The sequence below is a fragment of the Anopheles nili genome, chromosome 3 (assembly GCF_943737925.1).
Source record: "Anopheles nili chromosome 3, idAnoNiliSN_F5_01, whole genome shotgun sequence".
Classification (NCBI taxonomy): domain Eukaryota; kingdom Metazoa; phylum Arthropoda; class Insecta; order Diptera; family Culicidae; genus Anopheles; species Anopheles nili.
In genome coordinates this window covers 14,046,372-14,181,902 of record NC_071292.1, presented here as the reverse complement: position 1 = coordinate 14,181,902, position 135,531 = coordinate 14,046,372, and the positions used below count along the sequence as shown (strand labels likewise).

The 135,531-nt window shown below is 46.2% G+C and overlaps 21 protein-coding genes across 22 annotated transcripts; 11 read left to right on the top strand and 10 right to left on the bottom strand.

Moving 5' to 3' along the window:
* The first annotated feature begins 5,398 nt into the window (after positions 1–5,398).
* LOC128722666 (epidermal retinol dehydrogenase 2) lies at positions 5,399–15,766 on the top strand. Its single transcript, XM_053816342.1, has 5 exons — positions 5,399–5,598; positions 10,830–10,947; positions 14,713–14,948; positions 15,019–15,180; positions 15,246–15,766. Exons 1-5 carry the CDS (start codon positions 5,443–5,445, stop codon positions 15,546–15,548), a joined length of 975 nt encoding a protein of 324 aa, XP_053672317.1. The 5' UTR covers positions 5,399–5,442; the 3' UTR covers positions 15,549–15,766.
* LOC128722664 (chitinase domain-containing protein 1) lies at positions 15,675–17,329 on the bottom strand. The gene is made up of 4 exons (XM_053816341.1): positions 17,060–17,329; positions 16,776–16,956; positions 16,100–16,703; positions 15,675–16,015 (listed from the first exon to the last, which is right to left on the bottom strand). The coding sequence occupies exons 1-4, from the start codon at positions 17,327–17,329 to the stop codon at positions 15,874–15,876; spliced, it is 1,197 nt and encodes a 398-aa protein (XP_053672316.1). The 3' UTR covers positions 15,675–15,873.
* Positions 17,330–19,825: 2,496 nt separating this feature from the next.
* Positions 19,826–25,537, top strand: LOC128725115 (chitin deacetylase 1). Its single transcript, XM_053818835.1, has 5 exons — positions 19,826–19,886; positions 23,547–23,619; positions 23,857–24,029; positions 24,194–25,188; positions 25,259–25,537. The coding sequence occupies exons 1-5, from the start codon at positions 19,826–19,828 to the stop codon at positions 25,535–25,537; spliced, it is 1,581 nt and encodes a 526-aa protein (XP_053674810.1).
* Positions 25,538–25,583: 46 nt separating this feature from the next.
* On the bottom strand, positions 25,584–26,818 carry LOC128723348 (U6 snRNA-associated Sm-like protein LSm7). Of its 2 annotated transcripts, none has more exons than XM_053817078.1 (2): positions 26,802–26,818; positions 25,584–26,674 (listed from the first exon to the last, which is right to left on the bottom strand). In XM_053817078.1, exons 1-2 carry the CDS (start codon positions 26,816–26,818, stop codon positions 26,359–26,361), a joined length of 333 nt encoding a protein of 110 aa, XP_053673053.1. In that variant the 3' UTR covers positions 25,584–26,358. The 2 variants fall into 2 exon arrangements, with proteins under 2 accessions (XP_053673053.1, XP_053673052.1); XM_053817077.1 differs by having other exon boundaries at positions 25,584–26,733; positions 26,804–26,818.
* Positions 26,819–37,715: 10,897 nt separating this feature from the next.
* LOC128722565 (serine/threonine-protein kinase grp) lies at positions 37,716–45,299 on the top strand. Its single transcript, XM_053816237.1, has 6 exons — positions 37,716–37,831; positions 37,916–38,139; positions 38,238–38,415; positions 38,626–38,768; positions 41,131–41,337; positions 43,381–45,299. Exons 1-6 carry the CDS (start codon positions 37,716–37,718, stop codon positions 44,055–44,057), a joined length of 1,545 nt encoding a protein of 514 aa, XP_053672212.1. The 3' UTR covers positions 44,058–45,299.
* A 924-nt stretch (positions 45,300–46,223) lies between these two features.
* On the bottom strand, positions 46,224–54,320 carry LOC128722834 (uncharacterized). The gene is given in 11 exon segments (XM_053816516.1): positions 46,224–47,416; positions 47,522–48,505; positions 48,566–49,294; positions 49,379–49,627; positions 49,690–51,201; positions 51,258–51,800; positions 51,878–52,795; positions 52,869–53,010; positions 53,012–53,370; positions 53,849–54,049; positions 54,122–54,320. Coding segments are annotated over 11 exon segments (7,029 nt in total).
* Positions 54,321–55,499: 1,179 nt separating this feature from the next.
* Positions 55,500–56,500, top strand: LOC128722831 (uncharacterized). Its single transcript, XM_053816512.1, has 3 exons — positions 55,500–55,539; positions 55,772–56,287; positions 56,349–56,500. Exons 1-3 carry the CDS (start codon positions 55,500–55,502, stop codon positions 56,498–56,500), a joined length of 708 nt encoding a protein of 235 aa, XP_053672487.1.
* Positions 56,501–58,100: 1,600 nt separating this feature from the next.
* Positions 58,101–59,058, bottom strand: LOC128726826 (uncharacterized). The gene is made up of 3 exons (XM_053820655.1): positions 58,998–59,058; positions 58,436–58,733; positions 58,101–58,290 (listed from the first exon to the last, which is right to left on the bottom strand). The coding sequence occupies exons 1-3, from the start codon at positions 59,056–59,058 to the stop codon at positions 58,101–58,103; spliced, it is 549 nt and encodes a 182-aa protein (XP_053676630.1).
* Positions 59,059–60,350: 1,292 nt separating this feature from the next.
* Positions 60,351–66,682, bottom strand: LOC128723017 (uncharacterized). The gene is made up of 4 exons (XM_053816719.1): positions 66,371–66,682; positions 62,960–63,045; positions 62,379–62,505; positions 60,351–62,313 (listed from the first exon to the last, which is right to left on the bottom strand). Exons 1-4 carry the CDS (start codon positions 66,429–66,431, stop codon positions 62,075–62,077), a joined length of 513 nt encoding a protein of 170 aa, XP_053672694.1. The 5' UTR covers positions 66,432–66,682; the 3' UTR covers positions 60,351–62,074.
* Positions 66,683–79,103: 12,421 nt separating this feature from the next.
* LOC128722830 (odorant receptor 45b-like) lies at positions 79,104–80,583 on the top strand. Its single transcript, XM_053816511.1, has 5 exons — positions 79,104–79,504; positions 79,565–79,858; positions 79,920–79,988; positions 80,055–80,403; positions 80,530–80,583. The coding sequence occupies exons 1-5, from the start codon at positions 79,104–79,106 to the stop codon at positions 80,581–80,583; spliced, it is 1,167 nt and encodes a 388-aa protein (XP_053672486.1).
* Positions 80,584–82,283: 1,700 nt separating this feature from the next.
* LOC128722827 (uncharacterized) lies at positions 82,284–86,472 on the bottom strand. Its single transcript, XM_053816509.1, has 3 exons — positions 86,421–86,472; positions 82,607–82,786; positions 82,284–82,507 (listed from the first exon to the last, which is right to left on the bottom strand). Exons 1-3 carry the CDS (start codon positions 86,470–86,472, stop codon positions 82,284–82,286), a joined length of 456 nt encoding a protein of 151 aa, XP_053672484.1.
* Positions 86,473–86,545: 73 nt separating this feature from the next.
* Positions 86,546–92,209, bottom strand: LOC128727088 (uncharacterized). The gene is made up of 5 exons (XM_053820957.1): positions 92,132–92,209; positions 91,239–91,400; positions 88,879–89,043; positions 88,735–88,790; positions 86,546–88,647 (listed from the first exon to the last, which is right to left on the bottom strand). The coding sequence occupies exons 2-5, from the start codon at positions 91,306–91,308 to the stop codon at positions 88,504–88,506; spliced, it is 435 nt and encodes a 144-aa protein (XP_053676932.1). The 5' UTR covers positions 91,309–91,400; positions 92,132–92,209; the 3' UTR covers positions 86,546–88,503.
* A 1,216-nt stretch (positions 92,210–93,425) lies between these two features.
* Positions 93,426–95,364, bottom strand: LOC128722825 (uncharacterized). Its single transcript, XM_053816507.1, has 3 exons — positions 95,336–95,364; positions 94,100–95,054; positions 93,426–93,779 (listed from the first exon to the last, which is right to left on the bottom strand). Exons 1-3 carry the CDS (start codon positions 95,362–95,364, stop codon positions 93,426–93,428), a joined length of 1,338 nt encoding a protein of 445 aa, XP_053672482.1.
* A 1,145-nt stretch (positions 95,365–96,509) lies between these two features.
* On the top strand, positions 96,510–97,918 carry LOC128725673 (N6-adenosine-methyltransferase non-catalytic subunit). The gene is made up of 3 exons (XM_053819434.1): positions 96,510–96,575; positions 96,682–96,843; positions 96,956–97,918. Exons 1-3 carry the CDS (start codon positions 96,510–96,512, stop codon positions 97,904–97,906), a joined length of 1,179 nt encoding a protein of 392 aa, XP_053675409.1. The 3' UTR covers positions 97,907–97,918.
* A 161-nt stretch (positions 97,919–98,079) lies between these two features.
* Positions 98,080–99,198, bottom strand: LOC128722824 (coiled-coil domain-containing protein 97). Its single transcript, XM_053816506.1, has one exon. The coding sequence runs from the start codon at positions 99,196–99,198 to the stop codon at positions 98,080–98,082; it is 1,119 nt and encodes a 372-aa protein (XP_053672481.1).
* A 2,161-nt stretch (positions 99,199–101,359) lies between these two features.
* LOC128725651 (antigen 5 like allergen Cul n 1-like) lies at positions 101,360–102,668 on the top strand. The gene is made up of 5 exons (XM_053819411.1): positions 101,360–101,389; positions 101,471–101,551; positions 101,683–101,873; positions 101,945–102,192; positions 102,271–102,668. The coding sequence occupies exons 1-5, from the start codon at positions 101,368–101,370 to the stop codon at positions 102,530–102,532; spliced, it is 804 nt and encodes a 267-aa protein (XP_053675386.1). The 5' UTR covers positions 101,360–101,367; the 3' UTR covers positions 102,533–102,668.
* Positions 102,669–103,943: 1,275 nt separating this feature from the next.
* Positions 103,944–105,428, top strand: LOC128726291 (transforming growth factor beta regulator 1). The gene is made up of 2 exons (XM_053820090.1): positions 103,944–104,048; positions 104,121–105,428. Exons 1-2 carry the CDS (start codon positions 103,944–103,946, stop codon positions 105,282–105,284), a joined length of 1,269 nt encoding a protein of 422 aa, XP_053676065.1. The 3' UTR covers positions 105,285–105,428.
* Positions 105,429–105,616: 188 nt separating this feature from the next.
* Positions 105,617–108,002, bottom strand: LOC128725573 (etoposide-induced protein 2.4 homolog). The gene is made up of 4 exons (XM_053819327.1): positions 107,988–108,002; positions 107,695–107,903; positions 106,948–107,625; positions 105,617–106,869 (listed from the first exon to the last, which is right to left on the bottom strand). The coding sequence occupies exons 1-4, from the start codon at positions 108,000–108,002 to the stop codon at positions 106,503–106,505; spliced, it is 1,269 nt and encodes a 422-aa protein (XP_053675302.1). The 3' UTR covers positions 105,617–106,502.
* An 866-nt stretch (positions 108,003–108,868) lies between these two features.
* Positions 108,869–109,734, top strand: LOC128725741 (trafficking protein particle complex subunit 4). The gene is made up of 2 exons (XM_053819506.1): positions 108,869–109,045; positions 109,128–109,734. Exons 1-2 carry the CDS (start codon positions 108,871–108,873, stop codon positions 109,604–109,606), a joined length of 654 nt encoding a protein of 217 aa, XP_053675481.1. The 5' UTR covers positions 108,869–108,870; the 3' UTR covers positions 109,607–109,734.
* A 2,982-nt stretch (positions 109,735–112,716) lies between these two features.
* On the top strand, positions 112,717–120,044 carry LOC128726254 (cullin-3). The gene is made up of 10 exons (XM_053820052.1): positions 112,717–112,773; positions 114,333–114,716; positions 114,790–115,548; positions 115,614–115,784; positions 115,864–116,034; positions 116,116–116,230; positions 116,323–116,492; positions 116,565–116,785; positions 116,882–117,020; positions 117,117–120,044. The coding sequence occupies exons 1-10, from the start codon at positions 112,717–112,719 to the stop codon at positions 117,267–117,269; spliced, it is 2,340 nt and encodes a 779-aa protein (XP_053676027.1). The 3' UTR covers positions 117,270–120,044.
* A 769-nt stretch (positions 120,045–120,813) lies between these two features.
* On the top strand, positions 120,814–133,841 carry LOC128722822 (cingulin-like). The gene is made up of 18 exons (XM_053816504.1): positions 120,814–121,050; positions 121,408–121,703; positions 121,780–121,969; positions 122,114–122,299; positions 122,826–123,431; positions 125,837–126,097; positions 126,165–126,269; positions 126,367–126,429; positions 126,835–126,909; positions 127,926–128,009; positions 128,098–128,229; positions 131,291–131,557; positions 131,624–131,950; positions 132,012–132,533; positions 132,598–132,729; positions 132,796–133,199; positions 133,420–133,510; positions 133,580–133,841. Exons 1-18 carry the CDS (start codon positions 120,814–120,816, stop codon positions 133,682–133,684), a joined length of 4,083 nt encoding a protein of 1,360 aa, XP_053672479.1. The 3' UTR covers positions 133,685–133,841.
* The last annotated feature ends 1,690 nt before the right edge of the window (positions 133,842–135,531 follow it).

The window sequence follows — 135,531 nt, the reverse complement described above, 5'->3', positions numbered from 1 at the left end:
GAGCAGAGACAAGACACAGAGAGAGAGAGAGAAAGGAAAGAACAAAAGCAGTAAAAACATCATCCTTTCCTTTACGTACCGCCACATTACAAACGGGCTCGCTGGAGGCAGCATAACCACACACGACCAGATTAGGACGAGCGACGGATGTGAGTAAAAAAATAAGAAGAACGTACATTAAGCGACAGCAAACTCATACAACTTAATTGGCAAGATGGCGCTAGTGATTTGTTTACACCTTTACACAACAGAACGGCAAAATGGAGCATGGCGAAAAGGATCACGAACAACTGGGAGAAGAAAAAAGAAAACAAAGCAAGAAGGAATAAAACAAATAAAAAAATCGAATTAATCAGAGACTGAGGAAACTTAACAAAACCGAAACAATTACCCTAAAAGGCAGGGAGCAACTTTCTCGAGAATTTATTTTCACCGATCCTGTTGAAGCACTAAGCGAACGTCGCTTACCTTAGTAAGAAAGATTGACTAATAAACCGGATTATGTTTCATACAACTTCTACACCAAAGTCACGTTTTACTTACCTGTTTGTGTTTGAGACTTAGGCCTTTTACATTGGAACACTTTTCTACGAACTGCAACTAGTTGGTTTGTAACACGAATTTGGTTTGAGGGTAAAATAGCTACTTTTCATAGCAAAATGAACTTCAAATAAAGAGCAACAAAAAAAAAACAACATGTAAATCTTATCGAATATCGGAATCTAACGGAACCCGACTAACGCACTGCGAAGAAAACGGCCAACGACGAAAGGATAAACGAGAGCTACCCACACAAAATAAATCTGTAATGGATATGGTACTTTTTGAGCTATTTCACATAAATTATATAGATATATATATACATATACATATACATCAAAAGGGCAGATAGAAAAAGAGATTAGTTAAAAGACTACATGCCAAGGCATCTTTTAATGGGATCGTGAACATGAACTATGAAACAGCCGTACTCCTGCAAATGGAACCGCGAGCGAACGAAATTAATTAAACCAGAGTGCGGCAAGTGTCCCGCTCTTTATATAGATATACATGCATTATACACCTTATATATATACAAAGCAACATCCACATTACACAGCTCAACGACATTCTTCGGGCGGGTAGGTCCAAACAACCTCAACGCGCCGCATTAACCACACACTGTCTTGTAATCTATCAGAACAAACATTGCGAACTACGGAGGCTTGCATTGGCAACTACTGCACTTAGCAAACTGCGGGGAAGGCGCATACTGACGAAATACAGTGGATAATCTCATAGTTGTGTTTTGTTATTTTGTATACTCGTCTATCACCCGACGGCAGCAACCGATACCGGGTATGCACGTGTCCGTGCGCCTTGCGCAGCGCTTTGGCCAGATGCGTTTGTACAGCGGTACGTGTGACGTGATCTCGGATGTACAGCGGTCGGTCGATCATGCGTACGATCTTCGCGAGCAGCCATCGTAACCAAGGCAACGCGTTTAAAGGTGCTCGGCGTAAGTGTGGCAAGGGTTATTGTGCGAATAAAAAATCAGTAAAATTATGAAGATGTCTTGCACCTAAAGTTACGCTAATTCTATCGCAACAAATGAGTGAAGACAGGTACAGGCTAAAACGAAACCAAAGCTAATCGTATGACGACATCCTTTCCCGTCTGGGCCTTGGAAGGGCCTACTGGGCTGGGTCTGAGTAAAAGAGGTGACCTGCGCTGGCAGCTAGGAACAGGAGCATAAATTGCTATATAATTAGAATTGAATTTATTGTTATATACATATATTTGTGGCAGTCTGCAATCATGTTTAGAAAGGAATGGGCGCTCGACGGCTAGATAGAGTAGCTTCTTACCGTATCTTTGCGCAGAACGAAAGGCAGCTCTAGGGTGAAAGAGATTGATAGCAAAACAGATGCGTATTCATATTTTGTCTTTATGAAACTGAATGTCCAACTAAAAGATAAACAATCCGTGAAAGGCCATTCAAATGGCAGGTAGCATTTGTGCAAAAAAAACCTCACTCAAACCCTTTCCAAAGGAACATACAAACGCAAACACACATCAAACATACTGAAGTATAAATATACATAAACATATGTTTATCCAAAGTAAACCCAAAGCAGAACTTGCACACTATTTACTCTTGTCTCTTGTCTTGTTTTCTGTCACGTAAAGAAGGAATGGAGGAATCGAGAAATTAAAACATAGGCGAGAAACGCCATAACAGGTCGGGGCAACCGGGAGCCTGAATAGGCGACATAGCAAGCATCGGCAAAATTAAACAAATGTCACCATATCTGGATGTAGTTTTCGATGTGCGCTAATTTGTGTACGGCAGGGTGGGAAGGACGCGTGTACAGGAAGCGAGTTACATTTTAATCGCATACACTTAAGCCGCACGTAGTGCGCCTCTTTACACCGTTACCACTTTCAACGACAGGCAGTTGGAGCCCGCAAGTGTCAAGAGATCTTTCAGATGTAACATTGAAACCTTATGATAATGATATGATGATGATGATAAAGATGATGATGAAGCATTCTAGTAGTTACCGTGAGGCGGACGAAACGAGCAAAGCTACCAAAGGTAATGCACTCTTATGGATCGCACCGATCAGCTGATTCGGGGACGCTTAACTTAAGCAACGTAATAAAACAAAACCATGGCTAAACAACTGCTACTCGTGCCGTTACTGCTATACAGTCTCTAGTGAAGCATTGATTCGCCATCTATATTAATGTGTTTGTGTATGTAGTATATGGTTTTCATAAGGGCAATGCATTTAGATGCAACCATGGTGAAGCTGCGTTGTTGTGAATGAATCAACCCATTGACGATATTGTAGTTGACATCCTAAAGAATCGTTGATCTACCAATCCACCGTTCAGCGATGGAGTTAGCATGTCTCTATTCAGAATCCAAAAGCCTTTAAGGTGAGCATTTTTGTAAGCCTTCCTCTGCGAGACGGAAGTGCACTTACTATACTTAATTATTTTACTTTAAATGATCAAGAGCAGAAAAAAAAAACAACCCAAACTGTGTGAATTTTTTATCCTAAGGGTGCAACATACAATCAGAACGTTTGTAACCGTTTCGTGACTAAGCAAAAGACTGTTGCAGTAAATGATTTGTGTCCCTCTCATTGAATTTTGTACCTATTTCGTAACTGTTGTCTTTTTGCATTCGATTCTTACTTTGCTCCAAAAATGGTCCTAAATATAATGATCTGTTTGTATTTATGTTTTACTTAGCTATAGAATGCAGAATAGTGTTTTATTAATGCCCAAGATGTTGTTAATTATCCAAAAGGTTCTGAAAGAAAGAATCTGTTAGTTGCTACACCGATTGCATACCAACAGGCGTTCGAAGCTGTTTCAATATCGCATAAATTTTAATTTATTCAAAAATCATCTTTTACGGCACAAGCTTCAACTCAATTATGTTGGTCGAGTGATAGTTTATCTTTTTTTTTTCCTTTGCAGTCTATCCTATAAGGCTCTCGTTCCTCTGTCAAGTAATTGTAAACTGTGTAAGATTAATGTAACAAATCATTCTTCGAATCTGCTTTGTTGATCATTCATAATCTCTGACGATCACTTTCCAATTCAGGTATACGTTAAGGGCTCAAATGCTTTTGTGCTGTGAGCACTGCATGTATATCAACCGTGGATCGTCACCGTTCATCGTATGCAAGGCTGAATGTGAAGGATTTTCACACCAAGCCAACGTTTCCAGGCATAACCTTTGCGCTTGAGCCGTAGTGAAACATTACGAAACGCAAACATATCCACACGTGTACGTGAGCTGCATTGGCGCCAGAGTGATAGGACACGGTTTGGAGATTTGTTTTCTATCATTCATAGAAGAACATATTACTTAAACATTCCACATTTCATATCATAATGCACTTGGTCAAGCTCTTCGCCATAGTGTTCCTACCTGATAAAGATTATCACACGTCGAAAGAAACCGGTCTACTTTTTAGACCCATCTCGGAATGGGGCAAGATGGCTGTTTCGGCTGGATGCACCACAATGCGATGGTCGTAGGGCACCATCCGGTCCGGTATCTGTTATGCAACGCGAGCCCTAAGCCTCACCGCAGACGAAAAACACCCTCGTGGATTAGAAATGTGATGCGCAAATGTGGATGGTTACCACCTTCGACGCATAATTATGATCGTCATCCAGGGTAGGAAGGGTGAACTAAGCCAACGCGCTTCATCTGTTTCAAATGAATTGGAATTTTAAGCTTGAGTTTGTGTGTCTGATTTCAGTGAATTGTGAAGAAATATAATTCTTTTTTTAGCGAACACATGGTGAATAGCAATTTCGGTGTGGGGAAGTAATCACAAATTAAACCCGAAAGATCGAAATATAGCCAATGGCCTTCAGCATGTGTGTGGAGGGTTTGAATCATTCACTTATATGGCTCTGCAATTATGATCATGAAGTTTCTTTCGATCATAGCGAATGAAATACAATCGAAAGAAGCTATGTATGCGAAATTCAAACAGGTAGATACATCGAATTGTGCGCGTTAAAAAAACAACGTTGTTTTGAAGCAAGATATGTTATTTATTCATAATACCATAATTTTAAGATTAAAACAACTACCTTCTTTCGGCATTTTATTTTATGTGGTAATTTTTTCAACGGTACAATCCTTAGCAAGTGTGCAACACTGCCGTTAACCGAAAAGAAAAACAATTGTTCTTCATTTGTACACCTTGTAGAGACTTCTCTTCTGGGACGCCTATGCTGGATGATCGCGATAAGCAATCCAGAGAAATAGGGAGACTGAGTGAGTAAGAGAGAGAGAGAGAGAGAGAGAGAGAGAGAGAGATAAAAAGAGCGAGAGAAATCATAAGCGATCGCATCAGGCCTTACCGATCCTCACGATATGGCTCTTGAAAATAGCTCCCCACCAAAGCATCACGTCGAAGCTGGAAGAGTTCGAACCACACGTGGTGAGAGTGCGCCACCATTCACGTTCGGTGCTCGCGTGTGAACGGACTCCACGTTCCGTACCACTCCCAGGTAAACAGGCCGAGCTAGGGTGGCTGCAAAAAGAAAGCTCGCTGGTTGTGCTGCAGCGTGCTTTCTAACCACGAGCATTAAGAGCCCCGGTCGAGGCTTTGGGTTCAACCGGTTGACCCAAATATCTCGTTCGTCTCGTTTTGGGGGGAGTTGTGAAAAAGACGGCACGGAAACATTTTCACAGTTCCGTGCGAGATCGCAGTTACTAACATCGCCACAATTGTCGTCCTCTTGTTTTGTTTTTCTAGTGAAAAGTGAAGCGACCACGTGCCCTCGCAAGTGCATTGAAGTGAAGGAATCGAGTCGGCTTTTTTTTCAGGCCTAATTAAGCGCAAAGCGTACTTATCGAGTGCAGTTAAGGGTTGCATCTTTCCAGTGTGGTTCTACGAATCGCTCAGCAAACAACGCACAATGGTGCTCCGAATGCGCGACATGCTGTACGAGAATCCGCTCGATCACTTTCTGTCGCTGTTCATCGATCTCTTCGTTTGGATCGTGAAGACCATCTACTATATGGGGGAGACGATCGTGAACACCCTCACGCCGTACCGGTTTCGGAAGCTGAAGGTGAGTTAAATGGGTACCGCTAATGATAGCAAAGAAAGCAGATCATTCGGTGGGATGATGCACAGCGCAGGTGAGATTCATCATTATCAGGTGCCTATTTTGCGTGTGGTGCTTTGAGCGGATGGCCGCGATCGAATCATTAAGAATGCGAATGATCGAGCAAAGACAAAATGGCTCGCTTCGATGGTTTTTGAGCAGAAAAAGCTTTCTGATGTATCAGTGGAAGGTGAACCTATTATTACGCATCAGCATAACATCGTTTGGTGCTCGCAACTTGAACAATGTATGAGCAGTTAGAAGAGTTATGCTTATTGAAGGGAGCCAATATTTTACTTTTCATTAACGATGCACCCCTTATACTCTCCTTGACACGTCAGGCTAGATGCAATTGCTACGTCTGAGAGCCGTTAAGATATGCACCACCAGTAGCTCGACAATGAAATTAATATTCACAATTGCCAAGCTACACACAGAATGATTAGCAGCTCTTCTGATTGCTGCAACGTGACGGTGGTGGATCTAAAATAATTTTATAATTTAACCTACCCACAGTTTGAAACCAACCACACATACCTGTTCAATTTTAATTGACTCACATTTCTTTCAAAAAAGCCACGAAAGTTGATTACCACAGTGAAGGTAAAATGTAAATTATTCGCCTGTGGCCACATTGCAGAAACCGCTCCTAAAACGGTCTCGTTCAATCGTACGCAGGTCGGTGCCGTTCGTGCTTTTTTCTGCTCTTTTTGCTTTTCGTTTTGCTGATTCAATGAGCCCCATTGTTAGGGGTTGTGTTACTTTCTCCAACTCTGAGCTGCACACTGTCAGACAAATGCGATTCGTTGCACCGTCAACGACCGGAGTGGAAGTCGAGCCAAATCGAAGTCGCGACTAGCCGCTGCTTGTGGGCTGGGGAATGTCTTTCGATAACTCTGTTCGTAAAGTGATATCAAAAGCCCCATACTGGCATCAAAAGCACGATACGATATAAAATTGGGTTAACGAAAAAGAAAGCCCGAAAATTGCATCGCCACCGATAAACTGATACTTACCGGAGATACTTTCAGTTGTCGAAAGAACCAGTTTTTACCAGTACAATTTGGCGTAGCCGTTGTGCCAGTTCTTGCTTCTCTTTATGTAGCTTCATCGCAGAATGCACTTTACAGTTAACTTCTTCAGCCCGTTTTATTGCATCCTGTTTTCGACAGGACATTTATGGCGAAAGCTGATAAATAATCGAATAAAGAAAGCTAAATTGAAGAAAAACGGATCATTAAGAAAATACGAAGAAGCAAATGCAAAAGACACCTATAATTTAAACGCTTTGCACTCATGCTCCCCGACGAAAGTGGGTCATCATCGGCTCCAGAAAGAACGCATGCATCTGAGCCATCGCATGTCCAGGAGGCATTTAGTCCCGACATTGCATGTCCAGAAGATTTCAGTAACCGACGGGACAGTCTTATAACTATATACACACACGACAGGACAGTCTTATAACTGATGGCAGCGAAATTTATCATTTGATAGTAGAGCCTGTGTTGTCAAAACACCACGATTTAAGAAAACTTCTATGAGTCTCTTGCACTACTGTTCAGTGCTCGACAAAATAAGAGTTAAACTCTACGGTTTAAGAGGTCAAACCATAAAAAATTGGGTCACGCTTGGCTGTCGAAAAAGGGGAGTCAATAAGTGAATAAAAAATTAGCACATTCGCCACACATTTGCGTAGCTCATCAGCACTTGATTGAAACGGTTCTTAAAAAGAGATATCTAACCTGGTTGGTGAATAAATAGTATGAACATGAATAAAAAATATGAATATGTAAAATGAACGAAAGACTTCAACGAGCGTATGGGGGATTTCAAGCGACGAACTCGTCTAATTGCACCTAAATTGACAGCCATTGCTTCTGACCGGGAAAAAAACTCACGGCATTCAAAAAAGGCTTAGTTTTCGTTTCAATTTACTCGCAAAACCGATTGATTCTTCACGCCTAATTAACGAGCGTGAATAAAATGTATACCAAAAATCATTAACGAGAAATGTCGGTAAAAATGAATGTTAAAAAAGTTCCCCTGAAGAAAACCGCAACGTAAGAGCTTCATGCTTCGGGCACGCCGTACGCGATGTTGCATAAAGCCTCGAAATAGTTCATCGACCCCGTTTGGTGGCTACCGGCGCCTGGAGAAAACTGTCACCTCGGTGAACGTTCGAATGGTTGGAGGGGAAATGCAAAACCAAACCTTACCACTCCGCTTTTGTCCTCCATACATTATCCTTTCCCTTAAGTGTCACTGCTGGTGCGACACTAAACGGTGAGCAATTATTAAGTGATCGCTGATTTGCGATGATTAGATCAATCCAAGCGATTCAAGTGACACACCGGAAGGCAATTATGGGCGAGCGCCGTCTGGCATGTGGAGGCTGTGCGGCTCCCTCAAGAGAGACGAGAGAGAAAGCGAGTGCTAGACGGGGAAAATTGCTCGAAAAGTTACTTAACCAAAGCACGATAAACTCAGCAGGTTGACAGCGGTAACAAAAGGCACCTTAATGCAACGCTGAGTGTTCGACTCCCATTAAAAGACAGTGAGGTAGGCCAAATTTCTAAGCCATAGTGCCCTTTCTTCGAATGTACACAAAGTTCCTTTCCCGCGGATTCAAAACACACGATCGTTAAATTTCTTATGCTCTCCCATCGCTGACAAAAGTACAAGCGAAGAGTTGAGAAAAAGTTTGAAGCTGAGCTCCCGTGCGGACGTTACATAACTGCCGGTACATTTGCCCGGCAGTTCACCAGGACTCTGCCATGGGATGCAAGCAATGGGAAATAACCATACAAATACTATTTCAATGGTTGAACCGCACCTAGCATTTAAAGTGAAGGTACTTTTTTGCATATGCTAAGTACTGTTTAACTTCGAAGCCGGGTTTACGATGCAACGGTCACTGCGCGGATGAAGCGAACTGCAAGGACAATTTCTGTGTTGCCACGGATGTTACTCGAAATTACCACTCACAGTAAGCACAAAGAAATCCGTTCAAGTGTTTCATCAAGCACATAAAACAAAACTATGAAAAAGGAACCGGTTCTTTGTACTCTCAAAACGTACGGAAAGAGGTGAAAGTTGTAATACCTAAAAAAAGGTTTTGCCATAAATGCAGCCTGTATTGCTTTGTGCGCATAAAAAGCCTCAGAAAGTGAATTACTTTCACAATGTACACTATATTTAAGCTGTGAGGACTAAAATCGCACCTAAAAAATGATAATAAACCCCGAAAACAATCATGAATATTCAAAATGAACGAAAGACTTCAACGAGCGTATGGGTGATTTTAAGCGACGAACCCTCTAAAATGGTACATGTGGTGCGCGTCTCAACGTACGGTCACAGCTTCCAAAATATCTCTAGGTTTCTCTAGCGATTCAAGCGTTTCATGCCCGCTTTCTCAACCGAGTCTTACGAACCGGCGCCGTTAATACGCAATTACCCGACACAGCGTCAAAATGCGGTGGCGCTGACAGATGGCCGCCTGTTCTAATGCCGGTTTGGTCACAGCGATCATTAATATCAAATTATCTATTACTAGAGCTTCTACGCCACTGCTTTGTTTGCTTCAAATTTCAACGATTAGTGGAAGAAGACTAATAAAACAAGCTCACCAAAATTATGTTCCACCTCGATGAAACAACAACGAAAATCATTCACAAACACGCGCTGCAGTTGACCCGATTTTTTACTGCTCGCGAAAGCCACACATCAGTGCATCCAGCAACCACACCAAACAACACCGATGTACCACCCAAGGCACATCACGTCATCGCGCGGCTTCACCGGGTTGATGAATTTGCACACACATCCCGAACGTGTTCCCGCAACCGGCATAAACGGTGCCGGTGTGTTTGCTCGAATGGCCTCGAACGTGCCGCAAGAAGACACCCACTTCTGTGACACGGCCATTGTCGGGCCGAAGGGTTTGTTTGGCAGGCCATTAAGGACAGGGTGGAGCCCGCGGTGTGTGTGTGTGTGTTGCTTTTTTAAAGTATTCTTATTGCTGTTGCTCATCTTCGGAAATGTCGTGAAACACACAAAAAACATCCCGCCAGACAAAACCCTTCATTGTTGGTCTGGTAATGAGCGAGCATTGTGTACAGGAGGTGGAAACAACGCAGCAATCGTACATTTTAGTTTAAAAAAAAACGGACAAGGTACATTAAAACTAAAACGTTGAGTTCTTTAAACCTGCTCTTTTTCCTTGCCGGCGTTTACTACCCATCATGAGCTTCTTCATCGATTAATTAATGTAGGTAATTCTACTGATGCTAAGCCATTCCATCAATTCCAATTGCATGAGGCAATGATGCGAACGAACGGTTCAATTAATATTTCATAACACCTGCCAACAAGCAGTTCTTTTCTGAACACATGTTAAAGCAAACACGAGCCAACCGCCTAGCTCACGATGGGACGGAGTTTCTCCTCCAATGATTTTAGTTTTCTTGCAAATCGATCACATTTGACAATTTAAAAGCAAAGCGGCCCCACCCCAGTGGCATGCAATCTGAGGCTGTCAAATATTCGCTGCTTTTAATTAAATCCTCCCCTTGTCCGGGTTTCGTCGTTGTCTTGGGCACGATAAAATCACGAGGAAAGCTTCTACAAGCTTCGCAAGTCACCGTCCCCGGCCCAGGGCGATTTGGAAACGTGGCGAAATAAATGAGTTTCTGTATCGATCGCGACATTGCGTTGTCCTCAACATTACTCTTTACAAAAAGGGTGTTTTGCACTTAAAGCCACTCCACGTGTAGCGCCCGTCTGCTCCGGGTGTAAAACTCATATACCTTGCTGAAACCGAACACGAAAGGTCACACCGGGCCATCGTTTGTGTGTTAATGGCATTCTCAACTCAGCTAGCCCCATAGTGTCGTCCATGGCACATCCCTGTTTGCTTTGTGAGCCCACCCAAGCCAAGCCCACCGCTGTGTGAGCGATACCAAAGATCCGATCCGTTGGTTTTTCGACTCGTCGAATGCGTGTGGCAACAGTTTCACCACACCCTAGGCCGGCCCCAAGGGACCCCCGTGGACTGTGAAGCCTTCTTCCTTCTCTCCTGGCACGCACACTCATCGATTTCACCGCCCCGAACGATTGATTGATTTGTTCGGGCCTCACCCCACTGTCGCAAGTTGAACCGTTTCAAACCATTTCGTTTCTCCATCTATCCACAGGACGTGTCCGGTCAGGTGGTGCTGATTACCGGTGGAGGTGGTGGCGTCGGACGGCAGCTGGCACTGAACTTTGCGCGTCTTCGAGCCCGCGTCGTCATCTGGGACATCAACAACGATGGTAAGGCTCAACGTGCGTGCGGGCGCGTTTCAATTGGTTGATGGAGGTTTGCTGAGGGGCGAGCACAACCGGGAACCGGACAGTCCAGCGCGGGTGGACACTATCGGTGCCTAATGCGGCAGTCTGACAAGTGACAAATGCGACAACATGCGTGAAGGTGCCAAACGAGACCTGCGGAAGTGGAGCCCAGGCTAAACATAAGCATCGTTTATGGCGCTGTGAAGCGCGCCCCCTGACGGGTCGTGGCTTTATGGTGGGTATAATTTGTCGCCGTCTTAGATCGCAGCCGCACGATTGTGGCTGGGTTGCTTGATTGCGGGAAAAAAACGCTGCCTGCTTTGTGGAAGATGCTAAAACTATCGAGCATGAAATAGGGAGATCAACTTCCCGGTGCGCGCTCCCAACAACTCAAGGTGGAGCTTTTTACAGCTTTGATTAGATAGTGGCCTTTTTTTGGCATTTCAGTTTTTCACTTCTATCGTACCGTTCGTAGGACGAACAAACGCAGTTTGGTTGAACCTGGAGCTGAAATTTGGCTTATGATTCGATGGGACAAAAGGCTCCAAGGAGATTCCTATTTTAATAGATCCAGCTTCGAGTCGTGCTGATAGTTATTTGTGTTTCATGACAAACCTAGGCGACCAAATTTAAACGATCGTTTGTTCCACCAAAATCCTCGACAATCAATTTCTCTACTTAATTGCATGGTAAACATTGGCAAGGATTCGCGTGCCGCCGTCCAAAACGAACGCCTGTAGTGAAATGTCAATTTCGACACGAGTTTGCGGCACCTGAGCACGTCCTCAGGCCAAATGCCACGCTTTACGCAACACTCCATCTGGCCGCTCCTGTCGATCTCGGTGGTCGCAATGGCAGTCGTCAAAATTTGCCCCCAACAGCTACGCATCAGCAGGCGCGGTGCGTGTGCTGACATCTCGTACGCACTGGCCACTCGGAGGCACAGCTTTCTAATTTATTGAGCCGTTTTTTTTTCTTCTGCGAAGCACGCAAATTCGCACCATTTACGGAAGCGGAAGAATCCGCCCATCCAGCGTGGCCGGATAATTCAATCTTCGACACCCCGCTAAACGGTGGAAGCGAGTATTGCATTCGCTAAACGATCAAGCTGCCATTTCTCATCGATCGTGTGCGTCGTTCAAGGCTGCAAGGTTGTTCCGAAATTACAATCAGCCCGGTTGTAAAATGGTGGTTTATCACTGCCCGCTCAGAAGCGTGGAGCTGTGAAAAAAGCAATCCAAAAACAAACCATTTCCTGGCGTGGCTAGAGGGTTCGCTTTTTTATCGTTTTGCAACCCGCCTAGACCGATTCGGCATGTTCGCCTTTGAAATACGAAGCAGTACCACGCGGGAACAGATGTGTGATTTAAATATTTTACATCCCCGTTAGGGTGCTTGGGCGCATCGCATTGCCAACCCGTTCCGACAGCCTTGCGCATTTATGGGTCGCCCGTGATTAATTCCGCAAGCCAGCATACGTCAGCTGCAGCAGTTCAGAGCGGGTGTTTTTCATCCATTTGCGTGAGCCCGTGTAACATGTAGAAGAACTATGTTTCGTATCGGCAAGCAAAAAAAACTCTGCACCGCAGCTGGTGCTGGTGGGAATTCGCGATCGCTTTTCAAAATGCGCGGTTTTATTGTCTTCCGATCTGAACCGGTCAAGGGGGTTTTATAGGCGGCCCCCACGATCGGCAAGGTGAAGAAAGCTATGGGAGATAAATTCGACTAAACCGAGCGATGGTGGAGATGAAGCAACCAACAAAAAGGCGAAAAAAGCAACAAACAAAACCTTTAACAACAGCACAACTCGTGCTTCATCCAGGCGGGCATCGCTGCAGCGCTATTTTTCGATGAGTTCTTTATCTGAGTTGCTATTTTTTTTTTTTTGCGTGGCACACATTCACGGACCATCTCGTATCGCATCGAATGTGATTTCGCGGGTGATAATGCGTTTTTAACGATTGTTTTGCCGCAACTGCCACGGAAAATGGTCGGATGCTTCGAAAGGATATCAAAAGTCGAGCGGTAAGGTCAGGTTATCTGGATTTGATTAGGGAACATAAATAACCAACAATATCAGCGGTTTGTCATGGTGAGTGGATGATGGAAAAGGATAAAGAGTGGGTGGAAAAATACGAATAGACGAGTCGATGGTAAATCGTTTGAGTTGTATTTTTCTAGTAGATTTATATCTTTTAATAAAAAAACACCGCACTTCAAGCTCACGGCTACACAAGCGACTTAATCCCACGTTCTTGGAAAATCATTCGCCATATTAGCGAAAGCTCTAATGAGAAGAGCACACGAGTGCGCCTGGAAACGAGCGATCTGTGGGGTGGTTTTAAGCTTGCGTTGGTTTAATCTCACTAGAGCACTCACAACACGCTCGCGAAACAAGATCCCGCCCGGAAGATAGACTTTTAAGGCCCGTGGCCGCTCGGGGCAAAATCGCACCATGTGTATTGCCTCGTGCAGATATAAGCCCTAGTGAGGTCATTAAAATTATGTAGATTCCGCGCACGAGATGTCTGAATTCATAAATTCACCGCCACACACACTCACACGAAACGAATGCAAATCATTCGTGTCCTCTCGAATATTACCAAAAAAAACGAAACCTTCACCAGAAATCTGCCAAGATACCTGTGGATGGATGATAAAACTGCCGTGTTTATATGCGTAAATAATGCGGTTCGTCCGCTCTAATCCAAGGAAAAAGCCGCCACCGGTGTTCCGAAAATAGTCGACCGGAGTTGCGAAAATCGTAACCGGATGCAGCGGTCGACGTCAAGCAGCCCGCCCAAGGGTTTTCGAGGGTCGAAGCTGCCCTGTTTATGCGCGCAAACGGGTCACCCGCGACGCAGGATGCATAAAGTCTAGACCCCGTCGCGATCGTGGGCAAATAATGAGGGAAAACTGGGCGCTTTACCTGGGCGACTGGAAGCCGGCCGGGGCGACGATTTTGTTTGTCTAGCGGCTTGGCATAAGCGGCACATAAAATTTGCATAGCGGCCCCGGCACCACCGAGAAGGACGAAATCGAACGCCACAAGCCCGCTGTGGACGGCGATGAAGAGATCAACTCGATGGGTTAATGGGTATTGCCTATGACGTTGGGGTGGCAAATAATTACGCCCAACAATGCGCCATTAGGCCGCGGGGAAGTGGCGCGTTATCGGAGCGGACGAAATGGGTGCTGTAACTGTTGGCTTGAGCGTATATTTTTTTTTTTCACCCCAAGACCCAGCCTCCTTCGAAGGCTTCGGTTGTTTGCTGTTAGTCTGTGAGGTAAACGAAAAGAAAAACACACTGTGCAAACGACACCGTGTTTGCTTTTTGTCCACAGATGGCGATAAAGTACCATTTTGTGCGGTTTCTCCTGGCATGGATTGGCGTTTTTGTCGCCATTCACGACCTTCGGTGAAACGCATAGTATTTACACAGCCCGGATACGGCCTAGTCTGCCTGTGTGTGGCAGAGAAACAGGAAAATGATAAGTCGTCGGTTAAACGGATCGACTAATCCGCAAGCAACTTAATTTTTCATATCGCACCACCGAGGCGTCCATCGATTAATGATGTCCATCGGCTACCCTTATGCTGCTTGATTAATGGCTACTGACATCATCCCAAGGCCCTCAGCTGTTAACTCATCGCATGATTGTCCAGCATAGGAAAAACTGGTTTCAAACTTCTTCTTTTTCTTTGAATCCTTATAACGATGATTGTTTATTTTTTACCCTAACTAGCACTGCAAGGTACGGTCGATGCGCTGCAAGCGGAAGGCTACCGCTGCCACACCTATTTGGTGGACATTTCCGAGCGTGAGCGGGTGTACGAGACCGCTAAGAAAGTCCAGCAAGAGGTAGGCCACGTGCAAGTGTTGATCAACAACGCCGGCATCGTCGCATGCCGGACGCTGTGGGATCTGACCGACAAAGCGATCGAGAGCACGTATGCCGTCAACATCCTGTCGCACTACTGGGTAAGCCTTTCGAAGATTCCCGTCATCAAAGTGGGCTAATTTTCTTGCTTTCATGCTCTACGCATGCCAGACCACACGCGCGTTTCTGCCGGAAATGATGAACATCAACAGTGGGCATATCGTGACGGTAGGCTCGGTAGCAGGACTGCTCGGCACGTATGGCTGTACTGACTATAGCGCAACGAAATTCGCCTGCGTTGGGTTCCACGAGGCGCTGTTCACTGAGCTCAAGGTAAGGGAGTATCACTCAGACAGCTAGCCACTCAAAGCTAACGCGTTTTGCTGTTCGATTTACAGACGCATGGATACGATGACATCCACGTGACGCTTGTCTGCCCGTACTACATCAACACCGGCATGTTTGCTGGATGCAAACCGCGCCTGTTGCCGATGCTTGAGCCGAAACACGTCGCCGACGCTATGGTGCGCTCGATACTGAAGAACGAGGTCCAGTGCATGCTGCCGGAGCACGTGCGCATGTTTCTGCCACTCAAGTGCCTGCTACCGGCGAAAGCTTGCTGGGATCTGATGTACCGCGTCATAAAAGGACCGGAGTCGATGATGGGCTTCCGTGGACGGGGCAAGGCGACGGCTGGTTAAAGCGACCCGTTTTAAAAGCTCATTATAATGGTCATCTGTTTTAACTATTATTTTACACGCGGAGTTTTGCGCGACGATGGATGGAAACATACCGTTCGTCGCGAAAACTTACATTCATTGTTATGTTTAAGGCAGGATAAAATGTATTATCAAGATAATCAACCGAACAGTGCTGTAGGCATTACGCTAACGCTAAGATAAGAACGAAGCTAGTTCGTCTCACTAACGAGCCTTCTAGTTGATTTCGGTGTAACTTAATATCCGAAATGCGTATTCGCAGCGACAGCGTTTTTGAGCATTTGCGCCAGCTTCCCGAGGCGGCCATTCAGAATAAATCATAGAAGTAGTCTAGGCCTTGTCCGAGCTCCCAGATGGAGATGCCGGTTCCGAGCTCCCGAGCCAATTTGAGCCGTTCATCGATGGAGAAAAGAGTCGGATAGAACACCATGTGTCGTCCGTTGGATGTTCTGGAGCACAAAGGCGAAAAAAGGTTTAGTGACTTTTCCAATGCATATAAGCACAGGATCGTTATTTTTCGTTCTGCAACTTACTTCACCTCGAAGAAATTCTCCACATCGTGTTCGTCGTACGTGAGGTGACCCTTCAGATGTTTCAGCAGAGCTAGATACTCGTGAGCTACGATCGGCTGACCTCCGTTGGGTGTGAAATCGCTTCCGTACATGTTAAGACCGACCAAAATCTTCGCCCGCTTCTCTCGCAGGCCGTCCGCACTGTCGGGGCAGATGTGCAGAACGGCATTTCGTACCCAGTAAAGCGGTGCGTTCGCTCCCGGCCGCTGGACACTCGAAAAGTCGTAGGTCATGAGCGAGAACGCCGTCACCGATGGCACGAGAGCTTCGAAGTGTTTGCGAGAAAAGAGATCATATGTTTCCTTGCGAGCTGGTGGAATTACAAGAATGCAATCGTACGAAGCGCCCGTGAGAGTGTTGCATATTTCCTCCACCAAACCGACCAGAAAGTTGTCTTCGACACGGGCCGCCAGTTGTGACCAAACTTCCAGCACGATTCCGTCGAACCGATGCTTGCGAACTGTGGCAAGCAGCAGCTTAGCGACGATGGTTCGCTCCTCTGGGTACGTCAGGAGCTGCGAGAAATCTCGATCGGTGAATTTATCGAAAAGAACACGAGGCACAACTATGTAAAATGAGGGAAAGGAAATAACATTAAACAAAAGAATATTCGAAAAAACGTTTTCTGACAACATACCTCGATTGTTGATCGTTGAGCCTGCTTTCTTCACATCCTTCGCCCAACCATCGTCGATGTCGTGGACACCGGCTATTTCGTACTTCTTGGGGCCTTTTCTTAGAACTTGTAACCATACCGGGGACACGTAATCAAATTTCGGACCCCACATTTTGGCTACGTCGTAGCCGTGGTTATTCCACTGCAAAGAGAAGAACCGGATGAGACCGTGGAAGCATTTTAGATAAGAACCCTTTAAGCAGCGTGCTGATAGCGACTGCAGACGGCGTGTCGCTTCTGCTTACCGGTGTAACAAAACCCAGTACGGTTCCCTCGAACAGCTTGAGCGAAGTATCCTGAAAATAGGCAGCATTCTCCACAATGATGTCCTTGGCTGAGGGCTCTCCTTGTACCAGACCACGATCGTACACGTTCGTCGGTTGTGGGTCCGTTTTCACCTTCAGCTCTTTAACTTTTTTGTTTTTACTTTTATCAGACGGCGAAAGCGTTGCAAACACGCCGGTACTTAACAGTATGGCAAAGGTTGTTAATAACACTGCTTTGTTAATCAACATTTTGGAAATTCGCCTTTGACTAGAGTTCGTGACCCCGATATCGATATCGAATCGAGCGACGCGTGTCGTGCCGGGGAGCTGTTATCTTTTACTAGCGAGAGGGCTGTCAAATCGAAGGGTCTAAAAACCTGCGGTCTGGAGCAAATTACTCTGCCTTCAAAAGGGTCTATTCTGACCTATGGCTTATGCATTTCAATAGCGTACTATCAATATTTTTGGGAAAAAATATAATACTATCTGCTTGTAAACAAGGAACTTGATTTTTTAATGTTTGTAAATAAACATTCAAACAAAATCAAGAAGAAGATTGACAGCTGATCAACGAGCCATAGTGGTGGGCATTTGTTTTTGCAAAACCAGCTATACTGTGACAGCGTGTTAGTCTGTGTCAAGAAGCAGAGCCGAAAGGTTATGGCGGTAAAATCCTGATTTTAGTATTGCTAGTGTTTAACAAAAGCGTGTTTGTAAACTATTGGTTTTTGCGTCATTGATTGGCCTTCGAGCAGTACTGAGCTCTAACTCAGTACATAGTTAAAGTGTTAACTATCGATTACTAGATAATAGTTGAATTGTGATGTAGTGTACCTCGTGCTCCAGCATCATTGGCGGCCATATTCTTTTAATCTAAAAGAAGAAGAAGAAGACAACGTGACAAGGCAAGTGTACTTAAAGCTAGTTACTACATAATAAAACCTTTAGCATACACTTATCAAATTTAGTTATCAATTAATGCTCCATATGTATAAATAAGTTTTATGATTCAATAATATTGTCGTGCCGTACTTACCATACAATAATACTCATTGTACGTGCCGAGGTTTTGAAAGCTTTGAAAGACTTTGAAAGAGTGTTGAGCATATGATTTATTATAAAATATAGCAATTTTTGAAATAGTAACTTTTAATTATGTTATATTATGATCAAATAGAGTTACATGTCCGTTTTTAATGGTATGTATCTTGCTGGAAAAGACATTCCATTGGGGTTTCCTTCATTTTTACAGAATAGTTTATATCATTATAGTCAATCAGTACTCCCGATATGAAAAACGATTAGTAATTTCATTCCGTTCGCGTTAATTATTCCCGAACTTGATGCTTACAAATATTAAGGCAACCAAGAAACATGAATCAAAACACTCGTGACATGAAAAGCGAAAGGATGAATGGCAACACGCCCCCGGCAGCAGGCTCGATCTACGCAACCGATATCGTTTACCTGACCTACGCCAACATACATAACATTAATTGCCAGTGCGTCCTCTGCTAGAGTCAAATTTGTCGAAAAAAAGAAATCGGAAGCGATGTAGATTGGATAGAAAAAAAACACGTATGTGCTTCAGAAGGCATCGTAGAACTTAGGATTTTATCGATACAAACAAACAATAAACAGTGGCTAAACTGAAGCCCTCCCAAGTCAACGAGCATAAGCAAAATAGAGAGGAAGAGAGAGAGAGAGAGAGAGAGAGAAAAGCGTCGAACCCACCGTGCGGAACGATCACCGGAACGGATGGGCTCCGGTGGAAAGGAAAGTAACGCTTCAACTCTGCGCCAGCCTCGCGCAGCCTCACGGGGACTTTCTTTCGGGCTTTGCACGTCCCGCATCACCGTGACTGCCGCACCGGACCACCCCACGCAAGGCGCGCCATAAAACTAACGGTCCGATTGAAACGCTTCCCCATTTTCCGTCGAGAGATCGCAGCGTGCGCACGTGTTCCGTGGTTCGTGCGCGTGCCTAATGTTTCGCGCTCCCAGCAGCAGCCTGCTCGCGATCGCGTTCCTAGCCCCCAAGGTAGCGTTAGTGTCGGTGGTTTGCAACCGCGGATGAACCGCAAGATCCGGCTTAGTTCGCCCGCTGGACATCCCGTTTCGGTTCCGGTCAAGTGGTTCGGCTTGAATTTGGCGAACCCGGCCCCATCCCCCATCATCCGGTAAACCAGTTCCGCGCGAATCCGGGCGCGGGTGAAAGGAGCAACCCGGCTGGATTAGTGACGACACAGAAACCTGGCGTCGCCCGGCCAAGGGTGAAAGTAAAAGTGGAAAAGCCGCGCCCGCGCGTTCACGCGCGAAACCGATTCGACGCGAGTGATACGCGCTTTCGCGCGGGTTGAAACTGCACGCCACCAACGCGTGTGGAAGCCAGCCGGTTCTGTGTCCCCCCGATCTGTGACTCCTGCTCTCCTGCTCTTGCCACCCGTACCCCTCTCTACGGGTTCGGATTTTCCCGAACACGCAGCAGAAGGTGCAAGTGAAATTCGAAAGCTTTCCAGAACGGTTTCGGGCGTCACCGGTGACGGAACGAAAGCTCCCAGTTTGCTAGTGTTTCAGTAGTTTCGGTAGCAATCACAGTGGCACTCGCAAACTAGCGATGGTTTGAGGGTGAATTTAGCAAACGCTCAAACGAATCGAACAAAATATTTGCTCAAAAAAAAAGCAAACCCCACAGTGGTACGAACGGACGGTGACATCGCAACGCGGCGGCACTAAATCAACCGCAATGGGTCTATTTTTACGCTGCACGCTGACTCTGACGCTGGTGGTCACTTTCACTGGAAACGGTACGTGTGTGTGTGTGTGTGTGTATGTATGTGGGGTTGAGGATCAACACGGTGGGTCAGCTTCTTGGCACGGGTGCACCGCATTCGGATTCGGTGGAAAATCCATAAGGGGGTGGGCATATGTTAGCATGAAAAAAAAACAAAGAGAGAAGCGCCAGAAGAAGAAGAAAAAATCCCACCCCGTTACGCCCGGGGGAAAGCGAGCGGGATCTTAATGTGTGCCAATTTTCTGCGAGCACGAGATCACAAACGCATGCAACAGGCGAACGGGGGCTGGAAAAACGAAAGATACACCCTGACGGGGAGTGCATGCACCAGTTGCTTTGGAACCCTTTCGGAAGCCCAGGTGGATGAGATGGTAAGGGAAACCTAACCCCGGTGGGCTGCAATTGCAGTGAATGCACCAGGCTGCAGTTGAACGCGGGAACGCGCGTGTGTTTTCGATTTCGAACCCCCACCGGGGAGTTCGAATGGGTGGGAAATCTTCCTGCTTCCGTGTGCTGGCTGGTGAAGAGAAACCACCATTTCTCTAAGCACCGGAAACGCAGAGTGGAAAACCGTCGCCCTCCAAAGGCAGCATGAATAAAATAGACAAACTCTTTTTTGTTTGAAGCACGGTGGACATAATATGCTGACTCATTGAGCACGTACTTAGTTGCTAAACAACATAAGAACCTTTGAAGCAAGTAGGCCTTGGGCGTGGGTCGCTGGGAGCAAACTCAGCACAAAGCGCACCGGAAAAGTAGGCCACCGATTCTGGACCAAACTGCGGCGGAGAAGATCTTCCCTTCTAGCTGCCCTGCACCGCTTGGGGTGTCAAAAATAAAACCCTACCCATAGCTCAACCGGGTGCGGTGGCATGGCGGGATAATTGAAAAATCACCGTTCTTCTTCACGGCTTCATAGAACGCACGTACGGGAGCCACCGCCATGGGGGGGGGGTGAAAAAATAAAAGGCAGGGACAGCAAAACTCGGCTGCTGTTTACACCGCTAAAGTGTTGAAGTAAACGAGAAAAACAAACTGGAAAATCACGAGCAGCGCCGAAACCGGCTCTCTTGCTACCCCACTCCGCGACCATAATTAATTAATGAATCGTTAAAGTAAATGATCGCACGCCGCCTCCTGCCTCCTGGGCGTGCGGTCTGGAAAGCGCACGAATGGAAGCAATAGAAGAAAAACCGTCGACGATGACGCTGTGCGCGAAGATGGAAAATGACACTCGCCGTGGAACCCGTTGGAGGGGGTTGTTGGGTGAACGAAAAAGGGGATATAAATGTAAATCAGACTGGAACAGCTCCTCGCGATCCCGATCAACGGTATTTGTCGGGCAACGGACCGACACGAACCTGCCACGTGGACTGGCGGAGGGGCGAGCACCGGGAAAAATGAACCACTGAAAATGGTGACATGGAAAATTGAATTACAAATGCATTTCCCCCAGCCCGTGAGGTTCCACCTTTCAGTTCACATTGCTGCACGAAACCCACTGAAGCGATTTGAAAAAGGAAGGAAAAACAAATGCAGATAGCGAAATGTCTTTGAACGGGGCTCTAAGGCGGACACTTTATCTTCTTCGAGCTACTAGCTGTTGGAGACGGTCGTGGAGTGGAAGCGGTTGAGTCGATTAAGTTTTCCGACCAGGTGGAAACGAGGGAACCGAACCTGCCCGCTGCCTGCCTGCCGGTTGGTTGTCCATTTCCGGCGAAACCAGGCACGGAAACCGGACGCATTCACTGTCACCATCGAGCGACTGAAGTCAGTCGAGCTCTCGGTTCACGTTTGATCTGCGAGATTTTCCTGTACGATTGCTGGCAGGCTCGAACACAAGGTACAGTGAAGGTACCGCGCCCGGTAGGGGGTTGTGTGGGCACACGCTGTTTTCCCACGTTTGAGCTTACATGGACTTCGCGAACGCCTGTTTTTGAGGAGTCGATCCCTTGAAGCCTCAAGAGGCATCTCCCCAAGTGGAGTTACGTGAACCGGTGAACATTTGTACCACATTGTACGGTGTTGTTGGTACATTTGAATAGCACCCGTGTTGTGCCGTAACAGCACGCCGTTTGACTGATGGTGGTGTATAATTTTTTGTTTTAGTCTACTCGAACGGTGCGTTATATGTCGCAGGAGGTTTGAAAATTGATCTTCAACATCTTCCTCGCCGGTACTACCTTCACCTTTCCCGCCAGAGCATGGGTTTTGTTTTCCCCCTTTTTCGAAACCAACGGGGGTTGCGGTGAAGGGTGAAAGTAGTCGTGGCGTGTGTGGGGACACCTTGCTGACCTGCCGTAATTACACGGTGTACTTAGACGTCACGCTGGTGAAGACCCTTTGGCCATCTCTGGGTGAGGTTATCTAATCACAGCAGCATCCATCCCGCGCCTAATGGCACAAACGTGTGCTAGGGAAGTGAAGGGAATGGAAAGAAAGGGCGTGGAGAGTTGGGAAAACAGCACACAACTCCTAATCGCTAATGGCGGATCTCTGCCCCACGTGTCAGTATGCCATGAAGCTAAGTAATCGTTTTTGACACATGACAGATTACTCGAAGTACATGCGGTATATGATCATTCCATAAATCTCGTTTGTCGTTGTTTTTCCGACGTCATACTAGCAAATGTGTTCCGATACTAGGGAGGTAATAAAATCATGCGCCCCGTGTTGTTACACTTTCGAATGCATTCACGTTTCGGGTGTGTTTGCATAATTCGTTAGCCGTTACTTTTTGAAAAGATAATCGCCAAACAAAGCGCGCTAAAAACATGCGCAAAGCAGGCCACGCCACGCCGGTTAGGAAATTGGAGGCTGTGTCTACCACCGGATATGACACAAAACGGCAACCAGCTAGTGCATCACGAATCGGTTCTGCTTTCTGCTGGTTAGCTATAGCCGGCACTGGCCAGTTCTGGTTGGCAGAGCTTGTGCAATCGCCGCAACAATCTTTGCTGCCTCATAATGCGCCCACACGCGCGCGCACGCGAAACATGCTGACTGTTGAAATGATCGAATAAATACGCGGTTGCTAAAACAAACAAAAACCATGTAGCCCTCTTCCGGTTAGGTAATTAGAGATGCAATAGAAACGGTGGTATACAGCCAAATAAAATGAAAGTTTGCACCACTCACTCTGCAATGTTCTTTCCTGTGGAGCTTCAATTAAATTTCCCAATCCCTTGTTTCACATTTTATTTAGTTTAAATCATCTCAATACACGGTAAATGGCTTTCCGCCGCGAAATAGGTACCGTAACGTTCCCTCAAGGCGAACTCGAACATTTCATACTCACACATGTGCCATACAAAAGCTCATAAAAAAACTTTTCCTTCCAATTCCTTCATTACAATTCATTGCGAATTTTCAAAGGAGGAAAAAAGGCGTTTTCTTTATCCGCATGTTAACCTCAATTCGATGATTTTTCAACTAAAAGCGTGTGAAGCAAAAGCACACGAAACCACTTGCCGTGGAGAGCATTTCTTTCATTTCATGAATGGGTTGAACTTCAACCGCAGATTTTATTCATCAACGAAGCGAAACGATAGTTCAATCAGTACTTCGATTCGTTCTTCAAGGGCTTCGAGGGAGGCTTCCTCATTTTCGCTTCAATGTTGCTGTTGATGCTAGCTAGCTCATATTACATATTATTTTCCTTTCTTCCTTTCAGCACGCGGAGGCAACCTCGTAAAAAGAAGTCTCAAAAATACGGTTCCCTGCTTCGAGGATGGGCGGTTTTATAGGTCAGTATGGAGTGTATTTATTTTTGCAGCCCTTCTCTTTGATGATCTGCGCAATTGTTTCACAATTGAAGCCATGTTCGGTATGCTTTCGTTCGGCTGTGGGTGGTTTAATGAGCATTAGTTTGATAAGCATCGCACGTGCAGTAGATAGCGTTTTTATAGCACCATTTAAAAACAGTTTCACAATCCTGCATTGCTCATTATGGAGTTATTTTGTCCCAACTCCTCGTTCGATAGAAATCCCGATCGACCTGAGCACAAGATGTGGACCAACAACGAGTGTGCCAAGTACTACCTCTGCCTTGACGGGGAAGTGTTTGAGTTCAAATGCTCCGTAGGGCTTCTCTTCGACGTATCCCGCCAGATTTGTGATTTCAAGCAGAACGTGGAAAACTGTGACGTCACCGCAGGTAAGCTGGATGGAATGCAATTTGTCTGATAGCAAAGCCTGTATCTGTTGCAATTGATCCTATTGCTTTCTTTCGATTAGGAAATTATGATTATTTCCAAAAATCGTTCCATACATTACATTCTGATTCCAATTTGATTTGACATTTTTTTCTCAAAACCCCAGAGGCACGTGTACCGAAGCCGTTACTAGAAAACGCCAAGTGCGAGGAACGATCGCAGCTGGGTTGCGGTGATGGAACCTGTCTGCCGAACGAGTACTTCTGCGATGGATCGGTGGACTGTGAGGATGGTTCCGATGAAGGCTGGTGCGATGTGGAGAACGATCCAAACGCGGCCGATCCGTGCGATCTGTCCGTTTGTGAATTACCCGAATGCTTTTGTTCGAAGGACGGCACCATCATTCCCGGTCGGCTGGAACGCTACCACACACCGCAGATGATCCTGCTTACGTTCGACGATGCGATCAATTTCGAGAACTGGGAGTTATATACGGAGAAAATCTTCACGCCAGCTCGCAAGAATCCGAATGGTTGTCCGATTCGCGGGACGTTCTTCATTTCGCATCAGTACACAAATTACGCGCAAGTGCAACGAATGTGGAACGATGGGCACGAGATCGCGGTCCATTCGATCACGCACCGAGGTCCGGAAGAGTGGTGGTCTCGTAACGCCACCATTGAGGATTGGTTTGACGAAATGGTCGGTCAGGCGAACATCATCAATCGCTTCTCGAACGTGCGGATGGAGGAGCTACGGGGCATGCGGGTACCGTTCCTTCGCGTCGGTTGGAACCGCCAGTTCCTGATGATGAAGGAGTTCGGTTTCGTGTACGACTCGTCCATGGTGGCTCCGTTCTCGAACCCACCGCTGTGGCCGTACACGCTGGATTACAAGATGCCGCATGCGTGTAATGGCAACAATCAATACTGTCCATCGCGCAGCTATCCGGGCATTTGGGAGTTGGTGATGAACCAGCTGGAGGCTGGCGAGTACACGTGTGGCATGGTGGATACCTGCCCACCGCACATGAACGGAGAAGACATCTACCGGATGTTCGTGCATAATTTCAAGCGTCATTACCATACCAATCGGGCACCGCTGGGGCTCTATTTCCATTCCACTTGGTTCCGCAAGCAAGAGTATCTCGATGCCTTCCTGGTGGGTATCTCGGAAAGACAGGCGAACGGTGGTGTCCTTATAAACTGTGTTTTGTTTGAAACTTTTTCAGAGATTCCTTGACGACATGGCCAAGCATCCCGACGTGTACTTTGTCACCAACTACCAGGCGATCGAGTGGATGCGCAACCCAACCACCTCGAACCAGCTCGGACACTTCGAACCTTGGCAGTGCCGGCCGAAGCAGCTCGACCCACAAGAGCAAGCCTGTAATTTGCCACGTACCTGCAAGCTACACAGCCGTGTCCTGCAACAGGATCGATACTTGTCCACTTGCAACGAATGCCCGGCACAGTACCCTTGGATAAGGAACGAGTTCGGACTCGACTGAGAGAACCCGAAAGAGCCATCGAAGTTGCGTGTTTTTTTAGGTAGGTTGGAATTTATTTACATGAAGAATAACTCAACACCGATTAGAATATAAGTAGACGAACGGTTGTTACGACTCTGTTAATGACGTGCTCGTTTTGTTTTACCTGTGTATGTTGAAATTCTTCCTTGCTTTTGTGTTATCCCAGTTAATTTGTTCTATAATTTTAACGACTATTTGCTTGCTCAGTCTAAAAAACAGTAGAACTTGCACGGACAGTGTGACGCAAACGCAAGCAACAGCAGCCTGTCTGCGCCCGATATGGAAAATCGCGAAAAAAACAGCATTAGATTATGCAGAACAACTTAGATGTACTTTACATAAGTTAAGCAAATAAATCGATCGATTTACCGATCTTCCTCAAACGCAGGCTGGGGTGTTGCTACGTATTTGCCTCATTCAACACGCGCATGTTACTTTTAGTCTGAGCGATTCGATTACAATGTCATAGTGTGGCTATGGAACGATGGAAAATTAAATCAACGGAATGGTGATGACAAAAATAATAAAACGCAAAAGTGAAATGCAATGGAAGTAGATCCGATTGATAGATCTGCTGTAACGATCTATTCGGCTAATAACCGCAAACAGAAAATCAAACAATATTAGAAAAAGCATAAAGCCTTCCTGGCAGCAGGAAGGGTGGAAAAGGGCCACAGATGTTATCCTTGCTGCCGGGAGATATCGCTGGCGAGTTGTGCAACTTTTGCTTGACCATGGCTTGAATTTGCGCAACGGATGATGCAAGCATGCACTGTACCGGCTGCAATGGCATCTCCCCGCTAGCCTTCCTGTGCGATGAAGGGATTCTGTATCGATTCCATACCGTCCTGTGGACAGATCAGCACCACGGACGTGCCACGACACACTACTAGACCCAGGTGTCGAGTATCATCAGATAGCTTATAGTCGTCCGAGTCACGCAAAAATTCTATCGTGTTGTCCAGCACCAAATTTAACAGCGGATCGTAGCCCTTAAGGACTCCGGCAGCCTCACGCCCACCGGCAAACTTAACACGGATTGTTTTCTCGAGGTATTTGCTCAGATCAAGGATGGATTCTTTTCGTCGCTTTTCCTTATTGTCCCCGCCACCGCCACCACCACCGCCATCACGGCCACCGCCACCACCACCGGCAGAGTTACCGGAAGCCGCTGGCTGAAAAATATCATAACATATGAATTACTACTAAGTTCTAGAGCATTGACTACAGTGCACGGCAACTAACCTTCTTTTCAGACATGGCTCTAATAGGGAAATTCCACTTTAGCACGAGTCGGAAAAAAAAACGCACGATTTATCGTTTTTGTTTACAATCGCTTAGCGGTTCTTTTTGTTTTAACGCTTGAGGTTAAAGATGTTGCCGTCAAATTGCTGTCAACCGAGCGAGAACATATTTATTGGGTTGGGACATCAAACATAATAAGACATCACTTCAGACGTGTAAGGGTCACACGTGTTTCAGTAAAGGTAATAAGAATTAAATTTGTTGCTATGTTGCAATCATTTTTCTGTAAAATGCGTGCGGATTATGCATGTATCGACGAATCAACTCCTTACAGAAATTGTCAAGTGATAAAAAATGTGTCCCGAAATATATTTAGATTAAACGTGGTATGCAAATAAACGAAATAAGGTCAGTACAATGTAAAAACTATTTTTGCATATATTAAGCTGCATATTTTCTCTAAAATCCTACAAAATATATAATATAATACGTTTTGAATTTATTTCGCAAGCCTTTTGGAGGTCTGTTCCGAATATGACACTGGATGTCAACATAGACAGTTGGCATGACGACGGGGTATCGTTGACAGTAAATGTCATGCGCCTTGCAGTACCGCTCATAAAAGAAGAAGAACATTGATTTTTCACCGGTGTGCGCGGAACTCTGCGGAATATCCGGGCTTTTCGTCCTTAGCAACCGAAAAAAATCGGTACCGGCACGCTTTTAGCCTGTTTGATGTGTTGTGTGTGAACGTGTAGAACTAGCATTTCCGCTGCTTTCGGCGATTCGCATTGAATCGTCATTCCTTGAGTGCATTGTTATTATTGTTACCCCTGAACAAAGCGAAAGAAGATGACGTCGAAAGCGACGACGGTGTAGCGCGGTTGAAAGATAAGCTGGCGAGAAGTCATGCGTCCGGTCCTGGGCAGCAACTGCGAAAGTAAGGTAAGCAAACATCACTTTTTGCTGATCATATATTCGTTTGCGCTATGTATCATTGTGGGGTAACTGTAACATATCAGTACTGCAAGTCTCATCAAATGGGTTGCAGTTTGGGGAAACAGTAAGCATTATAACAGCAGGGACCTCCGAAGAAGCATTGTTGCTGAGCAGGAAAACGAGCGCGCGCACGCATTTTTGTGTGCGTGTGTTCTTCACTTGGAAATGAAGCGGGAAGCAAGCCGTGGACTCTCCTTAGGAGGAATGTTCTCCAGTTCTGCGCGTACGCAATGTGAAAACACCCTCACGTGCTAGACAGGGTCCAAATCTCTTCCACAAGTCGTGGTGATTTTCAGCGTTAAATCGACTAATTTTCATCGAGGCGTTGTGAGTTTCCGGAAACAGCCCGTTGCTTCGCTTAAAACAAAAACCTTTAGGTTTATTATCGAGCTTACAGGACAATCTTCGCCGGGTGCTGTTCTTCTCATTTTCTCTTTCTCCAGCAGCCATTGCTCGCAGGAACGAATTCAGAGGCCGACGCGCGCGTTTGCGAGTTGGCGCTGGTGTGGGATTGCAATTGTGTCTCTTTCTGGCTGAAGACTTTCAAGGTCCCGCTCGCTTTTCATCTCGCTCACGCGAATGCGCTCCTTGCATTCCAGTTTTCCTTTGACGACGCAAAATCAAAATCCAAAATTTTAACCGGCAGCAACCCGGCAAGTCACTTGAAGCTAGAAAGAGAAAGCGACAGACACCGAGAGAAGAACCCAACCGAGTGCGATGTTCGCTATTTTTCTTCTTCTTGATCTTGCGACGAGCAGAGAGTTTTCATACTCTCATTTTGCTCTCTCGTTTGAATCGAAGCTGCGTAGGGATTGTTGCATCTCTTTTCCATACGCTCTTCATTTCGCTCTCCATCTCGCTTGCGCTCCATTGGTTGATTTCTCTTCGCGCGCGCGCGTGTGAACGCTCTCGCGCTCTCTTCGGTACAACCATTTGTCAAAAAACGCCCGTTTGGCCTCGGTGCGGCTGCTTTGCTTTTCATTCTTTTCTCGTGCGTGTGATCTCGAAGACTGGTTGCTGCGCCGTGCCAAACCTTTGGAAGTGCAAGCAACAGTAGGCATAGGAAGAACAGCATCAGCAGTTTTTTAACCTCAAACCGAACTACAACCTCCAGAGGCGCGATGGAAGCGAATGGAAACCGCGTGCGGCAAATTAAGCTCACCAGTTGTTGGGATGCTGAGTCGACAGGCCATGGCATTTTCCACGCGGACACACCAAAGCGACCTGAGTCCAATCGTCGACGACGACGCCACTCCGAGACGGTGGAACCAGCGGCTACGGAACCGCGTCCCGGTTGGGGCGTATCAATTAATCACCGAACCCGCATGGTGGCCGTGAACGACGACGAGCCAGTCCTGGAACGCGCAAAGCCCAGCAAAAACATGGTGGCGCGTGGTGTGTGCTTTTTCTTCCCAACAAACCACGCGCAAGCTAACAAAAAGAAAAAAGGGGGCAGGCGTCATTGATGTGTCCGTGCGTGAAGAATGTAACATTTTGTGTGCTGATAATCGAAGCAGCGAGGCTTCGCGTTCGCGCAATGCAAGTGGCGAAATCTGTTGCCCAATTGGATGCCCCTGGTGCTGGCAGAAAATTCCTCCAACCAATCGCCGCGTTTGTGCAATTTCGGGCCCTGGGTGACATTTTCGGATGAAGCCTCCGAAGAAACCGGTGCGTGAATGTGAACGTGAAAGCGAGCCATAAAGCGTGTGGAGTAGAACACTTTTTGAGGGGCCACGGAGCAAAAAAAAGGCTACAAGAGCTGACAATTGCAATGGCTGCTGCTGGCAATGGCGCTGCTGCTGTGCGCCTCCTCATCGGTTTTTGTTGGCGAATCTCATCATCGTGCGAGCACATGAGCGTGTGTGTGTGTGTGCCCACTCTCAGGTGAGTGTTGAGTTCAATCTTTGGGGCCCTGTCTTGTGTCAAAGGTTATTGCAGGCTATCGTGTGGGGAGGTATCTGGGCTTAGTTTCACCGATCTGAGCCAATGCTGAACGGGTGCTAGGATGGTTTTCTAAAGTCCTTGTTTTCCCATCCCAAAAAATCCACCTCGTTGCAGCGCGCACTATCGCGAACACACGAATCAGCTGCTGTGATGAGCGTCGTGAACAAATCGCACAATCGCAGTAGTCCTTGCGAGCGAATTCTCCATTTTGTAAGTGAACGCCTGTGCGTTGGAGGCGCAAAAAAAAGAAAAGCGCATGGTGTGCGCGCGCGACAACACGGTCGCGATTTTAATTATCCTTTTCATGGATAACCCGAGCCACAGCTCGCGTGTGTGTGTGTGCATTCATCATCGCCGCAGCCGCCGACGCCGCCATCATCAGCAACGGTCGCGGAGGCGGCCATAGTGCGTGCGACATCCCACCCCACCACCTTGCCGCGTGCGTTGCGGCGCCCACCCTTCAGTGCTTTCGACACCTTTCGCTCTTTCTCGCTCTCGTTCTGGCTCTCCCCTTTCTCCCATATTTCGCGCCGCTCACTGCGATTGCGAAGAATGGGCGATGTTTTCTTCTTCTTCTGCTTCTTCGCCATCCAACCATTCAGCGAATCCATTTTTTGAACTGTTCTGTTCGCGCGTGGTGTGTTGCCAGGCAAAGCAACAGCCCGTCAGCCAGCCAGCCAGCCAGCCAGCCAGGGCCAATCACCGGCAAACCAGTGGCCTGGATGGTAGGGGTGTGAGCAAGGAAGATCCGGGGAGGGGGAGGGGGCTGGACAAACCCCCCATCAACCCTTGTTCTTTGTATCTTAAAACTTAGCAGGCCTTTCTTTCAACTTCCAGCAGAAAGCCGTTTTTTTGTAGCTCTCTTTTTTTGGGTCAGGCGTCATTACTTTCACACTCCCAGTACCAACAACGCGTTACATAATGTAAGCACATTTCGCGACAAGCGTGCACCTATACCCCGGAGAACCTACGGTTTCAGGTTTCTCAGCTTCCGTTGGTGGGGTTTCTTATCGTCACATAACGCGCCTCTGATGATGCTGATGTTGAAGCTGCTGCGACAGGAAAGTCGTTGAAGGCTTCCGGTACGAGAGAACCACCGGGAGTCCTGCTCAGCATCCATCTTCCTTTTCCGGTGGCTCTGAACGGCTTGCTGCTAATAGGGTGGTCCCCGAGGTTGGAGAATCTCCCAACAGTAATCGCGTGGCCCTGCTCCATGTGGTAAGGAGATAGGAGGGAAGGATGTTCTTCCTGGCGCGGTGGAGTGCTCTTTCGCTCTTCCCTCTTTATGTGTCTGCTACCCACCCACCTACCCTCTCCCCCCCCCCCCCCACACGCTGGTTCGACCCGGCAAGATTGGCGAGTTGTTGCAATGTTGTTGCTTTTCGCGGGTTCCCCATTTTCAGCCACAAAAAAAGCCGCCCCGGACTCGCGAGACCGGGCCGTTTGGCTCCTCCAAATGGCTCTCAAAGCAAGTGAGAAAGAGAGTAACGCAGGGGGAGGGAATTTGCAACATGAGCACAAACCGCCTCCCATTTTGCAGTTCATCTCGCGAAACAACGCGAAGGAGCGTTAAGCTAGTGGAGGGGTGGCAGGCGAAATGGAGCGACGGTGGTGGTCCTTGGAAATCGCTGGATGGTCAGAGAAGAAAGAGGGAGGATTTCATCCCCCAGTACGAGACGCTTTTAGCTCCTTCAGCCTGTGTAACACTTAAAAGGTATGTTGTAAACGAATAACAATTTGCTGAGGAAGAGAAAAACCCAAACGAAATCTCCAATTGTTGTCCCCCCACCCCACCCCCGCGAAAAGTGTGTGTGAGAGAGAGAGAGTGAATGAGAGAGGCGGAGAGAAAGAGAGTGGGTCAGATATTTTGCATTCGCGAGTCACGAAACAATTGCGCCCGTGAAAGATGATATTGGTTTGGGCGATTAACCCTTTTTTTGTGTGGGGTGCGGAGGGTGATTTTGCAAGTTAACGGATGTGAAAAGGGTTTCTTTTTTTCTTCATGATGCTGTTTACAACAAAGAAGAAAGCACAACCTCCTACCTCGGTTCGTTTGGTGTGCCTTTAAACGGTCGGGTGGTGCCTTCAAGCTAGAGAGAATCACACGCCGGGTGTGCGAAGATTCAAATTCTAGGCACAAGAGAGAACATACACACACACACACGCGCGCACAAACACCCGCCCGAGATGAGGGAGAGCCCATAGAAGGTTCTCTTCCTTGGCGCTGGTTTTCGTTCACTCGCACAACCGAAAGGTGTGTACAATCAGGAACAACGAACGCGAAACGCAATTTTGGAGCTCCCATTTGGAAACGAGTTCTAATCATCGCTCCCCCCCCCCTCTCCCTCCTCCCACAGCAGCACAGCACCCCCACCCTCTTCCGATTGGTGGGTGGATAGAAGTGCGCACGGGGATACGGCGAAGAAAATGGAAATGAATCAATGCTCTCGAGGCAAAGGGGGATATGGGGTGTGAAGGAGGATATGGGGGGAGGCACGAACGGTTGGTTCTAATTTTTGGCGTAGGACATTCGCGGATTGATAAAGCGCAATGCCGCCGCCGCCACCCTGGGGGTTGTTCAGGGTTGAAACAGGTTTAGTATGCACCCCCGGGGAGGGATTTCAATTTCTTTTCAATCCGATGGCGGAGAGAGCATTGTGTAGCCCTTCTCGTCCGGGGAATGGACAGAGCAGAGCTCTCTGTGATTTCTGGAGGGAGAAGAAGTCCACTACACACACACGGTCAGCAGCGAAAAGGTGATGGGTTATCACGAGAGGCGAGGTGTGTGTGTGTGTGTGTGTGTGTGTGTGTGTGTGCACGGCTGGTGGAGCATGAAGGAGGGAACAACGAGCATTTTGTGTGTGACCCTTTTTGTTGTACGTATGCTAAAACGCATAAAGATTAATTGAAGAGCGCTGGAAGAAAGTGAAGGAATGAAAAGCCTGAAACAGGTTTTCCCCTCCACGTGCGAAAGGGTGCAGGCAGGGGTTGTGGAATGTGTATGTGTGTGTATCACACAGAAAGAGTAGGCTAGAAGAGAGAAGCGAGAGAGAGAGAGAGAGAGAGAGATAAAGCACGGAGAAAATGAGGACTCCAAAAGCTTAGCTAGTCGGGCGTCGGGGAAGGGGATGCCGTGGCGGATGCTGAGAGGGGGTTATGCTCATGATGTGTTTTTCTCCCTACAGAACATAGCTCATAGAACATAGTCTAGCATTTTAGCTTCCAAGAAATGGCTTCATTTTAACGGATGTGCGACTTGAGCGCCTTCTCCTACGGTGGGTGGAAAAGATGAGTTTTATTTCTTTCTATCTTTCACCCAGACAGACCTCTCTAAAAAGAGCGAAAGAGAGAGAGAGAGAGAGAGAGAGAGAGAGTAAAGTGTCATCTGATATAACGGTGAAGGATTCGTTGTAGGCTAGAGCATATATCATCCGGGTGGGCTTTAACCTTGAATTCTCTGCACCCGTAAATGCTAAAATCGGTTTGCCTGGATAAAAATATGCTCATTATTCCTGGTACCACCGCCGTTTCATCATTATTCGTTACGCGGGCGGATCGAATCGAATGGTTTGGTCGATGCTGGGAAAGCAATTAAGAGAGAAATGGTAGGCCCAGCTTCCCAGGATCAAAAAACCACGTTCAACTCTCTCCCAGTTCGCGTCGAACAAATTTGTTCCCCGTGTGGCCTTTGTGCGCAGAATAAAATATGAAGGACTCTCCACCTCCACCGTATCGCCCCACCAGCAAGCACCCATTCCACCACCCACAAATGGTCACCCTATCGGGAAGAGAAGAACAGAGAGCGGTGTATGTCACGAATACCGACACACCCAGACGTATCCCACCCGATGGTGGGTGGGGGTGGCAAAGAGATGCACGAGAGTAGAAAGGACGGATGGATGGGTTTTTAGTCCGTGATAAGTACGCGCATGCGGAAGAAAATCCTCACCCCGTCGTCACCACCAGCACGGAACCGATCGTGTGCCCGTGTTGCGGGACATCCTGATTCCGTTTTTCCCATTCCGGGGGGCAATCCCTTGCGCGAGAGACGGCAAACTTTCATTGCACATCATCTGGAAGGCAAGGATGGTTGGGTGTGTGTATGTGCGAGCAAGTGTGTGCGAAGCGAATCGGCGGCACAAACTGAGCAGTGAGACGCGCGCGACAGTTGGGCGATTTTAATTGCAAGGTTCCTTCCGCTGGAAAAATTCACCAAGGAGCACCGTTGAAAGGGGTTTTTTTCTCCCTCATCGTGTATGTGTGGTGAGGTAGAGTGCAAGGATAAAATACTTCGCCTGTGAAGTTTCATTCCACAGATAATGATCGAAAGGCTAGCACAATCACCGGGTTGGATGTCTTTAGCAATCGGTTTGCGAGAAGTGCATAAATGATATCACTCCTCGAAATCTGTTGAATCGTAACGCGTTTTACTTTCGTAATGATTGGCGTGTTTTGTGTGTTTGTGTACTTTATTTTTTTAATTCTTATTTATCGGCCTTCAAATTGTACATCGAAGAATCCCGATGAGAGTACGCTTGTGTGTCGTTTGTAAGTGAAAATGCATCACAAAAATCATTTTACGTTTAGTTAAGCTTCTTGTCGCCGCAAGCAGTTATCTTTCGCTGTGTGGTAATTTTCTGCGATAAGCACCGCCGATAGGACTTCGGCGCATTGTGCATCGCGAAAGCTATAGATAGCTTGCTTGTGAAGGCCAACCCTCTGTTGCTGCTGCTGACTGGTACAGTTTTCGATTCCTGCCAGAGCCTGCTGGTGGTAGCAATTGGTTCGTGATGAAAATTTTTATTCTATTTGTGTATTTTCTCCACATTTTTTGTTTGTTCGGATGTGATTTCAACGTTGAATTAGTAGCATATCGTAACTTTCCGATCCACGCCAACTCTAGTGTTAGATGACGACCTTATGTTGCGAAGGATGTCTGAAATTCGCAGACAGCTTAAATATGGTCCCCCCTCCAATAAGTGAGATTGAATTCATAAAAAAAGAACAAATATTGTCCACTGTTTGTGTGGGGATAAAGTGTGATGAAATATCTGCATTGAACGGAACGCATCCGCATTCCTGGGCGAGATAATCACGTTTCCGACGCAGTTTGCCATGTGTTTGATGTGTCAAATAGTCCGTTTATTTTGCAGCAGCAGAAACACAGGTGTGCAAATTAATACCGATCCGTCCGGCGCAGAAGGGACATTTGATGGTGTTTGCCTAATGGCGGTGTTTGTTTTTTGTTCTTTAGTTTGATCGTTTTATGACCAACACATGTTCTCGCCGTATGGATCAATTTTATGCTTGATCTCTGGAAATTCGTGATATTACCGCGAGTCGAGAAAGATGATCGATCGAAAGCATCAAATTGGTGTTATAGATATACATAGTTCGCATCTTTGTGGATCGAGTGTAGCTGAATCATGGATGAAAAATGTTTTCAAAGTATTTTATTATGTCTTTCGAGGGGGAGGAGTGCACTCTCCGTCTCAATGACTAGTTTCCAGGAACAGGAAAAAATATGCTGCGACACGCAATGTCCCACGTGAAAACCCCGGCATGGGGCCAGGTTTTGCGTGGACGTTGCAAATATTACAATCGTTGATTGTGTGAGGTGCTCCCGCGGTCGGCAGAAGGTGGCGTGTCGAGGGGTTAACCTGCGTTCCGTATCTTATTGCAAACTTTATCAGCAAAATTTCCGTATGCTACATGTGTGTTGGCTCATCCGCTTCCCTCTCTCCTTTTCTCTGTCCAATTCACCCTCGTGAATGTGTGGAGTACGGTGTTCCGGTGGCAGTCGTTGATTTACGGCCAAACAGGAAAATCGTCCTCTACAGCACTTTTCGATGAGATATACCGGTGGGGTTGCCATTGGATACCGAAAACTTTCGTTGCCTGAGCATATTACAGGAAGGGAAACTAGTATCGCTGCTTCCGTCCTCGGAGTTCTAAGGATTTCCACCGATAGGCATACGCGCTCCTTTGACCTTGGTTAGATTATGATAGATGAGCGTATTCCGTGCGCTGTACAGAAATGGGCACGATGGTTTTTTCTTTAATTCTCCGTCTACAGTAATTTGGGAAAACATTTCGCTCAAAACCAACCAAATGGCGATTCGATTATTAATATGCTTTCGCTGTCTTTCTTTCTTTGCAGAGCGTTCCTCGACGACATTCGACTATTGATTGTGCAGACAGAGCGTCTGGAGAGTGATGGACTACGGGGTTAGCTCGCGGTAAGCGGTTCGGTGTGTTGTGCCGTGGTTGTGTGCTGTCGCGAGGAAAAGAGAGTTTTCCTTATCGTGTTCCATTTCTACGCAGATCATTACCCTCGCTGACACGAACGACGAGTCGCCAGCAAGACATAATCGGGAAGCGGAAAGGAACGGTAGTATTATAGAAAAGGATTTTCCATTCCATTATACGCTTCTATATGTACGCTTCCTGCTGCCTTGAGGGCAGAATTTTCCGAGCGTGGCAGTAAAGAGAGAAACGGATCACTTGCGGGGAGTCCCTGATAAACCGTTTCAGTACACCACTGGAAAGATTTAATCAAGAGAGCGCGAGAGAAGCTGAACGGTGTGCAGTCCGTGTCCTGTACTGTCCATAATCAGTTGCTCATATATTTGCGAAACAACTCACCACCGCGCTCACTGGTTAAATGATGCTGTGTTATCGGTCTGTGTTTTAATATTATGTTGACATCTTCCGATTGATTACTGTTACTCGCCATCGACAAGAGGACATTCGGTTTGTTACATAACTGCTGATTGGTTACAACAAGCTCGGACGTCTGAACAGATTCGCAATCATTATCCTGCCACGAACGAAGCGTGATGCGTGGAGAGAATCTCTCTAACGTCTGATAAGCTGCGCCTCTCTCGGAGCATGGAACGTCGTGATATCGTGCATTTCACAGCAAATTATTCACACGCCCACCAAAATCGATGAGAAAGAGCGAGAAAATATTGAAAAGGAGAAAAGTCAACGATCTGGGGGCGCGCGAGATTGCTAAAAAGACTGACTCTACAAAAGACAGATGGTTCGTTTTTGCATCCTGCTCAAAATGTGTGAGCTATGAGCTCAAGCTGTAGTTAGGCATCTGCTGTGCAGAGCCACGATTCCTCGAAGCGTTTTGTGAGCGTTGTAAAAAAAGTAAAATATTCGAATCGAGCATGGTGTGTCTTTTCAAATAGATGAATCTGATCCTGCGAAACTCCCTAAAGTTCACATAAGCAAAGGACACGTGAACTGTGGTATAATCTCCGGGTGAGGAAGAGAAAGTGCTGAAGTTTATTGAAACGGTTACCGTTGCTCAGTTTTATGGTGAAGATGAAATATGCAAAGTATTTACTACACTGGAACTAGTGGCAGAAATCTCGGCAACATACACTATTCCTCCAGTATTGCTGCGTTCGGTATTCCCACAGCCGATGGTTCTTTCGTTGAAAATTTCGGAGGGACATAAATTTATCACACGAAAAACGCGAGTGCAGAAGTCCGGGAATCGCCATTTGTCGTCGCATGTCGTCAAGCAATCGGCAACGTCGCCATCGGTACCACCATCGTCATCCTTATTCTGGCCAGCGTGACCACCAGTGGCACATTGCCAAACACCGCCCAAATCATCCCTTGCAGTTGACATCCGGCTGGCCAATTGCCTCCTCTCATGTGCTGAAGCTGCAATTAGAAGAGAGCTGCTGATTGGCGGTGCCCTAAATTAGCCGCAGCTACTGTGGTGTGGAGCACATTCTCTGATTCGGTCAAGGTATAAAAAGAGTTCCAGGATACAGCTCTCTGGTACGGTGGTACATACAGTCGCATTTCTGCAGCAAATTGATTGTGTCGGAAGCTTTGCCAAAGGGACATCGCAGCCTGGCACGGTGTGAATGAATGAAACAGAATCCTGCACCTGGTGTGTGAGAAGACCTTCGGTTCGTGTGGTTTCGTTTATAAAGACAGAAAAATGGCAGCATCACAGACGATCGTCGATACAGGAGGAAACGTGACCCAGTCTGGTTTGCGGGAGTTCGTCGAAGGATGGACACTGGCACAGACGCTCGGCGAAGGAGCCTATGGAGAGTACGTAGAAGGGCAATTTTTACACAGTACATCTTCCTGCATAACCCATTTACTAATAATTTATTTTGGTTCATTTTTTTTCAGGGTGAAACTACTCATAAATCGGCAGTCTGGTGAAGCGGTTGCGATGAAAATGGTTGACCTTAAGAAGCACCCGGATGCGGAAAGTTCGGTGAAGAAAGAAGTTTGCATTCAGAAAATTCTACAACATCACAACATCCTGAAGTTTTTTGGCAAACGAACACAAGGTGACATCGAGTACATCTTTCTGGAGTATGCCGCCGGTGGAGAATTGTTCGATCGGATAGGTAGGTAAAAGGTGGATGTTCTTGTATTAGCTCCTCGTTTGCCCCGAAAACATACGATAGCTTGGAGTTTCACATTTTTGGACAATTATATTACACAGAACCCGACGTTGGAATGCCTCTCCCGGAAGCACAGCGATACTTCAATCAATTACTGGCGGGTGTAGATTATCTGCACACCCGAGGGGTGGCTCATCGTGACCTGAAACCAGAAAACTTGCTGCTGGACGAGCACGACAACGTGAAGATATCGGACTTCGGAATGGCCACCATGTTTAGGTATTAGGTACAAACTAATGAACTAACTCACGTACTTTCGTTTGTCGGAAGACGGAGTTAGATAGCTTAATGTTGTTTTCATCCCACGCCCATCGTTGCGGTCATAAATGCTAAACATATATTTTTTTCCTGTTTCGTTCCATACGCCGATTGCTCGTTCGGGTGCGGTTAATGCTGTTTAAATAAACTTTTCGTGGTCGATGGGAACAGAATGAAAGGCCGTGAGCGGTTGCTAGATAAAAAATGCGGAACGCTTCCGTATGTAGCTCCCGAAGTACTGGTCAAACCATACCGCGCCACACCAGCTGATCTGTGGTCCTGTGGAATCATCCTAGTCACGATGCTCGCAGGAGGTAAGTTCTGTTATATTTGGTACACTGTTTTGTTTTACTTAAACCCCCATTCCGCTTCAATACTGCTTTTCTCCATATATTCCGTCCCTTGACTCGATTGTTTGTGTAATCGCAAAGATACAACACTATTTTTGTTATTGATGTGATGCGTGAATGCATATGTTACTTGTCGTATTATCAATGGCTTACGATATGCTTCAGTTATCACATGTGCCAGCTATTGCAATGTCGCTTGTATATTTTTGGTCGCTTCGAACGCTGATACATAATACGGTGCTGTTCCATGCCGTGTTTGGATGCGCAGAACATTATTTGCTTGGAAATAAATCATTAGTAACTAAACGTATTTCTAATTAACGCATTCAATTGCTCAAATAAATTGTTGCATAATTTTTTTTTGTCAAATTCATCCGTTTCATAACTTACTATCATCCCACCAACAACTTGTTCTTTATCTGTTGTCTTTTGTGTGGGTGTTTAAAAAGGTTTCTGAATTGTTTTAAATATATTTTTGCTAAAAAAGTACAATCTAAATTGTATGCTAATTGCAATGCTGTAAAACATCTCGCATTGTTTATACATATAACCCGTTAGCTTTTATTGTCTTTTTGTGTATGTACTCTATGTCTCTATATTAAATGTGTATTTTTGAATTATCCTTTTTGCGTGTATCTGTGCCGTTAACGGAATATGCGAGCATTATACGGGAATAAATTTCCACGATAAATGTAAAAAGAGGCCTATTGGTTCGTGATTTTCAATAATTGCACATATGCCCGCATATCCATCGAGTATTAAGCCAACCCCGTCAAGCACTTACCGCCAATTTTTAAGTTTTAATTCCTCCCACATGGTTTGTTTGTTGTGCGTTGTGTCTGTGCATATTACGTTTGTTTTTGCTCTCCATTTATTTTCTTTTGTGTTCGCCAAACAAAACGCCCAAAAGCCACAAAGCAAATACTATGAACGTACTCGTTTCTCTAAATCCCATTTTTTAATTTCCGGCTGTATCTTTGGTATTCTAGCTGTAGAATGTTGTTTTAATTGTAATATTTCTAAAGCTTTAGTACCAGAGGTCCAACTGGGAATTGCTTGCTGCTGCACTGCACTGTTGTGTTTTATTTCGGTTTATTATGATCTCGTTTTTCCGTTTCTCTGAAAATATCTCATTATTGCGATGTTGCGAGATGCGTGTGTGCGTTTATGTTTCAGTGTGCTGATGTGAAAGTATTATTGTGTTTTTTTTTATTTGTTTGTGTTCATCTCACGCAAGTATTTTCATATTTTCCTTAATCTTTTCCACTGATATGCTCTTTCTTCTCTTCGAGACCAATGCAAATTGCACTGAATGGTAAATCGCTCTGGCTTACAATTGCTGCGCTGCCAATGAATTTTTAAAAAATATTTTTCAAATGGTATAATTAACGAATGATTTTACTTTTCCTTCCAATCTTGTTGAGCATTTGTATTTTGTTTATTTTCTCTCAATTCTATTTCAACTTTCGATTTTATAAAATTTGATCGGCTTTGCAAAATGACTGATTATACTTTTGTTTTCATTTTATCTTGTGAATGTGAAGCAATGCCAAAACGTTAAACCGTAAAACAACTAAATAAAGCAAAAAGAAAACCGTGATTGATTTTGATCTTGGCACGCTATTTTGTATACAAAATTTGCTCGCTAATATATCCGCCGCCGCCATCAATAAATGTATGCTCATTCGCCGGCATCATCCAAAAGCTGTAGATTTTTTACTGTGTGCTGAATGTGTGAACTCAAGTGTGCGTACTGAACTACCAAATAAAGTGACTGCGAAAATAAAATGCATCTCTCCTCCGCACGTCTTTTGTCGGCTTTGTATTGGCACTTACTTCTACCTCGCGAGTGTGTAATGTTAGTGTGCTGCACCATCCCGGAAATGTGTCAAATCTATCTGCACGTTTTGTTATGCGTTTATGAAATATCGAAACATGTTCCCTATCATTATGTGACCACCATCCTTTATTCGTTATGTGACTCGCCTTATTCGCAAGCAAAATGCACACATCGCACAACACAAAACCACAAACCAATTAGGAAATATAAGTATTTGTTTTAATTTGTTGCTTGTTTCAAAAAAAAGGAAACTACACACAAAATGCGTCCGTTACTGCCTGCATTGTCGACAATGCAAGCAACACTTACAGAAAGGTATATTTTTTTACAAATGGTTTCATCCACATTTCAATGAACGACTATTTTAAATACTGGCAAAATAACGTGTATTATTTTCTAACATATGTTTGATTTTTCTTACAATTTCTTTCAATTATCTACTCTTAATTTCGGTTGGGTGTGTACCACTATTCCAACGATCAATAGAATTACCCTGGGATCAACCTTCGTCCGGATGTGCGGAGTATCTCTGCTGGAAGGAGAACAAATACACTACCTCAACACCCTGGTGCAAGCTGGATACACTTACGCTATCGCTATTGCGAAAGATTCTTGTGGCAAATCCGACCCAACGGCTAACGCTAGACAAACTTCAGGATCACAAATGGTGCCAAACACAATTCCACCTTCAAGGTATGTAGCTGGCATGTTTCTTGTTGTGTGAAGTGGTGAGAGTATAAATGGTGCACCGTAAAGAACAGAAACACGGACAGGAAAAGACGATTTCCGTGCTTCCCACACAGTGTGTTTAATCTGACAAGTTCCGAACTGCCGGTTCTCTCAGTTTGCATGACAAAATATTCGGAAAAGAAATCAAACATGTTGAATTTTTCAATCTATTATGCATTTGCTCTTGTTGCACCTCGAACATCCCACCTGATTTATACCTTTTTTCGCTCACCACACTTAGCATGGTGCATGTATTTTTTTATCGTGGTGTATGCCATTTATTTTTTATTCTCTCTTTAAGTTTTTCGGGTCCTATCTTTTTTTTTTAAAGAAAATCTATTAAACATTAATTAAAAATAGCACTTTTGTTGTGTAAATATTTGTCCACAAAGTGGCAAGCACATAATACCTAGCCAGTAGCGTTTCGTGGAATTTAGCTTAGGATTTGCACGGCAAGCAAGAGGAGAATTGATTATAATCTTTTCATCAGAAAACAGAGCACATGAAAGCTAGAATTCAACAGCAATGGCCCTATTCAAGCGTTGTGCGCCATTTAGCTTTAGAAAATTGTGCTTTTTGGCAGCTATCCAGGAGCTAGCATTTGAAAAGGATGATATCATCAACATATAGATCCTCCTCTATATACATTGTTGTCTTTTCTTCAGAAGAGCTAGAATAACCGAATGGTTTTCACGGTTGTATTTGGAGCACACGGTGGAATGTTTGAGTGTATTGAGTTGAGGGATGCCCTATTTGAAAATGCTTAAAGATTCGCTCAGTAGACGAAGGAATGACAGGATTAGCGGCAGTTTCCGCAGTTCGGAAACCGCACTGTTGAGAATCAAAAATGTGAATGTACGAACATAGTCTTTCAGCAAAGCGGGTCTCCATTCACCACCCTTAATCAGGTACTGGATGACTCTCAGTTGTGTAAGAGATTCTGAGGATCTTCCTGTGCCTGTCTAAGTGTGGCCGATGGCCATCGCTGGTTGCGTCAAGTCCAATTTCTTCCGTTGCTGTCGAAACTGCCGTCGCAAAACAGTGACCCCAACATCAACTCGTCGGTGGAAGTTCCCTCGGTTCCCAGTTGTCTGTGCTTTGGCGCTTTAGCTGTATGATAGAATGTAACTATTTCATAAAGCTAGATTACCAAAGCATGGACGAAATGTGGCAATGCAACTCTGTACCGCACACGTGTTTGCGAATTTGAATAATCAGTGTATCGAGTGAAAATGATATCTTAAATTTGCCACAATGCGTTCGGTTGAAATAGATATTTTCGTTAATATTTGCTATTTATTTATATCCTCTGCATGTCTTAAATATAATTCAAATTGACAACACCGAACGATATTTTGCAACATACTGAATGAAAATTGCATTTGTGTGCCTGTGTGAATTTGCTTTTCTATTTCGTTTTTACACAAGTTTTAATATCGTTGTCGCGACACAAAACTCCGTCGATTTTTGTTTTACCTATATTGCGTAAATTTTGTGATCATTTTTGTTGTTAATTATTTTTTGTTAATTTTGCCTTGCCGCTTAAAATACTATCCCGCTCTACCACCTGTCTGCCTGCCTGCCAGCCTGTCGATGCTGATCCTGCTATTGCCACCTATTGGGACTTTGGTGATTTTAGCTGTATGTTTGAATGCATTTTAACCACATATAGCTTTATCACCAAAAACCTAATGCGTGTGAATGTTATGAGTTTGTTTTGTTTATTTTTATTAACACCAAAATACACACCAGTTCCCTCTCCCTTCTCTTCTGTTATCGGCACTGTCGTAATGCGGTGGATTGCTGTTTAGTTGTGTTGCTTACTATTGTGTGATTATGCGTTCCTTTTTTTATCGTGTGAAATAGGAAGTACACGTTGATAAAGATACACCATCATTAGTGAAATGCGAAAATTTCGAGTGAAAACTGTTTTAATGCTATCTAGTTTCCACGTACTGCTTGTTGTGAGTTTCTTCTCATTATGATCTCTTCATTCTGACGTTCCAGGTATTGCCGACATCAGCGCGAACAACGGTGGTGCTGGTGGTGTCGGTGCAGGAGGCCTCGATTTGATCGACGGAAGACCATCACCACTCGCGAAACGGCTCTGTTCGAATCAAGACATCTCGAGTCCGCTGGATGATTCCACCTCACGCATGTGCCAATCTCAGCCTGTTCCAATGATCGTGCACACTGAGGTGAACGGCGTGGAGGAAGCGATCGAGGCCCGGAACGGGTTCTGCTTCTCCCAACCAACAATGCTGGACGATCTGATCCTGTGCACGCAGCTGAACCCCACGCAGAGCGTCAGCACACAGCAGCAGCAGCAGCAAAATCCATTCCAACGGCTGGTGCGCCGTATGACGCGGTTCTTCGTTTCGACGAGGTGCGACGAAACGCTTAAGCGGTTGTCGGCAGCGTTGGAGAAACTTGGCTACAGCTGGAAGTCGAACGATGAGGGCGTCATAACGATATCGACCATCGACCGGCGGAAGCTGCAGCTCACCTTTAAGGCCATCATTGTCGAGATGGATGGCAAGATACTATGCGATTTCCGTTTGTCGAAGGGCTGCGGATTGGAGTTTAAGCGCAGGTTCATCAAAATCAAGCAAAGCCTGGCGGATATCGTGATGAAAGGTCCGGTTACCTGGCCGATCGCGATCGCGACCAACTCTGTGCCTTAGAGATATATATTTTTTGAGGATGCCATTTGTATTAGTAGCTTTGATTGAGTGATGCTTTATTGAAAGAGAAAGCGAGAGAAAGGATTATTATTAAGGGGAGGAAAGAAGTTCTCTAGATAATTTTCCATTTTCCGGTGTGTATCATACTGCAGTGCAGATTTGCGTGAGAAGAGCGCGATGTACGAGGGGCATTGCATAGGTGTGTGTGTGTGATGCACCGGCGCTTCAATGCGCTCTGTGAGCGCAGGAATAACGTCCTGTTTTTATAGTGCCAAGATTCGCAATGTGTGGAACACGAAGCAAGAAAAGAGGAACACAATAGCGTTGGTAAAGAGGGAAAGAAGTGAAGTTGATAATGTTACTAGGTGGGAGAAAAGGATCAACAAGCATATAAAAACTTTCAGTGTTCAAGGGGCACTATGTTGCGTAAAGGTGTTTTTAAAATATGACATAGATGTTACATGACAGTGAAGAAGCAAAAACACCGCGAGCGGGTTTAAACGCAGGAATCTTTTTTGTACATCTTTTTTATGCAAACAGCAGTGCATTCAGGGCATACATTGGGCAGAATCGGTAGAAGAAGCGCTCCAGCGAATCGAAGCAAACGGTTGTAAAGCAAAAATAAAAACGTGTAAATCATTTAACGGAGTTTTACATACTCCCTATAGAGCTTCCTTCCAGTTTTACACGGATGTATAAGTAAAAAATAAAACACAGTTACAACATTTTTAAACTTACTACAAACTTTACATCTCTTACAGAAGGGAAGGCTCGGAAAATTGCGAAATTGATAACCTTATTATAGACAGGTGCTAAAGAATGTTTGAAAGTTATAACACGCGCTGTGGAACAAAACAAACGGGAATTGTTGGGCTTAAGGGGGGAACCATTTTTCTGTTTCAAATCGATGTAAACAATAAGTATACACGATATTTTTTTATATTTTGATTTTATCCATCTTCACGCTATACCCTAATTTTGATTGCTGCTCTCTACTGTTCAAATTTGAGCTGTTAGTTTCAATAGGTTAAATACACTAAACGCGAACAGCTGATCTTGTTTAGGAGAATCTAACCTGATAGGGTTTTTTTGTTATACACTCAAAGATAGCAATTTCACTACATTCTAAGCATTACTAACAACTTTTTATTTACTTATCTACTACATTCTACGTTATACCAACGATGCTGAACCTTTCTTTGTGGTTAATAAATAAAACACGAAAAACATGATGATTTGAGTACAAAATGATGTTATTTCTTCCATTTGAGAAACAATTTGAGGTTTGTTTGTATTGCATGTTCGTTGCAAGGTACAATCTGCTATGTTCTTCGCCGATTTCGCACGTGACACGATGCGAACGATCCGATCGCCGAATTGGCACTGAATGGATACAGCCCAATCACAAACGATCAAGCCAACAAGAGGGAAAGAGTCACATTACTACTTACTCACTCGGCCGTAACTGTTCAGTACCCCACGTGGTTCCGCTTAATATTGATCTCACTCTCGCATGCGGCGCCCATCGGTGGGTTTCCGTCACTCCGCTGCTAAGTGCACACCGGCCAAGCTTGCCGAAAACCGCCACGGGTGCGAACGAGAGAGCGCTATGACTGGTAGCCCGATGATGTTACCTGCTGGATACCATGCGACCCTGTTACTTAACTTGAGATTTTGGCTTCACCGGCGAACAAATTTTGAGCGCTCCCGCGAGGATTTTCGGCGTGCGTGCGTTACGCCTTTGCAGGGTTTCTCTAACAAATGAAACAAATCGCATCAAAGCGTTATCGGGCACGCTTTTTTCGGTGTTGATAATTTCGAATAAGCTTAACAAATGTATTATTTTATAGATTCATATATTTTCTTTATTCGTTGTAATTTGGAAGGTTTTATTTCTACGCGTAATTGTAAAAAATAAGCGTATAACGCATATAAAGAAAGCTTAGCTTAGTTTATCGTTCTTTATTTGTCCTACTTTTTACATGTTTTCCGTTCACCTGCATCCATATCCTTGTGATATCCTTGTTAAATTCTTATCCCTTTCCCCGTAATACTTTTAAGGAAGGATGTCCCTTTAATCCTATAAATGAGCGAAATACTTATTGATGCTATACCGTCTCGAAACAAAAGCACGTTGTTTCACGACTAGCCGCTTTTTCCCTTCAACTACCGACGTGCTCCAGCAACGGCCAGTAAGGCAACCAACACCAACCCAAGCAAGGACACCCCACGCAGCGAGGACACCGCCCGGTTGCATTCGTTCTCGAGACACGTAACGCAGGATGCATCCCGCGCGTTCGAGCACCGTTGCCAATCGTCCTGCTTCAAATCGGCCACGCAACCACGCGCCAGGACACGCTTCCGACCGTCTCGCATGAGGAAGCACCCGCGCCGTTCGTACTCCACCGCACCCCGGCACTCCTCAACGAGCCACCGGCCACCGTCACATCCGGTTTCACACTTGGCGCAAATCTGCAACCGCTCGTTCCGGTGATTGCAACCCGCCCCGAGGCAAACACTCAGCGTATCCTGCCGACACAGGCTCTGGCGGTCGTCTCCGACGCAACCGCGCTGGTATGCGAGAGCTGTCCCATTGGGGGTTAATTCCGGCGAAGAACGGTCCTCCACGTAACAGGTGTAACACCCGGCTCCGAAGGAAGATGACCCGCTTTCAGGACATTGGAGCGCGTTCGAACGAGCGAAGCCCCATCTGCAACTCTCACCATCCTCGTCCTCCGAGCAGTGGATGCACTCGCGGGTGGTAACAGGATACGCCGCACCGTTACAGTCCTTTCCGTTGTAGCAGATGTGGCAGTTTGGATCCGCAGGATTGCAGACATCCACCTCCGAAAGGCAACCCCTTCGGACCGTGTACGTCTCGACGAAGCTGTAGCAAGCATCGGTGTGTCCTAGCAATACGGCAGGACATTCGGTTCCTGCACCTATTTGGGCACTCGCACAGAATGCTCCTTCGCATCGGTGGCACGTGAGCGAGTTGGGAACGAGCGGTGGATCGTCGTTGCAGCCGTTCGATGATGTACCGGTGCATGTGACGCATTCATCAGGACACGGGGACACACGGTCTGATAGGCAGCCACGCTCGATGCTCATAGGATCAGTGGCGTACGAGTAGCAGACATCCGTCGGATCGTACCGCTGGCAGGTGATTGGACGAAGCTGTGAAACATCTAAACAGCCAGCACCTGAACACTGGAAACAGTGCAACCGATCGTTGGGGAACAGCACGTCGTTGCATCGATCGCCATCAGAGCAGACGTGGCAGGATGCACCGGTTGTCGAACAGAATGTTGCGTTGAGGTCGTGATCCTCTGCGCATCCTTTCACTGTGAAGCCTTCATCTGGAGAGGGCGAACAGACATATGTACATTAAACAATATTACAATGATCAAATATATTATGCGATTAGTCCTAAGCCGGCACAGTGACAGGGATATCATACTCACCATCGATCAACGTAACGCAGCCCCCAATTGGACACCACTTTGTCGACTTCCCAACCAACATTGGGTCAACACATCGTGAATCATTTTTCGACGAACAATCGATGCACTGAAGCGCACGTGGCTCCTCGTTACACCCATCACCGGAAGCACAAACCCGACAGCCACCGGACCCATCCGGCGTGCATATCTCGGGATTTTCCAGCTCCCCAAGGCATCCTTTTTGTTGCCGATCCGTGAAGCTGTAGCACTGGTCGTTCGTTGGACCGTAGTATGGTTCGCAAAGCGTTGGTTCCAGAGACGGATCGGAACAAGATTCACCCGTGCACTGGTAGCACTTGAGGCGCTCTAGTGGAAACCGAACGTCATTGCAGCCGGAATCATGGCACAGCTGATAACTTCCAACATCCGGTTGCGCCATAGCGGTACACGTATCCTTTTCGTACGCTTCCGAGCAGCCTTTCACGATGATCGATGATCCGTTGGTGAATTGGCGCACAAATGATACACACGTTCCCGTACGACATTTGCTGAGGTCGGCAGAGTTTCCTAGCACATCTCCACAACCGAACGTTTCACCCGCACAGCTCACACATTCGATAGGAGGGCCATTGCAGCGATCGCACTGACACACGGTGCATTCGTCTTCCAATCCGTTGGTGCATTTTCCACTCAAAGAAGCGTCCACATCGCTAAGACATCCGCGCGCAAGGACCTCACCAGCGAACGATTGCGTGTAGCAGGAATCCTGTCGACCAAGCAACAACGGACGGCGACAACGTTCAAACTGGACGGGGGAAGATCCGTCACCCTGCGAACATCCTGCCGCACCGTTACACTGAGCGCACGTGAGTTCATTCGGACTCTCGCTTGGTTCCACGTTGCAACCGTTATGCGATGTGCAGCGAATGCAGTTATACGGGTTTTGCAAACATGTATCTGCCCCTTCGGGATCCGAAAGGCAACCGCGGGATGTTTCGCCAGTATCTGGAAACGTTTTTGATAAGTGATCTTTTGCTCAAGGTGCATATCTCTATCGTGACTCACCAGAAACATACGTGTAACATTCGTCTTCGGAACGGTATTGCTGGCAAGCGACGGGTGTAGCTGTTTCCAAAACTCGTCCACACGTTAACCCCGTGCACTGATGGCACCGTAATCGGTCTGCAGGATACATCCCACCGTTTGAAAGCGGACCAATGAACGTTTCGCATCCATGCGCCTGATCACAGCTCGTGCCCTCGAAGTCTTCCGCACAGCCACGACGAGTTGTTTCTCCGTTCAGCAGGGAAACGCACTGATCTGTACCACAACGGCGTTGCAGTGGATGGTGGACGTCACCATTCAGGACATCGGAACAACCGGGAGTCGTGTCGGAGTCACAAACGAAGCACTGCACACTGCGCGCATTACAGCCATCCTTGGAGCAGAGCTTGCACGTGACATCCAACGGGTCCTCGCACTGAGACGCGACCACATTTCCGGCGAGTGTCAGTTCACTGAGGCATCCTCTTTGCAGTACTATCCCTTCCTCATCGAAGTGTGTGTAGCATCGATCGGTGCGACCGAACAGCAGCTCGCCCGGGCATTGTATCGCGTTGGTTTCGTTCGGTGCGTCAATTCCAACGCAGGACTCTCCTGAGCAATGCACACAGTGCAATGGATTTTGAGCCAACGCAAGTTGATCATTGCAGCCGGATGTGCTGCATTCCTGGCAGTATCCCTGGCAGGGAGAATCCCGCTGCAACGTGCATCCTCGTTCGACCGTTGTTGTATCTGACCGAGGTGAATGAATTAGTGAGCACAATTTCTTATACTCCACTCTCGCAAAACAACATTAAGAATTAGTCGTGTCCCTACCTATGAAATGCGTGAAACAGCTTTCTTTTCCCTCTCGGTAAGTTCCACAGTAGCTTTCGCTTCCTTTCACCGGTGTAATGCAAGTTGTGTCTGAACCAGAACACTGGTAACACTTTATGCGGTCCTCTGGCAGTGGTTTCGCGTTACAAAGGTCTCCTCTACAACTCTGACATTTTTCGTCGGGTTCCGAACACTTCGCCACCTGCTCCGGATGATCGTCGGCACATCCGCGGACGGTGTGGCCTTCGTCTGCAAAAGACAGTCTTTAAAATCAAGCTACCTCTAGAAAGACCAATCTGCTTTTAACGTACCATCTATAAATGCCACACACTCATCGCTCCCAGGACAAACAGCCGATTTGGCACCATCAGTAAGGGGATTGATGCACCCATCCATCCCAGCGAGACTCGAGTTGCAGACGTAACACCGATTGCGGTTGCATCGATCACCATAGCAACGCAGGCACCGGTCACTTGAACCGCCATCCATACAGTCCTCGTACCAGGGCGCACTTTCACCGATCTCCGAAACGCATCCCTTCGCAACAACAAACGATCCGCTGAAAAATGTAAAACACCCACCGGATCCACTGCACATCTGCTCCGTCGGGGCTGTTTCACATTCCCGGTTGGTGCTACACAGAATACACACCGTGGTCTGGATGAAATGTGCATAGTCAACGTCGTTACATCCGTTACTAGCGCAAAGTTGACAGCCTCCGTCGTCGGCGCCTTCACAAATGGCTTCATCCTGCAGACATCCGCGCCGTGCGATCGTTTCATCTTCGTACAAGGTGTAACACCGATCGGTGGGCGCGTTGTAACGCAGGCATGGCTGGGATGTAAATGTGGGCACTCCGGCTGGAAACGCACTGGCACATTCCGTACCACTGCACTGATAGCACTGCAGTCGATCCTCAGGAATCAGCCCCACGTTGCAAGCATCAGAGTAACACTCCACACAATGAGATGATTCCTTGCACGCCGGATTTTCGATCGAATTTCCCCTTTCGATCCAACCGCCTTCGTTGATGAACGCCACGCAGGATCCTTGCTCGTATGTTGGTGCCTCTAGCTCGGCAGGATCTCCCAGGACGCAAGCAGCATCCTCCTGGCATTTTAGGCAACGTATTGGCCTCGCGTTGCCCATCGGCATCGAGGACACTTGACAGTGGTCAGGATTCGCTCCTGCACCACACAGGACTAACATGTTCGAATCGCTCAGACATCCTTTCTGTACGCTCGTCCCATCGTCGTACGTGACACAGCCATCGAACAACAGCCCAAGCTCGTTAGGACACACGCTGACGGTGTTATAATCGGCACAGTTTTCCACCGCCTCGCAGCGGACACAACCGAATGGTGGAGATTCAGGTGAAGCACCGAAAATTGGCTCCCCATTGCAATGTTCCCCTTGACACACGGCGCAATTCAACCCGTCGGTGCATCCCTCGAGGTTGACCTCTGTTGCACAACCCCGGTGAATCAATCCTTCGCTATCGCGCCTCGTAAAGCACTGATTCGTGGGAGGACTCACGCAGAGAGATGACGCCTGAGCATTCGGTACATCCGGACAGTCGATGCAGACGTAACAGCTCGCCCATTCACTAGCCGCTAGGTTGTTGCAGATGGCCTCGACACAGTCCTCGATCACGATGTAGTCTTCGATGGGGCTTGGCAACTCTGATGAGCACCCTCGATCGATCCTGCTGTCGATGATTCCGGTTATGCAGCGATCCTGTTCGGTGGGGCACAGCCTCGTCGGTTGTACTGTTGGTTCCGCCACACTCGGACAGTTGGTACAGGAAAAGCAAAGCGTGAGAGCTAGCAGAAGAATGTTAGTATGAAATGACTCTAAAAATAGCCCGCTGGTAGCTTACCTTTCGCATTACACATCGCTTCATCACAGAATCGGCAGTGATCGGCATCCTCCGCGCAATCGGCAGGTGCCTGTTCTGCGCAGCCAAAGATTTCCCGATCGATGTCCTGATACTGGAAGCATCCGGCCATTCCATCACAAACGTCCTGATGGTCCTCCGCAACAAGACAATCCGTCTCGATGGACGAATCACAAGTAGCACAGATTGCATGCGCCCCGTTGCAGTTCGGTTCGTTGCAGATATAGCAGTCCTTGCTATCCGCAGGACACCCATTGAGCATGGATGTACAGCCACGCGAGATCACGCCACCTCCGGAAACACTCAGGAAGCAGCGATCGTCCGAACCACCGCAGTAGACCGGCGGGCATGATGGTATCATTTCCGATCCAGCCCCCGGGCAATCGCGATAGCAACTCATCTGCACGACGGCTGCTCCGTTCGAGAGGTCACCGGTGAAGATCTTGCAGTTGGGATCCTGACTGCCGGATTCGGAACACTTAGCACTCGGGTCGGAAGTGCAACCGCGTATAATGTCGAACCCATCTACGGTGGAAAAACAAACCACGCATCCCCGTGAATGTTTGTTTAATTTCCGGCCTACTTTGACTACTGTCACTTACCGTTGAAGATGTAACAACCATCGTTCGAGCCGTAGTACAACCGACAGTATTGCCCGTTCATGTCATGCTGCTCCTCTTGACAGCTGTCAACGCCATCACACTGGAAGCACTTGCGTCGCACGGGTGGAAAAATCCCCACATTCGATCCCGGTTGCAGCGATTCGTTGCAGATTCCCGTCACCGTATCGCATGCATTCGGGAAATTTTCAATGCAACCCCGCACGGTGTGTCCTTCGGCGTCGACCTCCATCCGGCATCCGATCGTGCACAGCACGTACGGTAGCGGATGTTCGTTGTCCGCCAGCAGGCACGCTAAACCGTCTCCATCACGCGTGCTGCAACTTGCGCAATGCCGCTCGTTGCAGTTGAAATCCTTACATATGGTGCACCGGGTATCGGACGGATCGTAGCACGCTTCAGCCATTTCCGGGTCCAGCTCAAGTAGACATCCTTTTAGCAGTTCATCGACACCATCCGAGTACACGAAGCACTGGTTGGTGAAGTAGGTGTCAAAGCAGCCAGACGGTACGGTCTGTTGATTGCACTCATTCACGTTGTTACAACGCGCGCAAACCCGTTGCTCAGTTCCGGCCTCCCCATTGCACTGTGTGCCCTCGCACGTGACGCAATTCCGACCGAGCTGGCAATCCTGGAACGACTCGTCCGTGTTACAACCACGGACAAGCGTTTTTCCTCCTCCTTCGGACTCGAGCTGCATCATGAAGCATGCGGTGGCCGTTGGATCGCGACAGTAATTGATATCCTCGGGGCTGATCCTGCTGCATCCGACACACTGGTAGCACTGGAGGTGATTGGGGAAGATCTCGCTGTTGCAATCGCTTTCATCGCACGTGCTGATCAGATCGAACGGTGGCAGGTCCTCGTACGCGCAACCCCTGTAGGTCTGTTTCTCTGCCCCTGGAGTGAAGGGGGTTGAATTAATTATAATTTTGTTGTTTGGCTTCCCCTGCAGGATGTCTTTCGTACGTACAATCGTAGCCCGCGTAACACTGATCAAACTCGAACACGGTGCACTCGAATACACTCTTGAGAGCTTCGTCTACCTCGCGACAGTCGCTGCAGGCGTAGCACGTGAATATGTCTGAAAGAGGGCTCGCCAATTTATCAATTGCTTCGCAGGATCTGCCCGTGCGTTATCTTACCATCTCGGTTGCATTCGTCGGTAGCGCACGTGCGGCAGTTGTACGGTGGCTTGCAACTGGTCAAGAAATCATTCCCACTAGTACACCCGAAATGTAGCGCCTGAATCCCGTCCATATACCGGTAACACTCATCGGTGGCACTGGGACACTGCTGTATGAAGGACACCTCCAGGTGGCAACCTGGATTAGCGCTGGTGTCGCAAACAACACAGTGCAGGTTTTCATTGCAGGCTCGTCCATTCGCGGTGGGTGTACACCGGGAGCAAGCATCATCTTCCGGTGGACAGTCGGTAGAATATTCCACATCTGATTCACATCCTCGATGACCGTCTGGAAAACAGGCATCGTTAGACCTAGACACTGATGCACATTTTCCCCTACTACGGCTAAGAACTCAGGGGCATAGACTCCACCCTGTAAACCTTTACTACATACAGACACGGGAGAGCTAGCGCCAGCCTTCTGAAAGACAGTAAAACTTCATAAACAGAACCATGAGCGGGGTTTATGATCACTTCCGCTATCAATTTCGAGTGGGGACATTCGGCCGGTCTGTCGATATCACCAATTGGCTCCGCGTATCAATTGGACGCCCCCCAAAAACAGGTTTATGGGCAGGCAAACCGACATCATCAGCGAATGACCAGTGCCAAACAATGCCCAATAATTGATGTCTGGTGAGTGATTTAGAAGCATTTACGATTAGCCGTAGAATGGCGAATTGTATTTGAGATACGCGAACTCGTCTGTTCGTTGCCCAAGCAGGAAAGATTTTGTCGAAACGATTGTCTGTAAGAAAGGCACTTACTTGTTGGGTTCAAGTAGCACTGATCATCTTGCGTCGGGCAGATTACATCGTTACAATCCGTCGAAAACACCGACGCACAGCGAAGGCACCGCGTGGTACTTGCGGTATTACAAAGTTCCGTGTCACACCGTTGGTAGATTGTAACATCGCCACTGGCGTACTCTACACATCCTCGGGTCACCGTCACTGTTACTCCATTTGCTGTGAATATTGTACAAAACGTGCACGATGATCAGAAAAGGCGCTCTGGGGTGATCTTTATTTCAAACTCACTCGAGTACCAAATGGCACATTCCGTAGGGCAATTTTCTTCCTGAGAAGGATCATGTGCGTCACAACCATCGCAATAGTGGCACCGTAATTGAGCTGACACCGACCGGGTAATCAGAAACAAACACACTGTACACACGAGAAAAGCTAACCATCGATCGTTTGATCGCCACATAATGCCACGTGGCTTAATTTTCACCATTTTGCACACTCTATCTCGTTCGCATTGGGAATGGGACCCAATCTCGTACACTTCTTACGGAGACCTACGCGAACTTCACTTTTCGATTTAATGCATAAGGTTGGCATTATCAACGCGGCTTATATAGGCTGGCGAAGGATCATCAATAGACTCGATTTACAAGGCGATATGGATAAGCACTGAGATAAACGATGGTGGTATGAGCTATTGTAAAGATAACCTGCCCATTTTATGAATGGCTTTGGCTAAGATTTCGTGGAGTTTTGTTTGGTTCATGTTTTCGTCAATCACCCAGTTTTGCAGTCGATTGACCGAAACGAAACGAACTGAAAAGATTAGGAACCGGAACCGGATCAATTCGTTGTGTCGGAATTGCTCAGGAATGGGTCATTCGCCATAAACAGGATGGCTACCTAACACACATTAAGCTGGTCAGTGGAACGAGACCTTTGATGAGGTGTTGGTAAAGGAATTTGGCGAAGCGCATTATCAGATGTCTGCTTAAATGGACAAAAACAATACGAACGGAGGTGTGTTAAGTCCAGTATCTAGCACAAAGCATCCTAATCTTCCGTCCTAATCGGTTTGCAATATCTGTAAATGATTTCGTCTTCTTAGCTGGTCTGGTCGACGAAAAACTTCCCTTGTCGAGAGATTCCACGATTCAACCCCCGGGCTGGTAGCTATCAGATCTGCCGGTTTAATCAGCCAAAAAGGGCTTTTCGCTGGTGTCCAGTTGTGGCATGTGTTGTGGTAGAATTTCAGATGAATGATCAGTTATATCACGAACTTGTCGCCGGTTTTGAAGCTTATCTTGAGTCTGTCCACCTTGCCAGACATTTGGTCGTCATGGGAAATAACATTCCCGCACATGATTTCTTTCTCATGCATCCAAAGCAATCGAAGATAAAGCAATGTTTATGATACTGCCCAGTACATGACCCATTTGAAACAGTCCGTTTGGTTTCATCCTGCAAACAGCATTATCTTTCCGTACGTCATCGATGACACACGCACGCGTATCGGCACGCGCGTGTATGCTTTGTGCTGCGTAATGCTGCACCCCTAGAGAAATCTAAAACAGATAGAAATTCCGGCCGTATCGGAATTCCGATCATTCGTTTAAGAAAAAAAAAACGCAACCCCACCACGGCTACATTTGCATACGGAGCGGGCAAAATGGAGCTGTTGGAAGATAAGATACAGCAGGGTGACTGTGGTAGCTGATTAGGCTGGAAAAACCGGACACATGCTTGAGATTTGAAAGGTGTATATAAAAGTGCGTGCCCCGAAGAAGCCTCATTTAATTTGATAACTTCCGCGAATAAACAATGCGGGGTGGTTTGGTATTTGTTGCATTATTCCTGGCATTAGCATCTTCATACGGTGAGTTTGTGAGGTAAAAGGGCAATTAAACATGACGTGATTATTTAAACGTTTCCATCTTGTAGCGGAAGAAAATGCAATCCGGTGTTATTCGTGTGAAGACTGCACCCAAGAAGAGCCCGTGATCGTGCAGTGCAACACCAAAACCAGGCTTGATTTAAGCGCACTCAGCTTCACCCCAACGTATCCTGTGCTGACGCAGTCCACTCCAGCGTGGGGTGGCAGTCCTTGGGATCCAATATTGACACCACCTCCATTCCCACCGCAGAACGGAGGCAATCAAAACAATCCTTGGGATCCGCTTCTAACGCCTCCACCACTCGTCGGTGGTGGTAACGATGGAGGCGCCTGGTACCCGGGTAATCCAATCCTAACACCACCGCCTTTAAGCGGTGGTGGTGGTGGTAATCAGCTTTATCCTTGGGATCCTTTACTGACTCCTCCACCGTTAGTGGGGGGTAGCACTGTTTGGTACCCGGGGAATCCAATCTTAACGCCTCCACCCTACTACCCATACGGGAAAGCGAAACACGTGCAGGCGGCAGAAAAGCGGTTCGTTTGTGTGACGATTCGTAGCCAGAGTAAGTAAAATCTAACGAGACCTTCTACCACCATCAATTGACTGGATGCATTTGATTTTAGGGAACGACTCAACGAAGGATGTTGTGCATCGTCGGGGTTGTGCAGAAATAGAGGGCTACGCCGTTGGAGTTTGTGAACGGGAACCGGTTCCCTTTGTGGAAGGTGATATTTCAAGTTGCCGTGTTTGTGGACACTCGCTGTGCAATGAATGAATAAATGATGGAAGACTTCCTGCTGCATGCTGTGATTGGATTAGTGGATTACCATGAGTAAAACTGAGGTTTTTCTGAGTAGAAATCGACCAATAAACGGGGATTATTGTTTTTAGGCGTGACATTAGATTTTGACAATAGTTTGCCACTTAAATCTTTAAATTAGTGTTACTTATTTGACATTAATATTTAGACGATCGAGAAACTGAACTCGAAGTGTATTTTTCGCTTACATGCCGGATGCATTGTATTCTTAAAAAGCTGTTGTATATGCGTTGTAATTGCATCACATTGTAAATTGTGATTGCATTACATTGCCTGCATTTTGGCGCCAAAAATATTTGTAGCTTAGCCGGTGAACCTTTAAACCGATTTCAAAATTTTATATCGTTCAGCAAAAATCCATCTATCCATGTTGATGTTCATTTTAATTTTACCCCTTTTCCAGTTTAATACAACAAAAATAGTAAGTCATAAGCCCAACGTGTAGACGTTATATTCAATGTAACAATCGATAATAAAAATTCGTACGAAAAATCATTCTAAATCTTTGTTATTGTCTCTTCAAATTTATATTCAATTACTACAAAATAATTAGTTATTGTTGTTATTGTTATTTATTTAAGGACAACAAAATAATTAGAGCTGTAATAGAAGTGTTCATCACAATCCAAACCCTATCCCCGTGCGTTGTCATGTTCCCATGTTAATTATAACTAAACTGACAATTATCACTTGCGTAAGTGAAACAAAATTGCTTCAAACAGAATATGTTTGACGTAATTGGTGAAATCAGCCAAAAAAACGCGTACAGATGCAAAGCATTACACAAACAGCAGGCGTATCCATCAATTTGCTGGTCCGTTACCGGTACCACGGCCCGGGTAATCTAGTAGGCCTCGCAACCTTTCGTTATCATCATCGATCTATCAACGCTGGTATCGACAGGAGCGTTTGCTTCAGTGGAAAAAAACTAGCTCCCAGCAGAAACACGTTCCGATTTGTCATATGCATGCGTTGAACGCACGTAGTCCAGGTAAATGTCGTTTTTTTCGCCATCGCTAGTGACAAGTGACAAAGTTTCCTTTAGTGTTGATAAAAAATAACAGATCTAATGACTTCCGTATTCTGAATGCCTCAAACTGTCTGCTAACCATATGACACGACACGGCTAATTCCACAGTGCGGTGGGAGAAGTCTTATCAGAACTGATTAGAAATTAGATGGGACCAACCTGTTATATTGTAGCACGGGCCAATTATCAGCAGCCTTTTAAAGTAAGCCTTAGGCTAAGTAGGGCTTAGCGTAATTAGTGCGCCTGATTGCATTCATTAATAGAGTCGTAATTAAATCCCAACACTCTTCTTCATGTTTATATTTATGAGCTTTATTGTGTCGTCAGACCTCCCGTATGTAGATAGCCTAATCTAGTGCCTAGCCGTACGATTTACATTTAAAGCAAGGTATACGTTGTTCCGTATATTGCACACTGGGCGAGCTGATCGGTTCCTCGATCGCAGCACTCGATGAACGCGTCCAGATGTCCCGCATGAGTAAGATGGCGGCCGCGATGGTGGCCGTGTCTTTTTCTGCCTTTTGTCTACTGCCTCAGCACGCTCGAGAGCACCACTGCCAGCAGTAGCGCGATCAGCGATACTTGTAGTCCCGTCGCACTGTTGCATCCGTCCCAATCGCACACCCGGCAGTCATTCGGGACGACGCCGCCATTGATTGACTGGCAGGTGTCACTGTTGGAGCCAAGGAACGACACACATCCGCGCCGGACGTTGCTGTCTAAGTAGAAGGAACAAATGAACCGTTAGACATTGGGGTAAGATCGCAGGTACCTGCTAGCTTCAAAATGGCGGGCGCTTCAAAAGAAAAACGTCCAACATTTCCCTAGCCGTGCATGATCGTTCAAAGGACACTCTGCACTTACTGTGCTCGATCCGGTAGCAGCGATAAGGGTTGGGTGTTTGGCGTTTTCGTCGGCCAGGAAACGGTGGTGGCGTAATAATGGGAGGTGTTGGAGGCTGTTCGGATGACGGGTTCGTAGAAGTTTCCCCTCCCACGCCCGGTGGTGTGAAGGTTGGCGGTGTGAGAACCGTCGTGTCTCCCGGAGGCGGAGACGGCGTTGGTGTCGGATTTTCATCCGGACAGTCACGTAGCTGCGAGGAACCATCGTACGGATCGGGACAGTTATCACACACGTAACATTTCAGCTGCCCGTGTGCTGCGTGAAGGAAGGAAAGAACAGAAACCAGGCACAATTAGGTAACGACACTGGGCAGAATGAACCATTACAAACACACACGCAGAGCTTCCTGCTGCTCAGCGTAGTAGGCCGATCTATTCTATTTTAGGCGATCAATTCAAAATGGCGGTAGCCTGGCAGGAAAATTACGTAGTTCACAAGCACACGTGTAATTTTTTTTTGCATAAGTAAGCATATAAAACGACGTTACAAAGCGCACCTCTCGGTTGTAACGGATCTAACCTTGGTCAACGGAGAGCGCCACCAGCGCCATTAGCCACGTTACCGCCATATTCACTTTCATTCTGGCACTTTAATGGCGTTCCTGCCCGCTGGAATCGCGTCACAATATCACAGGAGAAGTTGTTCGAGCTTGCACCCCACACGGTAGCGACGTTCCACACCAAAAGACCACAACCAGGGCCAACTGATCACTACTGAAAGCGTCCGCCTGGAGGTGGTTGGGTTTTTATACTAGAACCCACCGAATCGGCTGATCCATTATCGCCCTTACGAACGAGTTTGTCCCTTTTTACCGCGTCTCATGTCTATTTCACGGTTCAGGCGAGGCGAATTTGTCGAACCGACCCGCCCACCCCTCTTATCACCGCATACTGGCAAATGGTTTGGTGCCATCGAACCGTTGGCGAGTAGGTTTGAATTTTGCCCTCGGTGGAAAGGGTGTTTACGAAAAGGTAGGTATCATTTTAATGCATTCAGGGGGCACTTATCACCAGGCACGAGGAGTAGCAGGTGTTGCCCCTTTTTAGGGTTAACATCATATCGATTGATGATCATGCGATAAGTTACACTAACTTCAATTCGGCCGTTACGAGCATTTTTTTGGGTTTGTGAAGCCAAAGTGCCCCTTTGGCTTTTTGGGTGGATGTGTGGGTGAGAAGGGGGGAAGGTGGTGATTCGAATTAATCACCGATGCGATGTGTCATATGCTCGAGGCTAACCAATATGAAGTTGTCAAGAAATCTTTTGTATCACACTGTAAGCTCTGTTGAAATGTGTGGGCATATGTTTTCTACTTAAAGGAAGACATGCCTCATTTATGAAATTTAATTTGGAAATTCGCTAAATGTGTTAAATTAATTATGATCGGTTTGATCAAAGCGTTTTTTTACCCTATATAAAACCGACCAAGTTCGAGTACCGCGGACATAACTAAATTACGATACGACGCCACAATGAACCATCAAGCGTGGAAAATAACGGGCACAAGGCTAGGCGGCTAATTTTCCATTCCAAACCGGCCCATTGGTTAACGGCAAGCACTGAATGTGGTAAGCGATAATGGATGACGACAATCGCATTTAATTAACTGCTCGACAAAGGGCCACAACTAGACCCATTCTGACGTCGCTTGCTGGCCATAGAAGCTACAGCACACCTACGCTAAGTTGGTGGTTGGAAAATGGACCTCGATAAGGTGCGTTTTATTATTTAAGGCTGCAAGGTTGAGGCGTATTTTCGTGCATATTTAATGCGTAAATTGTGTTTTATTTCGATATCCCGCCCAAACGAACGAATCGGAATAGTTTTCGAGAGAATAAAAATAAAAAAAAGTACTAACTATGCTTTGGGTTACGGTCATTTATTTCCTTCTGAATCGTGTCGGTGTTATTTGGTTGTTTTTATTTTCTATGCCTTTCTCTCTATTCGTGCACCAGTGCATTGCAGCTTACGGGGTTTTAGTGGGATCTTACTGTGGGTTTCACGCTAGTATCGAGTGCGTATTTCACGCCAGCTTTATAAATACTTTTAGTTTAAAAAAATCTCAACCGTCACATATATGCTGGAAGCTGCATTGCCTGCTCTATCGCAAATGAAAAAGCGATAGAAATAAATCAATATAAAATCAGTACCTTTTTTTAACAATTACGAAAACTTGTTTATATACATTCAAATTTCTCCAATATATCATTCAATGCGTTCGGCTAGAAAACGATGTTCTTAAGCTGTTGTGTGTGTGTTTTTTATCATGGAGTCAAGCGTAAATATCGCTCTAGCTGCACAGCTTTAAGCCACTCCTAATTAAGGGGAACAATGAGAAAACATGCCCATGAGTAAAGCCTTTTTGCCGTTCGTGCTGATGAGTTTTTTTATGCTTATCATCTAGTGCGCTTTCAATTGTAAAAGGCGCCACATACGCCCTCAGGAGAGGGTACATTATTTTGATGGTTCGTGCTGGTGCTATTACGCTGCAAATATTGCGTTTGCTATAGTTGTTATTAATGTTACCGTTGCCATTACGTCAGTGTTTTTTTATAATAATTATTATCATTGTGCGCTGCCGATGGTGAAACAATTCTGCTAACTTTTCAAACTGCGTCTCACGGTCGAATCCCTTTAAGGTAGGGCTATGTCTCATATAAATGAGTCTAACATTTATTGTGCCAACAACATTCGGACCTGCAGAGAGTCGACGTTCTCCTAGACAGGTTTTGTTTTTCTGATACAACTCCACTGATTCGAATTCGCCCGCTGTTGGGAGATCACGTAGGATCAGGTCGAAGCGATTTGTCCTGAATCTTCCGAAAAGCTAGTGATCGCTCGATTTTAGCAAACAAAAATTACTAAAAATATATACTTTTCCAGCAAATTGCGTGAACTAGATTTACGTACTAGATTTTTAGTGCATTATGTAGTTATCAATATCAAATGGTTAGAAGATGTTCAATCGTACGACAATCTTAAATTATGCTTCCCAACAAGTTTTATTTGTTTTTTTTTTTCTCCAATGAAGGCATATGCGTGAATTTGATCTTCGAGTATTTCAATCGGTTTAATCGTTATAAATTATGTGCTCGAATTTGCTTTGAATCGTTTCTGAATGTCTTAGCTTACGTGCCTATCTCGCTAATGAGTAACTATCGGACGTAGTGAATTTTCTTGTGTGGCTACGATTTATTTTAAAGTGATTTTGTTTTTCACTCCCTCTAAATGGAAACTACGTCGCTACGTCGGTTATGATCTTAGCCTTATCTACCCCATCAGCACCAGCATCGCGTTACTCCACAAATACCCATCGTGACTCATGGTTGTTATCATTAATGGCAATTTTCTGTCACCATACCGTACCGTTCGAACGAGCTAAGCCAATCGTTTGTGCCTCAACTCCTGTGACTCATCTCCGTGCCGACAAAACTGGCTGAAGTGAAGCTACTTGTTTGGAACCGGCGCAGTAGCGACCGGATTAGCAGATTCCGCGCGTGCATAAGTGTCCGTTGATTTCGTCTCCAAATCAATCTCGTATGTACAGGTTTGGTGGATGCGCCTAATACTCGGTGCTTCGCTGTGAAGGATTCATTTTACAGGAACAGCCGCCGGGAGGTGAGTCCTGCCAGAGCGAGGGCGGTTCCGGTCAGCAGCCAAAGCGTCGGTCGTCCCATCAGCCTCGGGGCTCCGTTACATCCGTCGTCCTTGCAGGTCGAGCAGTGTTCGATCATGACGCCACGCTGCAATTTCGCCTTGCCGTACGCGATCTGGCATGGATCAGTCTTGCCACCGTCCAGCTGGCAGCCTCGGTACGTCATTGTGTCACCGTTTTCTGGAGTGTGAGCAATTTAACAATTCATATGGGTGCTGTCGGGAAAGCTTTCTGCCATTGCTTACCGTTTGAAGCGACGATCTTCTGGCACACCATCGGGACCGTGATTTCCGTTCCACCGAAGTATTCGATGCGCGTCAGATCCGCCAGCCAGTTACCGGTCGTGGCCGCCATTTTGCTCGGCGTGCAGGTCTGATGAGCGAAGGAGAAATAAACAAAAGGTCAAATGTCAAAGGGTGGGCTATTGCATGGGTTTCTACTGCCTAATAAAGGCTATTCCTAGTAAAGATTGTAAAATAAATCGCGCTGTGTCATTGTGTTTGCATTGAAAAACGGCTCAAGCAATAACTTCCACGCAGTGAGGCATTCTTTAGAGAATAGCTAAAGTACACAGTGCAACGCTTAATGACGCCGCATACTACCGCTTCATATCTGCACGAAGGACGCGCCATATTTAACCTCACTTTGGTGCTGTCAGCCGTTGCTGGCAAACAGCAGGAACGAACGTCAGATCGCGTGGATGACTACACTTGTGGCGGTAAACGTAACCTCTGACCTTCTCCAGTGCAAGATGCGTTCCTTCAACAGTGACAGCTTAATTGAAGATTAATATTAGAGCGCGAACGCTTTCCGCTAGATTGCTTACCTCGGCGACGATGGCGGACTTGGTGTTCAGGTTCAGGCATTCTTCGTTGCTGGTTGAGTCGCAGTTGTAGCATTTGATGCTCAGCCCTGTCCGTCGACGTCAGACAGCAAATCCACCGCGGAAAGGTCAAACAGAAATGACACAAAGAACAGGACAAGGCGTTTAACGAACGGTACTAATTGAAAACAACGTGTGTGTTGGCAAAAAAAAACAAAAAACAAAAGGATATGAATTTTGCCTTGAGTGAAATTAATTGCCCAGCTCATCCTTCGATAGCTGCGCCATCAGCACGAACTTTTCATAACTTGCCCTCAAAAGAGGACGCCCTCAATTTCACACAAGACCATGGGTAGTGTGTGACATTTGCGAATGCAATAAAACTGTTGCTACGTGCCTGCAAATTGCTGTGACCACCGGACGAGCAGACACTGGAAACAATAACATTCCAATTCCGAGGGTTTCGTGATCGTGTCCTAGTGGTTGTGTTTGTCGCACGCGCCCGATTATTTTACCTTCGCCAGGGAGTGTTGTCCCGGTGATGGGGAACCACTTTGCTTTGTTAATAGCGGCACACCCTGCCGGTGGCCCATTAAGCCGTCTCACGGAGTGTCCTTTTCCGACCCCCGACGGTGGTGCAAAGGTGTGAACAAAAAGGCAACGAATTAATGTAGAAATTTTGTTTAACAGCGATGGGGTGTGTTTTCGTTCTTTTTTCCACTCACTAGGTGATTGCTTTTGTGTGGCCACTGCCCCAAAAAGGGAGCGGAAAACTTAAACTCGTCCCTCACTGCACTGAACGGAAACGGTTAGAAAGGGCCCAAAACAGTAGAGTAAAGGAGAGTCTTTCGGTTAATTTGGCGTAGGCAACAAACCCTTCAGTCAGCAGGCTGTGTAACTAATAATAAGAAAAGGTTGCACCCATTGCACTCCGTCTACTTTCACGGCTTTCCGTTGCCAAGGTGGCTCGTAATGCAGCCCTTCCAAGCGGAACACCGGTCTTGATGGAGGCGCCTGGTGTCTGGTAGCCCTAGGCATCTGATGTGCACAATTTCCCCGTGGGCTTACCGTCACGCGGAGGCACATAAATACAAATTAGTTTTTCGCTTCACCTCGCGTACAGGTGCACCCGTGGACGGCGTGTGTAAAGCGGTGTGATGGCGGCTGTTGCGACGGAAAACACATAAAATAGTAACGGCATCTTGAGCCTCCATTCCGGGGGGCTCCATGGTAAGTGCAAACACGGCACACATGGTGGCTGGAAAAGCTTTCTTGCTTGCCTATCTTCTTCTTCTTGTTTTGCCACCTCGTGTAGACACGTTTCTTGCTCGAATACGTGCCACACCACGAGAAGATCGTGAGATCGTGGTTTACCGCCTAAAGCCCGGGGGCACATCTTGCGCACGGAAGAATGGACCCGGCTCGGAGATTAGTTTATGGTAGCTAACCGTTCATTTCGAACGGTTCATTAGTCGACGTTGATGCTGGTTTGAAGCGCTACTCAATTCTCGGAGCCCCCGAGGGTGAGCTTGTGGCCACCATGAATAAGATGGGTTTTTCATTCGCCCATTCGCCCTTCAGCGCCACCGTTTCTGGTCTTCGTTGGTTGTGCATTGAACCGGATAGCCCATTCAGCTAGCCACCTCTCTCTATCTCTCTCTCGCTCTCTCGTTGACTCTCTGACCGTCGGTGTTCACTTGCATTCCATTATCGCTTTAGGGAGGGATGCCGCTGTCTTGCGCCTAATCCAGCCCAATCAAATGATGGCACGTACAGAAATGCTCATCAAAAAAGGGAAACCTTCGTACCGGTCGCCTCGGGGCTATGGTCGGTTGGAATTCCAAGAAATATCCGGGTGTGATGCGGGATTTATTATCAGTGGTGGTGTTTTTTTTTCTTGTTCCGCCGCTGATTCTTCTCCAGTGTTCAGCGTCTTTTCTGCCGCATTTTCCCACGCGGATTTTGAAATTATGATGCCGGTGTGGAATGCGAATAGCGATCCGATGGCATGGGGGTGGAATTCTCAACGGAATTCAAGAGCTTGTCTGCACCGCAGAGCCGGTGCTGCAGTTTGCTGCCAATTTTAGACTTGGATGAGCAGTGAGATATGGTGCGAGTGATGATCCGAATCTTCCCCAGATTTACTTAGAGTTCGAGTTTTTTTTTTACAAAACAAAGTTTGAATTTAAGCACCTTTTTAGGTGTACCATTGAGAAGGTATGAGTGTATTATTCATCCAATTTATTTTGGTTTTACCATTTCAACGCTAAAAATAATCTAGGTTGCATTTTTCAGCTTTGATCTTAGAAATGTGTCTAATTATTTTCATTTTTGTTACGTTTTTTAAAAACGACTATAGACATTAACAGTTAAAAATTTAAATGGTACGTGTTTATTTCGCTTCTGCTGCAATTCAATTTCGCACTTCTCCGAGATGTAACACACTCGTCGTGCTAAAGCTGAAACCACCCGACCGCATCCAATCCCAAACACGTACGTCGGTGACATCAAAGGTGGTGTTTTAAAAACCCACGCACGCGAACACCGTACCATTGCAGCTGAGTAGTCCGTGCGTGAACTGGGCTAAAGAAAATGCGCCTAATGGCCTCGCTTCCAGGTCTCCCCAGTGCCCGTCAATCCGCGATTTATGGATCGACTCACCGAGGCGGCTTTTGTTCGCCTCCGTCGGGCTTCAGGGCTTGGGCCATCGTATAAGTCACCCCGAGAAATGTGTGCCCTTCGAGCCGAGTCCTTACGCTTGGGGAGCTCATTTTTCACCACTTTCATCGCTCGTTATTGCACGCATCTCGATCTCGAAACCGAAATGAATTGTGACAGGTGCGTCCGCTGCACGGATCGATGTATCTTTTGCGGAGAAAATCCATCCCTCTGCTGATTTCCACCGTGACGCTCGGAGGAAAACAAACGGTCGCTTTCTTCATGTGTGTGACGCGTTCCCGACACCCACAGTGGAAGTTCCTTGGGGTGACAAAAATATCTCCACGATCCCAAAAATAACAACAGACTCGCGAATCTACCGACGGTACGCGTGTGAGGGTGCGCTTTAAATGTACCACCCCCCAAAACACCGACGGATCAAAACGCTGACAAACACGACAAACGGCATGTGCCGACGGCACGCAAGGGACGCGTTGTTTATCGGCATTTAAATCACGTGGACGGTGCGTCGGAATCTGCAAGAGACGCGAATAAATTTCGTGCCCGTAATGACCTCTGAGCTGCTGCATTCATTCTGCTTGGGCCAATTCCGTAGCACGAAGACGGCAGGGAAAATGCACAAAAATAAGATCAAATAACACGCCCGTTCATGTCCGTTTTGCCCAACACACGCTACACACCGACGTGTGTCACACGTACAAGGCTCTTTGCGTTTTCACCCCACGAGCTACCTACCAGCCTGCATCGATGCGGCGATCACACAAATTTGCATAAAAATCGAATAGAATTTGCTCATTTTGCTGGCCTGCTTGGATCCGAGGCTGAGGGCTGAAGGCGAGTTTTCAGCTGCAAATATCGCTGGCTCCGGTTCCACTTCCGGTTCCGGGTTTTGCTGGAGACTCGCCGGCGTCGGTCGGCGTTGGTTCACTTTTATTCTATTCCCTTATTCGAACTCCTTCCGAATGCCGGGGGTCGATGATATTTTCACTAGACACCGTTGCTGGTTCCGGAGGACAAAACGGGTTGGACCGTTTGTTTTACGATACGCTTTCACTGTGAATTGCACGGTGCACAGGGAACAAAGTGAAAAATGATCGCGAGTATTAATGTGTTGCAAAAACTCACTAAAATGCTTATAAGAACAAAGATCACTTAAATTTTAATATCACGAGTTAGTTTGACTAAGTTGAACTAATAAAATAGTTTAATACATCATTTTTGCACACCGCCCACGTTTCTGTTATACGAAAACTTTAATTTTAAGAAGCAAGATAAATGATCACGTTTGGGAAAAAATAAATCCACTCTAAAAATCCTTCTTATAAACTGTTTTAACACGATCACCAGGACATTCCGGAATTTAGGATTAACTTTTATCGCAATTCCACCTCCACTTGCTCTCATTTATCTGATCGTTTATTGATCGCCAAACTTATCGTTCTTTCTCTGCAAACGTGACACAACTGTCCATTTTCACCTCGTGATCAATCAGGCAACATCAGAAAATCCTCACACCGACAAACACCCCCAAAAACGCATTACCTGTACGTTCGCGTGGAACAAAACACGACCAACAATACCAGCGAGTGCCTCAGATTAGCAGATTACCGTCGACAGATTGGCACGACCCACGGGCTCCAGACCGTCGTTTTGTAAAAGTGACCCCCAGGAGACGATAGCAAGAAACACTGACCCGAGACCCGACAGCGGAAGAAGAGTATAGGGAAAGGGAGAAGAGAAAGAAAACCGTCTAATCCACGTAACCGCGTGATCCGTTCCACGCGTTGTGACGCCACCGAGCGACCGTTGCTGACTGGACCGGGTGGCCGAATCGGTGCGCTTTTCCGCGCACTAGAACCATCCCAAGACGGCACGACGCGCGTCCGTTTTTCCGACCGTTTTTCACTTCGGGCAGCCGAAACGAGCCCCGAAGAAAGTGTGTGTATATGAGCGCTCTCCCGCGAAGAGGAACACGCCAGTACACATCCTCCTTCCCAAAAGCAAACATCGAGTAGGGAGGGAAATAACCCCGAATGCCTCTCGGTGGGTGGGTTTTTCGTTTTTTGAAGATTTTCCCACGCGTGCATTTGTGCTCTTTCTCGCTCGCTCATTTTAAACACTCATGCCGCATCCCGAGATGATCTGCAGCATGATAGCGTGCGCGCTGTTCGATACTCGACCGATCTGTTTCGACCGCAACCCGGTGGGAAAATGGGAAAACTTAACCCCAAAATGGGTCCCAGAGCAAATTTGAAACGCTCACCGGTCGAATGCAAGCAAACCGGCGGGTGCACCGTGAGCAAAGCCGACCCATTAAGCTTCCCTTTATATCGGTTTCTGGCCCTTCGGTGCTCCTTTTTATAATGAGCCGCAGGAATTATGGAATTATTGGTCGAAAATATAAATATAAATAATCCCCCGGGAGCCTCCCCGGTTGCTTCGATCGAGAGCGAGCAAAACGAGAAAGCAACCGCACGTATCGGAACGTCTCGCTTCGTCCAAGTAGGCCGCGTTCACTCGTTATTTTCTCCCCTTTTTTAGAAAACGGGGTGAGTGCCAGGGTAGTTTGAAATTGTCTTATAATCGGATTGCCCGTTCAAATAAACTATATTCGAACGTTCTCATGAAGGGAATGAGAAGCAAAAAAAATGAAAGTAAAAAAAAATAAGGGATAAATAACCATAACGAGTCGGGAGTTTTCGTTACTCCCCCAGCTCTCCGTTTGGGAGATTTAAAATTTTGTTTCCTCTTCGAAGGATCGAAAACGAAACAAACATCCCTGTCCCGCTCGTAGCCGTAGCGTGTCGCGTTTCCTTGCGAGACGATGCGCGAGTTTGTTTTCCTATTTTCCAGCCGGGAAATTTATAGCAAATGGATTGCTTTTTAATTTGAAACGCCACGTTCCTGCCCTGCCGGCGCACCCGAGCGGAGTTAATCCGAACGAGAAGGATACGCCGGCCACCAGCAACGGGACGAACGGACGTTACGTAACGCGCCTATATCGTGTGCCTGCCAAAGGGATGGTTTTTTTTCTTTCGATTTCGGAACGAGAAACTGTTTCGTTTGGGGCTTTCCTTTCCCATTGCGTTGCTGCTCCTTAACGCGACGACATAGAGATGATGGGACTGATTTACGGCCACGCGGAGGAATGCCAGGGACGAGCCAAATGGTTGTAAAACAGCATGTTCTCTCGTGCTGTGGAGAGGGATGAGCTTCGGTTGCACTTGGCGCTCTGGGCGCATCGGTTTCGTCTGATGTTTATCGCAGGCCTGCGGCGGCTCAAGCAGCCACTTCTACCGACGGCGATCAACAGCTTAAGAGGGCCGGAAGTGGAGTGGGCCGTGTAGGGCCCCTCGAGGGGCACGTGGTGCTCTTTAGCAGTGATTTAAGGATTACTTTCCCGGCTGATAAATAATATTTTGTAACAAGCAGTATTGGATAAAATGTGATTTCATTGTTGAGGTAGCTGTATTTTGAAAATAAATCGTTTAAAAATATCTTTGTCATTGGTATTTTTATTTTTTAAGGCTTAACGGCCTTCACGATTATTAAACATGTGCTTTAAATTAATATTCAGATAAGTTACAGCCACAAAGTCCAAACATGTTACAGAAAACTATGTTATTGTCTTATATGTTAAATAAAAACAATGTCGTCTTGCTCATGCTTTAATTAACACAAAAAAATAATGCGAACATCCACGTTACCTTCTTAAAGCTGCTCGAGATCTGCTAAGAAACACATGCGACCTGCGAACGGGTCGCTTTATCCCGGCGCCATCGCCATCTGGCTGCGTTCTTTCCAATCAGTTGCATGAAACATGCTCGTTAAAATAACCACACAAATATCAATCGACCGCTCTCGGACGGGGCCACCGGCACCGACCGATAGCACCGATACGCCACAAAAGGGTTCTCGGCCCCTTACGCGCACATCCCTTTCGGTTCCCTTGCCATCGTCCGATTGCGGTTTGATTGCAGAAAAACGGCATTCGAGTCCGTTCGCTGGCTCCCTTGCGGGTCGGTGTCCGATCGAGGCACGCGTTCACCATTGACACACCCAGTTTCCCTTTCCCGGCAGATGAGGCGCCATTAATGCCACACACACACACGCACAAACTCGAGCGAGTCGCATGGGAAAATAGGCGGAAATAATATCGCTAACACCGTACGCGACCATGACAATCCGGCGTAGGAACGTGCGTTGGCGTTTCCTCCCCGTGCATTTCGTTAGCAGGAAGGTCCCAGGGGTGGGGCATGCAGAGTTCCGGTGGGGGGGGGGTTGGTGGCCGATCATCCTGTATTTTCTTTCACCGGTGGAACCAACCGTGAGGCGTACGGAAGGAGGGAGTCAGGAAATCCAAATCGAGCGTATCCCACCAGGTTCGCTCAATCAAAGTCAATGGGTGACTCGGGCGAGATTTATGATTTTAATCACCTGATTGCGCGCCCGTGCCGATGGGGATGGGGGTGAGCGGTACGGTAAAGGGCCAACCCCTTACACCCTACTGTTAGCATTAACGCGTGACAAATGGGTGGAAGCATGTACGCCCCACGGCGTTTTGGGAGAGCGTGCTAAATTTTAGGGGCATTAAAAATAACCGCTGCTTTATGCGTAGGGAAAAGGATGTGTTTTTTTTTCTCTCCAAAATTAGGTCAAAAATAAGGTGCGCCTGAATAGGAGCTAAATTAATTATGCTTTATTCAGGATAGATGCATTTTTTGTCAATCCAACACGTCACAGATTAATCCAACTCAACAGTTAAAGCATACATCAAGAGCCTTTTATCTAGTTCCTCAAAATAGCTGAATCATGCTTTGAATATAGAAGTGTTAAGTAAAATCGCTTTGCATAAATTCTAAGAAATATAAAACGTGAATAAGCTTGCCCATTTTCGCGTTTTGTTATTCACATGTCCACCTACCATTGTTCGGGTATTCTTCCTCTAACGTAGCGTCGCTTATCAAAAAAAGCATAATCTTACTATTGACAGTGGGGAAAACAATGATAGAAAAAAAACACCCAACCATTGCTGCTCCATTCCAGTAATCATTTCCAATCCATGAGTCAACTGCACTTGCCAGCCCGTGCAACACAATGTACGCTTGCAATCAATTGACTCCGTCCGGGAAACATTGATCGATTTGGTGCCTAAAAGCGACGCCAGCCACCCTAACCCTAACCCCAAACCCACCACTAAAACAAACCCCCAAAACGAACCACCCTCTCGGGTTGCGTAATGCACGGCCACCATGGCCACCATCGGCTAATCATGCCGTCATCGGTTTTTGCGAAAGTGCTGCAATTTCCCAACCATCGGCCACCGGCACGGCATGGAAAACTTGGCAAAAACTTCCTTCTCGGTCGCCCGCTGTGTTGCCTCTTCTTTTTTCTCTCGAGTTTTCCAACCCCATACCACGTTGTTGGAAGGGGCATTAGATTGATTTGTGGACAGCGAAAGCACGCAGCCCTTTGCTTGAGTTCGGTGGTCGGTTTACCGGTACGTTAAAGCCTTCGTTCGTATTTTAATACGCGTGGCGTATGGCTCCGTGGGTGGTGAGGCAGCCAGGAATCAATCTTTCCCGACCAGATTTCCCACAACACCCCACGCCACTCAGACGTACTCGGCCTATAAATAGAACCATTTCCCTTGACATCTATACGGACTGCTAATATCGCGGTATTACACATTTCCACACGGTTTACAATCCTTGGTTCGCGAGTATCGGCTCGCGTGACCAGGAAGAATTTACCGCGGCACCTCGAGGAGCCCTTAGTCCTCCCTTATTCTACGCGAGGTCAACAGACCAGAACGAGCCCGAGCACGTCCCTTAGCGTCCCATTTCTGTCACCGATTGGTGCTCGATTAGCGCGGGCGAAAGTTTTTCGTTTTCGGGAAACAGGACTCACAGCACACCGCACGTTAGTCACGCGGATGTTAACGGAGCGCGCGGATTTGACCTATTTTGCGTTCCCTGCCGAGTGTCCTTGAGGGACAAACGGGGCATTGGCCACCGGGGCGTGCCCCCGTCCAGGACGTGATTTATGCGGCTCGCCGATGCGATCGCGTCCGAAATTGAATAATCACTGTCTTATTAGGCGCTTGGTGGCGATTTGCGATTGCCGTAGTTCCCGGGCTGTGTGGGTGGGCGTTTTTTTCCACTCCAACTGCGCAGAAAGATGCTCATGAATATGGAAGAGCCGGCGGACGAGAGAAGTAGGCCATGATTCACTGTGAAACGCTATGGCACGGGCGGTTGTACGCATCGTTGCGGGAAGGTTGCTCCAAACACGGTGAGATTACAATAATTTAATCCATTATCAGGGAGCCCTTTTTCTTGTGGACGACGTTGAAACAATAGGATGCTTCCTTTCTCTATATTGATACCAATTTGCTTGCAGCAATTTATTACGCACCAAACGGAAAACTCGCCGGCGGAGTGTGGTTGAACATCACCAACCGACCCAACCTGGCTGTAATGGAAATTCGGTAACTCCGGAGCCGCACAATAATCACGCATCCCACCCGATCGGACCGGATAACATCAAACGCAATCGATCGCCATCGTTAACGAAGCAGTGCCCAAAGTTTGCGAGCTCGCAGCTCGCGGTGTTGGTTTTCTTTTCGCACTCACTGCTCCCTCCAAAAGCCGGGATGTAAATCTCATAAATATCCGTGGGGCGGTGTAAATTGATACCCGCCCGGATGATAAATAACGCAAACCGCCCCAAATGCCCGCCTTTTCCCGTTAGCGCTTCCCCATTAGCTGGGGAAAATTTGCAAACGCTTCCGAACCGGCGCCGTTTGCGATGAAACATATAATAACCGTTACGGCACATGGGGGGGGTTCGGTGGTTTGGGTTGGAAAATCCAATGTATTACCGGTGGGTGGAGTTAAATGACGGTGGAAAATGAACGAAGGAAAAAAGCATCATTCGCTAATGATGCGGCATTTCGCGGAATGCCTGCAATCACTGGTTCCGTAAATGATCCTTTAAAAATTTCCACCAAGTAATGGAAGAGAGAGAAAAAAAAAGGCATCCCACGGATGCACAATGCACTTCCTGCACTGCTGTAGCGGGTGTTCATCGTTCTCGCGTGAAGGAAGCCGAAAAATACGATGCCAAAATTGCAAATTGAGACCCTTTTGCTCGAGCCCTCGTCGAATGTCGAAAATTCAATTTTCGTACGATGCAAATTTCAGACCCGCACCCGCTCTACGGCCATTCCCGCGGTCACCATTGCTGTGGGATATCTGTGCCCGTTGGAAGCAAACAATTCCGAGGAACGAAGAGTTTGGTTCGTATGCGGTGGGGGCGTTTTCCTTCCCGTGGCTTTCCCAGTTCTCTCCATCGCATCAATCAGGCCTGCCAATCGGTGGTTGGCGAAATTCGCGAACGGTTCACTTCGAAGGTTCCTTTTGCGCAGTGGGACGGGAATCGATAAAATGCGCGCTGTACTTCCCGGAAAAATTCCCGCTGTGTAAAGGAACCACATTCCCGACTGACGGGTCGCAGAGAAGTTGCAGGAAGGAAGAAAAAAGGCATGCAAGCTTCCTATACGGCTTGCTGCATCTCGCCATCCCATTAGCTTTCGCGTTCTTATCTGCTTCTTCTTCTACAGCCATTCTCGTAAGGAAGTGAATTTTCCTCACAGTGAAAGAGATGATAAAAAACCCTACCACCCACACACACTCACACGCGTTCATCTCTCCACGCCAGGCTCCGGATTTATCGTATTTGCTCTTGAGCGAGCGCAGGTACACCGTGGCAAACGGACACGTTTTCCACGCGGTTCTTGCACCATCGCTGGGCCCATGGACAATTTCAGGTCCTTGAAACGCGGGCGAACAACGAGAAACGTCGCCCAACGACAGGGACGCCGTCGGTTACAGCGCCGTCGTTCGTTACATCGTTTTGGCAGTTGGCCAACGAAGTTAACAAATTTTTCCCCAGACGAACGATGTCCGCTTTCGGAGCCCAAATTATCCTCCCTTCGGTTGTTTCGTCCTGTTCCTTTTCGCTCCCGGTGGCTGGGCAACTGGGCAAGCCAGCAGACCCGGCCCCCGGGCATGGTCGTAATTTTAAGGACACCAAAGCTTGGCTTAGCGGAGAATTCCCCCCGCAGTCCCAGCGCTGCAGGCAATATGAAAGGAAGCATCAAAATTGCATCCTCTTTACTTCATGTGGCTGCTTCACGTGCCACCGATTACATCGTAGGGGCGTCGGAGTTTTATGCACTTTTTTTGTGTGTTATGTAACTTTTCATTTCAATAGGAAAGATGGATTAGATGAAGTGGGTTGTCAACCATTTATATAGTTGTTTTGTGATTCTATAAATTACATTTTTTAGATGCAACTCGTTGTGGTTTTTTTAAATTTTATTCCTAACTCTAGCAATCTTACAATTTGAAAGACGCAGGAATAATATTCATATTATTCTTGTTATTTATTATTTCAAATTTCTCAACAATCATTGCAGAAACTATTGCTTCTCTTTTATCCAGCATCAAACAAAGCCTTGAGTATTGTTTTTTTCATTTATAATCTGCCTACAGATCTCTGCCTACCGTTTTATATTCCAGCGCAACTTCCAGAGCGAAGCAAACACAAAAATATCCTCCATTTTCTTTTCTCTCTCCCTAGGTACTTGATTTAATTATAGTTTGTAGTTTAACCGACGGACCCACCGGGCAGCAAACATGTAACTTTGCGCTGCAGCAAACCCCCAAGCGGGTGGTATTCTTTTTTACTGCTGCTGCTGTTGTTGTTGCTGTTGCTTCTTACATCCGCGGCGTTCCTTTGGCCACATAAAACAATCGATCGAACGACACGAAAGCGGGCCCACAGCCAGCACAAATCCGCAATTGTTTCGCCGGGAACTACTAGCGCAAGAGCGCTTTCTTGCGATCCAATTAAAACTTGAGCCCACGCGGGGTGTTTTTTTTATCGCTCCTCTTCTCCCGCACCGGTATCGTGTGTGACCAAAGATAGAAGGAAGTAATCTGAAATCCGAGCCCGAAATCGATCGGTGGTCTGGCGGAAGCCAAGGGTGCGATATTTTTCATTCCCTTTTCCCTTTTACTTGTACTGCGGCTTAAGGAATCGACACCGAAGAGGCGGTGTGGGTTCTTCGACCCACAGCAAAGGCACAGAAAGGAGCTTCTTTAACTCGGCGTTCTTTTTTTGTCCATTTCAAAGGCCGAGACGAGGCCGGCGAATCGAATTGTCTCCACGAGAACGTGTGCCGGTGGTTTTGTTTCAAAGTCAGACGGCAGAAATCTGCTGACAGCGAAAAATCCGGCGCTAGATTCAAAATGTGACGTCTGGCAAAATGGCATCCATTTGAGGCGTAAAAACAAACCCTCCCAAAACAAGATAAATAAAAACAATCGACCAATAAAAAATATAAAAGCCATCGCCAAAGTCGAAATCGCCACGAGGCTTTCATTCCATCCCCCCCGGCTACTTGATTCGATTACCGATGGATGTTTCCATTCAACCCTTTAGCAACACCAGCGCGCGAATGATGCAATATCCTCCCTTTTTGCATGGCCTGCTATTCGTACGGGGAATCCTGCGGCAACCCGCGGAAAGTCCCGCCGGATGGTAATCAACTGGTTGGTGGCAAACAACCGAAATATCCCAATCTCGCCTGTCGCACTTTTTGGGGTGGCGTTTTTGACAGGATCAAAATCGCAACAAAAACCACCCAATCCTGATCTCTAGCCGCTGAGTTTTTTTGGGGGTGTTTTTTTTTTCAAACTCTCTTTTTTTGCAGAATACCCTATCCCAGCCAGTCCCAGGGCCTGTTGTTTGTTTGTTTGTTCCGCTCGGATCGGGTACTTCCGGTTTCCGGGAGACAGCAAACTTTTTTTTTGCTGTTGCTGTTGCTATCAATCGCTCGCACCATTTTCCCTCAGTTGACAATGGTGAAAGAAAATAGTCGTACTTCAAGTTTTGTTCCACCCACTGCACGCGAATCAAACCGCCTTCCGGTGGAAATTGGGCATCGCAGTAGGATAAAGGTCATACGTTCCGAGCACACTGACGCTGGGAAATCACGATCCCGAATCACGACCCCGGAAGTGGCTGCTCCATTGTGACGAGATCGAGAGAGATATGTGTCTTGGAGTGGTAGTTTTTTTTTATGATGAAAAGTTATACATCATTCATGAGGCGATCCGTTTCGTGATGAAGTACGTGTCACTGAAGTCGAAAGGATGACAAGGACCGACCATCGAATGCCGGAAAAATCTTCCCATCTCCATTTCGTCACGGTTTTGAATTAACAGTCTAGTTTGGCGTAAGCCTGACAAAAAGAAATAACATGCCCCAAGTCGTAAAAATGGCTCTATAAAGCAAACTTACTTTAATTTGATAATTTCATCCGACCGTTGCATCTCCACCTCCCCATTGCCCTTTTGTGGACGGGGAGCAAGGAGTTGGCTTATCTTGGCTCTCGACGCATACACGCCTCGTTGTTGCTTTTCCCCGAGCACGGGAATTAGAATTCATGCCGTGCTCGAAATGGAAAAAAGCCCCTCCCGAGCACGAGATGAAAGCGAAGCGAGTGCCCCTCAATATTCGAGATTAAATAAATTGTGTTCGCCGTTGCGCCGCGCGTTGCGCCTCGGTTGCGCGCCGAACCGCACGTTACCGATCAAAAAGTCACCAAAACCGTCCGGCTGAACGAACCGGATGCGCCCTCGGAAAAACCTGGCCACCAAACACAGTGGGAGAGTCCAAAAAACACCGCGCACGAGAAAGAGAGAGGAGCCCAAGAATCGAAATGAAGGCTCCGCGGGAAAGAACTGCGGCCCCGTCGGCGCCATGCTGGCGAGAATGGCAGATTTGATGCGTCACGATGGCGCCCACAAACTTTTATTTTCATCCCACTGCCACCGCCACCGCCACATGGATGTCATCGCGCGTTATCGACGTCACCGTGGGGGAGGGATGCTGTGTCCGTTTTTCGTCTGTTGTTTTTTTTTTTGTTGCTTTGTGCTGCGTCTTGTTTCGTTGTTTGACACTTTGGTGTGTTTCTGTTTTCGTCGCGTTGTGCCACCATCGCAGTAGCCCGTGAAGGGAATTTATTTCGCACAACGAGCAAAAGCAACACGGTCGGACGGACGGCTGCCGGATGCGGGTGTGTGTGTGTGTGTGTGGCCTACTCAGCCGGTGGAAAGCTGCGCAACCCGAAAGGCGATGCGAATGCAGCTGGGGATGCAATTTCTAGATGGATATCCGTTCTAGCGCGTAATGGTCGACGACGCGCTGATAAATGGGGGCATCAGATGACGGTCGTCCCTCAACACGAGGGAGGGAGAAAAGAGATGGGGGAGTTAGGAGTGGACCAAAGGGAAATAAACTTGCACTACCCCATTTCCATTCCCGGACCGGTGTTGAGTGATAGTTTTCAGCGAAATGGCACCACACCCTACCCACAGGGAGCGATTCTAAAACTATTCGTTTCGATTCATCGCGTCGGGAAATTATTTTTCCCCACCGTGTTAATAGCCGGTTCGCTGTTTGCGGGAAAACATGCTAAAACGGTGGCCATTCCGCGTTGGCTACGGTTCAAAAAGTGCATTAGGTGTGCGTAATCGGGTGCAAAGAACGCCCGCTGACCTCACCAGTTGAGCTGGACGAGTTTTTCACTCTCTCTCGCTCTCTCTCTCTTTTACTCGCACAATTTCCTAAAACGAGATTAGTTTGCTCAGTGACAATGGAGTCGAAATTCCGTACCTCGTGGTAACATCGCGCTTCATTTAATTATTCCCACCGTAATGAAGTTTTCCATGACGCAAAAGGAAAAGCGAGAGTTTCCAAAGAGATGCTGATATCGGTGGTTTCAGCAGCTTCACATGCAAAAACAAGTTCAAACCAACGGACTTCTGGACGAGTGCATCGGTGCATCGGTGCATCGATGCATCGTTGCACCAGCAGTTACTCACGCCATTTTGGGAAACGAGTTGAGATAAGTTCACCGTACGAGCCGGCGAACGGTGCTGCCCTTGTGCGAATGAAATTTACGACACTCTACCAAGAGCGGCTGAATTAATTTTACTTAATTGAAAATATACCACATGTAGCTTGAGAGCGTAACGCTACGTGAAAGAAAATTTATGCGTTTTTCCTTCTTGGATAGAACACAGATGCCACCGAAAACGATGTGTGAGTTTGTGTGGCAAAAAATGGTCCGGAAAAATCCCGACTTTCACCCACCAAAACAGGTGCTAATAATGCACACCTTGCTTTTGCTGCACTGCAGTAAGAAAACTCTTCCCTGTTCACTCTCATTCCAAAGATCAGGATCGCTGCCAAATGAAAATTTTCCCCGCTCTTCAATGCCATTTGCAATTATTCTACCACCCGGCATCATAAATCGAGCAGGAAGAATATGTTTGATTAAATATTTGCTGGTTTCCCGGCTTTTCAGCGCTGGGTTGAGATGAGATCTCGTGGTTGTAGGGCGCGTGGAGAAATTCAAGAGCGCTGGTAACACGCCGGACCAGTATGGAGAAAATTAGTTTCCACAAGGATATCCTAACCCCCGTCTATCCGAGCCCCATGCAGCATGGCCGTACGTCTGCAGAAGGTACGGTTCTTGGCCGCTCGCTTGACGTAATATGCGAGCAATGAAAATTTATAGCCCCATCGACTCCCCGTGCCGAGAGCGTCAGGATAAGCGGTTTCTAGGATGTGGACGAAAGTCGTCGGCTCGGGCCCCTTTCGGGGTCGGTTCGGGCTGGGCGCTCAAATGTATTTCCTTTCGCGAAAACAGATAGTTTGCCGATAGTGAACCCGGGACGATCGGTGCGTCCTTGCCGTCGTCGGGGTTTTAATGAAGCCGTAAAGCTTATATGGGTAAATTCCCATAAATACACATTCCTGAAAGGGCGCGGAAAGGATCCTGGAGTGTCGTACGGCGAACCCATCGGAATCTAATTCAACGCAGCTCAAAGTGTGCGTCTTGATGACGCGCGATATCGACAGCAAATGGACAATTCTGCCCGCCGGAGGCGTACAAACAACGCCATTCTTCAAGGACGCTTCGGTACATCAATCAACTTAAATTGATGATAGGGAAATAATAGCACCGTTCGGAGGAGTCCACAATCGAAGCAGATCAATTTGTAATGTAAAGAACTGAAAATCGACCGCCTAAAGCAACCAAAGGAAAACACTCATTTACGGATGTTCTCGGTCAATATTTGCACTCGATCGATAGCGTGATGGAAAGATGCACCTCCGAACTTGCGGAATGTAAGCTGTTAGGTGAAATTAAATATCAATTGAGTTATTTTCTTCTTTTTGCATAATTCACTTCAAGTGGATGATTGTATGATTGGCGCGTATAGAAAGTATAGAAACTATAAACCAATCAATTTCATAAAACAGCACAGTTCGTTGGATTGTTGAAGTCTAGATTCTGTGCCAGCAACAACAATCAGTCTACTAAAGGATGGATTTCCTTCGCAAACCCCAAGCGTACGCCGAACTCAACTACCAACGAATCTACGACACGTTCCACTGGTTCCTCAAGATCTCGATGATGCGGATTTTCGACGACGACTTCATGGTGGGCCCGTTCCAGACGGCTCTTTTCTACTTTCACGAGTTTGATTTTGAGATTTCCATCGTCGTCATTCTGCTGCACGCGTTCCACTACGGTGACGATATCGACACGGCGATATTGAGCGTGTCGGCGTTCGTCACCGCCTTCGAGATACTGCTCAAAATCAACGGCATGGTGTACCGACGGAAGGACATCATTAGCTTGATCCGCACGGTGTTGAATGATCGCAGCCACCTCGAGGGTCCTAGTGAAGCTGCCATCTGTGGGAAGTATCTGCGTTTAGCAAGGTATCGAAGCGCGTGGTGGCCATCTTTGTCGCATCTCTTAAGAACTATTTCTCGCCTCAGGAAGCTGCTCTACATCACGATCTTGTCGTATCTGACGACGGGAGTAATGCTGCTCAGCTACCCGATCGTGGCGGGTGAGCTGCATGAGCGAACGCTCCCATTAGGCTACTCGCTGCCGTTCATCGAGTATCGTCGACATCCTTGGTACCTGATCAACTATCTATTCCAATTCGTCCAGGTGCACTGGGTTGTGCTGCTGTTTATCGGGTTGGACGGGCCGTTCTATCTGTTCGTGTGCTACTCGGCGTCGCAGCTGGAAATCCTGATCGTTTATCTTCGACAGATCGGAGAATGGTAAGTTTAACGTTCTCTTTGGAACATCTTTCCAACTGCCACAATATGATTTACCTTTCAGTCCCGATGACTCCGCCGAACAGAGACGACTGATACGGAAGGTGTTTGGTCAGCACACTCGGCTGTCAGAGTAAGCTTCCCAAATGCCCGTGCGATAGCGAGAACTTAGCTCTTTAGCTTTATTGCTATTCCACAGATTCCTCGCCACGTGCTCCAAGGTTTACCGGGAGGTGTACCTAGTGCAGGTGCTCTGCTCGATCGTGCACATCTGCGTGTCGATGTTCCACATCCAGCTGAAGCTCAAGAACGGCTCGTACGGCATGCTGCTAACGAACGTGAACAAAATATGGCTCTTCTGCTACTGTGGCGAGTTGGTCGTAAGCAAGGCAACGGAATTCAGCACCGGTGTGTACGGGAATCGCTGGTACCAGCTGTGGAACCGTCGGGACCTGCAGGACATCCTGTTCATGCTACGGAACTCTCAGCGGAACTACGGTTTCAGCATCGGGGGCTTCGGGTTCCTGTCCTTTGCCACCTTCACTGCGGTAAGGTCTGGCTGCGTGTATATATATTTCCACCAAGAAATGATATATCTTGGAGAGCACGCGACTTGGCAACTACGTCGGCAACATCTCTTCCGTGCTAATGCAACGCCTTATCACCGATTTCAGATCATGAAAACCGCCTACAGCTGCAACGCGTTCCTGCACAGGGTGATGAACTAACAACCGGTAACCGAATGCTCAACCCCGGGCTAACTACCACCGAGTTTTCCACCGAAATACCAGCGCACTTAAACCAAAAAACTAACGACGACTCATCACGAAGCTCAGGGCGCACGAAGCAAATTCAACCAGTGGCCTTTCCCCCTCACCGGAGCGTGTGCCTTTCCCGGTTCTACACCCGTAACCGAAAGGATCGCCCCAAAATGAAGTAATTTGCATAACAACCGGAAATTGTTTCTCCGCCTTCGCTTGCAACCGTGCAACCCCGCAGCACCAAGCCAAGATAGGAGGGCGCTAATTTTAGCAAGTTGTGGTACAGAACGTACGGCGCAAACTTTGGGCATCCGAAATATCTTTCCACCCAACCGGTGGGCGCCCCGGGTAGCCTCCCCAGAAACAGGAAGCTCCTTGGGCCGAATATGAAAGGCGCGATAATGAGTGGGGGGGGGCACCGTCCGTGACCGGTTACCGGTGGTGGCAGTAGGCAGTAGGCTCTCCTAATTCAACGCCCATTGACACACGCTCGAGAAAACGTCACCACACACAACGCTCTAATCAACGCCTGCTTTGAGGCATTAACCAGTGACTTTTCGCAAAAAAAAAAACATGGCTGCTGTCTGAAAGCGCGTTTGCGCCAACTGTTTCTTATCACCTTACGTTTGCTGTCAGCTCAATATTGTTTGCTGTTTCTTAGCGCTTAAAATACGTCGCGATATCTCGCTTTCATCCCGGGGCGAAGCAAATGGATCGTCAACCACACGAGCAATAACCGGCACCGGTACCGAAATGAAGCAGAAAAATATTAATGTCCAAACATTTCTCAATTTCAATCATCATGAGTTGCCATTTATCTTCCCACCGTTGGCGGGACCGGCACAAAACAAAACCAAACAAACAAACCAGTGAAAGCAACAAAAAAATGGTGTACCAAAATCGCTCGCACGAAAATAAATAAATCGTACCCAAGATGCTAATCGGTGCAGAGCCATGGTGTGTGCGTGTGAGTGTGTTTGGCTCTCCGGATCGACTTTCCACGCCCAAATGAAACCGCGCGTGCCCTTGCGCGAGGACATTCGACATTACCCGGTCAGGGTGGAATGGGAGGGTCGGGAGGAAAGAGAATTTCCTCCATTAAATTTCACCCACCGACACGGAACGCATCCTGGAAGCCCGAACCTGAACCATTACCGTGCACAAACAAAGCGAAATCGCTAGCGAAAGGTCCTCCAGTGGGGGAGCGGAGAGAAGGATCGGAGGCCAGTGGAGCTGGGAAAAGTACTCGCGCGTGGGGAAAAAGCGATTTGAATTGCTGATGAGCCGCGTACGGAACCCGGGCAAGGCACCGGCAAGGTTCGCCGGTAGTTTTTCGCGTCGTTAAAAGTAAAAGGAGAACAAGAGAGTGAGAGAGAGAGAGAGAAAGAAACGAAATCCCATCCCCTAAAACAAGCGAGAAGGATCCGTGTAGAAGGGGCGAATCAAGGCGCCACCCACCCACATACCCGAAAAGTGAAAAGTCAAATTGGATTTACTCTCGATCGGGCCAATCTGGTACCGATGGGGGAAAATTTATTCCATCAAGCGGGCGCGCAGCCAGCAATCCGAGCTGGGAGGCGTAAATTAATCGAATGGGGACGTCGGACGGGTTGTTTGGTGTTTTCTTTTTAGTTTCCTCTCCCCATTCGTGAGCCCATTCCTTTGGTTCAAGCCGAGCGCGCCAGCATCCGGGTCGTCAGCAGCCCAGCGGAAGCGATCAGCACCAACAGGGAGATGGTGCCTTGCGTTGCGCCATTGCAACCATCGGTGAAGCACTGGCAGACGGTTTCATCGTGGCCACCGTTCTCGAAACGGTAACAGGGTCGCTTGGCTCGCTCGTAACCACACTCCCGCCACACGCGGGTGTGATCCGGCAAGTTTCCACCGAGCACTGGAAGGATCAAGGCAAGGAAGGACAAGAAAATGATCGTTTTCCATCAGCGCGGTCCAGCACCCTGCGGCGGCTGGGTGATGAAGGAAGGACCCCTACCTAGAAGATACTGGCTGCGACAGAATGGCTCACGGCCCTGCTCGTCCAGTGGGCATTCGCGCAGTAAACGTCCCGGTACGCTTTCCTTATCGCGGTACTCCTCCTCGGTAAAGTTCATGGGCGGTGAAAAACACTCCGAGTTGTCGTCCGAGTTGCAGGTGTAACAGCGAAGGGCACTCGCTGTGGAACGAAGGGAATACGGAAAAGCAAATTACAGAAGTGAATTGCCCGTGGCAGCAGGGACACCGTGAAAGGCAAATCGAAGTTTACGCCACCGAGGAAAAATATTTCTATAAAGCGAAAACAAAACGTAGCACCTTCTTCGTAAACGCACCGGAATTTATCACCCCAAAAGCGCAAACTAATTACTCAAGCCAGTAACGCTGAACCTTGGAAAGGTGGCAGATTAATTGCCCTTGGTAGGGCTCGCCATAAAGCCGCACGATCCCGTGGGCTCCCATTCTCGAGGGGTCATATTTTATTCGGCAAATCATTACGTGCGAAATGTGCGCTCCCATGCGCGTGGCATTGGGAGTGAAAAGCCCCCCAAAAACCGATGGGGCGCGACCCCACAATTAGCTCCAATGTCACGCTTTATTTGTGCTCGCAATTCCCGCATCCGATGCCATAAACGAAGCCGCTGGACGGGCATCAATAAAGTATAGCTAATATGCTAATAGCGCGCGCGAGCGCGCGGGCACACTCGAGTTCCCAGTTCAAGGAGCATGTCGCTCAATCACGCATCGGTTTCGTGGAATTGGCGTGCAGCGGGACGAGCGTTCGGTGAAAATGGCCCACCCTCTAAATCACACCGTCCATTTGGGGAGCTGTGAAATTTCCATAACCGTAACCGAAACCACCGCGGGTCATTGGCGGTTGACATTTGGACGGTCAACTGACCGCGCGGATCATCGTACTGGGTTGAATTTGGATACAGTCTAGGTCAGGTGTTTGCAGGCAACAACAGCACACAAATGGTGTGATGTCAACTGCGTCACTTCACGGTGGGAAAGTTAAAGAAGCAAAGAAAATAAGAGATTCGATTTAACGCGCCAAAAAAAATTGATGGAAAAACAACGACCACCAGCGTGCGACCGAAATTCATAACGACTGCGTGTGTGTGTGTGGGCGAAGAAAAACAAAACGATCCTTGACGAGGTGAGGTGCTGATGGCTAATACACTCGATTGAAGCGTTCCCCGATTGTGCGTTCTTTGCTCAAACCGCCCAATTTCCACCCAAAGAGGGAGGAAGAACGAAAAACGTTGAATTATTCATGGCGATCGAGAGTCGAGCCGGGAACCGCACCCAAACCAACCGGCCTCGCTGCGTGCTAACGAAGTGGCTCTATTTTCATTACCCGGTCAAACGACGAGCCCGCGAAACAGTTTTCCAATAATGAATTTCATCGCCGAAAACCCACCCGACCGGGGTCGTGGTGGCATGAATAAACAATCGTCCTTCGGCAGCCAGGTGCCGCTGATGCGCAATCCATTCGGCCACCCGCGGGCGTCCGGAAGGATATCGTCGATGGCACCGGAACCGGGCGAAAAGCGAACGTAACGGAAAAGATAAAAAATAACGGCAACCGTTCGGAAGGAGGAAGAAAAATGACAAGCTCCGAGCACAAACCGAGCTGCCGTGTGTACACAGTGTTAATGCAATGTCGTCCTTATCAGCGGGCAGCGAATCTCAGCCGCACACACACTCACACAGTCGATGGGGGCCTTCTCGCCGGGGCCAACAAATCCGCCCGGTTTGGGGTGGAAAATGTTGACAGCCTGTCATAGTACTGAGCGACATGCACGTTACTGTTTGAGCGCGATAACGGCGTGGCCAGTCATCAGTCACTGGCCGGTGGAACCGAGGCAGGAAAATCTATTAATTATTACACACCCGCAACTGGGCAACCGTATGTCACATCGATGGAGAATTTGCTTAACGTATTTGCCCCATTGGAATGTGGGCCTGCCGGTCGATTGGGCTTGTGACGATGACCTTGCCACCAGGCGGCCTTGCATGCTATGCAACCCACTAATTTGTCACCTGTCGGAGGACAAAATTTAGCACCTACAATCGATCTCAGGTGGCAGCAATACGGAACACTTTCAAGCGATGATTTCCACCGGTGGGGTTTGCTCAGACGGTCGAGTGATCAATTCTGCACGGGAAACTCTGGCCCTTTATGACACCCGTTTAGCGGGGCTTACCAGGACTCGCAGCAAACACTATCAATGCTAAAATGGTGAGGCCTAACCAACTGGTAACTGCCATTTTTGTCGTGGAATCCTGGACTTGCACTCTCAAGCAGCTCGCATCGAACTGATCGCTGCGGATTGATCGGGAGTCTTAAGCAGACGCACGATTGCTCTCAGTTCCGCACTGCTTGATCTTCACACCAACGGCTCGATATCGTGGAGGGGTTAATCCTAGTACGATCGGATCAATTCACGCCGATCATGTTTTGATCATCTTCATCAGCAGAGAGTTGATGGGCATGTTTTTTTTTACCGATGGCTGAATTAAACATATTTCAAGGTAAATTGGAGCAACACGTGATTTTGTTTGCACGTGATACGATTATGCTTTTAATGTTCAAAGTGCTTAGAACACTTTGTCTCCGTAGAACGTTACTTATAAGAAAACTTTTCCGTGAAACGCTCAAAGTTTGCTTTCGTTGAACGCTCTTCCCATATAAAAGGTGCTAATCATGGCGTCATCGATGTCGTTATCATTATCTTATGAGTAATTATCGGAATAACACGCACCGTCGCAACACGACTTTCACTATCCCAGTGCCCCAAGCGTCGATTCCTTCTATCGTTATTTATTTCGATACGCAGCAGTGTTCATTTAACAGGCACTGCTTGCTATATTATTTCTGCTACCTATGTATGTCATTTACGAGCAATCAATGTACAAATAAGCAAAACGATCGTGGGGATTACGGTTAAGATTTATTAATTAGTCAACAGGGTCAATTATCAACGGATCTCGTGAATAAACCAATAATAAAAAATTTGCAATTTTGTTCATAATTATACAAAATTTAATCCTTATATAAAAACAATATCAACGAATCAATAAAAATGTATTATTTAAGCGATACACATTGTCGCAGGAAAATAAACGCGCATTATTTGAATTGATGCTTAACGGTCTACGTGCTCAGTGAACCAGACTATAGCACGAGAATTCAAACAACGGAGCTCATTTTGAAAAGAAAATCTAAATTAACCGGAGTTATAGAACATATTTACATGCACTATGTGCTTTAAGTGTGATAACTGTGCTCAGGGATCTATTGAAGCATCAATTTAAATTAAAAAAGTTCTCTTAAATGCTGGTATTGTTTATTAGGACGATTGTCTAAATTACCAAAGTTGAAAACCGTTACATGAGCTAGCATGGAAACATGGAATTCCTTCATCAGATTTCGAAAAACATACTGCAAACTGTATATTCCAAACGAAAACTGAGTATATAGAAAGATATTATTATCTTTTATGCCCGGCTCAATAACCAGCTATTCATTACCAATTCATTGCAACCCGCATGTTGAGTATGCACGATATCTTACCTTATCGTATCCCCGAAAATGACTCACATTGAATCATGCACAGTTTTCTCCTACTAACCACCACGAAGGTCATCGACATATGAGACCGCCATGGCAATGATTGTGATTCCAATTCATTGCCCGTTTCCGGTCCGCTGCTGGGTCAATCCCGTGGCACTGAGCCAAAGACGTTACTGACCTACGTGCACACATTTTCGGGCAGGCCTAATGCACCTTCGCTTCAAGTGAAACTAACATAGCGTCACCGAGAACACATGCTTCCGCTGCGAGTGGTTGAAATTGGTCATCATGAAACAAAGCCGACTCAACTATCACCGAACAACGGCTGGCACTGAAACACCACACACTTCTTCTACGGCCTTCGGGAGTAGCTGCAATTTTTATTGTGTCTCTGTGATTCTGGGGCATTGCGATGTCGAGTAACAAAATTCGGTATCACAATTCATATCTATTGCGAACGCCCGCTCATTTGAATACAACGCATGTTGGCTGTTATGCTAGAGCTTAATTCGTTTTTAAACGTTTGGTGCTTTTGGTCGCTACCAGCCGGCAGTATTTGGAAACATTGGTGAACTCGTCGCTTAGTTTCGTTTATTTATTTGTAGGTAAAAATATATGGCAAACGAAGGGTATTAAGCTATACGCTCTCTATCGGGTTGTTAGATTGTGTTATATCAAATAGCTAATCTATTATATGGGGCACGCCTAAATCGTAAGGGGATATTCGCTTCGGTATAACTGTTAAACGTATGGAACGAATTCTCTGAGTAAAATATCGATGGGTAAGTAAATCAAACAGAAAACATCACAAGGACCGAAATAAAGAAAATACATCGTAACTGGTAACCCAATGCCGAAGAATCAATTGATAAATTTTATTATGTTGTGTAGACTTATAACTTTTGCAAAATCTATACCGAAGCACTCGGAAAACGCTGCGACGCATTTGCTTTCATCGAATGTTCGCCGCTCGAGTGAAAATCCCGCATGCTGGAAATACGCGTTAAACTAGAAACAAAACCAACCCTGTCGCGGCAATACATTTTCAAAATAAACGAATAATCATCTGCTTATGTGTATAGCTATACTTAATCGTGTTCACCTTTGCTTTTGAACCTTTTGCAACTAAATTTTCTGCAATCCACTCTACTCGCCGGTGTTTTTAGCATCGCCTGGCCCCGCTCTGCGCTTATTTGCGTGAAACAGTACCGTGTTGGAGTGTTTACCTTCAGAGAACTAGATAACAACTACGCGCTACAAAAATTAGATATCGAGATTTCATTTAGGTTTTCTCTTCTATTTTATTTAACGTCTTTTACCCCACTCGTCCTGCAGTACTCATGCGTGTTGGCGACGCCATCACGTTTCGTGCGATTGTATGTTAAGTTAAAATGACGCTGTACCGCCACCCCAAACAGCAACCTCTTGAGCTTGAGAGTGGTCAGGAGGGACGGGGAGAAAGGAGATATGGGGAAACAGTATGAAAGGGTAGTAAAACTTTTTCCTCCTTTCGATCCACCCAAGACCGAAGAGCCGAAATCTACACGCAAGCCGTGACTGGTGGTGTCGAAGCGGTTCTGGCAGCTTAGTTGAGTTTTGTTACTTAATCGTGTTGTTTTTTTTTTATCTACACCGACCTCTTATGCGTCAAGAGAGCCGGTTTTATGTCTATTTAGTTGTATTGAGATGTGTTTTATCTGATTCGTTTAAACAGAAACGGATACGTTTATGTCCGGCGTTAAGCTTGCTGAATTTCAACCAATTTTAAATCTACTTCTGCTCTGCTGAACACTCACATCTGCACAGTTCCTATGCTAATCAGCACGGTGGCTGCTAACAAGTTATCTTAACATAATATAAAGTTTAATTATCTCCTTTAGAAAAATGCCAACCAGCATCAAGTTGTATCAAAATTGTATTAGATCCAGCCGTCCTTGGTTGCGACTCGATCACTGCATCTCGAAACGAAATCATTCTGCCAAGTGCCACGTACGAGATCGATACGCCGTTGAGCACATCTCCCGCCTAACGCATCCTTTCCCATGGAAATCCACCGGAAGTGGCAGCTTATTCAAGGTTGAAATGTGATAGAAATTCAGATGGGACACGCAGAAAAATGAAGGGTTTTCCGATGACAACGGAAAAACACCGCTGTCCACATCACTGTTTGGTACCGGACACAGTTGTGACGGAAATGGTGGCCTCTTCCCAAAAACGCCGGTGCAATTCGAAACCACCGGGAGGCAAATCAGGCGAACAAACAATCGAAACCTCCACTACCATCGGTGGATGTGGGCCGGATGGAGCCGTTGATTAAATTAAGCACGAATCAGGAAAGCGATTGCACCGAACAGCAGGACACCGAAGGTGACGGACAGTGAGGATGCACCGTTGCAATTGTCGTCATAGCAAGCGCACACCTCCTGGCGGCCTCCGAATCCGGAGCGCTGGTAGCATTTGCCCTGCAAAATGAAGCGAAATGATTAGACGAGGCACAAGTTGCGCTGGTTTTGCAAACAGAGCGCATGATCGGCTAGCATGCTCCGTACCATGTACGAGGACTCGTCCCAGCCGCATCCACGGATCACTCGGTTGTCCGGGGGAACTGCAAGAAGACAGGGTTACAAAGAGACGATAAGTAATCGGCCAGGCAAATGTACGGCAAGGCTTGAAGGTAAAGAAAAAACACTCACGATTGTTGACCGGGAACTCGATGATCTGGACGATCTTCCGGCAGAAGGTGTACTTGTTGCCGTCCTTGTGGTCGTTACAATCGACCGACATCGTGTCCGGGGGGTTATTGTGCGAGCAGGTCGAGTCCTCCGCGCTGTTGCATTCGAAGCAACGGATGGCATCACCTAGAAAGACGTGCGTGAAACGTTACTCAAAGATGCCGACGGGAGTGAGGAAAAAAAGGCGAGAAAACAACCATGATAATGCTCTACATAACTTGCTAAAGTTACGTCCAGCAATAAAGGTTCGCATGAGGCAAAGTGATTCTACCTCCTGCTGTCTTTTAATCGAACAATTTAAACATGTATTTTGATTCGTCGCAGGCTCTTGCGTGCCTTTCTTATCAGCGCCAGGGCAAAATATTTACAAACTACGCTTGTTCGAATACACTGCTCATCCACAATCGGCATCGTACGAAGCTTCTTCCAGAATCACCGGAGAGATTTACTCCCTTAGCCGTTACTGCAGCCGCATTCAGAAGCCTCCATCAATCAGGGCAATAAACATCAAGGTTTACGATGCGCGTTACGTCTTTTTTTTTGGTTTTGGATTACTCTAATCACCTCACATGACCGCAGCAGCTGATTAAAACTGCTTCATTTCGATGTATTCATCCGCGATCATACGCTTCTAGGGGAAATATTTCTATACTAAGCCGCAACCGGTTCCGACTCGGCCATGGCGGCTGCATTAATTCACCAGGCGAAGGAAAACACCACAAATATTCAGGTAGGGGATTCCTCCATTAGGTCATCAACAGAACACGTGCGGTAGGCAAACGCTAGCGCAGAGTAAATATTTCTCCAGCCCAACGCGATGACGATCGAGCCAGCTAACAAGTTTCGTGCATTATACAACACTTGAACCGATCAGTTCTTTACTTGAGATTTTCGCTTGTCGCTTATCAGTCGGACGTGTGATTGCTCAAACATGTAGGGCGTAGTAGAACTATTTAGTGTCAGTATTCAATATTTCTCTTCCTCCGACGCTTTAAACCAGTGTCCCGTTGTTACATAATCGCATTGCAGTAATAGCTTATTATAGTTCAAATGCATAGGGGTGATAAATTTTTCGTTTGTGCATAAATTAACCCATATACTTATTCATATATGTTACTTTGCTCTACATAGATGAAACACTTCCGCGTCGATGACATAATATTCTACTCGGTAGTACACAGAATCTATTCCGTTTTTTTCCCACTCTCAAAATGGCAGACATGTTTTACAACGAATGTGTACTGCTTAATGCGAACTGGCACACGCCAATTCGCGGCACTGTTTCTAATTGGTTCTTCAATCCCACTTTGTGGCGTTAATCTAATCAACTTTTTCATCTGTCGCACGTCTGGAGAGGCAGCAGAAGATGAAGTAGGCGGCTTGCAAATCGACAACTTGCACAGTGGTTGTTTCAGCGTGGAGTCGAACGAATTGAAATCTGCCTCTGGGCAATGAATGGGCCTCCCGGAAGGCGTGACCTTGAAATGGGGGATAATTTTTCCTTGTCTGTTGGGTGGGCTCGAGAGTAGAGCATACGCATCGTGAACTCAATGACGGAAGCAAACGTTTGCTTTTTTTCCTTTACTGTAATATTGTCCATGGAGGGATTCGTTTTTCTTTTCGTTCTCGTCCTAGTAGGCAGGCTGCATCGAGTAGGCATACCGTTTGCTGAACGTCATATGTTTGACGTTTGCAGGATATCGATCGGCGCCGTGCAAACTCGATGTGCCCCCTTGCTTACATAATCCGTCCAGTTTGCTAGCCTGACGTCGGCACCCGCAACGGGATACGAAGGCTCCCGCGAAGGGAAGGTTTGGCCCTTACGCATTGGCCCTTGCCTACTTTATTCACAGCCTGCCTGATCCATTTTCTCTCAATCTCCATCTTTCAAGTGCTCGCTGCCTCTCACGGTCCGTTCTCCGACGCGGAATCTTACGGCCGCTCGGTCTCTTGTCCGACCCGGGAACAAGGAACCTGCCTTCCGAAAAGGCGACCTGACCTCGTGTGAATCGCGGACCTCGGCTGATCGTTGGTCCCGTTTTCTCTTCGTACATTCAATTAAGGCTTGAATTGGATAATATCGTCGTCGTTGGCATACGCAGGGATACCGTCGAGGATGACCTCCGTAGGAGCGAGAGAACTCACACATGCCATGCTTTCGATCCTCCTCGCAATGAACAGACCATCGTTTTACTTTGGAGATGTTTTTTTCTACGCGGTTGTTCCTTTTGAAACTACGCTAAACTTAACGTTTTTTGAGTACCAACACCACGAAAAAACGGAACTGGGGGTCAACTATCGAAGCAAATCGAAAAACTTACCCTTGTTGACGAAAACTGCAACCACCAGCAGTAAGCTAACGAGAAGCACGGACTGCAGCGAAGACATCATGGTCGTGTTCGGTTCGATTTCCTAGCTGAAACTGACTGAAACTGAGCCTTTTGGCGCCACCTGCCTGCCTTGCGTAATTTCTTCCCGTGAACCTGTCAAAAGAAAGGAAACAACGCACACACACACACGCGTTGCCCAGTACGGACGAACGGGGAGGGTACGAACAAGGATCGATTAATATTTTTCCCCTATTTCCAACCATGCGCAAAAGCACGAGGAAGTCGCAAAGAACGGATATCCTCGCCGAGCAGCTACTGTTGCACAAGCGAGAGCTTGGACTTCCGTCTCATTGCGTCGCTACTGCACGGTACGAGGACTCAGGTTGCACAACCTAATTTTAACAGTTTTTTTCCCTAATTCGTAAAACACTCTAACAATAGCAGAATGCGCTCACAAGGGATGGCTTCGAAAGTCCTACCCGATGCATGGGACGGTTTCGTAATATAAAGTTCATATAAAGGCTCTCGCAGTCACACTCACACCTTTTCTCACTCATACACTCAAATGTAAAGTCCTTTTCGGCAATCGATAGCGCGATAATGACAAGCAAGTGATGGGAAATCGCTGCTACGACAAAGCTTTAGGCCACGATTTGGTTACACAATCGCCAAGTGTACCTTTCTCCCATCAAATACCAGGACAAACATGCACACATGCACACGACGTGTTCTACAATGCGCATCCAAGCTACATCCTTTCAAACTTCACATGGTCTAACTTAAGGCTCCCTAAACTAATGTTACAATTGAGATTCCTCGGAATATCAAAGAATTACAAATGGTGTTGAGCCTTCACCCGTATATGCTGTACCGTATTCACGAACCTTGGAAGTAGGACGACGAACCGAGGACTACAACCGTACACTGGCACAAGTAACAACGATCTGTGCAAATGGTTCCGGCGACGTTGGCTGGGCGGACTAATAACTTCCCCACTTGCACGATGAGTCCTACTCCAGTACGCTTCCATTGCTTTTACTCTCGCGCAATCTCTCAATTAAAACCCAGCGTGGTATGTTTTTCACTCTCCCGTTTTCATTCTCTTATTCTCTCTTTCTCTCTCTAACAGCATGTTGATGCTCTTTTGATTGATCATGCACAAAAACAGGAAAAAAAAATTGCCTACTAACATCTTTTCATGCATACACTCCTAGCAAACACGTGTTTGATTTGATTTCTAAAAGGAGTCGCCTGGTGCTTTGATCTTGAGCACCTAATACGAACTTTTAACTCTAAAATATTTTATTAAAACGCCTATTGCACGAAACAAATATTATAAAATCTGCTTACTGTATACTATTATTTTAGGGTAGTAGAAAAACTACTCTTCATAGCCACCCTTGCTGGCGTATGAGGGCTTAGTCGATACGTTGTTCATAATTGCACGTGTGTCTCATTGCACCATAGACTCAGATTTTCTCATTAGCGCCAGTGATAATCGAGCCGGAGCTAAAATGTAGAAAACAGTGCCCGTTACTAACAACAAGTTACCAATTATCACGTTTCATGATCGCCGGCAATTGCTTTGACCTGTCGTCTATCCTAATTTTACAGTGTTTAACGAAACATTTCTGCTGACTGCTTCTGTCAAAGGCATTTACGGAATAAACTTTTACAAAGTTGATGTTGGCAATGTTTCATAAAGTTCATCTACTAATCATACATCACATTTGTAAATAATGTTCATCGTTCTTATATTTTCTCGTTCATTAATTTATTTCAAAGTTACAATTTTAGAGTATTATAATATTTTTACCATTATACAGCTTTCGTCAGTCTATTCATAGCTTCCATAGTTTGAAATTTCATATTATTATACAAATTCAAATTCTCTTTTAAATTTCTTGAAAATCCTGACCTAACCACATGTTCTTCATATCTACCCCGAACGGACAATAACTAACCTGCTCTTGTGATTGTGGCATTCTCGTAAATTAATCAGTTCTATATTTTAAATTTAATCATTGCAAACCTGCTTATCCAGTAAATCTTGATTTGCTTTTTTCAGATCTTATTTTGAATCAATTATTTGATAACGGTTTAAACAAATTTGTATCATCACTCTTTCATGTTCGCATGCCACAGTTGTATAAACAAACTAAAACACATCAGCACACTCTAATCATCGGTTGAGACTCCATTTTTAGCTGTAGATATTATTTTTTGCATTATGATTTCTTGCTGCCTCTCTGCGCTGCTGAAAATTGATTCCATCTTCTTGATGAACGTTTGCATCTTGGGATAGTTTTCCAGTTCCTTTTTTGAGGTTTCTGTACTATACTTATGCACGATTTTAAACTGACTCCAAAGCTCAAACTGCCCTGACGCATTCAAATAATCTTTACATGTATCTACAACTCGGTGTAAATCTTCAAGTAAATCCGAGAGCATGAAATAGTCTCCCATTTCATTTTTTCTGTAGATCGTTTGAAGATCGCACTTGTATTTAGCAATCAGGTGGTAATCGGGAAACTGCAATATACGTATGAGAAAGTGGGGAAATAATAAGGAGCTTTCATTTCCACAGTGGAGAGCGGGCATGCGCAGTACAGTTTTCCACATTTGCGCATATTTTATCGGGAAGTAATATACGAAAAGCAACGGTTACGGAATCATATAATGACGAAAAAAAGGAGATTCTAGAAAAAGACAACAGGATAAACTATTTTTTTAAGTTCAAACGGCTCTGATAAACCGCTAGAAATTACTTGAATAATGTCAAAATGGTCAAACAGATAAAAGGTCGAAAAATATTTCAAAACATATGTAAACCAAATCGGCTTAAAACTTACATAATTCTTAGCGAAATTCGTCGAGTACAAATATTGTGCCTCTTCAATTTCGCAAACTTTACCTAGCACCCAACTGATGCAGTCTTTCGAAGCTTTCCTGTGTACTTGATTCATATAATCACGTTGAACAATCTTTGCTTCCGAAACATTCTCATTTTCGAAGCTTTTTAATCTTTCCTTCGATTGTGTCTGGCTAAATGCGGGTTCATTCTGGTTTAGTAGAGAATTGGCTCCAAAAACAGATTTTAAAACATGTCCACCAGGCGATGAGTCATGGCCATTATTGGAGCTTTGAGCATGCCCATCGAATCCAGGTGGGCATCTAGGAGTATTAATATAAACTCCAGTGGGAATATATGATCCATCAAATATTTCAAGGACTTCAGACTCTCCCGGTTCATCCGACCCATTGTCTGAGCCTCTTCCAATGGTTCCGGCATCGACAGAACATGCCATCGGTTCCTCGACTTTTGAAAATGCATTGCCGCTTCCACGCTGCATTTTAGCAAGGTTGTTCAGGTTTATGAAAGATTTGATTAACGATTGAATCAACCCGTGAGTAGCCTGATGCCAGTGGCCAAACGCATCCAAGAAATTAGGACAAAGCTCGCGTTGAATGGAAGTCAAAGCTTCTGGTTGGCTGTGCACATAGCCTTTGATGATGATCCAGGCGTTCATGATTCTGGTAAATACGAATATAAAGTCCTTCACCGCCCATGCCAGTCCCTGCGAATTGATATTCGACATGACGTTGTCGCTCTTCACTAAGTCTTGTCGTAAACGGGCACACAGGCTATCTATTTTCTTGAAGCAGGGACGCTTTTGGTGGCACGTGGCTAAATTCTCCGCCATTTTGCACCCATCCATAGCGGTGCGTATCAACGAATCGAACTGATCTAACCAATGGTTCGATCCATCATTACGCTGTAAGTCTATAACAGCAGTAGGTTTATGACTAGAAATGAAACCATAAAATAAATAAATTTGTAACATACGAATGCACGATTATGCAACAAATATCTTACATGTCGTTTTTTGCATCCAAAACAGAAGCAAACATATTAGAAGTATTGATGACCTCTGACAATTTTATCTCGATTGAAGATGTAATTCGTGGTGGTTGCGTAACAGTTGCTTGATGACTAAAAATAAAAAAACCGCTCCAGAAAAAAGATAAGTTAAAAATCTGAATTATATGATCGTAAATTGTATATTCGCCAATTGTGGATTACTTACTTTCCTTGAGCGAAATTTCCGTACGCCATAGACATCAATTGAGGCATTGGAGCTATGATCCTATCAGGCAGTAGATTCGTACATTGGGTTACATAACATTCGCTCTGTTGCACACTTGCCTGACGATACATTTGACACGGAAATACAGGTACTGGCAACAACTGTGGCCCCCTCGATATGCTGAGCTGCTGGCGGGTTTGAAAATTGTTGCCCTTTCTGGAACAATCATTAGGCAAGCATGTTGGAGGTGGAATGGAATATAAAGGTTCTCCATTAGGCCCATGAAACTGGTTAACTTCTTTTGATGGCCGAAAATTACCCGGAGCAGCTGCAAGATACCATTCACATGGACCATAAAATTAAACAATTTGTTCAACCTGAATCGAAATTCCTTTTTGTAGATACTCACAACCTTGCTGCATGCTGTTGAAATCGACAATTGAAGTATTCAAATGAATCTTGCTTCCTTGGAGAATTGTCCCGGATAATAGATACAATTTTATATTTCGTCCAATAACTGCACACACGTCCGAAGCGTTGAGAATGCTGAAAAAAATCTGCTGATTATCTAACTACCTTATCCTGCAAGTTGTGACCGTGAAGGAAAGTCCGCCAATTCCGTAAGCCTACTGAGATCGAATCGAGTTCAGTCAGACTTGCATAACGGCGAAATCGATGTGTTGTCAAATGATCGATGTACCTCGTGAAACCTAAACTAGGTGGTATCAACTGATTCGCTTAACGCTGTACCTTTGACAGCTTACGTACGCAAGCATAAAAACAATGCACACAGTGAAATACGCAAAGGGAAATAAAAATAATAGAAACGCAGTGAAGTAACATATATATTACTACAAAAAAGCCGCATCCATGAAAGAAAAGCGTTTCATATAGCCTTCGATTGCCCTTGCCTATAAGGGTAATAACTCCGAGTCAACCTGCCCGCGGTTCGGCGCGTTTCAACAATCTAGCTCAACCGTAATCCTTACGAAGGAAGAAGAAGCGAAATAATAAGACACGACGTTGACTAATATGATGCCGCCTCGTCAAGCACCACCTTGTTGTTGATTTATGCTGTAGAATAGGCGTACTTGTTCCGCTGCACCAAACACTACAAACCTCATTAATATTTTGAGCAATAGTGCAAATTACTAGTGATAATCTAGCAAACAGCATGAGCGATGTTATCAAATCCCGGCGTGAGAAATCACAAAAACGAAAGATGCTGCTCGCCCAAACAGTAAGTACATCGACCTTCACGACGGCTGCATCTGCATTGAAGGGTGACGGATGATGGTCGGTCAAAACGTGGCCATATATTACATGTCCATTTTTTTTCTTTGCAGTTCGGTGTGCCTAACGTGGAAGATCTCAAACACGTACTGGGTACCGCGGAAGAATCACCAATCAACAAATCACAACGGTACGAGGATGAGGAAGCCTCTTCCTCAAAAACGACTGAAACTGCCGAGGGATTGGTGTATCGTGACTCTTCCACTTTTCTGAAGGTATGTTTTAAAACATAAACGGCATTGTCTTCAACCGACATAACCGGTTTTGGTACAGAACTATTACGTTCGGAATACTTGAACTTCCACTATGGAATGTTGATCGTTACAGGGTACACAATCTTCCAATCCTCACAATGATTACTGCCAACATTTTGTGGACACCGGGCAACGCCCACAGAACTTCATTCGCGATGTAGGCCTTGCGGATCGGTTCGAGGAGTATCCAAAGCTGCGCGAGTTGATTCGCTTGAAGGACGAGTTGATTGCGGAAACTGCCACACCGCCGATGTACCTGCGTGCGGATTTGAAAACATTCGATCTTAAGACACTAGGCACCAAGTTCGATGTGATTCTTATAGAGCCACCGCTGGAGGAGTATGCCCGTGGTGGAGCTGCCGTGGCCGCTGGTGCACCACGGAACTTTTGGTCGTGGGATGAAATTCTTGCGCTGGACATCGGTGAGGTGGCCGCGCACAGGAGCTTCGTGTTTCTTTGGTGCGGTAGTTCGGAAGGGCTCGACATGGGCCGAAACTGCTTGCGCAAGTGGGGCTTTCGAAGATGCGAGGATATATGCTGGATACGAACGAATATAGATTCGCCCGGACATTCTAAGATACTCGAACCGAAGGCAGTTTTCCAGCGAACGAAAGAGCACTGTCTAATGGGCATCAAAGGAACGGTGCGCCGCTCCACCGACGGCGATTTCATCCATGCGAACGTTGACATCGATCTGATCATATCAGAGGAGGCCGAGTTCGGTAGTTTAGAGAAACCGATTGAAATATTTCACATTATCGAACACTTCTGTCTCGGTCGTCGTCGGTTACACATTTTTGGGCGTGACTCAACGATACGACCGGGCTGGGTGACGATAGGGCCGGAGCTGACCAACTCGAACTTCAACAGTGAGCTGTACGCCAGCTCCTTCGAGGAGAACCCCACTACCGGTTGTACTGAGCGAATCGAGGCGCTACGACCAAAAAGCCCCCCGGCCAACGGGAAAGTGTTGCGTGGTCGTGGCCGAGGTTTCCCTCGTATTCGGGGGAGATCGCGCGTTTAGGAGCGCTGCTTGCGGGGATCGGCGACAAAGAATTCCTTCCATTTATTTTTCATTTCATTTTTAACAACCACAAGCAAAAAGTAAATCAAGCAAGTAAAAATAAAATTATAAAATTTTCAAGAAATGAACGCTTTACACCATAGTTTAGATTAGTGTACATTAAGGTCCTTTACTCATTCGTCGCTATCGTACTCACAAATGGGATCGCGAACGATCTCGTTCCTCTCAGCAGTTCTTTCCTGTTGCTCAAGATGTTGATTCAAATGTCGCATGTAAACATCTAAATCATCCTCGCTTTCTTCTCCCCCATCCCCGACAACCGTCTGGTCGTCCGTTTCTGGTTCTTCGTCTCTGTCGAAATACTTCTCCTGCTCATCCTGTTCCACGATATCGAGATCGTCGTATTCCATCGAATCGTCCACCTGCGAGTAATCGAATTCCTCCTCCTCGCCAGCTATGAACCGAGCGTACATGATACCGATGAACTCATCCCGCATCAAATCGCGTTCACCTGCGGTAACCAGGTGTATCGGAGGTATAGCGAGACGGCGCTGTCTTGCCCGCTTCTGGCACTCTTGACGACGAGCGGCCAACCGTGTCTCCTCTTCGTCGTCAAAGTTTCCCCACTGTGCTCGTGACACCCCTGGGGAATTTGGACGCGTTAGGTTGGCTGCTTCCTCGGAATCATCTGTCCCTTGCTCCTGGCGGCATTCCTCCGATTCCAGTTTATGCAGCGTTTCCTTCGCTTGCTCTTTATCGATCTGATTGAACAGGATGCTGACTACGCTTCGCGGTACCGCTACACTGGCATCTCGCTCACGTTTCTCCTGCTCTGTCATGAACTGGCCCACAAGTTGCTCATACAAAAGCGGTTCACGTTGCATCATTTCCGTTTCGCTAAAGTACGTTCCATCCGTGCACATTTTCAGTAGAGCTGCGTACCGTCGATTGCGTACCTCCACAGCGCGGCCTCCGTTACGTAGCCTCCGGATGCGATCCAGATGATAGTCGATTTCATACCGCTCGTCCGGGCTGTATCCGAGCGTCTGTTCGGCTTGCTCGAAAAACCTCAAATGTTCGTCCTTCATGAACACCCCAAACCGGGACAGGAACGTACAATGGCTCTTGTTGAGTACGTTGCGCAAGATCGTTCCTTTCTCGTTGTCAGTCAGTTCAGGATCATTAATTTGTTGGTTTTTAAAAAACACTTTTGGATTGTGGGTTATATGATCGAACATTTCCGATTCGTTTACCAGAGACAAAGATTCTGTAGTATCGTCCGCATCACGCATACCGTCGGGTTTCTGACCATGAATATTGAAATACACCTTACCTTTAAGGAATTAATATCAACTTCTTGCAATAAATTACCTTTGAATCCATGCAGATTGTTTGTAACTATAGGTCACTTCATCCGTATGGTTATGTGAAATTCAGCCCGATGCTTTCCTTCTTAAATTTATGACTCTACTTTTCAGATAGAATGAAATCTTTCCTAGTTTAAGAAGCTATCAAACTAGTCTTGATATACAAGCTAGCATACACACGATATATGCTTATTTCTGCAGAACGATTGTGAAGAAATACAACTTTGGTTTAATTTGAATATAAACGAATATTCACCAACGATTTGTAAACAATTTACTTTCTTTGTTTTGAAAGTCCTTTTTGATTACTTATAAATGTCAATTTTGAAATGTTTATAGCACAGCCACGTTGGGCAGTTGAAATATGGTTTCAAATTATTTAAGAATTGTTCGCTTACACACAAGAAACAAAATACTGCGCCAATTCGTACGTTCAAATCGTTTTACACAGTTGAATATTGGCATATGAAAAGAAAAAAATGCTTGTAAATTATTGCGATCGATTCAACCAAATAACATGAGGGTGGAAGATTGAAAACACGTGGCGCATAAATTAGCAGTTTAGCGGATGAAATTAAAGAGTGTTCTTGGAGAGTAGCGAGAGCATGTGAAATACGTTACAGAATGAACTTTGAATTTCCTCCGAGAATGAATATAACAGGGTAAATCAATAAAATAGATTTTATTTCCCACGATTGAAGGCTGATGGGACAGAGCAAAAAATGTGCGAGACATCCTCTCAACGATGATCAAGTTCAGACTTATTGATCAAATACCATTCCAAATTTGTCATTGGTATCGATTTTATCAATTGACTGTAGCAATATAGAATTCAAGGATTTAGTCAATATTTAATGATGTAATATCAAAATGCTTTCTCACTGCTTATATTGTAAAAAATAAAACAGTCAAATCTATTGATCAGATAATCATTTCATGCAATTACAAAACATACATTCTTTAATAACTATTAATGTGACCAACAATCAAATTGTGACTAACGAATCATGAAAAGGATAATAAATTATTTCTGAAAAGCGTTATAGTACTTGGAAATCTAATGTATAGTTAGTTACGATTTGGAAAAAAACGCTCAAGGCTTGTACTGGAAAATGATCGAACCGGAACTGCAGCCCTGAGACGATCAAAACCGGAACTAAGATAGTTTGCCTGAAAGTTGTTCATGATACAACAAGAAAACAACAACTATGACTAACAGTACTTTTGAAAAAAGCCTTCCAGTTAATAACACATGACGTCTGCCGTTGGGCGCATGTTTCGAACCCTTAGATCGATCAGTTTGTGATAATTGCATTGATATTGTATTCTGGGCACTAGTATGCGCACTAGAACTGCCGATTGCGAACATCTTCACTGGCACGTTTAGTCAGCAATTAGAGATGTACTAACGAGCTTACCGAACACACTTTTCGGTGGAGACGCGTACACGCGTTCCCATCATTGTCTGAGGCTGGGAAAGTGTGTATCAGCCTCCCTAACGCAGTGTTTTGTGCGTGACTCTCACTAACACTAGGCTTAAAATGAATCACACATGCTAGCGTTAGTATTAAATACATATTAGACTTTTTCAAAGAACATCCGCACTTCAATCGGGAGGTTCTGTGTACTCTGAACGACATGTGCGATCATCCTACGACTCGACATTCAAACGGAACGCACACACCAACCATGGAGGATACTGTGAACATAAAACATTGATGCGGCCTATCGCTTATCTTCTTATTACGATCACCACGCTGCAATTCCGCGATTCCGGAAAACTATTCAATAGGGCTCCCACCAGCTTTTCAATGAGCAAAAGCCTAGCTCAAGTACTCCGCGTTAGGAGCGTTCTGGACTGCAACGATCACATTGCAACGTCAGATACGAACCCCGAGAAGCATCCGATTACAAACGAACAGTGCGTAGTATAAATAGGGCAGTGCTTTAACCGGATACGTTCAAATAGATTCTAACGCTTCGCCAGTGCAGAAACAAAAGTGTAGTGGCAGCAAAGCATCCCTAAGCCCAGACTGCACTAGAAGAAATCGATAGTGATTCAAATGAATTTCGATGGTGAAAAATAACTTCAAAATGGTTCCAGTGTCAGTGAGATGTACGTGGAAATCATGCCGTTGTGAAACAACTTTACCGATCAATTCTTTAGTGATGACATAAGGTTCTTCTTCTATTACAGGGATAACGTGGGCAGTGTTAGTGATGGGACTGATTGCTCAAATTAGTGGCCAAACGGATTACTGTGATCCCACGTTATGCAGTAAGTGTCCTTAACTGCTACAGACTCTCGTAGATCTGAATAGTTTGAAGTTTATTTAGAGAGATTTTTTTTAAATTTTATCATCATAAAATCACGCTCATGTGCGCGTTTGTTGTAACCTGTGATTCCAGAAAACAACCTAGTTCATGTAGGATGTGGCAAAAACGAAAACTTTGGTCCTTACTGCCCCGTCAATCGACAGCTGGTGCCGATCACGGAGGAAGTTAAGACCTTCATCCTGGATCTGCATAACGTGTTTCGCTCCGATGTGGCACGTGGTGTGGTTACTAATTATGCTGCAGCCTCCCGTATGCCGACTCTGGTAAATTTGATGTTTAACGAGACTATGCAAACATTTCACCTATTGAGGGATCCTTTCACAATTCCTCATAGATTTGGGATAACGAGTTACAGAAGCTGGCCGAGTACAACGTTAAAACCTGTATTTACGGACACGATTACTGTCGCAATACAAAACTTTTCCCACTGGTTGGCCAAAACATAGCTGCTAACTCATTCTACGGAATGGAGGTGACCCCGCTTGACACCATGACCGAACTGCTGTACAGTTGGTACGGCGAGAACGAGAATGCCAACCAGGATTACATTGATTCATATCCCCTGCTGGGGCATGATCCACCGTACGTTACGCGAAATGTTGAAGTGCATAATATGTTCTGTTAACTTGCTTGCCTTTAACCATGTTGTATTTCAAACAGGAAGGATATTGGACACTTCACGCAGATTGTTATGGACAAAGCGACAGCTGTAGGCTGTGCCATGATACAGTACACCCAAACCGATCAGGGGCACGATTGGGTACATCAGAACTACGTCTGCAACTATTCCAACTCAATCGCACGAGGACATCCGGTGTATGTGAAGGGTGAGTCGTGTGAATTGTGCGTTACCGGTTGCAGCACGGCTTACCCAGGTCTGTGCAACATCGGTGAACCAGTTCAACCCACGGCAGCTTGGTGAAAGTAATGCACTTCTTTGTGCTGACAGAGTGTAGTGCAGGCGGATACCGATTGATGAATGATCATGAGCTTTTCTAACATTTATTTATTATAAAAATTACCACATTCCCTTTAACTCACCCATTCATCTGCATACTGTATGCCTTAAGGACAATGACATTAAACTAAACTATCTGCGATACGAGCGCTAAACTCGAGTGTTTTGGAGTGTTTCCATGCATTATAATCCTTCTTCTTTACAATGTTTCCAGCAAACTTTTAGCTTAAAATTTTGGGAAAAACCATTTGGGTCTATTTTTGTGGGTTCAAAATATGAAAAAAAAAAGAAATTTTCATACTCGAAAAACACAGTAAATTCCATTGAAACCATGCTAGGAGTAACATCACGTGGCCAGTTTCGAGTTTCATAGAATTGTGGACTTTCTATGTGGATTCTTTTTTTGTCATGTTGAGGAGTTAATTTGCGTGTTTTTGTACATGATTAAACACGTCCATTAACTCTGGTACATGATGATAAAAGCGCGCTGCAGTTAATAGTGTACAGCGGGAAATTTAACAAGAATTACCGCAAGTTAAAGGACTCTGTAATGTGTGTTTTTAAGTCATTATCAATCTTACAAGACCAATTCGTTTTAGGTTATAGCTTGTCTGTTGTCATGGTTTGTATTTATCCGAAATTATTCTAAATTGAAAGAAGATATAAATTAATAACCGCCAAAAAGGATATGGAGTTTTTAAAAATGTGTTCAGTCCATTTCGTGACTGATAATTACAAGAGAAATCTTTATGAAATTTAAATTTGGCCCAGTCTAATCCTACAATTAAACAATAAACATTTTAAATTTTTAAATTGGATAGAAGGAATAAAGAATAAAGGATGTGTTAAAGAACTTCAAATATATTGACAAAGCTAATACATCAGTCAATGATCCTTGATGATTTCATTGAGAAATGTGTATCCATGTAGATGATTTAAATTAAGTTTTAAAAATTAAAAAATAATGTAAAACTGAAGAAAATCGTTAAAAAGAACGTGATCGTAAATATCCTACAATATGTCTGTCATCTAAGAACCTTGGCATATACACAAAGCACTCTGCTTACCTTGTCCATGGATAGGCGGCTTGTCAAATATGCTTGCATGAGTCGATTTGTTTACGAATTAGCTGGGAGTTTGGCTTAGATACTTTCTCAAACAATTTGTTTGCCAGCCTGCATTTCGGGCAGAAGTTGCGCTTCCAGCAGTTCATAGGTGGTGTCCTATTTACTAGCACTCTTTAGTAAGTGCACGGACGTGGTGGCGTTGTATTTCATTCGGTCGTGTTGGTCGCTGCCGGTTTTCGCGCGAAATCGTCCTGCCAAGCAATTGATTCCTGGCCGGCGTAGATGCGGCGGAAGCTACTACAGAGGAAATGCAGAGCACGAGCTGCGAACCTTCAGCAGCAGGCGACGACGTTAATGCCAAATTTCGGCACAAGTATCGGCGGTTAAAGCGGTACATGAAGGATCTGGTGTTTGTAAGTAGTAATCGGCTAAGTTTGCGGTTTGCGGTAGAGCACGCTGCTCAATCCGGCGATGATCTGTTACAGGAAAATGCTGCCTTATGCGACCACATTGCTCAGGTACAGGAGAAAATTAGCCAGCGAAACGAGGAGCGGCGATTCATGCTAAAGAAGCTGCTGGATCACGAAAACGAATTGGAAACGCAGCTCGGTCGACCCTGCAGCAAGCTGAACGAGCTGATAGCAAACAGTTTACCACCGAAACGACAGTACAAGAAGCGGGAAAAGAATCCCACTGCTAATGGAGCTGCGAACACGAGCGCATCGGCTGAAGGGCAGGATACTCATGATACTCAGGAAACCGTGGTGGATTGTGTAGCGGAGAACGGGCTGGCTGAAGAATCGAATTCTTTAGAGAAACACGCACCAACCGATAGGAATGGTGAGAAAAATGGTCACCGGGTGGGGAAGAAACGGGGTCCACCCGGTGGAACCGGCACTGGGGGGGCTAAGGTGAGACGGAAGGGACGGCTCGGAGGGTCATCCGTACCCTCGGGGAAGAAAGGTATCCAAAGCATCGCCCTCGACCAATCGGGTCACCCAACGTACCCGATCGTGGTTGGGGGCTTTACCATACTAAACCTTGGCGAAATCGCTCCCGAGCGCTCTGCCTACCATACGGAGTGTACGATCTATCCGATCGGATACACCGCTACTCGCCCGTACGGGCACTACAAAGATCCAGAAAAACGATGTATTTACACCTGTCGCGTGCTGGATGATGGTGAACGGCCCCGGTTTGAGATAGTGCCAGAAAGCCCAGACCCAACGGCACCAGTGGCGGGAGAAGCAAAAGAACCGGAACCGTTGGACACAGAAGAGTGCGTTATAAGCGGTACAACTATCGATGGTTGCCACGCGGAGCTGCTGCAAAAGATCAATGCTGCCTTAAACGTGCCCGCTATCGATGCCCAACCTTCGGGGGACTGGTTCTTTGGGTTAGCGCATCCGACTATCAGCAGTTTGATACAGAACTTCCCGAGCGCGAAACTCTGCGCCAATTATAAAGGTGCGAAGAAGGAAAACTATGCCAACACCGACAAGGAAAATGATCCTACGCTCAACTATGAGGCACTAGTGCGACATATCACGATCTCGACCTATCGCACGGTACCGGAGATTAAGGAAGAACCGCCAGATGAATTGTTTGACCATTCGGACGGTGGTAATTCGTTCAGTCTGTCCGTGTAGCAATGGCAGCGAAAGGGTGACGAAACGCTTATGTACATAAGAAATCGGTGTGAAATAGTGGGGAAATGGGAAACATTCGGTACCTCTAAGCCTCCTGTCTTCGAGCAAGACCGGAAGCAAATTTCATAGTGTCCTACTCAACTAGAACGTACAATTACGAAATGGTCACCGCCGAATTGGCTACGGGAAGAATTCACAGTAGGCAATAAAGAACACTTCTTTTTAACGATACATTCGGCGTATGCTGTCCATATGCGTTGGAAAAGTTGTCTCTATCACCTCTCATACAACGCAACGAAGAGGATTTAAATTTGAGTTAATTTATTGTTTGCATCTGTTTCACAGTTACGATTACTTTGAATAGCCTATAAGGCAGTCTTCCAAACCTCGAATTCCGATCGGTAAAAAACAACTTACAAAATGTTTACTACGCGCCCCTTTTTACCCTTTGTAAGCAGAACCATTAGACTTGCTTAGTGTCGAAAGCATGAGCGAAAACCGGAGGTAACTCCCCGAAAATCCAAAATTCTACACCTAACGGCTGTCGTCCCCTTTGCTACCTTACTATTAGCTATCCCCCTCGTCAGATATCAGTCGGCGTTATGCTATAAGTACATCACTATTGTTGATTTGTTTTGTTTTTGTTTCACATAATCTCACGGAAATCTTCTTTACTGCCTATATGTGTAATGGTACAATTCGACATGAAAAGCACAGTCCATTGTCGTCACGTGTATAGAACAATGGTAATATTGGTACTATTATAGTAGTTAACATTGAAAATATCGTTATGTCCACCACCGGCCCGAATTTTCACTCCATGGCAGAGGGTCAGCTCTGTGATGGAATTCCTTCATCTCTGGCTTCGCTTAGCTACCGAAGGAAGCTTTTTCTTTTTACAAAATCATTTTCATTTTCACCGGCGGAAATCGTTGCGTTTTTTCATCCTAATTTCGACAAGGTTTAGGATTATACGTATTTTTATAATTTGGCGACATCGATCTGTCGTTCTTAGTCCTTTCGATGATTGCTTTTTCTCTCCTGGTTTTTTTGTGCGGAGTGAAAAAAACACTTCGCGCAGATTTGTGTTGCTGTCGTCGTTGTTTGAGCTTGTTGCCTGCTTGCTTTTCGGTGTTTACAACCCGTTTCGCCACCTTGCAGAGGAGCGTTAGTAGGTAGGGTGAGTTAAACGATGTTCAAACCGCTTCGCTTTCACCCCTATCGCCTGAGTGGTCGATTCAGCATTGTTTGGTGTTGAAATTGCTGGGCAGTTTGCACCGAGGCCGACGACGCAAAGGAAGACGACGTGGCGGACGGTGATGGCGATGGCTGACGTTGGTGCGAACGGTGATGGTGATGCTTCAAGGAGTTTTGATGATGATGTTGCTGCCGCAATTGGTGCTGCTGCTGCTGATATACGAACGAAGGAGTGGAGGATGCGATCGGTGGCGTCAAGCCGCGAAAATTGCCACCCCCTGTAGGTGTCAGGGGCTGCGATAACGCGGCCTTTCCGGGCTTCGTTCGACCCCGAAAGAGTGCGTTCGTCAGGGCGACCACGATGGAAAATAGCTTCAGTGGTGTCTCGCTGAAAGCCAACAATGATAGTATAGATATTTAAACGCATCTTGGAGCCGTTAGTGGCTCTCGTGTTAGCAATGCTTACCATACGTCCACTTTCGGCGTTGCTTCGTTCGCGCTGATAATGAAGAGTGGAAACAGAACGGAAAACACGCAGCCACTGATTACGATCGAGTTGGGGAGCTCAGACAGTACGGCTAGTGGTAGACCGAAACCCAAAAAGTACGGCCAGTTCTGTTCTATGTATGTCAAGCGTTTGTGCAGCTCCCAGCCCATGTTGAACCATTTGTACTCGAACGCGTACAGCGAACACAGCAAGCTCATGTGAACCATATAAATTGCGCTGCACGCAAATGGCACCGGCACTGGGAGATACTTGACGAGCGTACTCTGCAGCAGGAACAGTATTTGGATCAGCAGGCTGATAAGCGTATCGGCGATCAGTTTGCTGATGCTTGGTATGAGTTGCGGACGGCCCTTCCGGAACTTGTACGCCGAGTCGGCAATGTCCTGAAACCAAAGGCTGTTCACGATCTTACTGATCAGGAATAGCGGCGCTACCCATAACGAGTTAAACAGCAGCGACAGGGACGGTTGCATCCAGCCCCAGACGGTCGTCATGGTGGTTGAGTTGCGAAACAAGTACCACAGAAAGAGATGCAATCCGGGCAGTACGACATACTCGAAAAACAGGATGCTGAGCATAAATATTCCGCCATTCAGTGACGAGCAATGGATGACGCGTTTCAGTACCTTTGATTCCCTGCAAATCAAAGAAAAATTTCTCTATATCTGCACGCTTGGAGGGTTGTTGGGCACTTTGCCCACTTACTCGATACGATGCGAAGCGAGTGAGCTGGATGATGACGCGCGAGGCTGTGACGAGAGGCTTTCTTTTGTTCGGGAAGCTGATGTTCCTCCGAGCAGAGGCTTTGTGGAGGGTTGCGAAAGCTTTCGATTGGCTTCCTTGTCTAGATAGAACACCACAGTTATGCCCTTGATGCTGTCCAGGATTCCAAGTAGTATGGTAGTGCCTATTCTCTGCAAAGCGAGGTTGAGGAGACTCTATGATTCTGTTCAACCACACCAGCTTGCCATTGAAGATAATCACAGGTGCCAACTTACACATAGCGTTTCCATATTTGAAGCAAAAGGAACCTTTTGCCAGCATGTGGTATAGGAAGGTGGACTTGAGGTAACTGAAACTACACCGTGTGAAGTAATTGCAAGTAACGTAGCTTAATCGTAACACTGTGACGGAATGGAAATCTATCGAGAAACTGAGTGCAATCTGCAACGAAAGATCATCAATCCGTTACGTTGGTTGAAAAACACGTTTGTGGGACGCACGAGGAGACTTTCAGAGGGATTCTTTTGCGTATTTGAGGATCTACGAGTTTATAAATAAAAATACGTCGTCGAAGATGGAAATCATACAAACGATAGTAATAACGGACGACACAGGACAACGGAACACCTTGCGAACGGGAGCGAGCGAGATAGCACGATCATGTGTGATCTGCGAAAGTGAGTCGGAGCGATACGAACGCAGCACGCGAGAGAGGGCGTTCGAAGTACACACTTTGACAGCTTTTGTTTACAGCCAGCGCGGATGTTTTGCGCGTGAAATGTCAACAATCCACGAACGATGCCAACGAAGCGCCGTGAAGGAAGATAAAAGAAAAAATTTTATATTCCCTAGCACTGCAAATTCCCTGTCGACATCCAGTTAATTCAATCAACGGCTATTGCTTACGGAGGAAGAGCAGCCCACAGCAACCGACTCCTCCCAATTGGTGTAAACTAAATCATCTGTTTATCAATCTGTCACAAAGTCGAGCAGTGCGTGTGATCACCGTTCAGCTGATCGAACCATGTTGACAGTAAGTTTGTTTACGTTGTGCATTGGCCAAATGTTGTGAGGAAAACTGGGAGGCAAACTCGTGTTTCGAGTATCGGCAATAGAACGCAGAGATCATTCTGCAACGGATTCGTGATATCGCCGAAAATGGTTATCTACGGAGTGTACATCGTCAACAAATCTGGTGGGTTGATATTTAACCTGGATCATAACCTACCGAAGATAGAAACGGAGAAAACCTTCAGCTATCCACTGGATATCAACTTGGAGTACGATGCTAAGAAAATTTCCGTGGCATTTGGACAGCGCGATGGAATCAATGGTAAAGAAAGGTTCTACCGGCGAAGGTTCTACCGTTCTTAAAAAATTCACATATGAATTGAATGCGTAACTGTTGCTTTCAGTGGGACACCATCTAATCGCCGTAAACGGAATTCAAGTGAATGGGACGGTATTGGAGGATGGTCGAGATGTGAAGGAATTGATCGAAAATAAGGACAACTATCCACTGTCGTTGAAGTTCAGCCGACCAAAAATGACGACAAATGAGAAAATTTTCCTGGCCAGCATGTTCTACCCGCTGTTTGCAATCGCTAGTCAATTGAGCCCGGAACCGAAGAGCAGTGGCATCGAGGTGCTGGAGGCCGATACATTCCGGTTGCACTGCTTCCAGACGTTGACCGGGGTAAAGTTTATGATATTCGCTGAAAACATGCAACTCGGCATAGACGTACTGCTGCGGCGCATCTACGAACTGTACGCCGATTATGTGCTGAAGAATCCATTCTACTCGCTGGAAATGCCTATTCGGTGCGAGCTATTCGATACGAATCTGCAGGCGTTACTGGATCAAGTCGAGAAAGGTGGAGTGGGCGGTATTTAAAAGGCGCATGTTTAGCTTAAGGCAGGCCGCAACACCAAAAGCCAATGCTTTTCGACTGTTTTCGAGAAACATTACTTTTATTTGATTATGAGCTGATTCTACATTCATAGGTTAATTTAAACCATCTCCTCGGGGGTGTGAATAAAATATTGATGAGTATAATTTTCAGGAAATACCATGTTTGATGATACCGCTATAAGTTTTGCATTATTGTAAGAGAAGAATTTGAGTTAATAATTTCCCGAACGCAATCATTCAAAATGGATCATGTTTGACGGGCGTAATTCAATGATACCTGTGATCAAAAGGTTGTTCATTAGAGCTTTGGAATGCTAGCAAAATCAGCGAGATATATTCTTATTTCTAGTCACGTTCTACGTACCTTGCATAGTCCTGTCTAATGTTTGATGGCGTGCGTCAGTCGATCGGGCAATAATTTCGAGCAGCATCCGTCAAAAGCACCAGAGTCATTGATGGTGCACTTTCGCTCTTGTACCTGTTAGGTCCGTCTCGCTCCGTCTCGTGTTCGCGCACAGCTGAAGGGAGTCAGACTTTTCCGCACTCCGCGCTCTCTCGTTCACTCTTGCGCTCAGCCTCTACACTTTTCCGCACGCACTTCTTTCGACCGTAAAGAAAACATGGTCGCCGTGGGTATGGCTCTGTCAAAAGAGGTTTTATGAAATACAACATCGTCCCATGTATTCGCAGCTAATACAAGTAACGCAGAACCGAACAACGATCTTCCAGCCTCGTTTGCTGCCGCAAATCAAGCGTAAGTAATCCGCCCAAAAGGGGTGTAGTGAAGAGCACCACGCGTAGATTAAGATTCGGAACATTTCACATGATTCCGTGTTGGCGAGTGTGAATGGCGAAGTAGTGTCTGCGAGAGTATGAAAAAAGCACGGCCGTCCGTGCGAAAGGCAGTAGAGGCTGTTTTTCCAAGTGTTTCTTCCCCTGCCCGCTTCCGGATGTATCTCGTGTTCGCTATGTGCGCCTAAGGAATGGCTTGAAGAAAAAAGGGCAAGCCACGGGCAGTGCAAAGGACACCAGAGAAAGATTACGCGAAGTGAGATGCATATCGGCCGAGGTTCGCCAATCACTCTACCGTACGACGTGTAATTAGTGCAGTGCAGAGGGGCAGCGCAGGTGAAATGAATCGAAACGAAACGGAATTGATCCATCGTGTCGTTTCGTTGGTGGGGGAGGTGGGATGGAGGTTTATGAGAAAAAGTAAAACCCCTACATCCCAACCCTTCGTGCAGCAACAGCAGCAGGAGATGTGCATTTTGCAGAGTGGAAAACAAATATTCTTTGAGTTATTTCGACGCGGTTAGATCGGCTGCAAAAAGGTCTTTTTTAATAGAAAAATACTATAGTTGGATTTGTACAAAGACACAAAGGTAGAAGAGTAGGCGATGAAAAACACCAAGCGTTTGATAGAAGAAGAAGGGCAGGCTTTTCTGACAATGTTGGTGCGAGAGTGTGTCAGAATAGGTAAGCTTTATGACGAAGGGCAGCCAAACGATGAGGGAAAGGGGGGAGGGGAGGCGATGAAAATAATTGTTTTACTATTTTTGATGCTCACTGCAGCAGTCTGATCCAATGAGCAAACTGGCTCAAAGAAGACAAACCAGGTGTGCAATGAATTCACAAATTTGTTGCTTCCGTGCAAATGGCCACCTTTGAAGGTTACGCATGGGGAAGCAAGGGTGAAGGTGTGGGGAGTGCCAGCATCGATTTCGCACCAAACCGGGACCGTGTACAGTGAAAACTTTTCACTGCCATGTGTGCTTGATTCATGAGGAAATCTGTTCTAGATCGCCATTTTTCTCGGTGGGTTCGGCAATAGCGGAGAAAGGAAGAAAGGGCATAAACGTCAACATACAAAGTCTCAGCTGTGGTGCTCTTGTTCCGCTGTCCCTTCTTAGCTCCTTCGTTTGTGGTACCCCTCCACAGATACCCACATGTGTGCTCCAGCACGATAATAATAAATAGTAGTGTGGGGGGGGGGGGGGGGGAATTTTCCAATGCGTGTCATTGGTCTCGCTTTTCATGGACAATTTTTCACAAAGAAATTCGTCCGTACGCAATGCTGTTGAACCCGTTGAAGGAGAACCATTTTTAACAAACTTCTTTCATATTTCTTTTTAGGATTCAGCCGACGCAAATGAGATCGCAGTGCGTGCTTGTTTGATTGCCATTTTCAGCTCCCTAAAAAGGACAATTGGCTGTGAGGCTTTGAACGCACGATCTTCCACGGTTGAAAGCACATGCCAGAGATATCGCGAATATATCGTTTTCTGCGGTGTGATATGCTGGTATGCTGTGTGCGCCTGCTCAAGTGAAAGTGTTCTTGTGTGTACAAAAGAGCCGCAATACAGCGGACAAAGCGAGGACATAAACGTGCACTGGCAATCGGAAGTATCGCTCGTTGGTCGATCGCACTGATTACGTATACTACGCGAAAACATGTACCGGTGCGTGCCTTGGAGTGGAGTCAGGCGTGATCGTACGGTAGGCGCGTCGTCGTGAAAAGCGATTTTCCCACAAACGGGTACGAAAACGTATGCTCCCACCGGAGTCCACATTCTGGGAAGAAATCGGAAACACAGTGATCACCAGTAAGCATCGTCGAGTTATCAAAACTTGAGAGCTTTGATGGCAAGGAAGCAAAACCAATTCAAATATTCGTTGTCTCCCCAGGTTACGGCGTGTTGAAAGCGTGTGGCGATGATCATATTTTTCGCGCAACGTGTGAAACATAGTGCAACAAAGGTTTTATCCATTTTCCTCACGGGATAGTGCTTGTGTTCAAAGCATTGGGTTTTTCGGATTTACCTAGGTTAAAGGTGCCAGTATATGCGTGCAGGCGCGTGTGTATTTTATAAGATCCTGTGTTCCGTGTTTACGAAAATTCAAACCTAATCCTTATCGGAGGGACACGCTTTGCTTGATCGGTGGTGATACGAAAGGCAGCAAAACCAGGCAATAGGGGAAAACTCGTAAACAAAATACGTTTTCCATTGACAAAACAAACGCAATCAATTTCAGTTAACAATAAGATATTAACAGTTTGCAATTAAAGTGGATCGAACGTGCAGTAAGCCAAAATGAGTCGAGTATCAACGCAGAAAAAGGAGGGCAAAATGAGGATCCGTGCCTTCCCGGTAAGTACCACAACTGCGGGACACGATGGGGTGTTTTTATGTAGAATCAAAAGTTAGAATACCTGATTGGTGACACTGATGTGCTCATTTGTTGTTTGTAGTACATTTTTGCTCCACCTTATCGTTCTGTGAAAATAACCATATCTTATCGTATGTATTGGATAATTAAATTTAACTTATGATACACTTGAACTTATGATGCACATGCTCGCAGCGCTGGTAGGTCTGCAATCGCTAACGTCTGTTTTGTCACTACGCTTTTTGACACAATGCTTGCTCGTCCATATTGTCCGGTAGGATCGTCGATCATACGAATTTTCCACTTAAACCACTTTTCAACTATTTTGACACGTCTTTGTTTGAAAACGTCTGTTTTCGCCTTATTGGTGCTTACTTACCATTCCTTCTTTTGGAGTATGGATGCCAACCGTTCGAAATGTTGGTAACATTTTACAGAATCAATTTACGTCGAATTAATCGACATTAATGACATAGAGTGAGAACGTTTGATTTCTTAAGGGTGTCTTTACGGCTTTTTCACATAACAATACCAGTGTCAGTGCTAAATTCTCAAAACCATATGTTCGCTGGTTCGTATTGAGCACATGTTTACACGCATGGTGCATTAAGTCCATGCGTAGAGAAAAGAACATTCGGAACTCTCCGGATTGTAAAATAGTTCTTCTTAGGATACCGTGCAGTGCGTTTCTGTTTACTCCGTGTGTTGCACGTGGTGCATGTCGTTTAGGCACTTTGCGTAGATTTACGTGTTGTAACCCAGAAATAAATCGTAATTCCAATGACGTCAAGAAAAGTATTTAAGGGCAGAATACGTAGCTTCAATCTATACGATGTGAGTAAATATAAATTAGCCAGTTGTCATCTGCAACTGCCTACTTTGTCTGTCAATCAAAACTAGCTTGCTTGCTTCGCCCAAATCGAAGTAATAGTATAATGAAGTAATACTTTACGTTCGCGATAAGTGTGAACTATTTTTTAACCTATCATCCTTTAAGATAGGTTCCGCCAGGATCCGTGTTTTTGAGTTTCAGTTTTCAGATATTCTTCTTTTTTGTGTTACGGTGTTGAGTAGAACAGCAGCTTTACTAAATGTGCTAGGAAAAGAAAAGGTTTGTGAGCTAAAGCAGTAGTGACGTTTTCACTTCTCTGTGCACTTTGCTAACATAGTTATGGCTTTTTCGATATGCTACGTTTGCTTTCTGTTTTTTTCGAGAAGAAAAATTACGCTCGTGTCCGGAACGTTGAAGCATCTGCGCTCGCATGTGTGTCCTGGGAGACACAGGACGCGTGAAGTACCGCCTTGAGTGAACGAAGGCGGAATGTTTCGAATCAAATGGAAGCGAAAGATGAGTCGCAGCCAAACGCAAATGCCATCGACCAGCATTTTTAAACGAATCGTAATGCATATTTGCTTGTAATAGTGTATAATGTGTGGTCTCAGACAGTCTGGAATTCGAATCCGTGTAGCTGGTCTTTGGATCGATGTTATATTATAGATACCTTGTTGTTAATCTACTGTACTTTGTATCTTTCCTCAGATGACGATGGATGAGAAGTACGTGGAGTCAATATGGTCTCTGCTAAAGAACGCTATCCAGGAGATACAGAAAAAGAACAATTCGGGCCTGTCGTTCGAGGAGCTGTACAGGAATGCCTACACAATGGTTCTGCATAAGCATGGCGAGCGGCTATATAGCGGGTTGAAGGAGGTTGTAACGCACCATCTCGAATCGAAGGTGCGTGAGGAGGTGCTGCGCAGCTTCAACTGTAGCTTTCTGCAAACGCTGAACCAGTGCTGGAACGACCATCAAACATCGATGGTGATGATTCGAGACATCCTGATGTACATGGATCGCGTGTACGTGCAACAGAACGACGTTGACAATGTGTACAACCTCGGGCTGAACATTTTCCGAGATCAGGTATGACCGTAATATTTGCTGTATCTTCAACATATAGTTTATTACACTGCGATATATTATTCTATCGTTCCAGGTGGTCCGTTACCCGCGTATCCGCGATCATATGCGCGAGACTCTGTTGAACATGGTGATGTGCGAGCGAAAGGGTGAAGCTATCGATCACATTGCGATAAAGAACGCGTGTCAGATGCTGATGGTGCTCGGCATCAACCAGCGCTGGGTGTACGAAGAGGACTTTGAGCGGCCGTTCCTCACGCAATCTGCCGCCTTCTACAAGCTCGAATCGCAAAAGTTCCTCGCCGAGAACAGCGCCAGCGTGTACATTCGACGAGTGGAGGCACGCATCACGGAGGAAGCGGAGCGGGCCAAGCTGTACCTGGACGAAAGCACAGAAAGCCGCATTGTGGAGGTCGTCGAGGATGAGCTAATTAAGAAGCACATGCGCACGATCGTCGAGATGGAGAACTCAGGTGTAGTGTACATGTTGCAAAACACGAAAACCGAGGATCTTGCCTGCATGCATAAGCTGTTCTCGCGCGTCAGCGGTGGACTCAAAACGATTGCCGATTGCGTGTCACAAAATCTACGCTCTCTGGGCCGGGATCTGGTGAAGGAGGAGGAAAATGGTAGCACTAACCCGATCACGTTCGTACAGAACCTACTGGATTTGAAGGACCGATCGGATCACTTCCTATACCACTCGTTCAACAACGACAAGACATTCAAGAACATGATATCGTCCGATTTTGAGCATTTCCTCAATCTCAACAGTAAATCACCTGAATATCTGTCACTGTTCATCGACGATAAGCTGAAGAAAGGCTGCAAAGGGGTGCGTTTGAGGTTTAGTGTTCTGACATCAAATGATATTTAACGGTTCTTTATTGATGTTTTCAGATGTCGGAACAAGAAATTGAGACCATACTAGATAAGACGATGGTATTATTCAGATATTTGCAAGAGAAGGACGTGTTCGAGCGGTACTATAAGGCTCACTTGGCTAAGCGATTGCTGCTTAATAAATCCGTTAGCGACGATTCGGAGAAGAACATGATATCAAAATTAAAGGTAGGGCCTCGCGTTTTGCCTCAAATGTTTGTAGATCATATTTCCAGTATTTGTGCTTGTTTCTAACTAATCTTTGTAGACTGAATGCGGTTGTCAATTTACCTCAAAATTGGAAGGAATGTTCAAGGATATGTCCGTCTCGAACACGGTTATGGAAGAATTCAAGAACCACATCAACAACGACAATTCAGCGTTGGAGGGCGTAGAACTGACTGTGCGAATTCTTACCACCGGATTTTGGCCAACGCAGGTAGGTGCTAATGGAACACGCAACACGCTAAGGAAAGAGAAAATTCATGTTAATGAATGAAACATTGCTATTCTATTTTAGTCGGTGACGCCTAACTGCAACATCCCGGCAGCACCACGGAAAGCCTTCGAAACGTTCAAGCGTTTTTATCTGGCGAAACATTCTGGGCGGCAGCTAACGCTACAACCACAGCTAGGTAGGTATTTCCAGTCGCGTCCGTTTTAAGGGCTCCGTTTTGCATTTTTATCAGTTTTTTTAACTTCTCCACACGCTAAATCTTTTTTCCAGGAACGGTCTACATGAATGCCGAATTCTATGGCGTCAAGGCTGAAAAGGAAAAAGGAGAGGGTAATTGTAGCAGCACGGCACCATCGTCCGGAAGCAGTAGTGCTCCGACGGGAGGAGCTGCCTCACTTGACGCCCCGAAGCGGCATGTGCTACAGTTGTCCACGTATCAGGTTTGTGACACTCTTCGCCTACGTCACTCGAGCGCAGTGTACTAATTTTCTTTTGTGAATTTTCTGCCGTAGATGTGCGTGTTAATGTTGTTCAATAATCGCGAACGAATGACATACGAAGACATCCAGCAGGAGACAGATATCCCGAGTAAAGATCTGATCCGCGCCCTGCAGTCGCTCTCGATGGGCAAGCAACAGCAACGGCTTTTGGTTCGGACACCGAAGACGTCCAAGGATATCGTTTCGACGGACGAATTCTACGTCAACGATGCGTTTGTGTCTAAATTTCACAAGTATGTTTTCGTGGAAGATTACTAGTTATCACACCGTTTTGAACCGTGAACGGAATTTTCCTGCACATTTGCTTAATTTTTTCTCTTTATTTGCAGAGTAAAAATTCAGACGGTCGCAGCCAAGGGTGAATCCGAACCGGAGCGTAAGGAAACCCGAAGCAAAGTGGATGAAGACCGTAAGCACGAAATTGAAGCTGCGATCGTGCGTATAATGAAAGCGCGAAAGAGAATGCCTGTAAGTAATCGGACTATCCAAAGGCCTATTGAAATTCACTTGTGAAATGTGTAACTCACAATCATGGTGTATTATTTTTATTTTTTTTATCGACAGCATAATCTTCTTGTGTCCGACGTGACGACGCAGCTAAAGAGTCGATTCCTACCTTCGCCGGTGATTATCAAGAAAAGAATAGAAGGTTTAATCGAACGTGAATATCTCGCCCGCACGCCTGAAGATAGGAAAATCTATGTGTATCTAGCTTAAAAAGATCGAAAAATTAAACACCGAGAGACAGAGAGTATATATATGCAAATATATCGTGGCCGCCGTTGCGGTTGCAGTCAGTACGGCAACAACAAAAACACAGTAATAATACGCACGCGTTAACACACTCGATCAATCTCACGTCGTGGCAGTAGTGTTCAGTTATCGAAAAAAACAGGGCAGAAGATGAGGGAGGCAAAAGATTCAGTGCTATGAATTGCGCAAAAAAGTAGCCTCCTTATGACCGTGATCGAAATGAGCCGTGGAAACTAACAGAGGAATAGAAGGAAATATAGAATTCATTTATTCTCCAAAACATTAACAGTTAGAAAAAGAAAAGTCGGGCTTGCGTCAAATTGAAAATTATACAATTTTTTAATTCTCAGTGGGAAATGCAAGGTATGTATACTGCAGGCAAGCGACAGAAGCAGAGAGATGATGCACAATTGAGTATCAGATGTTTTTTTTTCTCAGAAATGTACAGGAGATGCAGGCAGGAAGAGAGAAGAGGAATGTTTGCATCTTTTCGCAACTAAAGCGGAACATCATCATAGACAGTACATAAATTAGTGGATGATGGGGGAAAATCGTTGATAACTTTGGCTTCTTTATTACATTGGCTCCATCGCACACAGAAATTTAGGTAGTAAAGAAAGATCGCATCTAGCATCGTTTTTTTAGTGCTCAGCGTTCAACATGTGCGTCGTCATTCACATATATGAATGATTTATCCTATGGAATCGTTCGAATGTGCAAATAGCTCGGCCAAATGGATAAGTTCTGTAGTTTGTGCTCGATTTTAGCAAAAGTGATTCTTTTAAATTCAATGTTTCAATGGGGAAGACGCTGTTAATATCTGATTTTTTATTATTTTTATTTTGAGAAGCGCTTTACCGTATATCGAGAATAAATTTCATCAACTTTCTGTTATGTTCCGTCCTGATCGCTCGTTTCCGTTTGCTCAAAGAATGAGCGCGTATGCGTAACGGTAGCGGTAGGCACGCACGTGATTTGTGACAGTTTTACACAGCCGCAGAACATATTTATGAACGAACGTCGTTTTACGGTATCGTGTGTTTTAAGTTTCCGTGTACCCGGTAGATTTAAAATTTTATATTTTTGTATTTGCTGTATAAGTAGTAAATTTTGTTTTTGTCCTACTCCTGGCATCGAAAGAATATTCCGTAATTTAGTCTTTTAGGGTTAGTTGCACTTGAAGTTGATTTTTGTTTATACTAGTTTGTATTCACAGTTCTTCATGCTATAAAGGTAACATTGACATCATGTATATTGTGGTCATAAAGATTTAAATTTTTGGTGCAACATAATTCAGATGACTATGTGTCATGGGGCAGTATTGCTACCAGATGTCCTTTAGGTCCTCAAAAATAATTAAACAATTAAATATGGTGATCACCAGTTAAATCTAGTTCGTTAACAAGAGAAAGTTGTATTGGTTTCTATTTCCAATCAGTTTATAATGACTAAGTAATGTGGCTAAACCCTTTGCATATTCTAGTTTAAATTAACGTCAAGTGCAAATAGCTCTAACAAGATTATATTACCATTCTTTCTACTTCCAAATGTCTACTCAATAATTCGTAAAATGTAACAAAATTATGAATGATTGGTGCGGTTTATAAAAGTGCTATGAAAAAAAAAATCAATATTGGTTTGCGATCGAGAAGTTTTATTCATTCTTAAGAAAACGTTCTACCTTTATTTGTGTATCACTTTGTTTCTACGTATTGCTCCTAGTAAACCGTTTCTTCCTTGATTTTTTATGTAGCAAAAAAAATCAAACAACATTAATTTCTACTGACATGGCGTTAAGCCAAACACATGTTCTGAAATCATTCGTCGCTTTAGTATAGCTAACATTAATGGCAAAGCAATAGTTTTTCTCTTTAAAATCTGGACGAATGCAAGCGTAACCCTTGCTAGTTAGTATCCTTACATTGTTAGTATCCCCGTCAAACGCCAAGATGCATTAGAATTGCAGACAAAAGAATCCAGAAAACGGTTAAAATTTTTTGTTGTATTTTTTTTTATTTAAATGGGATACTAGAAAAATTCTAGAACATTAGAAGCATCTTTGTTGACCGAGTCTGGCGATGGCACCTGATTGTTGCTAATGTGAGATTGAAAACAATGATCGCGTCTGCTTGTGTAAAGAGTGTAGGGTTAAGCTGAAAATAGGGATGTTTTTAATGAAAGGAACTTTTACGTGTTGATATTTCTCTTTTTTTGAATCGTACTCCTCTAATAAACCGTTTCCTACTCCTTACTGCTGCCTCTGCAAACAGAGAGAGAGAGGCTATTAAGGGGTGGCATAGGAAAAACACTCCCCCACGCGTTTAACAGGAATATAGATCTAACATACTTCTGTGGAAGATCCGAGAGAGATTATCAGTTTAATAAGCGCTCGATAAAATGTGTTGCCGGTCGTAGGCAATCGGAATCGGCGGGAAAAGAAACGGTGAAATGTGGAAATTGCTAAATTAACTAAACGCTACGTAATGTAACGAAAGGAATAAATTAAATAACTTATTCTTAAGAGAGACAGAATAGGGCACGAGAACGGGGCTTGGGGAGGTAATCGGGCCAATCCGATATCGATAAAATTCATATAAAATTGTTCTCACACGAATAATGGTGTCTGATTTGGGCATGATATTTTGCAATGCGGAAGCATTGAGAGATCCGTAGCGAGGACATTGAAATGATAATAAAATATGGCAAATTTAATGCGGCTGAAAGGAACGATTTAACAAACGTGCAAACATGATTTATTACTGAATAATTGTAACATATAAGATATTTTTTTGATGCAACATGTGGATTTTTAAAAAAGCTGAAATTGGAATCAACCAACGGTGCGTTTAAATGCCATATAAACATCGCACAGCTGCGTTTGTTTATATTCCATAAACATAGAAAACATAGAAACAGGTCAGATCATCATCATCATAAAGACAGCTGGTCGATAGAAAAATGAAAGAAATTGTGTGTTTTCTGTTTTTCTGATTTGATTTGTATTAATTATTAGAAATATATACCAACGGTAAGTTTATTAGGCAGTTTTCTGGCATATTTTTACCAATTTTGCCAGAAGAATCCCGACTGGAAGTTAGATCGAATGTGGTTAGGTATGCAAAAAAAAAAATTCAAAGCGTAGTTAATAAGCCACCAACAAAACAGCTGCTGACGCAAACGTAAACAAAGCAGGCAGGCGCATCGGATCGCGCTACCATTTCAACATCGCCCTAACAGCAGGCACCCGAGAGTGTAAAAAAATCGTCTTCTGGCAAAACCGAATAACTTGGCAACGAAACCAAAAAAAAAGCCCCCAGAAGGCTCTGCATCGTTTGCAGCGCACTTGGGAAATCGCGCGCAATCGCAAACGGATTGACCGTGCTCGAGTGCTACTAGTGATCCTTTTTGTCGTTTCCCGGTGGTACCTGTGTATTTTGTTGTTGTTGTCGCTGGACAGGTAGTGGTGCCAGTTCCACGCACGGTGGATGCTTGGAATTTTGCAGTCACGATGGAGGTAGCAGCTGGTGTGGAAGCCCAATCTCATCCGGAGGGTGCTCCCGACGGTTTAGCCCCAAGGCACGGCGCAGCCGGAGACCGAAGACCATCGCTGGCGGATGCTGGGGATGGCTGCTGCGAGCCGCAGGATGGCACGTCCCTGAACGCCCGGTTGCTGGAGCAGCTGAACGAGCAGTTCGAGAAGAAGCTCCAGCTGGTCGAAAGCGAGCGGCTGGGCGAACCCTTCAAGGTGAGTGTCTCGAGGAGCCACAGCACAAAACGAGCACCGTACGAAGGGGGAAAGAGGGGGGTTTTTGTCGCGCCGCGAAGGTCACCCTCACGCCTGCTGGATTAGAACCGTCGCTGCAGGGCCCAATCCACCGTAATGTCGTGCATTTCGCCTTCCCGGCTCAAGGTTGTGCTGGATTGACGCTCACTCGGCATCAAACACGTGGCTCTCCTCGGGCTCTGGGAGGGTTATGTTTCACCACTGCATGCTGCCTGTACTGATAGTGCTCTCGTTGGTTCCTTTTTTTCTGTGTGTGCGATCTGCTTGGATGTACGTTTCACCGGTGTTGCGTTTCCATAACGCACGTTCCGTGGCCAGCTGTCCGTCTACACGGAGTGGGTGACCAGCCTGCGGACAGTGAACACCGAGCTAGTGCTATCGCTGCGCGAAATGCAGGACACCTGCATGGAGCGTATGCAGGTGATGCGGGCCGCCTACCTCAAGGATCTGGTACGGTTCGGACCAGACGTCCACCTGAAGCGGCTACCGATCGCCGACGAAACTATCCCGGTCGAGCCCGGGGAGGAGATCGTCTCGCTCGAGTTAAGCAGCAACTATCCCATCGTTCCGAGCACCGACGAGATGCTGGTCCGCGAGCTGGATTCAAAGTCACGGTAAACAGCTAGAGCGGGCACAGGGAAGGATGTTGTGGATCGGAGACATTTCGAGACTAATCCCGTTCGTTTGTAGCACGATTGACGATCTGCACAAGGAGCTGGATGAGCTGCGCCGGGTGGTGACCGATAATGGGTCCATGCTGGATCAGCTGCGCAATATGACCCATGAACGCGAGAAGCAGCTGGATGATAAGCGCAAAGAGATCGGCATACTGCAGCAGCAGATTGGCTCGCTGAACGATCAGCTATTGAAATCGAAATTGGTAATGCTAGGGTTCCGGCTCCGTTTAGGGTTATTCGTTTGGTTTGATTGTGGGAGGGCCTTAACGAGGCCGTTGATTACGAGTTGATACAAAACCGTTTCGGTACTTTTCTCTCGATTCCTTGCCCCGTGGAACCCTCTGCAGTCGACGGCGGCTTCCACCGATAATCGGAGCCTTATATCGGAGATTACCGACCATCATGATAAGATTACGCAGCTGAAGAAGAAGCTGAAAGAGCAGGAAGACAAGCTGCGGCAGGCCAACACCGCCATCCAGTTTCGCGACGAGGTGATCGCACAGCAGCGACAGGAAATTAAGTTGTTAAATGAGGTATCGACAACCTTATCGGTGATTTGCTGTGTTTAGTGCTTTCTAATGGTGGTGGTGGTTATGGATTTAACTAATATGTGACTTTTAGTATTCGGGAAATGCGCGACTAAATTGTGTTGTCTTCGCTTTATACAGTCACTTGAAAATGCTTCCCTCTTTTCGGAACAGTACGACGACGAGACGGACAGTGACGAAAGTTTTCCCAGCTCACTAAGCGGAAGCTTTCGGCATGCACGCACTTCATTCGGTGGAGGAAAAGATAAAACCAATCGTAGACCTACAGCCGATAAGGCTAAGGTAATTTGAAGTGTATTAATGAATGCAACGACGGTTGATCCAGAGCAGCAAAATCCGCAGTCAGTGGAACACACGTACTCAAGCTTATGTATATTTTGTTTAATTTTAGTTTTGTTTTTTTTTTTTAATATATCGCTTGCAACTAATAAAAATGAAGTAGGCTGTGTTGGTACAATATGATTAACGGATTTCATACGTTTTTTTCTTTTTCGGTTACCACGCTGTTTAGAAACCTTGCCTGGAACAGGCTCCAACCGGTCCACCACCTATTGCAATGCACAGTGAATCTTTCCGTTCGTTCCTGCCAAAAGCAAATTCGACGGCAGCGCATGGTACAACGCAAAGTTTCCTGTCGGGAACACCCAAGCTGCTGCTGGATGAACTCGAGACCTTACAGAAAGGTGGCGAAGCGGAATCGCGATGTATTCAGTTGTTGAAACGCGAGCTGGATGAGCTGTACGCCCAGCTGCACGAGTACAAGCTCGGCCGTTTCGAGACAGATAAGGGGCTGCTCCGGCTTCGGGGCGCCTGTGAGGAGTTGCTGCAAGCCACCGGAAAGCAAACGGGATGTGGAGACGGTTGGAGGGAGGACTGTGACGCCAGTAGCGGTGGTTCCCTTCGGTTCGAGGATATTGACGAGCTGATCGAAGCGATGCGAGATCGTGGGGAAGTGTTGTGCCGGAAACTGTTAGCTGATCATAGGCCGGGTTGTGCGATCGAGCAGGACGAAGGCATCGGTAGTGTTAGCACGTCCCGACTGGAACATTCCGAACCGTTCAGCCATAGGGGACAGCAGCAAGCGATGGCCGTTATCGAACAGCAGCTGAAACGTTTGGTAAGTTAAGCAATGCAATCTTAAATCACCTCAAGTGCGCCTCCATCGTCTGTTGACGAGTGAATCACGTGGGTACGGAACTTGTTCAAATTTGAATTCCAATGGAATATATGGCGTCTGCTCTTTCTTGCACGGTGGGTTTTGAGCTGCTGTCTTAGATTAAACAAACAGACCACCTTTTCAACACCCACTGCTGTAAATAGTGCCCCTCATTGGTCCGATTTCCGTTGGTGTTGTAAATCTCTCGTACTGTGCGTGCTCCTGTACTGCTCCACACCTGCCAGGGGCAGAAGATACGCGTCGCTATTTTTGGGGACCACTTGCGGATCCTCAGCGCTGGTAACTGCTGCAATTAAAGGCGACCCGGCCACCCCGGCTGGAAGCGGTTTTAGAGTCGGAATTGTTACACCGCCATTGCGTTGTAACCTAGTTTCCTTTCCTGCGTTTATTTCCTGCCGTGTATGGAGCGGCACCGGGTGGAGGCGCACACCTTTCGCCTGTGTTCGCCCCTCTAGCAGTTGGGAAGCGGATGACAGAATCTATTTTGGAACGATCGTCTTCAACTCCGCAGTCTTGCCATTTTGGATGCATTTTCAAGCATCCCAGCACGGTCGCTCGCCCCCTTCGAATGGCCGGAATGTGCTGGCAAGCGACATTTGCGCCATGGCAGCGTCCGGGAGTATTGAGCCGACGGAAGCAATCACGGAGGGAAAACCAAGGTAGCATGGAGCTATTTTTACCGCCCCGTGTCTCGCCCATACCCCCGCCATTCTTCGTGGGGTCGCATTTGTTGCGAGGCGTTAATTTACAAGCATTATTCGAGCGCTATTTGTATACGCAGCGATTAGTACCATTTAGGGTAAAGGCGCGTGTAGCGATAAACGCGTTTTGAATGTTGCTTTTTACGGTTGATGTGGGCGAATGTAGAAAGGTTACTATCGAACAGGTTACCATTGAGGGCATGTTCGAGCGGTTATGAAGCGCAACTGCTTGTACTAGACGAATGGCTTGTGTGTCCTTAAAGGTTATTATAGAGAAGTGGCTTTATTCCTGGCTATCAGAACCACCCCTGCACGTCTGCTAATGGTGATTCCATTTTTTTCAAACCAATTCAAGTTCAACAATTTATACTTAACTTCGTGGCATGCATTCTTCACAGCCGACGAGGTACAACATGAATCATCGCTCATGGCTTGGCGAGTGTAACGACTTTGAGTCTTTTGCTTGCGCTTTTCGCGCTTCGCATCTTGGGGAATTTCTAGTCAATTAAGTAAACCTCATCGACGTCTGTCTGCGCGAGCCGCAGTGCCGTGAAACTAACCGCTTCTCCTTCGGGACACTCAGCTATTTTAGGAACGCGCAATCTACAACTCCCCCACAGATCTCCAAATTAAGAGAGAAAGAGAGAAAGTTAAGAAGAGAACAGGAATCAGAAAGAACGCACGCTTTGGATGTGGCCAGTCTCGTGTTGGTCGGAATAGAAGAGCTCTTTCGGAGGTTTCGACTTGTTTAAGACCAATTAAATTGACTACGCTCGGCGTGTCCGCGCACGTCCGTGTTGTTTGTAAACGAATGCAAAGGGCTAGCCATCCTCGTGGGATGTCAAACCGGCATCAACACCTACGTCCATCACACGCCAATGTCCCCGCATGGCGATGCAGCTGCAATGGGACGATTCTCGGTTCGATGAATGCACTCCCGTGGTTTGTTGGCAAGCACTTCGTTTTATCTGCCGGTTGGGCCGGTTCACGGGAGGCAGTTGCGCCGAACCGTGCGGGGTTTGCATCCCAAAATAACTTCCTCTTAGCACGCGACTAGAACAGGGAACTAGGATATCGTTCCCGTCGTTCACGAAATGCACTGGGGTGTACAATTTGTGTTTCATGTTTCGTTCATCTTCAAAAAGAAAAGACTCATTTAAATGACGAAGCATTTCAACAAAGTAAAAAGTTCTGTTCAAAAGCAAAATCATCTAACCTCCCAACTGCTCTGCTGTAGAAGATCTTCTCCACGTGGTACTTTTCGATCAACCCACAAAAGAAGAGATCCTCCCTTCTGTCTGGCACGGTTCACGTCGGGGATCCGCTACGGGTTTGCTCTTTCGAAACTCCGCGGTTCAGTTTGTGCGTGGATCTCGTGTCCATCGGTTGGAAACGTGCGTGTGATTTTGGATGCGAGCGCCCATCGTTGGGTTTATGAATACAATTTTTTCCTCACCGGAAACCGCTAGATTGATGAGTTATAGTTTAGTTTGAGTGGCGTGCCCGTTCGTTCCATGCTCAAGTTTTTGCGTTAGATACGTTAGCGTGTGTCGGAATCGAAGTAGCATCTGCAGCATAGCTGTGAAAACATTTTATCATCTAGTAACTAAGCAACTAAGTGCACAAGCCATGACGGTTTTCCAGCTAACGGGAAAGGAACACAGCAACAACAGCGCCAGTGAGTCGCTTAGTTCGCTCTCGCTCGGACTCGACGAGGGTTGCACCTTGCAGGGGTTGATCGATGACCTAAAGAAGGAGATCGAGTCAAAGGATCTAGTGCTGCGCGATCGGCACGACGAGCAGGGTCGATTGCAGCAGGAACTAGCCGTCCGAGATCGAGAGCTCAGTCAGTGTCGGGCGCGCCAGGAATCGATCGACGGCGAACGGACGTCCTTGCAAGAAAAGGTACGTAGAGAGCTGAATGGCGCAGGATGTGCGTGGACTCGTCCATAACTGTCGGTTTTATCGATAGATCACCAGCCTGGAAGAGTGTGTGGACGATCAAGGTCGCACGATCGCAATGCTGAACGTGGAAAAAGTGAAACTCGTGCGGCAAGTGGACGATCTCAAGGAGACGGTATGTGTTGTGCGCGTGCACGTGTTCGTGCTCTAGCTTCGCTCGCTGTATTCTGAATAATTTTGTTTGGTTTTTCTTTCGTTTCACCACCGCCCAGCTGCAACAGTACCGGGACAATCTGCAGCAGACGAGCGAGGAGAAGGTCGCCATCGAAGACGAGGTAAGTGGGGAAAGCAATTTTATAGCAGATGGCTGGGTGGATTTTCCTTTTTTCACGGATGTAAAAACAAACCATCCCAAGTTCAGCGAGGGGCTTTGAAGTAAATTCGTTAGTGTGGGAATTTTCCCCAAGAGCCGATGTGGATTTTGTTGATAAAAAACTTTACGTTGTTCATTTGTAACTATAAATTTTTATTCTACTTTTAAATGGTTTGTAATCTTTATTGTAATTGTTTTAAAGGGTTTGTAATGAAAGAGTAAGACAACAAAAGATTTAATTGTGAAACAATCAGATAAGCTAGGTAGAAAGTATTTGAAAGAAATTTATAAGTCAAGTCTTGGCAGGAATTGGAATGAATTTTTTATGTTTTTTTCACGTATCATTTGATTTTCTTTTCAACATCAGTGCAAAAACCAACTCGTCACCATCTCCAACCTGCGCGTTGCCCTCGAGGAAACGAAGCGCAATGGCAGTTCTTCTGTGAGTTTCTTTTCTGGTCTCCGATACACCCAGCCCCAGCAGCCGCATCGTGGCAGCCACTGGCATGTGAGCGGCAAGGACGATGCCACCCAATGTCCACGTGTCCCAAGCTCACCCTCACCTGCGATCCAACCTCCCGATGACTCAAACGTGGTGGTGACGGGTAACAGTAGCTCCCCCAGCAACACTGTCCCACCGGCAGCAACCGGTGACTATTGGTCCGCGATCGGGCGTGTCCTGTTCAGTGGATTCGAGTCGCAGGGATGAGCGAATGGGCAGGATCGCGGGTGAAGGGTGAACGCCGGGCCGTGTGCATGAGGCTTCAGTTTGCTGCACGACCCAATTTTAACCCATGATGAGCGATGTGCCAGATGAAACTACAAACATTAACGCCAGATATGCCTAGTTAGAGAAGCTTCCTCACCTTACAGGCGACGCTGTGAAGTGTTCCTTTTTTGATCTGCTAGAGGTTACGATGTTGTTTGACTTAGTACGACTAGAAATAGTAGCATTGACCTGACTCGGACACATCTAACAGCTAGTGAATGCATATTTCGTTATTTTGATAGTTATTAAGTTTAAGAGAGAGAGAACGAAGGAAAGAGATTGCGTTTAGCTTTTAACGCATCGTTCAACTATGTGCCTTTTATCGTTGCATTGCCCATTGCTGTCGCGTAATTTATTTGTGCGCTATATTTTGTTTTGTTACTTCATCATCATCTTGGTTTTCGAAACCGCGTTATCTCAGTGTTGACTGTTCGATTGTTTGTTTATATCAATAAATTATTGCTAAACTATCGATGCTCGTGACTAATCTGATTAGGTTTCTGATTGATCAACCCACTTAACTCTCGTTTTCTTGCATGCCTTTCTTTGATATTTCGCGATTACACTTGGCCAGTTTGGTAAGTTGCACCAATGCGATGCGTTTATTCTAACAAACTCTTAGTGAATAATTTTGCACACTTCGGAAAACGATAACTCATCTCATACGGTACCATTTGCATCGACGGTAGGTGGGCGTTCTTCATGAGCTGGTGGAAAACTTGCAACTAGAGGTGATCCTTTTGAGCGAGCAGTTGAACGATGCGTTTAAAGAGGTCTGTAGTTTACTCCCCACCGGTGGGATAATGTCGGGCTACGAAACTTTCCTAATCGCTTTCTTATACGACCCCGGACGCCATCTAGAACCTGGCAAAGGACAATGAGCTGGAGCAGTACCGCGATTCCAATCTGCAGCTCCGATGCCAGATGGCCGAGCTGAGCCGTGAGCTGGGTGATCTCAAGGACATCTCCGATGCGGTAGACTTCCGGCAGGAGGTAAGCATGACAACGCGCACACGTGCGGCAAAAACAATAAACCATTGCAGTAAAGCCCATCCATCAGGCAAGAAAACGTGGCACGGGTGCGAAATTACTGCGCCAACCTGCTCCATGCCGGGGACATTCATCGCACTGGAAAGGTGTGTTCCGCCAGTCGATTGAGAAATCATATTTTACGACCATGCCGTACCGACTTTTCTCCGTACGGGGTTTCCCCTTCGAATGGTGCATTGCAATTCGCCGTGGACGAAGCCGCTGTTGGGCAATAAAAATGCTCGCGATTTGCAGTCGGATGTGAATTTCCATCGATTATTGCGCCTGAACCGGAGCACTCCTGTATTCGTTTGTCGCTAGAGTAACGCTCATCGATGGTTGGACGTGTCCTGTGGCCGGGTGGGAGGTTATTTCGAGTAAGCTTGTTGCTTGTTGCGTCGAACGAAGGACCCCGACACGGGTCGGGAAAGGTATTGGAAAGTTATGAAGCCGCTTTCTCGTCTCACTCCTCTGTCAACTCGGTGACTAAGGACTCGTCGTTAACGGTGCTAAAGAAGCTATCAACACCACTGCTTCGAAACGTCATGACACCGCGTTGCAAGGAAAAGGAGGGATGTTCATGCCTAAGGATAATCAGATTTTAATCGCACACACACGTATATACTCCTTCACGGCCTTGCTCGGTGTTGGGGATATTGTGGCTCGGTGAAAGGAATCCCTCCACCGATCGCCTGTCTTGCTTGCGTGCGCCTTTGCGTGCCACAAGAAAGCCTGCCGCTCTGCTAGATTGTTGTGAAGGAGTTGAAACTTATCGTCCGTAGCGTGGTAAATACTACAGCAGCACTATAAAACCACGGATACCGCTAGGCGTGGTAAGCAGGTGGTAAATGAATTATAATTTCTTCGAAACCCGCTCGACCCGATTTTGGGCCTGCTTGTTTTTTTTCTTCGTCAAAGAAACAATAGCGGCACGCAATCTTCACGCCATCACCGATGTGGGCGATGGAAGCATTGGAATAGATTTGTTAACTTGCAAGCGACGCTTCGTGACGTTCAAATTTGAATTCAAGCGAACACGTGGTCTATCAGGTGCTGTAAGTCACGGTTACTGGGAATGAATTTATCGCAAAAGGATTGTAAGGTTTTTGGTGGCATTTTTCTTCGATTTTGATTGGAAACTTTGCTTCACTACGAGGACACCCGGCTGGTCTTAAAGGGTATGGTCTAACCTTGACCTGCAACAGGGGTATAGTAAAGTGTATGCTAAATTGTGAGATCGTTTGCACGCGTCGAACGGTAGAAGGGTGATTTTACGATCGGTATTTAAATGAGCAACGCTAGAACTTTGAAACGGCTCGCGTAACAATGTGCGAAAGGTTTTCGTTTTCACAAAAGCGATAAACGTTTACCATCGTTGCCTGGTCCTGCAGTGATGGGGAAATGGAAATCGATTCAATTACGAATTAAAGTTTTCACCAGAAAAACATCACACACACACACGGCACATAAAAGTAATGGAAAAACTTTCCCTCGCATGGAGAGACGACTTTTTAATAACTTCTTCGGCCAGAGTTGTGTGAAAGGGACACGGAGAGAAGAAGGACTTTTCGGTTTCTGGTTTTTTTTTAAACAGCCCCGATGGGACGCGCATGCCATGCACTTCATTCATTTGCTGGTGACCCGGACGGCTGGCAACCCAGACCCGGCCTTGTACGCCAAGGATTACGCTGCCCCAGGCGGAGTGCAATGTCCTCGAGTGTAGCGTAGCCGTTGCCGTTACGCGATTGGAATCAAATTTATTGGTACATGCTGTTGCTGTCGTTGTTGTGTGCCGTCGTCGCCGTGCCGTGTGACGTGCCAAAGCCTTACGCTGGAACAGAAAAAAATATCCTGAAATGGAACGGGGGCTAGTGGCGATGGAGAAACGACCCGTTACCGATTGGATTCCAGCACCTACATACACACCGCTGCGGAATGCAGCCATTGAGCCTGCCGAGGATACGCCACAAAACATCAACAACCAGGTGTGCCGACGGATGACGACGCCAGGATACGCGGCGAGGACAAAACCACGAGGACGACGGACTCGAGCCGAGTGAATTGGGAGCATTAGTTCGAGTTGGGCCTTCATCGAAAGCGGACTCTACGTTGGGGACGGTGATGAGACGCTCGTGCTCTCTTTCGACGTCGGATCTGGGCCTGCATAATCCGGAACATGCCGTAATTTAAATTAGTTATTGTTCCTCGTTACCTCGCTCGACCCGTGGACAGTTGGTACAGGTGAATATCGTTGCGAAAAATGCCTTACCCAGCAGTGTTTTGCCCTCGGTGCACACCCGAGGCCATTGCGTTCCATTTCGCCGTCCGCCTATCCGAAGGAAATTCTCGCTGGTCCCGGTGGTATGCGGGTGGTTAAAATAGATATAGTCGGCAGATTACGATCGGCATGTTTCCCGTGTTCCCTGCTGCCTGGTGAAGGCGGAAGTAGCGTGGGCGTTTTTTTAGATTCGTTTAAGTTAAATATGGTTCCCTACCCATCGCCTGCCGGTGGTGGATGATGAACGGTATCCGTGGCCTTAACAAGGGCGCGCCTCCACCGGGGTGTGGAAAACGGGGCGAATGGAATTGTCATGTTTGCGGAACCTCGGGTGTCTCAGCTGTAACCTCGTGATCCTTGTTGCTGCAACTAATAGTGGGTGGCGGTGTATCCGTGGTTTGATGTTGCTATATTGCGGTGCTGGAGCGTGGCCGGAAATTAGGACCGATACGGTTCCTCGGGAGGGGTTTTCATTATTCAGGTCATTTACGCTTCGATTCTGTTGTAATGTTGTGCGAGTGAGTGTGCCATTGGCGTCAGTCGTTGAAATTGAGTGTGCGGATATTGGGGCGGGTGGTTTTCGTTTAGTTACTTCATCGTTTCCCGATTATGCATCGATTTAATTGTGGTATTATCGTGAAAATGGGCGCTGGTTGGATCTTACACAAGATCATTGGGAGACGACATCGGAAAAGAGGATTACGAGTGTTAATATGTTTACAAATTGTAAAATTACTCGCCTTTCAGTTAACGGATCAAAAGGATCGACTATTCGTTCTGCTTAAAAATGACGCCAGGCAGCTGCAGGATCAGATGAACGGGATCCGCAGTGAGATCGCGTCACGACAGCAGGATCTGGGACATTTGAACTACTTCCGGGAAAAGTGCGCCGAGATGGAGCGATTGCACGAGCTGGAAATGAGTCAACAACGAAGCAAGCATTCCAGCGAGCTGAAGCAGTTGCGAAGGGAGATCGAGTCTCTGAGCAACCAGCTGGCTTGTTCTGCGGACACGGTAAGTAACTGCGACTCTTTTCAATTTTATTGCGTCTTATTCGCACCCATATGTGCCACATTGTAGAGCAAACAGCACGAGGAAACGGTGGAATCGTTGGCGACACTGCAAACCACGATCCTGAAGCTGGATGAACACAACCGAGTGTTACAGAAGGCCATCCTGTCGTACCAGGAGAGCATCGTGCAGCTGGAGCAGCAGTTGGGCGGATCCCAGCATCAGTTGGAAACGGTTCGGCAGGAGCTGGACGAGTTGCGGGCGCGCTGCGAAGAACAGGAAGGCAAAATCAGCACTCTAAGGGCGGATAAGGACCGCATTTCGGGTGAGCTTCTGATGCAGCGGAAGATGTGCAAGTGTGGTTTCAACGCCAACGGAAGTGGATCTCGTGAACGAGTAAGATTGCGTGAATTTGACATCACTTAAAGGATGCTGGGCTCATTCCCTTCTGTTGCAGGCAAAGACGCCCTTGTCCCACTCGCTTCAGAAGCAGTTGGCTCAGAAATCGCTGGAGCTGAAGCGTGCCCAGGATGAACTGGAGCAACGTAATGACGAGTGGAAAGCGCGCGAAGCAGAGTACGTCAGTCACCGGGTTCGGACGACGGAGCAGACGACCGAGCTAATCGAACAGGTGAGCGAATTGAAAGGCCGCCTCGGTAACGTGGAGCAGTCAGTGCACATGAAGGACGAGCTGATCGAGCGGTTGCAGCAAAACCTGCGCGATGTGAACCGGAAGCTCGCCGGTAAGCAGGATCAGCTGTCGGATGTTGAATCGAAGAGTGTGCACTTGTCGGACGCTCTCGAACGGGCACGCCAAGAGGCGTTGGGGTGCGAGAAACGCTGTACGGAAGAGCTGAGCAACATGCGGCGTAGCTCGATGGATCAGAGGAACCAGCTGCAGCAGTATGAGCGTCAAATCAATCGTTTGCGGGTGGAGTTGGACGGATTGCGCGAGAAGTGTGACCAAATTTCCAATGAGGTTAGTGAAGAGGTAGATTTGATCGACACAGAGCGGTAATTCACGTTTTTGTGCGTAATTTAAGCGGGATGTGTTACGTGCTGAATGCCAAGGACAGCGTGAGCGACTAGCCACGCACGAGGGAAAGGAAAGTGCTCTCTGTGAGGTGGTGAAATCGAATCAGGACGAGCTGACCATTAAAGCTTCCCGCGTGTTGGTGAGCATTGTTTTAATGGAGTAAAAGAGCTGTGAATTTTACCGGGTTTTTTTTCACCTTACCAAGGAACTGGAAGAAGGGTATCGTAAGCTATCGAACGCTCATCAGCAGCTGAAGAGTTCCCACGAGGACCTCAGCAAACAGTTCCGGCTGGGGCAGCAGGAGCTCGACCGACTGCGGGAGAGTTCGAGAAAGCTGCTAGAGTTCAAACAGCAAACGCTTTCCACCAAAGAACTTACGCGCAAAACCATTGCAGAGTGGAAGGAACGTGAAGCTCAGTACATGCAAGAGATTGGAAGGATGAAGAAGCGCACTGAGCTGCTAGAGCAGGATCGTTCGAAGCTGGTTAGCAAACTGAACGCGTACCATCGGGATAACATGATCCTTACTCGTCACATGCAACAGTCGCAATATCAACCGGTCCAGCAGATTCCTTCCCGACAACCTTCGCCACACAACGACAATCGGAGGTGAACGATAGTTTTTTTGTGATATATATTTTTTGTAACTTATTTTGATAACGTACCGTCGATGTTGACGCAGGTCTCTTTTGCAATCTTCTGGAATAAATGAAAAGACTAACCCGTGGGTGCCATGCAATTAACATTTTGTCGCATGATGAACTTATTTTTGTTTGTGGTATTGTGGTAATTATTGTATTTAAAGATACACACTTTGTCTTTCTTATAGAAGCTATAACCTCACGCCATTGCATCAAACATTTTATCCACCGGAAGCATTCAAATTGGTTCGATCAAGTAGCGATCCCAACTGCAACGAGGTCCGTCGTCTTTGCATAGGTAAGCTAGCTGGATTTTCTCGTCTAATCGAAGTGTCTGTTCTTTCTTAGCCGGACGAACTACTTCAAAAAGTGGAGTACACGTGTAGCCAATTGCAGCAGATCCGACGGTTTTGGCATCAAGGTCTGAAAGAAGCGCTCCCAAATGATCCATAAACGAGGCTGGGGTTTAAATATCTGCGGGCTAGAAATATATGCTTCTCACGTGGTCTTGGCACGGGTATAAGAATTTACACCATTTGTTGTTCCAATGCTTAGAATTACCTGATACTGTAGGTAATCGACGAACGGGGAGCTAATAAGTGTAGTGTGAAGTGAGAATTTTGTATGTTGTGCGATTTTTGTACGAAAGTAAAAAAACCACGTTAACAGTGGTATCGTTTGAAACAGGTGTAGAAATTTATTCACTCTTATATTTTAATGAATTTTAACAGGTAAATTGGTAAGTATCTTCAAAAAGTAACACAATATGTACCATCTTTCCTATGTTCATTAGGTTTTCAGGGTTTGATACACAATTTTTTTGAAATTGCTTGAATATCGAAACTGCTCGACATGGTTTATTTCTTGGATTCTAAAGTCGACTGTGCTCGAATCGGATTTCATACCTCCTATGGCTATTCGGCTGTGTATACACTCAACACTTTAATTTCCAGTGTGGAAGGAAATTAAAAGTACAAAATTTAAACTTTTTACTATAAGCTTTATTCAAAACTAAGATTCTTTTGTTGGTGAATCTTTAAGTGTTTTGTATGTATAAGTCTCGTTTATGCGTGTGATATTAGAACTGTCAATTTATTTGGCGTGACGCCAGAGTTCGCGCGTCTATTGAGTTAGATTATTGTATTGCGTTGAGGAAGTAAATACTAACATTTAACATAGAGTAAGAAATGTTTAAAAATACACAGCGCAGATTGTAATTATGTCCAAATTTAAGTAAATCATGAAGAAATTGAATCGTGAGTGATATTCAGGCCATACTTTATCATTACATTAGCCCATGCAAGTATTTATTAGAATTTTCATCTGCGTTTGATGACCGCTTTTTTCCCACAGTGCACTGCTAGAGATATGACACTAGAAAGCGATCAACTGACAGGCCAGGGCGCGAATTTTTTCATAGTTTCCCAAACCCTCGACGACGTCGGACGCGCAACCGGTTTTGCTCGTGCTCGTTCGGTCGTAAGTTCGCCTCGTGTGTTTATTTCTTCCCCTGTCGGAAAATCGATCGACTCGCTGCATTTGCGCACGGGGAAATGAAAACAACAACCCATCCAGTTGTTCTCCAGTGCTTCGTAGCGTAAGGAATTGGTGTGCGGTGTGCAGGTGATTGTTTTTCCCCTAGTTGTCGAAGGACTGTGCTTTGACGATCTGGCGAGCGTGCGCGAGAAAGCCGCAATGTTTAGGATGTTTCGTTTACTTCCGTAAGGCGAGAACGGCTTCAAGTAGTGTGGTGCAAGCTGTTCGATTCATTCTTACCATTTGTGGTTAAAGGATGCGTTTGACGGATCATTGTTGTGAGCGGAAAAATATACAATGTATTGTAGCGTGTGCTCGCATCATGAGCAACTAACGGTACATCACAATGCGTATAATAGCTTTAATAATCCTACAAAACATCGTGTTCGGTGTAGTGACGATCATATGGAAACACAGTGCAAATCCTAAACTCGCTGGTCAAACTCAAAGAAGCAGCGAAAACCCTACAGCTCAAGTCACAATCCTTATCACCGGCGTTTTCCACCCTTTCCCAATGGCTTACTATCGATAAATGTGACCGGTGTTTTATATGTGATTTTCCTGTCGATATTGTTCAAGGTCGACGTTGTTGTTGTGGCACAGCTGATTACTGCGCCGAAGTGATGCATACTGGAAATAACACAAAAAAAGCAAAAGAATGAGGCATTCCCCATCATGTGCACATTCCGTTCATTCTCGATGCAGCTAGTAGAAAGAAAAAATGCAATGAAACGAAATGCTTAGTAGCAAAACGCTCACTTTCT

What these genes read in the sequence shown, in the direction of transcription:
- LOC128722666 (XM_053816342.1), top strand. Translation starts at nt 5,443, where the DNA reads ATGGTGCTCCGAATGCGCGACATGCTGTACGAGAATCCGCTCGATCAC. An exon ending in ACCGGTTTCGGAAGCTGAAG is followed by an intron (nt 5,599 to 10,829) that starts GTGAGTTAAATG and finishes ATCTATCCACAG; the next exon opens with GACGTGTCCGGTCAGGTGGT. An exon ending in CTGGGACATCAACAACGATG is followed by an intron (nt 10,948 to 14,712) that starts GTAAGGCTCAAC and finishes TACCCTAACTAG; the next exon opens with CACTGCAAGGTACGGTCGAT.
- LOC128722664 (XM_053816341.1), bottom strand. Translation starts at nt 17,329, where the DNA reads ATGTTGATTAACAAAGCAGTGTTATTAACAACCTTTGCCATACTGTTA. An exon ending in CTCAACGATCAACAATCGAG is followed by an intron (nt 16,704 to 16,775) that starts GTATGTTGTCAG and finishes CATTTTACATAG; the next exon opens with TTGTGCCTCGTGTTCTTTTC. An exon ending in GAGAATTTCTTCGAGGTGAA is followed by an intron (nt 16,016 to 16,099) that starts GTAAGTTGCAGA and finishes TTTGTGCTCCAG; the next exon opens with AACATCCAACGGACGACACA.
- LOC128725115 (XM_053818835.1), top strand. Translation starts at nt 19,826, where the DNA reads ATGGGTCTATTTTTACGCTGCACGCTGACTCTGACGCTGGTGGTCACT. An exon ending in GAGGATGGGCGGTTTTATAG is followed by an intron (nt 23,620 to 23,856) that starts GTCAGTATGGAG and finishes CTCGTTCGATAG; the next exon opens with AAATCCCGATCGACCTGAGC. An exon ending in AAACTGTGACGTCACCGCAG is followed by an intron (nt 24,030 to 24,193) that starts GTAAGCTGGATG and finishes TCAAAACCCCAG; the next exon opens with AGGCACGTGTACCGAAGCCG.
- LOC128722565 (XM_053816237.1), top strand. Translation starts at nt 37,716, where the DNA reads ATGGCAGCATCACAGACGATCGTCGATACAGGAGGAAACGTGACCCAG. An exon ending in GGCGAAGGAGCCTATGGAGA is followed by an intron (nt 37,832 to 37,915) that starts GTACGTAGAAGG and finishes ATTTTTTTTCAG; the next exon opens with GGTGAAACTACTCATAAATC. An exon ending in GGAATGGCCACCATGTTTAG is followed by an intron (nt 38,416 to 38,625) that starts GTATTAGGTACA and finishes CGATGGGAACAG; the next exon opens with AATGAAAGGCCGTGAGCGGT.
- LOC128722831 (XM_053816512.1), top strand. Translation starts at nt 55,500, where the DNA reads ATGGAGCTGTTGGAAGATAAGATACAGCAGGGTGACTGTG. An exon ending in GATACAGCAGGGTGACTGTG is followed by an intron (nt 55,540 to 55,771) that starts GTAGCTGATTAG and finishes TCCATCTTGTAG; the next exon opens with CGGAAGAAAATGCAATCCGG. An exon ending in TGTGACGATTCGTAGCCAGA is followed by an intron (nt 56,288 to 56,348) that starts GTAAGTAAAATC and finishes ATTTGATTTTAG; the next exon opens with GGAACGACTCAACGAAGGAT.
- LOC128726826 (XM_053820655.1), bottom strand. Translation starts at nt 59,058, where the DNA reads ATGAAAGTGAATATGGCGGTAACGTGGCTAATGGCGCTGGTGGCGCTC. An exon ending in GGCGCTCTCCGTTGACCAAG is followed by an intron (nt 58,734 to 58,997) that starts GTTAGATCCGTT and finishes TCCTTCACGCAG; the next exon opens with CACACGGGCAGCTGAAATGT. An exon ending in TACCGGATCGAGCACAGTAA is followed by an intron (nt 58,291 to 58,435) that starts GTGCAGAGTGTC and finishes CTACTTAGACAG; the next exon opens with CAACGTCCGGCGCGGATGTG.
- LOC128723017 (XM_053816719.1), bottom strand. Translation starts at nt 66,431, where the DNA reads ATGAGCAAATTCTATTCGATTTTTATGCAAATTTGTGTGATCGCCGCA. An exon ending in CGCCGCATCGATGCAGGCTG is followed by an intron (nt 63,046 to 66,370) that starts GTAGGTAGCTCG and finishes GTCGACGGACAG; the next exon opens with GGCTGAGCATCAAATGCTAC. An exon ending in AGTCCGCCATCGTCGCCGAG is followed by an intron (nt 62,506 to 62,959) that starts GTAAGCAATCTA and finishes TTCGCTCATCAG; the next exon opens with ACCTGCACGCCGAGCAAAAT.
- LOC128722830 (XM_053816511.1), top strand. Translation starts at nt 79,104, where the DNA reads ATGGATTTCCTTCGCAAACCCCAAGCGTACGCCGAACTCAACTACCAA. An exon ending in AAGTATCTGCGTTTAGCAAG is followed by an intron (nt 79,505 to 79,564) that starts GTATCGAAGCGC and finishes TTCTCGCCTCAG; the next exon opens with GAAGCTGCTCTACATCACGA. An exon ending in CAGCACACTCGGCTGTCAGA is followed by an intron (nt 79,989 to 80,054) that starts GTAAGCTTCCCA and finishes GCTATTCCACAG; the next exon opens with ATTCCTCGCCACGTGCTCCA.
- LOC128722827 (XM_053816509.1), bottom strand. Translation starts at nt 86,472, where the DNA reads ATGACCAATTTCAACCACTCGCAGCGGAAGCATGTGTTCTCGGTGACG. An exon ending in TGTGTTCTCGGTGACGCTAT is followed by an intron (nt 82,787 to 86,420) that starts GTTAGTTTCACT and finishes TTCGTTCCACAG; the next exon opens with CGAGTGCCCTTCGCTGTTAC. An exon ending in TCGCAGCCAGTATCTTCTAG is followed by an intron (nt 82,508 to 82,606) that starts GTAGGGGTCCTT and finishes TGATCCTTCCAG; the next exon opens with TGCTCGGTGGAAACTTGCCG.
- LOC128727088 (XM_053820957.1), bottom strand. Translation starts at nt 91,308, where the DNA reads ATGATGTCTTCGCTGCAGTCCGTGCTTCTCGTTAGCTTACTGCTGGTG. An exon ending in TGCAGTTTTCGTCAACAAGG is followed by an intron (nt 89,044 to 91,238) that starts GTAAGTTTTTCG and finishes ACGTCTTTCTAG; the next exon opens with GTGATGCCATCCGTTGCTTC. An exon ending in CGAGTTCCCGGTCAACAATC is followed by an intron (nt 88,791 to 88,878) that starts GTGAGTGTTTTT and finishes GTCTTCTTGCAG; the next exon opens with TTCCCCCGGACAACCGAGTG.
- LOC128722825 (XM_053816507.1), bottom strand. Translation starts at nt 95,364, where the DNA reads ATGGCGTACGGAAATTTCGCTCAAGGAAA. An exon ending in GGAAATTTCGCTCAAGGAAA is followed by an intron (nt 95,055 to 95,335) that starts GTAAGTAATCCA and finishes TTTCATTTCTAG; the next exon opens with TCATAAACCTACTGCTGTTA. An exon ending in CGAATTTCGCTAAGAATTAT is followed by an intron (nt 93,780 to 94,099) that starts GTAAGTTTTAAG and finishes CGTATATTGCAG; the next exon opens with TTTCCCGATTACCACCTGAT.
- LOC128725673 (XM_053819434.1), top strand. Translation starts at nt 96,510, where the DNA reads ATGAGCGATGTTATCAAATCCCGGCGTGAGAAATCACAAAAACGAAAG. An exon ending in AGATGCTGCTCGCCCAAACA is followed by an intron (nt 96,576 to 96,681) that starts GTAAGTACATCG and finishes TTTTCTTTGCAG; the next exon opens with TTCGGTGTGCCTAACGTGGA. An exon ending in ACTCTTCCACTTTTCTGAAG is followed by an intron (nt 96,844 to 96,955) that starts GTATGTTTTAAA and finishes TGATCGTTACAG; the next exon opens with GGTACACAATCTTCCAATCC.
- LOC128722824 (XM_053816506.1), bottom strand. Translation starts at nt 99,198, where the DNA reads ATGCGTGATGCGGACGATACTACAGAATCTTTGTCTCTGGTAAACGAA.
- LOC128725651 (XM_053819411.1), top strand. Translation starts at nt 101,368, where the DNA reads ATGGTTCCAGTGTCAGTGAGAT. An exon ending in CTGTGATCCCACGTTATGCA is followed by an intron (nt 101,552 to 101,682) that starts GTAAGTGTCCTT and finishes CTGTGATTCCAG; the next exon opens with AAAACAACCTAGTTCATGTA. An exon ending in CTGCTGGGGCATGATCCACC is followed by an intron (nt 102,193 to 102,270) that starts GTACGTTACGCG and finishes TATTTCAAACAG; the next exon opens with GAAGGATATTGGACACTTCA.
- LOC128726291 (XM_053820090.1), top strand. Translation starts at nt 103,944, where the DNA reads ATGCAGAGCACGAGCTGCGAACCTTCAGCAGCAGGCGACGACGTTAAT. An exon ending in ACATGAAGGATCTGGTGTTT is followed by an intron (nt 104,049 to 104,120) that starts GTAAGTAGTAAT and finishes GATCTGTTACAG; the next exon opens with GAAAATGCTGCCTTATGCGA.
- LOC128725573 (XM_053819327.1), bottom strand. An exon ending in CTCGCTTCGCATCGTATCGA is followed by an intron (nt 107,626 to 107,694) that starts GTAAGTGGGCAA and finishes TTTGATTTGCAG; the next exon opens with GGAATCAAAGGTACTGAAAC. An exon ending in ACGCCGAAAGTGGACGTATG is followed by an intron (nt 106,870 to 106,947) that starts GTAAGCATTGCT and finishes GTTGGCTTTCAG; the next exon opens with CGAGACACCACTGAAGCTAT.
- LOC128725741 (XM_053819506.1), top strand. Translation starts at nt 108,871, where the DNA reads ATGGTTATCTACGGAGTGTACATCGTCAACAAATCTGGTGGGTTGATA. An exon ending in ACAGCGCGATGGAATCAATG is followed by an intron (nt 109,046 to 109,127) that starts GTAAAGAAAGGT and finishes TGTTGCTTTCAG; the next exon opens with TGGGACACCATCTAATCGCC.
- LOC128726254 (XM_053820052.1), top strand. Translation starts at nt 112,717, where the DNA reads ATGAGTCGAGTATCAACGCAGAAAAAGGAGGGCAAAATGAGGATCCGT. An exon ending in TGAGGATCCGTGCCTTCCCG is followed by an intron (nt 112,774 to 114,332) that starts GTAAGTACCACA and finishes ATCTTTCCTCAG; the next exon opens with ATGACGATGGATGAGAAGTA. An exon ending in ACATGATATCAAAATTAAAG is followed by an intron (nt 115,785 to 115,863) that starts GTAGGGCCTCGC and finishes TAATCTTTGTAG; the next exon opens with ACTGAATGCGGTTGTCAATT.
- LOC128722822 (XM_053816504.1), top strand. Translation starts at nt 120,814, where the DNA reads ATGGAGGTAGCAGCTGGTGTGGAAGCCCAATCTCATCCGGAGGGTGCT. An exon ending in TGGACGATCTCAAGGAGACG is followed by an intron (nt 126,270 to 126,366) that starts GTATGTGTTGTG and finishes ACCACCGCCCAG; the next exon opens with CTGCAACAGTACCGGGACAA. An exon ending in AGGTCGCCATCGAAGACGAG is followed by an intron (nt 126,430 to 126,834) that starts GTAAGTGGGGAA and finishes TTTCAACATCAG; the next exon opens with TGCAAAAACCAACTCGTCAC.